Genomic DNA, 144,179 nt, shown 5'->3' on the forward strand with positions numbered 1-144,179 from the left:
GAACCCGCATACAATCAACTGACATGAGCTGGGCACTTTGTTTCTTAGCATGTCAGCTCCTCTCACTGCTGGACAACCGGAGAGCTTTTCCTTCATGTGGCCTCCCTGCCCTTTCCACCTCTCCATCCAAACTCAGCCCTAGAAGCAAAACATCCTCCAGATGGCAACCATTGTTATATATGAAGACACGTTCCACTCCCCACAGGTCACCTCTAGGTCAGCAGTGACTGTATGGAAACATAGAATTTCAGGTGAGTCTTAACCCAGGGAAGACTAAACCTGGATGATTAGAATCATCTGGGAGCTTTTCTCATCTCCAGTGACACAAAATCTTTGGGGATGGATCTCAGGAAATCTTTGTAAAATACCCCCAGTGATTCTAACCACCCAGATTTGGGAATGACCCACCCAATACATACAGTGGGACCATTTCCTTTTATCTTAAATGGGAGTTTTGCTTTTTTAAAAACAGGAGGTATGAAATTTTAAGTCTGATTTACATTAGAGTTTAATTACAGGGCAAATCATTGACAACAGATGAGGAAATCTAAGAAAGTAATCAGTTATTAAGGCCAATTATAGTAAGTGGCATATGATGCAGAATAGTATGAGCTTGTACAGTCAGGAATCAGGGGTCCACAGTGGCTGCTGGAGTAGGAATTCCTGGGTAAGTTAGAGCCTTTCCTTAGAGAAACTAGGGGAGAAGACTCAGTATTTTGAAGCAGGTTTATAAATTCTATTAGCAAACAGTATCATGATGTTCTTAAATTCCTATTACTTTTAGTTTTCCCAGTCTCTTTGACAATTTTTGATTTCCAGATTTTCTCTCTTTGGGCCCAGCAATCTGACCACATCTCTGTGAATGTCAATACCTTTCTAGCCTGCAGTTCCCCACCTGTTTTGTATAGTTGTGGATGTGTTTTTTAAGTATACAGCTTTTCTTAGCCACCTGTTTCCTTTGATTCCCCTTCATATGACAAATTCCTCAAGGGCAGACTATGCCTTCAGCTTTCTTAATAATGCCTACACTGAGCATACAAATAATGGTTGTTCTTAGAAGTCTTTTGATATTCTCAACTTCTTTCAAAAAGTTGAAAAGGGGAACACTTCTTAACTCATTCTATAAGGCCCACATTATCCTGATACCAAAGCCAGACAAAGACAACTGCAAGAAAACTACAGACAAATATCCCTTATATTATACTCCATGATGAAAGACTGAAAGCTTTTCCTCTAAGATCAGGAACAAGGCAAGCATGTCTGCTTTCACCATTTATTCAGTGTAGTATTAGAAGTTCTAGCCAGAGCAATGAGGCAAGATAAATAAATTAAAGGTATTCAAATTTGGAAAAGATGAAGCAAAATTATGTTTTCAGATGCCATGATCTTGTATGTGGAAAACCCTAAAGATTCCACCCAACAATGTTAGAATAAATTCAGCAAAGATGCAGGGTACAAAATCAATACACAAAAACCAACTGCATCTCTACACAACTGACAATGAACAATCCAAAGAAAATTAAGAAAACAATCCCATTTACAAAAGTATAAGAAATAGTAAGATCTTAGAAACAACCAAGAAGGTGAAAGATATCTACACTGAAAACTATAAAAGAAATTAAAGATGACACAAATAAATGGGAAGACATCCATGTTCATAGACTGGAAGACTTGATAGTTAGAATGTCAATTATCACCCAAAGCAATCTACAGATTTGATGCAATTCCTATTAAAATCCCAACAGTAATTTCTGCATAAATTCAAAAAGTCCATCCTAAAATTCACATAGAATCTCAAGGGACACTGAATAGCCAAAACAATCTTGAAAAATAGCAACGTTGAAAGACTCAGACTTCCTTATTTCAAAACTTACTACAAAGATACAGTATTATAAAGTGTGTTACTGGCATAAGCATAGACATATTAACCAATGGAACAGACGAGAGCCCAGAAATAAACCCTTGTGTATGTGGTCGATTTTTGACAAGGGTCCCAAGATCATTCAATGGTGAAAGAACAGTCTTTTTTACAAGTGGTACTAGGAACACTGGATATCTGCATGCACAACAATGAGGCTGAAGCCTTATCTATGCCTTATACAAAAACTAACTCAGCATAGATCAAAGACTCAATGTAAGAGCTAGAACTACAAAACTTTTAGAAGAAAATACAGAGAAAAAAACTTCATGATCCTGGATTCAGTGATGATTACTTAGATATGACACCAAAGGCATAGGGAACGAAAGGAAAAATAAACAGAACTGCACCAAAATTAAAAGCTTTTGTTCATCAAAGGGTATGATCTATAAGAGGGTGAAGACAACTTACAGAATGGGAGAATATGAAATTCACATATCTGAAAAGCCATTAATATCTAGAACTCATAAAGAACCTCTACAAATAAACAATTTGATTTTTAAAAGTAAGCAACCCAATTCTAAAAAATGGACAAAGAAGTTAAGTCATTTCTCCAAAGAAAATATTCAATGGCCAGTAACACATGAAATAATGTTCAACATCACTTCATCAGGATGCCCACCATCACCACCATCACCGAAAAAAAAAAAACAACCCAGAAAATAAGTGTTGACAAGGATACAGACACTGGAATCCTGATGCTTTGCCAGTGGGAATGTGAAATAGTGTAGCCTTTGTGGAAAACAGCCTTTGGCAGTTTCTCAAAAAGTTAAATATGTAATTACCGTATGATCCAGCAATTCTCAGTACGTAACTCAAAGAACCGGAATCAGAAACTCAAGACTTGTACGCTCATCTTCTGAGTGGCATTACTCACAGAAGCCAAATAGTGGGAACAACCCAAACATCCATCAAGAGATGAATGGATAAACAAAATGTGGTATATACAAACAATGGAATATTATTGTCTTAACAAGGAAGATTTGATGCATGCTGCAGCATGGATGAATCCTGAAAAACACACTAAGCAACATGAACCAGACAAAAGGACAAATATTTGTGTGATTCCACTTACATGAGGTGCCTGGAGCAGCCAGATTCATAGAGCTAGAAAGTAGAAAAGGAGTTAGCAGAGGCTGGGGAAAAGGGGAGTTAAGGTGTTTCACGGGTACAGAGCTCCTGTTTGGAAAGATGAAACATTCTGGAAATGGTTAGTGGTGATGGTTGCACATTGTGAATGTATTTAGTGTCAGTTGTACACTTAAAAATGGTTAATTAAAATGGTAAGTTTTATGTGTATTTTCCGCAACAAAAAATATTTTGATGACAGCCATGGTTAAGAGCTTGGCAAGGAAGTCATACCTATCTGAAGCCTGGATCTGCGACTTTCCAGCTGAGTGACTTTGGGAAAATTACTTGGCCTTTGGAGAGCCTTAGTTTCCTCTTTTGTAAAATGAGGATTATCACTACCTCAGAGGTTGTCATTGGATTAATATTTTTTAAAAAAAATTAAGCACTGAGTATAGGGCCTATCACACTACCAACCCAGAGGTGACCCAGTTTTTCCTTTGGCAGCTCTGGAGGTGAAAGGGTAGGAGGGCATCACAGGGGCACATGGATGAAGAGGTGGAAGAGCTTTACCGTAACATGTACGAGTACCAGGTAAAAAAGGAGGACTTGAAAAAAGGGACAGGCAGTTTCAGCATTTCAAAAGTTCATGAAAACTTGCTTGAATATAGAGAATTTCATTTCCTCAAAGTTCAGTATGAAGTGAGATACGGATATTTAGAAAAGAGAATGCAACCTTAGGTTCCCACTGTCTGGTTCACCTGCTACCGTGTTTATTCTAAGTACATGCTTTCAGAGCTATGAATAAGCAAGAGTGATTCCAGGACATGGTTCCCAAAGAGGATGAAGGGTGGATTACATAAAATGGCAAGATAAATCACTATTTCAGTTACTCAACAATGCCACAGGCTTCAAGTACTCAAGTGCAGGCTAACTAATCACGTTACAGGTCTTACAGGACCAATTACTGTACCAGAAGGAAAGATGAGTGCTAGAAATAGTGACTTAGCAGGTATTTTGCCCTCTAAGACTCTATGACTCTACATTTAAATTTTTTAATTTGGAAGTTTGGAAAGACCACATCACTACATAAAGACAGCTGCACACTGCATGCTGACTGAATGCAGCAGGTACATGTGGGAAGCTGTTCTGGGAATATAAAGCTGCTCTGTTCTTCATATACAAAAGTAGTTAGCTTTCGAGCAAAAGCAGTATGAGAATTTCCAAAGTGTATACTTCTAATTTGTAAGTACATTTTGAGGCAACAGGGAAAAAACACACTTAAAAGCCCACAAGCACAAATAAACCAACTTTAATAGATATTATTTTGTATTCATATAGCGCCTTCTTCAAGAACTTTAGATGCTTTACACATGTTATATCTAATTAATCCCCACAACAACCCTGTGAGGTAGGTATTACTCCCATTTTACAAGATAGGGAGACTGAAGCACAGAGAGGTTAGGTGACTTGCCCAAGGTCACACAGTTAAATTCACTGAAGAGCCAGAACCTGAGCGCCTTAGCCTCCCAGCTCCCAGTTGAATACCTCATGAGAGAATCTTGAATGAAGAGTATCTTTAAAGAAAGTGTCAAGAGTAGTATGTTATGAAAGTGAGGTCTTTCTACTGCCATCAAGGAAAGAAAAAAACCCTATACTGATGGTTAGAGCAACAAGACCCATATATTACACATTTCCTTTTTTTTCCTTTCCCTAAAGTCTCATGGCTCCTGTCTCAAGCAATCTTCTAAAGGAATTTTCTAAGACAGAAGCCATGGGACTTGGAAGTGAAACTTAATTTAGAATATTTACTTTCAGTTACGATAATTTATAGAAATTTTTATTCCAATATACAAAATATGGGACAGCCATCCCAACAAACATATACATAGACAGCAATCGGCCACCATTTACAACTGAAACCCCCCCTCATTTCAATCACAGTCAACCTGTAACAGACAACCTTATGGTGCTTTCTGTACCGGTCACCTTTGTCACTCTCTCTGCACTTTTTCCCCAACACTAACCCTATGTGTTTTTAAAGTATAGTGAGTTTCTGATAAGCTTTAAAACATTTTATGTAGATGCAGCTGCACTAAGAGTAAAAAATAATCTGAGAACCATCACCACAGTCCCTCCCCTGAAGAATCCTACCATTAAATCTGGTGCAGATGTGAACAGTGTGTGACTAGCATGGACCTTAACAGAAATGCTGTGAGTTGCTTCAATATGAAATTGAACCTTGGCTTTTACTGTATGTGTTTTTAAAATGAAAATGTAAAAACAAACACAATATAGTATTCCAATGCTGTACTTTTATGCAAATGACTTCATCTAGCTCTCTTACACATGCTGTGGCCTAACTCAAGCAAAAACTGATTCAGCTTCATTTTATTCCTCTTCTCTATACTGAACGCTGCAGAAACACAGCTTTAAATTCCAAGACAATTTGGTTTCAGCCCTCAAAAAAAATTTATCCACTTCCACTGCTATGGCCTTGCTACATTCTTGGTTGTGATTCTCTGTGCAATGCTGGTAGATCAGGCAGGCTACACAATTTATAGGAAACCCTTCTGGCCAGAATAAGGCATTAGAAATTATATCTTAAAGAGCAATTTGTCAAAATAGGTCATAATTTTCTCCAGCACATCTGTTTAAAGAGCCCGATCAGCTAAGTGACCCTGTTAAAGATCTGTTCACAGAATGAATAGGTGAAGTCATTTCCTGAGCTAAAAGATACAGATAATAAACGTTAATAATAGCAGCAGATAAAAACATTTTTGTTGTTTTTCATATTCAACAGTATTAGTAAGTTTAGAAAATTACAGCAATTTAAAAAAAAAAAGATCTCTTCCTGAAAAGACTTTCATAAAGAACGTCCAAGGCCTGATTGCTATTATTTTGAATATACAGTCAATTATTTTCTGCAAGTTACATTCAGCCACTGTCAGACAACTTACTGATGCATGGAAAAGCTGCAGCTGCGATGGTTTACAGACCTTTTTACATTAGATATATTACTTCTGAAAACTCCCAACAGAATGAAGTCTGACCAAACACAAGGTTTAATTTCTGAACACACTTCCAGTAAGATTTGTAAAGGTGAGGAGAAAATACAAGGACCTGCTTCGTGCATTCCTGGTCTACTTCATTAAAATGTAATCTTCAAAGGGTTTTCTTTTTACAGCTAGCTACGCACTCTGCTGGGGTTATGATGGATTACTTCTTTCCAGGGAAAAGAATGACGTTTGAAAGCAACGAACTGTTATGACATGAATTTTCCAAATGCGGCCTCAATTGAATCATTAGAGTATTTCAGAATTCCACAAACTGGTGTACCACCATGACTGCACCCAACCCTTTCACCATTTCAACAACTATCGGGACTCTTTCTATAGTTTTTTACTTTACTGAAATTAAAGCTGAATAAAATAACTGACTTATAAACTATAACAAAAGGACAACTATTTAGCCAGAGATATCAGTTCCTCCTGAAAAAGAATATTTACCTCCTTTCATTGCAGTTTTTCTTAAAATATCTTACAATTTAAAATAGAGTTAAAAATTCACCTTAAAAATGGAAACGAACAAAAGGACTAGTTCAAATGACAAAAACTAATAAAAATATGCTCAAATTTACTGACAGAATAATGAATGGGCACTTCATACAATACTTAGACTCCACCAGTTTTAAGTAAAATAAATAAGGAAAAAAATTATAATTACAAAGCCAGTCATTCCCCTTGGGAAAACAAAAAGCCACTTTTGACCAGTTGTTCCCTACATATACATATACTGTATATTATTATAAGCTTCTTCAGAGAAGCAAAACATATTTGTCTTCCTGACACTGGATACTAGTTATCTGTTAGGGTTTTTTTACATCAGGAAGGCAACTGCAAGTGTTGGGCCCAAATGTATTTCTGGTTTATGCTTCAAAAGACCACCAAATACTCTTTCTATACATATTCAACACAGGCAAACATACGCAGTGTGTTCGACATTATCTCCTTAAATTATCAGTACAACCTAGCACAAATCCCTATTCTTTCTACTGCACCCCAAGGAGTTCCAATCATGATTGGTGCAATTAATAAAGAGAAAATGCATGTCAATTACTGGAAGGCTGTTTTACAAGAGGAGCTGGTATCTCTGGTATCACTTCCATGTTGTATGGAACTGCAAAGGCAGCATGATACCTGAGCAAATCAATCAACTACCATGACAGGAAGAGCTTGTGAATCCAAAGTCTTTGCTTGATTGTGTGCAAAGTGTGCTACTGCCCCCTGAGCTTCCTGCATTTCTCTTTTCTTGAAAAATCAGTGCTTGATCCTTTCCAAAATAACCAGAGAAGAAATGAGGCAGAAAGTATCTCTTCATCACGGTTCCCTTCAGTCCCGAGACTGATAGAAAAGGATGTAACCAGACTCAGAGTTCTTTGAGATATCTGACGTCAACCCGTAGAATTCTTCAATAGCTTGTGCATCTATTTTCTGTGAAGTAAAACATAAACATTAGTACATACGTGAATTCTTTGAACTGCTTAAATCCTGTCAAATCTTCAACATTGCTTAGAACTGTGCCTTTCATTTTCTCATTTAAAATAGCTCTGCATGAAATATTGGTAAGACTATGAAGCAAACAGGACTCCTACCCAGCTGGTGGGAACATAAAATGATACAGACACCTGGGGGAAAATGTTAAGCATTACCTTCTAAAGCTGAACATATGACTATCCTTTGATCCACCAATTTTTTTCATAGGCTCAGGCTGAACTACGTGAAACCACGGGCAACCATTTGGGACCTACGAAAATGGCAATTCCATATGGTCCAACCTAATACATTCCCAAGAAAAAAAGGGGGCATGCATACTTCCAGCAAAACACTTGTACAAAGATAATCAAGACAGTTTTATTTCTCACAGTCAATAATGGACAAAAACTTAAATCTCTACTTGGTATATGCCTATAACGGAAAGTCACATAATGAAAAGAACTGCCAATTACAGGCCACAAAAATGAACTGCACAAATATAATAGGCGAAGAGAGTCGCCCCAACGGAAATCACACTGGATGAGCCCAGCTACACCCCACACGCAGGCAGGACCCACCAGTCACAGCGGCATGTTCCAGGGAAGGGTGGGCAGAGGGAGGAAAGCTGTGGGCACTGACCAGGCCAGGGGCTAAGGGAGCTTGCTGGATGTGGGAAATCTTACCCCGGATGGCGGTTACACATGTGTGTGCACGACATACATACATGTGCATTCACATGTAAAATTTGCAGTTGTTGCTTAAGATTTGAGTACTTTACTGTATTCATGTTATAGCACAATAATTTTTGTAATAATAAAGGATTTTTAAAGAACTAGCTCTGCTGTTACAAGTTTTTCCTTTATTCTAAACACTTTAAAGGTTAGCTGACCAATCAAGCATTGGGATTCAATATTAGGAAGTGAGAAGCAGGAAATGAACTATAATTTGAAGGCCCAGACATTTGTCTGATAGTTACCACCTATCATCTATGAATGAGAAACTGGCAGAAAAAAATAAAGAGCGAAACACATACAACTTAGAAGAAACATAAGAAATTAGGGAACTACTTACTTCTACAATGTCGTCATCAAACAACAACCAAAAATCATGACTCTTAACTATTGCAATATAATGGCCTCGATTGGGACCACTAAAACAAACAAAAAGAAAAGTTAATTTCATACAGTGTCTATTAAAATTACTCCCCTATGCCCTGAAGTTTATGTTCTAAAGAAAACTGAAAAAGATTCAAATACTCCTTATGTATGCTTTCCCAAAAAGATCAGGTTAAATTGATTTGAACTGACATTAGATTTTAAAATCAAGTATTTAGTATTCTACTTTGTGAGATATAACCAGTACTCTATTTATATAAAGCTATACTATTAAAATTCTTTATTGTCTTTGAAATCATTTTTGTTATTGTTTTCTGAAATAATTTTCAATTTGCTTATATCAAAGATTTAAATAAAGTTTTCTACTATTTTTGGAGGGAGGAGCCAGCACATGCTGAATTAAACTATAAAACACATGTAGTATTTCTTATTCCCTTGGCAATGGTTTTTTTTTCTTGAGGAAATAACCCATGTGCTGCTTAAAAAAGCAAAGATACCAAACCCATGGTTCTGAAATGAAGTTTAAGCTTTATAAACTTCTTCAGAAGCAAATTACATTTTGTTAATAACATCTTTAAGTACCCAGTTCTTAGCACCACTAATTATTATAACTGCTTTTATACCACAATTTAAGCAAATCTGGCAAGCAGAAATCTAGACATATGTAAAAATATAGGTGGTTATTGCTTTAAAAACAGTATTTGCTTTATAATGGGCACAGCAAAGATTTTCACCTCTCTCACCTTAAGTATGATTCATTATAAAAGCGTATATATAATTTATTGTTAAATTATAATTTTACTATGATATTTTAGAATTTGAAATAATTTTCAACACAAATTGTTCTTTACAGTAAATACACTTTTAAAGTAGCAACCTCAGATAATAGAATAAACTTCCTTTTATGTCTCCTAGGTCTCAGATCCTTTGATCCTGTAGGTGAGATGAATATCTTAAGTGACAAAATGACACAAACAAGAGTACTTTTTCACTACAGAGGAAAATACCTTAAAGCTTTTTTATAAAAGCTATTAATGCTAAAATAGGTATTTTCTCCATTTCTATAGGATCCATTTAAGAATCTTGTGTTTATAGAGGGGAAAAATTTTTTAAAGCAGAAATTAAGGGGGTGAAAATAAAGAAAAATTACAGCAAGGCTGAGGAACAGAGCCCGAGAGGGAAGGAGGGGGTGGGCTTGAAAAGGGAGGCACAATACAGCCAAGGTTAGGCAGCTCTTTCCTTTTGCACAGAGCCAGTTTGAAGAATGGTAGACAAATGCTAATTACGGAAATAATAATTAGATGAAGGGCTAAGGCTCATAAACTTATACCTAGGAGCTGTTTATTACTGATTTGCATTCTGAACACAAGCATGCTCAGTTCCATTCACTCGGATGTGTGCTGTGTGCACATAACTGTGCTGGTTATTGCACGGATTAGAATGACACCAACTTGAAGACACTGTCAGTACAGTAGCTAACTACTCCAACATCACACTAGAGGGCAAAATAGGATGTAAAAGCAGAGCTACAGGGGTAGCAAAATGGAGCGACTTCATCTACTTTGACAGATGACAGAAGGGCTAAGGAATCAAGAAAGGTCTGTACACAGTAGAGTTGGGGTCAAGATAGGCTTAACATGCAATATTTAATAATTTAGCAAACAATTGTTGAAAATCTACTAAATGCCAGACACTAGGGATCAAGAACAGCAAGCTGGACTGGCAAAGACACGCTGAAAAATGAGATTGCGTGACCATTGAAAGATGCAGACAAACGTACAGCCATTATATCCTCACAGGAGACCGAACTACAAATACATCTGATAAATGAAATAAAAAATTTAAAGAGGTTTAAAAATATTATTACTCTTTTATTAATGGTTATGTCCTATTTCAAGAAGTGCCCATAAGGGAAACAGACATACACAGATAAACACGACATAATACAGAGCGGTAATTACGGACAGCAACAGGCATAGCAGTTCTGTGAACACAGAGGCCCACCACCCAATGGAGACTGGGTGGAAGAGCGCCAAGGAGGACCCGAAGAAAGGTCTCGAAGGCACAGGATAGGGAGGGAAGAAGGCGTGAAGCAGTTATGGGGACAGAAGAGGAAGAACAAGGAGCAGGTGGGTCCCTCGTTTTGCTCAGGAATCTCAGAGTTCAAGATCTTACAAATAGAGCAATTCCAAAAGATCTAGCATAATTTAAATAGAGCACAACTGACAATGAATTTGAAGAGAATAAAGAAGGGTCTAGTAAGGGTGTGAAAAGGTAACATAACATTATTATTGTTACTAAAACAGTGACAGCAGCTAAGTGACTTTCATTTCCCTCCATTAATCCTAACAATGCAGTGAGGCAGTTAATATTATTTGCATTTTATAGAAGAGAAACTGACATGCAAGGAGTTCTGTAGGAAGTCACACCAGCCATAAATGGCAGAACTAGAACTGACTGCCAGCTTCCTGTGACCCTAAACCCTCTGGTCTGAGTCACTACACCACGGTTCTTAAAGTTACCTGGCACTATTCTCCTCCTTCAGATGCCATCACTCTTACTTTAGAATGCTCCAAAAATGGAAGAAAGATTATTGCTGAGGAAAAGAGAGAGCTAGGTTGACAGGGACGGTAGCGGTCGGAGACTGTCCCAGAAGCAGCTCCCTCCCTCCTGCTGTCCTGACACATGTGAGCAGAAAGCTGAGGGGGAAAGCTCAAGATGAAAGGCTGGGATATTTTTATTTTTATTTTTTAGTTGGATAAAACATGTCATTAGTACAAGTTTCCCCCAAAGCAGGGGAAAACAGGTAAGTGCTCTGTTTTTAAATTAGTACAAGAAATTCTAAACAGTCAGTGAAGACTGTATGGTCCAAATACAAATTTTGATCATATGATGCTCTGGTAGTTTGAAAACTGTTTGAGCTATTTTATGAATTCAGAGATACCATGCTACATCAGCTAGCAGGAAATCAACCCGTTGACTGGTAAAATCAAGAAACTTTGCTTTGAAGATTATTTTCAAAGCCACTTTAAATGTTTTTCACAACTGTTAACATGATGAACATATATGCAACTGATCTCAGAAAATCTATTTTGCAAGATCTATTTAGGCAGCAGCACTTTTATCAACAACCACAAAAGAAGAAAAAGTAAGAGGCTCTAAAGTTCTCATATAGAATAATATATAAAAACCAAATCAAGGCAATATTTTAGTACATAAAAGTTGTAAGGAGGAAATAATAAAATGTATCTGAAATACCCATTTTGGACTAAACTTCTCTTGATATTAAAGCACTGCAGGATCAGAACCTCCTGGGACAGGGGTGCTTGGGCCCCCGCAAGCTTTTGGAGCACGCCCTGCGCCCCTGACCTGGAACCTCACCAGGGTCCCCCACCACCATTACCTTCCACAGTGAACCACCACGGCCACGAGGTCGTACATTCTGTCAGGATTGGTCGCATCGCCTGAAGTGTTAAAGAGACGGAGTTCTAAAGGAAAAACTACCCGGTAAGAAAGTTTTGTGTATCGATGAAGTTGATCCATATATTTGAATCTTTTCAGGTGTAGAGCTAGAATCATAGGCAGTTTTTTAACTTTCATCCTATTAAAATAAACATGAAAATGAAATTTCATGAAAGACATTCACCATGTCCTTAAAAGAAATATCAAACTTTATGAATCGATTAGTTAATGGTCAGTTTTAATAGATTCAGCAATGTCCACTTTTACTATTTCTACTAATTATTTCTATATTGGCAAAGGAATGCTCCAAACGTCTTAAGACTACCTCACCCTACCCATTATCACCAAATCCTGTCATTTGACCCAGAACTTGATGTGGGCCCAAAACAGATGGAATGGCATCAGACCCCTGTAAAAAAAATCTTTATTTCCAAAATATAGGTCCTTATAAGGCTAAATGCACGATACCTATGACTAGTGGAGGAAAACCCAGTTCTTTAAAGCTGCCAATTCCTTTGGATGTGAGTGGAGTCTGAAGTCCATTTGTTTTATCATTCTACAAAATTCAGTAACAGATTGAGAATAGGAGACACTCAGGAAAACATTACAGACCATTTCTCTAAAAGTGTTTGCCAGGGATAAGAAATACCTCCATATTAGGAATTATGACTCCATGTATTCTAGAAAGGGAATAAAATAATCTGGAAATTTCAAAGTTAAGTTTTTGATTGAGAAACATCAGCTATCCTTCCCCATCTCAATAATCTAATGCCCTTAAATGCTATTTCTCCCTGAGATTACCTCTGCGCCTATGCTTCATACAACAACAGTCTACTCTTTTAAAGGCTCAGCTCAAATGTGATACCCTCTGGCACAAATTACTGCTCTCTTCAATATCCCATCAGCACTTTATAGATTTACTCTATATAGGTACAGTTTATTACACTGTAAAATATTTACATGATTTTGGGTATTTGTCTTTTTCTAGGGTCTGAACTCTTGGCAGGTAGAAATCATTTCTTTCATTTTATTTCTCCACTATCTAGCAAGATGCCTTGCAAATGATCTTGACAAATGTTGCAGAACTGAATCCTTTCTGGATATGTTTGATGAAGCAAAATACTTTTCTTGATTAAAAACTGAAATTTACTATAAGCCATTGCCTCTAATGAAGTGGAAAAAAATCATATTACAGCATTATACTATATCTGCATTCCACAGATCCTAAATGTATCAGGCAGCTGATTAGTCCAGCAATATTTACTACTCTAACATGGCCTTTAAAAAACATTACTGAAAATAAATGTAAACACTTAATCATTCCTGGAAAGCCATCTAGCAATATGAATTAAGAAACTTTATGGCCTTTGCCTCAGTAATCCCACTTCTAAAAATTAAATTAAATATAACCTTAACTATAAGGCTTCTGAGAAAAAGTCACTCCTGTATTTATTTTATATCATGAAAAATTGAGAAAATCCTAACTATCCAAGAAAAGGAAATGTTGAGATAAATTACAATACAAATGTTAACAATGCTATATGACTTCAAACAACGTTAATGATGAAAGTTTCTAAATGGCAAGGGAAAATGCTTTTTTAAAGTAAAAAGATTTAAAATTTTAATATAATAATCCAACTATTAAATATTGGATATTCAATTAAACCTCATATAGAGTTGCTAAAGCAAACTCTTCTAAAACAACAAAGCATCCTTTGAAAATTTTCCAGTGCAGTGCAGATACAGAGAATTTTCTCAGCATTAAACAAATATTAGTGTAATAGATGGTGTCAGTTAAGATCAGAATAAGAAAAAGACAGACGGCCTGGTGATTAGGAAAAATGTGCTTTTAGAAATTAAGCAAGAGCAGAAGGGAAAAAAGTCCAAATGGACAAAAAGGAAATACTAATTGCTCTTTATAAAATTTTTAGTTGACACGACAGATATGAATCCTACTAGCAGGGTTTCCCCACAGAGGAGGAACTGTCAGCTCCCACAAAGAAGCCAAACACTTGTGGGGATGAACACGGTAAAGTCAAGCAAAAACATCTATGGAGTCATATTTCAAAGACGTGAGAGACTATTATAATTTCTTCCTCATATTGAAATGATTTCGGCAGAAAAGAAGAAAACTGCCCGGACACACATGTGGCAAGTGTGAAATTCATCTTGTACATTTTGTAGCTGAAGAAAAACAAGGTGATTTCCTGCTCTAAACACCAACTCCACCAATACAATAAAGAATTTATAGGATTCTGATTTTCATTCCATTCAAACTTGTATGGAGAGAGGTTACATTAGGGTGCTTTCATCCCTTCATTTGTTTAAAGAAAAAAAGTTGTCTTAGCGTGCAATGTTTTCTACAACAGACAAAATATCTTGACAAAAAAGTGGGATAATAGAGAATAGTTTTTTCCTTTTAAGTTATAGTTAGCTTCAATTAAAGATTGATTTTTAATCTTCTGTAAACTGACTTATAAATCAATTTCTATTAAAAAATTTAACGGCATTCATTCACTACACAATAATTAAAATTTGAATGAATCTGTTATACATTTTCTTGCTTTACATCTTTAAAACAATAAGGTGTGTCCATTCTGCCCTCTAACGTAAGAAGTGTTTACCTTCTTGATAGTATCTTATTATAATTTAAAACTATGAAAAAGACAGGATGGAAAAAGACAATCACTAAGAAAGTCAGCTAACTTTGGATGATACTAACATCAGACAATAAATATTAGAGATAAAGAGGAATATTCCATAAATAAAGAAGACAATTCATCAAAAAGATAAAATCTTCAAATGTGTATGCTCCAAATACTAAAGCTTCAATATTTGCCAGAATTAAAGAAATAAACAGATGACTGCACCTGAAGCCCTTAACAGACTTCTCTAAGAAAAAATTGCTAAGATCAGTGAAGGTATGAACCACCACACTATGGATCTGACTAACATTTATGGCACTGCATCTCAAGACTGCAGAATATACATTCCTCTCAAGTATGACTGGGCCATTAACCAATGTACTGAACAATGCAAGAAGTCTAAAAAAATTCCAAAAGATTAAAATCACAGAATATGTCTTCTGAAAAAAATACAAAACAAAAAATATCTTGAAAACCCCTGAAATATGGAAACTGACCAACATACTTCCAAATAATCCATGGGACAGAGAGAAAGACCACAAGGGAAATAAAAGTAGATTTTGAAGTAGATGATAATGCAAATACAACATATCAAAATGTGGGAACACAGCCAATGCAGCATTTAGAGGGAAATTTATAGCTTTAAAATATTTATATTAGAAAAAGAAGAATTTAAAAGCACTAATTTAAGTTTCCAACTTAAGAAGCTAGAAATAAAGAGCTAATGAAACCCAAAGCAAGCAGAAAGAAAGAACATAAATCAATTAAAAAGAAAACAAAAGCAACAGGGGTTCACAGCACCTAAAGCTATAAATCTAGCAAGGCTAATCAAAGAGAAAGAGAGGAAACACAAATAGGCAATATCAGAAATCAAAGACAGACTATTACTGTAGATCCCACAGATATAAAAAGGATAACAAAGCACCATGATACTACTCAGCAATAAAAAGTAAGTTATCATTGATACATGCAACTACCTGAAAAGATCTCAGGTCACAAACTGCATGATTCCATTTACGTAACATTCTCAAAATGACAAAATTATAGAGATGGAGCAACTAGTGTAGCAAAGGGGATATCAAGCACAAGAGAGATGGGACAGTTCTGTGTCATACCTCCGGTGGTGGTTACGTATACCTACATGTGATACAATTGCACAGAAGTATACACACACATACATACATGTACATGAGGTGAAATCTGAGTAAGGTCAATGGATTATACCAAGGTCAATTTCCTGGCTTTGATATTGTACTATAGTTATGTAAGATGCTATCCTCAAAAGATGCTGAGAGAAGGTGGTACACAGGACCACTCTTCAGCTATCCTTGTATTGTCTTTTACAACTTCCTGTGCATCACACCATTTCAAAATAGGTTAAAAACAAAAGATAATAAGGAAATATTATGAATAACACTGTATTAGCTAACTTAGATGAAATGGACAAATGCCTTAAAAAAAAAACTCAGCTTACCAAAACTCAAGCAAGAAACAATGGAAAAATCTCAACTGCCCTCTATTTATGTTATGTAATCAAAAGCCTCCCCTTTAAAGGAAACAACAGGACCAAGTCACAAAACTGGTGAATTCTATAAAATGTTTAAGAAAGAAATAATACCTATTTTTACAAACTCATTAAAGGAGAAAACGATCCCCAACTCATTTGTTAGGGCAGCATAAAACCAATACTGAAACCTGATAAAGGGATTACGAGGATATAAAACTATAGACCAATATCCCTCATATTTCAGATGTTAAAATCATCAATAAAACATTAGCAAACTTAATCCAGCAATAAATAAACCCCACTTGGAGACAATGTAATAGTTACACTAAATGATTTTTTCCTAAGGTTCTTTCTAAATGTTAATTCACTATAAAAATAAAAGATTCTTTATTATTCCTAAATTAACAAAGGAATTGTCAAAAATGCAAGGGAATTGTCAAAAATTAACATAGCATATTTCTCCTCCTAAAGAAAAGTATTCTTATCCCAACCTAAATCCTCCAGAAAGTTTATATCTCTGCAGAAAACGTGTGATCAACAATGCTGGTCAAAATTACCATGTCCTCTTCCAACCTAACATTTTGCCATAAAACCAGGAACCAGTAGACTAGAATATTTTTCTCAGCAAAAATGCACTGCCCACATTATAGTCCAGGTTACAAACTCAGTGACTGCAGAAGCCATGGGTGGTGGGACTATGGTGATAACGGAGTACATGCTGCCTGCCTAGTTTGGGTCCTATTCCCCAGAAACAGACGGAGACAAGTTATCTGCCCAAGATTTATCAAGGAAGTGCTCCCTGGGCAGAGCAAGGGAAGCAGGAAGAAGAGGAAGCCAGGTAAGGGGGTCAATGGATGGGAAAATCCCAGATGGCAGCTTCAACCTAGACGGACAGGGATCCCCTAGACAATGAGTTTCCTTGCAGATTTCTGTAGTCCAAAGCAAGGTGGTTGGGCTTGCATTCTCTTCTCCACCTGTCAGTTATGGGTCAAGGGTCACAGGTGAAAGAAATTCCCAGAAACTTCCAGTAGTAGCCCAAGGGGAGTCCTCTGAATAAGAGCCAGGAGAGGAAGCACTCCAAGGAGAGGGGGTGCAAAGTGAATGGCCGTGTCTGCGTCCACCCCCTAACTGAGCACCACCCACTCACTGCAGAAAAGCCACGGCACCAGCAGAGGTAGGCCCAGTGTAATGCTGTCTGCTGTTTTGATTTCTTTTTCTTTCAAGAATAGCTAGAAAACATTTTTTTAAGTAAAATTTCCCATTTGTTTGACTATGTGAGTCAGGCAAAGAGGTCTAGACTGAATATGGCCCAGAGGGCACTAAGTTGCAAACTCTGCCACAGAGTAATTTCATCTCAGCACAAGCCCAAAGGACTTGCTAAAATTCTGTTAGTAGAGAAGTCGTGACCACACAGAAAAGTAGGACATAAAATTCTGTTCTCTTATCAACTGTAGGTCAACAAGCACTAAGTGGGGCAAATGACACCATGGGGTGAGAGGAGGTGCACAATGTTGTGACTGAGACTGAGAGCACTGAGTGGGAAGTGAGACCAGATGGCTACGGTGGCCTCCAGCACGGGGAGATGAGGCCCAACCAGGATGGGGCAGAGACCGAGCCCCACCTGGAGAAGCTTCCAGGTATTCAGCCAGACAGCGCCAACCTGTCAGAAGACAGAAGGACCCAGACAACTAGAAACACAGGTCAGATTCAGGATTCTAAATGGGGTGGGGTGGCTGGGACATGAAGGATGATTACAGTCTGAATGTTTGTGTCCTCCCTGCAATCCCATGTTGAAATCCAAATGCCCAATCAATATGGTGGTATTAGTAAGCAGGGCCTTTGGGAGGGGCCTAGGTCATGAGAGTGGACCCTCACGAATGAGCCCCAGGGAGCCTGCTGGTGACCCTGCACAACGTGAGGATACAAAGGCACTGGCTATGAACCAAGAAGAGGGCCCTACCTGACATGCGAGCAACTTGACTTCTCAGCCTCTGCAACTTTAAATTCCCATTGTTGATAATCCACTCAGTCTATGTATTTTGCGGCAGCAGCTGAATGAACTAAGGTAGGTTGTGTGTGCAATGAGTGCCTGAGGATGCTGAGTATAAGGCAAATAAACCTCTTGGGCTAAAAAGCTCCTGACATGACACTAACTATATAGGTAACCATGACCAGGACCGGGATGCAGGAGGGTAAGACATGGACCTAGTTATGAAATGAAAATGGAGCAAAAGGGAAGAACCTGATCTCAGGAGTAAAAGACTTATCTATTACCAGATCTAGGGAAGATAAGAGATGGATGTGTGGCCACGACAACGCAATGCTGAGTCACGCGCACTGCATGCATCTTCTTCAATGCCTCCTAAGGATAGGACTGGTCCTGGAAGTGGGCTAAGCTGCATGGGGCATAAAGGGAGAGCACAGGGAGGCAAGAGGACAGACGTGCAGGCAAGGAGCCAGTGAGGCTGGCTCAGTAACCAGTCCACTGTCACTCACATCCCACGCTGCTCTCTCAGTGAGGAGCGGCAGAAATACTGCTCTTCAATCTGGGGCTCCACCCTCACCCCGATGCCCAGGACAGGAAAGCACCATCCGAAACAGCCATCGAATCCTCTCTCATTCCAGTTCTGCCAGTACATTTCTCCACTTCCATCCATATACTTTTATCCTCCCACTGCATACAAGTGTATGACTGTTACATCCACATTTACCAAGCTGGTATTTTTCCTGGACTGTATTGTATATGGTTCAATAGGCATGCTACATTAAAGGAGTATATGTGCAAAAGCTGCATAAAGAGATGAAATTATTATATTCTGTGTGTCTTCTCAGAGTCTACAATACACATCATGAGGAAATAAGAGGAAATTTTGCTTTTGCTTATCTGGGAATTGTTTAATTCCTCCTTCAAAATTTAAATGATAATCTTGCTGGTTAGAGTATTCTTGGTTTGAGGCCTTTCTGTTTCATTGTATTGAATACATCATGCCACTCCCATCTGGCCTGTAAGGTTTCTGTTGAGAAGTCTGATGGTAGCCTGATGGGGTTTCCTTTGTAGGTGATCTTTTTTCTATTTTTAATACTCTTGTCCTTGTCCTTGATCTTTGCCATTTTAATTATTATATGTCTTGGTGTTATCTTCCTTGGGTCCCTTGTGTTGGGAGATCTTTGCACTTTCATGGCCTGAGAGACTATCTCCTTCCCCAGATTAAGGAAGTTTTTGGCAATTATTTCTTCAAAGACACTTTCTATCCCTTTTTCTCTCTCTTCTTCTGGTACCCCTATAATGTGAATATTGTTCCATTTGGGTTGGTCACACAGTTCTCTTAATATTCTTTCATTCCTAGAGATCCTTTTTTCTCTCTATGCCTCAGCTTCTTTGTATTCCTGTTCTCTAATTTCTATCCCATTTACTGTCTCCTCTACTTTATCTAATCTGCTTTTAAACCCCTATATTGCATGCTTCATTTCAGCTACTGTATTTTTTAAGGTGTCTACCTTCCTCCTGAATTTGTCCCTTAGCTCTTGAGTATTTTTCTATAGTTCCAATAGCACGCTTATGACTTTTACTTTGAATTCTTTTTCAGGAAGATTGGTGATTTTGGTCTCACTGAGCCCTCTTTCTGGTGTTTGAGGGATTTTGGATTGAACAAGGGTCTTCTGCCTTTTCATAATCCTATTGGATAGTGAGAAATATTAGGTTTGTGTAGGCACCACCCTCTAATGCCCAGAAGCTCTGCTCTTCAGAGCTGCCCAGTACCTGGAGCAATGGTAGTGGTGGCAGGGGAGTGGTGCCAGTGCCTACCCTAAAGAGCAAGCCCTTTTCTGCATTGCAGCTGCAATGCCTGCCTGTGCTGTCAGGGCCAATGAGCTGTGTGCAGGAAGCAGCCTCTGCATTAAGGCCCTAAGCTGCCATAGTTGGGGCTGCCCTCCAGCTGGCCTGGAGCAATAGTGGGGGGTCACAGGCAAGCAGCACCAGTACCTGCCAGGAGGACAGAGCCCTTTCCTGCTTCCCAGCCACAGTGCCTATCTCCACTGTCAGGGCCAGTGAGCTGCATGCAGGGAGCAGCCTCTGCGTTAAGCCGTGTAGTTGCTGTAGGCAGGGATGCTCTCTGGCTGGTTTGAAGCAATGGTGGGGGCAGCATGTTTGTGCACAGGTGCCAGCATGGAGGAAGAAGTGGCAGACTGCTTATTGTGGTGGGGGCCTTGGAATTGCATTGCCAGCCAGGGGGATGGAGCACCTGAAGCTCCTGAAAGTTCCCAATCTGCTGGGCTGAGTGTGCCAGGATGATTTTGTCCACCTGTTCCTTTTCCTGAATCCTTGTCCTTTAGCAGCCCTCTCACTGTTGGGAAGTCTTTCAAAGTACCTGCCCTTCTTTTGTCCCAGGGCAGCTGGTTGCGGGAACCTGTTCACAGCCTTAGTCTCTGACTTTGGTTTTCAGCCCCTCTAATCTCAAGAGCACCATGCACCAGCGTAGATTTCTAGGGCTGGGTATTTAGCAGTCCTGGGCCTCCACTCCCTCCCAACTCTGATTCTCTTCCTTCCGCCAGTGAACCGGGGTTGGGGGAGTGCTCGGGTCCTGCCGGGTCACGGTTTTATTACTTTACCCTTTTCTGTGATATGTTCCCTTTTTGCAGATGTAGACTGACTGGTCTAATCTTATTTTTGGTCACTCTCTTAGGAATAGTTGTATTTGCTATACTTTTGTATTATATGTGGTTTTGGGAGGAGATTATTGTCTCACGTCTCACACTGCCATCTCTTTTCCTCTCTTGAGGAAATTTTATTATACAGCAAATCCATTTGATTATGTAATACTTATTTTATGGCATATTAATAACATTTCCAGAAATCATTCTTCAGTGTTTCCACTGTAATTTTTTTCAAGACATTGTCTTCATATTAAATATATAGATATTTCATGAACCAAAGTCAAACCACATGCATTTTTAAAATTAGTTAAAAAAAACACAACACAAACTTCACCCTCTTAACCCTTTTTTAAGTGTAGTGTTAGCTATAAGCACACTGCTGTGTAACAGATCTCTAGTAGAACCTTTTCATACTGCAAACTGAAACTCTATACACATTGGGCTTCCTTTTTCCCTGCCCCACAGATGACTGCTCTAGTAACCTTCATTTTGCTTTCTGTTTCTAAGAATTGGACTACTTTAGACTCCTCATATAATGAATCATGTGGAATTTGTCTTTTTGTGACCTGTGTCTTTCACTTCGCATAATGTGCCCAAGGCTCATTCATGTTGTAGCATACACAGGATTTCCTTCCTTTTTAAGGCTGAATAATATCCCACTGGATGTATATGCCACATTTTCTTAATCCATTCATCTGCTGATAGACATTTAAGTTGCTTCCATCTCTTGGTTATTGTGAAGAGTGCAGCAATGAAGACAGAAGTGTGCATATCTCTTTGAAATCCTGTTTTCAATTCTTTTGGATACATACCTAGAAACGGGAATGCTGGATTATATGGTAATCCTGTTTTTAATATTCTGAGGAACCTCCATACTGTTTTCCATGGTGGCTGCCATATTTTACATTCCCACCAATAATACACAAGGGTTCCAATTTCTTCACTTCCTCACCAAGACTTGTTATATTTTCTTTTTTTGATATCAGCCATCATAACTGCTGAGAAGTGATACGTTATTGTGGTTCTGATTTGCATTTCCCTGACAATGAGTGATGATGAGTATCTTTCCATATTCTTATTGGCCATTTTTATATCTTCTTTGGAGAACTGCCTACTCAAGTCCTCTGCCCACTTTTTAATCAGGTGATTTGGTTTTTGTTTTTGAGCTGTAGGAATTCTTTACATATGTTGATACTAACCTTTTATCAGATATCTAGCTTCCAAATATTTTCTCCCATTCATGTCTTTTCACTCTATTTATTGTTTCCTTTGCTGTGCATACATTTTTAAATTTGACATAGTACCACCTATTTCTACTTTTGTTGTTTATGCTTTTGGAGTCATAGTCAAGAAATCATTGCCAAATTCAATGTCATGAAGCTTTGCCCCATGTCATTTTCTAGGCGTTTTATAGTTTCGGGTCTTATGTTTAAGTGTTAAATCCATTTTGAGTTAACTTTTGTATATGGTATAAGGTAAGGATCCAGCTTCATTCGTTAGCATGTGGATATCCAGTTTTCCCAGCATCACTTGTTGAAGAGACGATCCCTTCTCTATTGTGTAGCCTTGGCACACTTGTTGAAGACTGACCATGTAAGTGAGGGTTTCTTCCTGGGCTCTCTAGCCTGGTCCATTGGTCTATGTATCTGTCTTTATGCCAAATGCACACTGTTTTGATTACTGTAGCTCTGTAAGATGCTTTGAAGTGAGGAAGTGAGGGGCCTCCAGCTTTGACTTTCTTCCTTAAGACAGTTATAGCTATCTGGGGGGCTTTAGGATTCCCCATGTGAATTTTGGATTTTTTTTTCTGTTTCTTCAAAAAATGCTATTAAGATTTTAATAGGGATTGCATTGAATCTGTAGACTGCTTTGGGTAGTATGATCATTTTAACAATATTAAGTCTTCCAATCCATGAACACAGGTTATCTTTAAATTATTTATACATATCTCCTTTCAGCAGTACTTTATAATTTTCAGTGTACTAGTCTTTTGCCTCCTTGGTTAAATTTATTCCTAAGTATTTTATTCTTTCCTATGCCATTATAAATGGGATTAGTTCCTTTGTTTTCTTTTCAGATTGTTCACTGTTAGTGTAAAGAAATGCAACTGATTTTCATGTACTGATTTTTTATCCTGCAACCCTGCCAAATTTATTGGCTTTAACAAGGTTTTTGTTGTTCTTACTGTTTAATCTTTAGGGTTTTCTATACATGCAATCATGTTATCTGTGAACAGAGATCATCGGACTCCTTACTTTCCGATTTGGGTCTCCTGTTATCTTTTTGGCTTGCTTATTTGCTGCGGCTATGATGTCCTATACTATGTGGAATAAAAGTGGTGAGAGTGGGTAGCCTTAACTTGTTCCTAATCTTAGAGGAAAAGCTTTCAGATTTTTACTGCTGAGTATGATGGTAGCTGTGACCTTCAATACACTGAGGTAATTTCTATTCCTAGTTTGTTGAGTGTTTTCATCAGAAATGTATGTTAAATCTCATCAAAACCTTTTTCTGTATCCATGGAGATGACCATGTGGTTTTTTCTTCATCCATGTTGAAACCTTTTTAAGTCAAATTGACATTTGTTTCTTTAATAAGAATTATGATCTGAATATCCAACACAATCTTATTCTGTTACCGTGAGACTAGAACTATAGACTTTTAGAGCTGATAGGGACCTTAGAAGTCAACTAATTAAAATGAGACTCACAAAGATTAAATGACTTGACCAGTATCAAACTGAAGGCTTGATACTAAATCCTAATGGAAAATAGGTAATTTCTATATTGCTTTCCATGAACTTACACATAATTTATCCTACAGAAATTCTCTATCAACTATCTGAAAACATGTGGGGTGTGTATGTGTATATTAATCAAAGCACTGTAACAATGAAAAGAAATGGAAACAATCTAAGCTGCTGGATTTAGAGGATTGGTAGATAATGGTATGTCCAAAAATACTATGCAGCAACTTTTTAACAGTGATGTGAAACTATTCTTTCACTGACATGTTTGTAATTTACTAAGTGAAAAAAGTCACAAAACTGCACACAAGTTTGATTCCATTTTAAGAACTGTGTAAATACATATGCAACTTAAAAATCTAGGATATATACAAAAATATTAACAGTGTTTTTATGAATAATGTTCTTAATTGATTTATATTCACCTGTATCTTCTCATTTCTTTACAAAAATACTATATATTCCTCATGTGATTTAATAAAAGATATAACACTAAATACTGTATTAAAATATGTGGATGCCTCACGAATGTCTTCAAAACAAACAACTTGACTTTGCAGACCATAGCTAGTTACTGAGGTATGGTTACTTGTCCTTGTATGTGAAAATGAATTCATGCTCAGAGATGGGCCTGTCTGTGCAACCAATAAAGTTTGTGAGTGGTAGTCCTCTTTGCTACATTTAGTCCTTGACTGTACCTTCCTTAACCAGTAGTCTTAGGTGCTTTCTCTAACATTTTTAGGATTAATCTAATATATCAGTCCCCATGCTTCTAACCAAACTTATTTGGGGTGCTCCAATCATGTGCACTAATGAAAGGGAACAATGAGCAATCTGTTTCAATTACTTGTGTCCATCACCAAAAACATCTCCCTTCCTAATAGATATGCTTGTGTCCAAAACAAAAACAAATATATAATCACTTAAAAATCTAAGTTCTTCCTCTTCCCTTCATGAACCATTGCAGTTCAGCCATGAGATGGGGCCATAGAAGGCAGACATCTGCTAAGGCAGGGGAGAGGAAAGCCCAGCAGAGAGAGGAGCACGTCCGTATGAGAATAGTGTGTGTGTGTGTAGGCAGTGGGTGGCAAGGCTGGTTACCTACAGAGTGACCAAATAAGCAAATACATAAGGACAATGGGAGCCAATTTTTATTGTCAGATAATTATAAGTATTAAAAGGGAGAAAGCTAGAATGAATCCTATGGTGTTGGCTGAAACTGGAAATAACATTGTCAGGTCATGGTTTTTCAATTTAGACAGATAAACAGACAAGATAAATAGGTACAGATGTAAGTATGTATAGTCATATATATGTACACACACACATGCACGCACACGCATGCACACGCACACCCTCTAGCTCTGCTCACTAAGGCTCAGGATCAGCAACATCAGTGAGCAGACCTACACCAAGATCCTGGCTTCTAAACATCATTCTCCCCCTAAGAGGGTACAGGGCTCCTTGGAGAAATGGCTGGTAACAGGGTGGGGCAAGTAAAGTACAAAATGAACCGGGGACGTTTTGCACCAACAAGTAAAGAAGCATTCAAGAATGATGGGACATGTCAGACAGACACAGGAGCCAGCTTGAAGGGGCTTCCTCTGGCAAACTGGGGATAACCTGACCATGGAAATAAGTAAGAACGGTAATGGATCCTCACCCAATGAATAGAACAGGAAGAATCCTTGAGTCCTCAGTGAGATTTAACACATGAAAAACACCCAAAGGTCTGATAACGAGTGGGAACAGGTAAGATCTCAAAATAGCTGCACACAAAATATTTCTGAATTACAAATGGGGAAGAGCTGAGTTAAATGGTGAAGAACTCTGGCAGACAGCAGCACCTTTATCAGGTGTTCGGTGGGCTGGGCAGGAGAGAGAGAACACAGCAGGAGTCAGACTATCCTTACGAAGGCCTGCTTGTAAGGACAGTTCTTAGTTACCACTGGGGAACCTGGACTTGTGGAGTGTTCCCACCATCCCCTAAATGACAGGATTGTCTCAATGTGCCTGAACTGCCTAAAGAAACCATACGGTCTGTGCTGAATACCTGCTTTCATCTGGGAGTCTGGAACTTTGGTTATGTGCTAGGCAGAGGTGGCTACATAACTAGCTCCCAGTTAAAACCTTGAGTCTGTAATGAGCTTCCTGGCAGATGCCACTCCTCCCACGTGATCACATCAGATGCTGCAGGAATCCAGTGTGTCTTGTGTGACTCCACTGGGCTAGGACTCTGGGAAGCACCCCTGGCTCCCCCTTTGCTGACTGTGCTTTGTCACCATCCCCGTAACAAATCTTAGCTGTGAGGACGACCACGTATACTGAGTCCTGTGAGTCCTCCTAGTGACTCACCAAATCTGGGAGTGGTCTTGGGGACCCCTGACACATGAGACAAATCAAATCATGTACCACCTAAGAGGATACAATGAGAAGAACACACATCATTCCTGTGAGATTCTTGCCCAAAATAGCATGACCTGCCCCCAATCTTAACAAAACATGAGACAAACACAAAGAGGGACAGTCTATAATTAATCTGTAATTTTCAAGTGACAAGATTACTAAAGTCAAGAAAAGACTATGGAACTGTTCCAAATGTAAAAAGAGACATGAGTACTAAATGTAATATGTGATTCTGGACTGGTTTTTTTTTTTTCTAAAAAAGGGCATTATCAGGACATCTGGTGATACTAAGATAAGTCTCCACAACAGTAACCTGACAGCATTACTGTCCTGATGTGGACGGATCTGGTGCACAGGAAAACCTCCTGCGGGCAGGACGGAGCTACAGAAGTGTCCGGGATGGCGGAACACCACATCAGAGCCTTACTTTCAAAATGCTTTAGGGCAAAAAAGCATTCATGCAACTTTTCTCTGAGTTTGAAAGCATTTCAAAATAAAAAGTAAAATGACAAAGATGATTATGATCTATTATTCCTTCATACCAAAACCCAGTCCTTATAATGATACACCAAGAGAGGGTACAAAATCCTATGTGGGAGCAGCAGAAACTAGCGCGGGGTGGGGAGAGCACTTTCTCCCTTATCCCGCCTCACCGAGGAGAAAGACCCCACAACCAGGAAAGCTGCAAAGCCAAGCGTTTTAACTGAACTGGCTTATAATTATTAAACGATCACTAAATGGAGAAAATTACCTGAGGGTACAGAATTGAAAATTATTTGTCTAGCAATTACTTAATGAGCCTTAACTGCTGGTGATAAAATTTTACTCAGTGTCTATATTCACAGATCACTTTCAGCTGGAAAAGATCATCTACAACATCCAGTGCCAGAGAATCATTAAAAAATTTCAAAAACACAAAATTACCGCTTGTGTGCTTCCTGTTTGCTGCGACATTCTTCACAGTAATATTTGTATTCACTGCACAGCGTTTCTGTGTTGCTAAAACCCCTGTGTAGAATTCAGAAGAAATTAATTTTTGTCTATACCAGAAAATCATGTATTCCTATTCATTTAAAATATTCTAAACCAAAGCTGGTCATCAAATTTCAAAATAATAACTCTACGCTTACCTTAAGCAGTGAGTAATTGATGTGTTTTGTTCCACATCAACAGAAAGGTCTAAAAAATCTTCATCTTTGCTGCTTATCTGTAAAAATAAGGAAATTACCTTGATTTCTTTAAATATCAGTAAATTGCTGTTCCAAAGAGTATTAAATGCATTCTGTTAGTAGTAAGCATACGAAGAATTCTTTTTCTACAAATTCAGAAGTATACTACTTAGTTTGGATTATCCCAAAGGACAATGAATAAGTCACTCTCCTTACATGTACAGTTAAACCCCCAAGTATACTTGTGACTCATTCTCTTACTGGCAAAAATTAGAATGGTGTCAAATTCCAGTACTTTCCACAATCCTGGTGTTACTGTAAAGCGTGACAAACAATACACACTAATTCTTAAAAAACATAAGCCAAGACTGAATGAGAATGCTTGGCAAAGGACATAATACCTGTATTTATCATTTAAGAAAATAATTTAGCCCAAAATGCCAAATTATAATCATTTAAGACCTTTTATTTCTCAACAAAAAAAAATCTAACATAAAGTTCTATTTGGCTTATGAGTAAATCATCTTATAAAAAACACTTATTCATTTGAATTGGGTTAGGACAGAATGTCAGACATCAATTCCCCTAGCTATTTCCTTGGATGACTCTATACCCACGGTGAGTATGCAACAGGAGGTAGTCTGACTCGGTTCCCCTGTGCCTCTTACCCTGACCACACACCCAGTTGAGTAAATGCTCTTCTGTTTCAATATATCAATGTTATAAGCTCAGTGTCACTGACTCGTGATAGCTGTGGCAACACGATGAACTTATGCAGCTCTGAGTAAGCAGCAGTACTGTGAGTACAAGGCACGGCGACACTACAAGGGAAGGGATCTGGGTCTCAGAAGCTTCAGTGAAAAGGACGGGCAGGAGAAGGACAGGAAGGGGAGAGGAAAGAGAACATGATGTGCTTAAGGAAAAATATTTAGCCCAGCTTTATAGGAAAGAGAGTAGGGTGACAAGAGAGAGTGTGCTCGGGCTCAGATGAGGCAGGGACGTATGTGTAGGCTAAAGAGAGAAAAAGATGGAAGAGGCTGGTGTTTCTCGAAAGGTTTGTGGTTATCAGACACTGCCTTAGTTGTCTTCATTTTAAATGTTCATCTTTGTGACTTAAAAAATTTGGTACGAGGATGTTCTGGATCATATCTGGATATATCTGAGCTACTTACATTTGTGTTTACAATTGTGCTGATGCCAGGTGATCACCAGGTGAGGCAGTATTTAACTTTTTAAAGTGTAAATATCTGGTTGTGGCTGGACAGCTATGTCCAAATGTCACACCCAGTTTTGGAGAGACACAAGTCTAAAACTCAGTGAAGAACGTCAGGCTGGAGATACCAACTGGGGATACCCTTACTTCCTGGGAGGCCACAAGGAGACCTAGTGAGGACAGTGGCAGGACCACTATCCATTTGTTACAAATCAGATTCCTAATATTTGAGCACCAAACAAAGATGGCTGGCACTTTCCCTTTCAAAAACATTTCACCCTTACTCCCCATCATTCCCAGTCTATAAAATAAACTTCAAAAGCCTTAGCATGGCATCCCAAAGACCTGCACACAGGGCCCCAAATCTATCTTGCTAGCTTCACCTACTGCTTCACTGCACAACATGTTAAGCAAATTCAACTATTTTGTTTGATTGAAGAAGGCCGAATTGTACATATCTTTTAACAGAGACCAAATTCCATTGTACCAAAATTCAAGTAACTGACAAATTCTCTGATTACACCTACTATTCCAACTGAAATCCTGCTCTAATAATTGGGTAATACACTTCCTAAAGTTTGGAAATCAGTTACCATAATATTTCTCTTTATAAGACACATCTATAAAGCTCATGTTAAAGTACTTTGAGCTGGTTAGACTGAATAAAGGTGAGTGCTGAACCCAATTCCCAAAATCAAACATCGCCCAATAAATTAAATGCCTATTCCTACAATTAACTGGTGGTTGCACAGCAAATTAACAGAGCAAAGACATCCTCACTCTAACCCAGAAGTATCTTCATAGGCTGTTAATGGATTTAAGCACTAAGTCACACTTCTTTCACTTGGTCTAAGAGGCTCACCAAAAAAATGTAATTAGAAAAGGGAATTTTATTTATTTACTAGTACTGTGTCCTCCATTAATTAAAATTACATTACTAACAATGATTGTTCTGCAAATGCCTCATTATTGTTTTAAAAAAATCAACATATAATCAACAGCCAAAAGACTGCTCATTGGTGTGGGTCAGAGTTTCTCTTTAAAGATCGTATCTTTTTATTCATGGCCGAAGCAAAAAGATGACCATTTGCTTTAAAAAAGGAAGGAACAGAAGAGATGGCCCACAAACAGACCCACACAAATATAGTTAACTTATCTCTGACAAAGGAGCAAAGATAATTCAATGAAGAAATGATGGTCTTTTCAACAAAAGGTGCTGGGACAAGTGGGCATTCACATGTCCAAAAAAAAAGGCATCTGCCATCTAGACATAGGTCTTACACCCTTCACAAAAACTGACTGAAAATGGGAGTACAGTCCCTCTATACAAAATGCAAAACTAAAATTCCTAGAAGAGTAACACAGGAGAATGGAACATTGATGACCTTCAATTTGGTGAAACTTTTTAGATACAATACCAAAGGCATTTAAAAAATACCATATGCGGTTCCATGAAAGGACAAAATTGGACTTTATTAAAATTAAAATCTTTAAGTTAAAACATTAAAACGTCTGATCTGTCAAAGACACTGTTAAGAGAGAAGACAAGCCATAAACTGGGAGAAAATATTTGCATAAGACATATCTGATAAAGGACCAGCATCCAAAACAAAGAACTCTTAAAACTTAGCAGTAAGAAAGCAAACAACCTTGATTTTTAAAATGGGCAAAATACCAGCAGACACTTCACCAAAGAAGATACACAGGTGACAAATAAAGATATGAAGAAGTGCTCCACATCACATGCTATCAGGGCACTGCAAACAAAAATGAGATACAACTACATATATATTAAAATGGCTAAAATGCAAACACTGACACCACCAAATACTGATGAGGATATGAAGCAATAGGAACACACATTCATTGCCTGCAGAAATGCAAATGGTACAGCCACTTTGGAAGACAATTAGGCAGTTCCTTACAAAACTAAACATACTCTTACAAACGGTCCAGCAATTGAGTTCCTTAGTACTAACAAAAAGAACTGAAAATGCATGTTTTCATAAACACATGAATGTTTATAGCAGCATTATTCATAATTATCAAAACTTGGAAGCAATCAAGATGCCCTTCAATAGGTAAATGGAAAAGCTGTGTAATGGAAAAACTGTGTATGTTCATACAGTAGAATATATATAATTCAGCAATAAAAAGAAATGAGCTATCAAGCTTCAAAAAGACAAACATTTTACTACAAAGGCAGTAAAATGATCAGTGGCTGCTATGGATTTGGGGAGAAAGGAGAGTTGAATACATAAAGCATGGAGGATTTTCAGGGCAGTGAAACTACTCTGTATGATACTGTAATGATACACACGTCATCATACATTTGTCCAAACACAGAGAACCACAGAACAGACAACACAGTACAGTTTGTAAATTATGGACTTGGGTTAATAATAATGTGTCAACATTGGCCCATCAGTTGCAACCAATGTTACCTCACTAATCCAATATGTTAACAGAGGAAAGTGGAGGAGAGGAAGTATTTGGGAACTCTGTATTTTCCACTTGATTTTTCTGAAGTCTGTTAATTAAAAAAAACCAGTTTAAGTCAGTTTCTTAATAGTCTCTGCCACTGTAGGTTTAATGGACTTAATCAACAAGTAGACAATGTTATTCTTCCAAAGATCATAAAACATTTGTCTTTTTTTTTGCTTGTGGGCTCTTTTCCACTGGACCACGCTGCTCTCCTGTGTCACTAGGTAGTAGTAACAGCGCCGCAGTGAAGGCTGGACAGGTAAAAATCACCAGTGCATTCTAACTCCTGGGGAAGATTCTGATGAGGACCAAGATATCTGCGTCTCTCCACAGACTGCCTACTAGTGACATGGGCGTAAAAGCCAGTCATTGTAAAGTGGAGAAACTGAACGACACACTGAATGGGGGGCGGAAATTAATTCCACCAGGAAGGGCAGATGGATACTGTGCGCCTGGAGGGGATATCCTGAGAGGACCAATACATTAACTATGAATTATTCCAGCCAAGAATGCACAACCTGCATCTAATTAGAAAGAAACATCAGACAAAATCAGTTGACATATTCTTAAAAAACGCAAATATCATAAAAGACAAAAAAGACGAAGGAAATGTTCCAGGTTGAAGAAAGCTAAAGAAAACATGATACTATACAGTGCAAACCACTAAACTCTGAACCGGATTTGTACTAAAGGGGAGGAAATGCTACGAAAGACATTACTGGCTCAACTGACAAAACTGGATAATAGATTCTGATTAAGTAAAATTCGATCTTTCATTCCTCAAGTGAGAAATTAGTAACAAGGTTTCACACTGTAACAGGAGCACTGGGTTATCTGGTCCTACTCGTAACACTGCTGTCACTTCTCAAGCTTCTTCCCTGCTGCCCATCTTTACGGTACCCAGCAAGTGGGTATTTGCCCCTTCTTGAATATATACAGTATGCTTTAGCTTTTATTCCAACCATAAAAAATAAACATAATTGTAGGAAAAGAACAAAAAAATAAACATACCTCCCTGACCTATGTTTCATATGAGCTTAACTAAGACATAGACTTTCTAGAACATGGCTCTACAGCCTCCTATGTTCAAATGAAATCAAATAGTTCAAACTGCAGTAAGTATTTTTCTGTCACATCAGGTAATCACTGTTAATAACCAGCATTTTGAAAAAGTATAGGTAGATTCCTTTCAACTGACAAGTACACCTTTAACATTCATTTATACTATACTTAAGAATTTAAGAATTACAACATTCATCGCTCATCCTCATTCTCTAAGAACATACAATGAATTAAATTTGTTCTATGCAAAATTTTTTGATATACTTACAGTTTCACAAGTAAGACATCTGGTTTCATTAGTTAATGTTCCCTGAAAAATCTCATGAACCCATGTCGGGTCTGGAGTGCCATTGTTATTCTCACTGTCAATGTTGCCATTGGGTAGACGGCCATTTTGCTTTTCCTGCTTTCTCTCTTCTTGTAAAATATCAGCAATTGTATTTAGTAGATAATTTAAGAATTCATGGGCATCTTGCTGCATGTAGTTGTCAAAAAGCTCTAAAAATTAAAACATACACTTATTTCAGAATAACTTCATTAAAAAACTGAATTAAAAAAGAATATCTAGCAAACAAGATCCCTGATTCAAAAACAAATATGCACCCCCCTATGTTTATCACAGCACTATTTACAATAGCCAAGATATGGAAGCAAACCAAGTGTCCATCAGTAGATGAATGGATAAAGATGTGGTACATATACACAATGGAATACTATTCAGCCATAAGAAAACAAATCCTACCATGTGCAACAACATGGATGGAGCTAGAGGGTATTATGCTCAGTGAAATAAACCAGGTGGAGAAAAACAAGTACCAAATGATTTCACTCATCTGTGGAGTATAATAACAAAGCAAAACTGAAGGAACAAAACAGCAGCAGACTCAGACTCCAAGAAGGGACTAGTGGTTACCAAAGGGGAGGGGTTGGGGAAGATGGGTGGGGAGGGAGGGAGAAGGAAATTAAGGGGCATTACGATTAGCACACCTAATATAAGTATGTCACAGGGAAGGCAGTACAGCACAGAGAAGACAAATAGTGACTCTGTGGCATCTTACTACACTGATGGACAGTGACTGCAAAGGGGTGGGGTGGGGGACTTGATAATATGGGTGATTGCTGAAACCACAATGTTGTTCATGTGAAACCCTGAAAGAGTGTATATCAATGAAGCCTTAAGATTAAAAAAAAAGAGTATCTAGCATTCTATCAGCTCTAAGTACAAATGTTTGGTATTGTTAGTAATATACAAGCAATAGATATTTTACATGTAAAAATTATGACTGAATTGGGGAAAATAAAGTTAAGATGAATGAGAATCTTTTTCTTAAAAAAAAACAATACTGATCTACAAGCAAAGGACAAAACATTCTTATACATTTACATAATACACTGAGGAGATAAGAAAACTACTGTTTATTACCACATCTAATCTATTAGTATTTCACAAATAGTACAACATGGCAAGCTTTAAAGCAGAAGGTGGACAATCTCTTGCCCATGCCAACCCAAATGCATAAAAATGACACAGGAAGTTTGTTAAAACTATGAATTGGTGAACCATTTATCCTAGAAATTCTGATACAATAAGTCAGAGATGAGTCCTGGAACCTGGGCCTCCTCAAAGCTCCTCCAGGTGACGCTGACATGCAATTTAGGAAATAATGCTATCATGAATTATCTATTTAATCCAGATAATCTCTAATGCCTCCTCCAAATGCAAGATTCTGTAACTCCATGAGATGTTCCTGGTGGCTACACAAATGAGTACATATGATGGAAATACTGACAGTCACCCACAGGAAGCACGTTCCCCTGGGCTTGGCATTGCAGGACCCGGAGACAGAGGCAGCATCTTCCTTGAGATTCACAGGCCCTGTGACACTGTTATTAATACTACTTTACAGATGAGACAATGGGATCAGAGAGGGTAAAGTGGAGCTGTCAGGAAACCGCAGGGCCAGGATTCAAGCCAGGAGGCCTGACTCCACCAGGCTGTACACAGGGTTGCGTGCCAGCGTCACCCAGCTACACAAGGGCACCTATGGCTTGGTCAAGAGAAGGCAGAGAAAATTACCTAGTTAGGAAATTTTACCATTAGATTCTTGATGTACATTTTTAAAAATTCAGAATGATTATAGTTTATATTCTCAAATGAAATAATATAAATTTAGAAGAAAATTTAGGAAGCCTTTCTAAGATAAATGAAATAAAAAATTACATTGTAGAAGAGCTACATATATGACTACATAAAATTAAGTTCTTTGCTTTAGAAATCATTTAAAAAGTTAAAAAGAAATATGAAGCCTAAATATTATTAACATCTTCAACACATAAAGAGTTTATACAAAAGAAAAAATACAAAGTGGACAAAGGACTTGAAACAATTTATTTTAAAAAATTCAAAAGAAATCTGAGAAAATGTTCAACCCCAGGGTAATCAAAAGGGTCTTGATATTCCTGCCCGTAAAACAGAATGCCATCTTCCTTTACAAGGTTATTGTTAAAATAAAACGGGAACAAGTGAAAATATTCATTGGGGTGCAATATTTAATCTTAGTGTAAAAAAATCCTTTGAAAGTATCACATTTAAGGTATAGCTGGAAAAGTAAGACTGTTTGGATACCTCTAATTATATGTATGTCATAGGCAATTTACCTAACCTCTGATGGACCTCCAACCAAACACAGTAAGACTAAGAATACAACTGTAGGCATAGTTCATTTCTCCACTCTAAGTTTGTCCTAAGGGATTTGGTTAGCCTTAAACTCCCTCTGTTATTTTTAAGGACATAAAAAAAAAAGCCCTGAGTGCTACCAGCTAGTGCATTAGCTTCTGTGAGTTTAACATCTAACTGATCTTTAACTGAGTGTACTGTGTCCAACTGGGTCCATGAGGGTTTTGCCCACGAGGAACAGTAGTTCCAAAGCACTGCGGCATCACTTCCCGGTGGGCAGTGTGGCAGAGGGCCCCACAGTACCCCATGGTGACAGCTGGCACCTCCACAAAATCTCCTGCCCACCACTCCATCTCCAAGACCAAGCCAGGCTGTACTTGACCCCCGGACGGCCCCATCACTGGGCTGGCCTGGGCCAAAGCTGAGACCAGTGAAGTCACTCACCTTCCTCACAGTACTCCCCCACCCCTGAAAACTAATCCACCCCACCCTGTCTCCTGTCCTCCACGGCCCTCATTTCCTTACTGTGCCTCATGTCCTTCCCCATCCTTGGGATGTCCTTCTATCCCAACCCTTTCTGCTGTTCCTTCTGTTCTAAACTCCCTATCTTCACCCTCTGGCATGTTCCAGCTGCTGCCACTTCTAAACCATCACACTGCCACTGACATATAAAAACTCACCCTCCATCAAACAAGCTCTTTAGATTTGGCCATTTTACCCTTGACCCTCCTCTTCTTGCATCATCTGCCAACTGCCCTCCAACCAGTGATGGCCTGTCCACCCCAACTCCTGCACTAACCTCGACACCATCAGGGTCTAGGCAGCCTCCTTAGGTGTACGTGAGCCCCTTACAAACTAAGAGCTTTCCTCTCTCTCACCCACCCACCCAGGTCACCAATCCAGAACCACCCATGTCAGGAGGACCTAACCTAAGGACTAGAAGGAAATTATGCTACTTCAAAGAAAATGGAAACAAACTGAAAAAGTCATGGAGCAATCTAAAAAAGGATACTAGGAGAAGATCAGTAAAAATATTTTATAAATACTACTAGCTAAGGTTGTATCTACATGCTGATTCAATACCACAATATAAACTAGTCTCATTTTTCCCTGTTAAAAAAATTATTTTAGCATGTTTTTCAAAATAATTTTTTTATAAAGCAAAAATGTGCAAATGTTGTTTTTTAAAAGCTTGAAACATCTTTTTTTGGATATTCTTTTAACACAAAATAATGACTTCATATCCACAGAAATACTTCAACTGACTTGAATAATGAAATGCAAAGTAAACCAGAAAATACTCTTTAAGTATTCTATTGAAATATTTAAAATATTTTATGGCCCATTTTCTATAAATACAGACTAGTAAATATGCAGAATTCTGCAGTGCCTAATGCAGCCACTATACTTTTAAAAATATCAACCAGGATCACATGAACATCAAAACAACATCACCTAAAAGACCCCAGGGCAATGCCTGTAAGCTGTATTACATTTAATTTCTAAAATCTTGGTTTTCTTAGTTTGCTTTCTTCTCTGCTTCTACAGAGAAGAAGCGTAGTTGGAAAGCTAGGCTTCAAATTTGCTTTGGCAAATTAAACAAATTCAGTCATTCATTCACTCATTCAACAAATATTTAGTAAGCACCTACTATGTGCCAGGAACTGGATTATATGCTGGGAATACAATGGTGAGCAAAAACAAATGGGTTCCCTCCGTCATAGAACTGACAGTCTAGTGGGAGAGACAGATAATTTCATTATTAAATAAGAATATAGGAAATGTATAAATTACTAAAGTCCTAATACAGCTCCAACATTATTGAGAAAAAAAAAGAAAAAGAAAACTAAATCTGCTTAAAAATAAGTTATACTTTCTTCATAATTCAGAAACAGCTATAGCTTTCATTACACAAAATAGCTTTCATGCTCTTTTGGAAGAAAGGGGTTGAAATGAATAAGGGAAAATACTCAAATCTATTTAAAAGGGGTTATTTGTGATATTTCCTCACTCAAGGAACACCAATACTTAAATATATATAATTATATATTAATATTTAAATCTCTCCACAGCACCTGAGACAGTGCTGTGTGTACACAGGACCCTTTCCCTTTCGCACTGCTGCATTTCCAGCACTTAGAATAGCGCCTGCCACATATTAGATGTGTGGCATTTTTTGAATGAATGAATGAATGAATGAATGAACAGGGTTGAAATAGCTAAGATGACATGGGATGAATAAATTTGGCCCCAAACAATTTGAACTGTATACACTGCTAAGATTCTGTGAGTTGGAGGCACAGCTACAGATGCCAGCCCATCTGACTCTCAAGCCCACCTTAAATGATCACAGGCTCTCCAGTGGAGTCAACTCTAGCTAACAGAATTAGATCACCAATCTTTGTTTCAATTTTTCTAAAATAATGGGGAACCTGAAGGAAGTGAGTAATTTTAAATAGATGACTTCCATTCTTACCTAGAATAATTACCGCACTGGCTCTTGGCCCATCTCCCTGCTTCCCATGCCACCCAGCAGCAGAGATCCTCTCCTAACGCAGGTCAGAACGTATCACCCATCTGCTCAGAGCCCTCCCAGGGCTTCCCATGGCTGTCCAAAAAGAGCCCAAGCTCTAAGATGCTGCCTTGCTCTATATCATCATCTCACGCCATTCCAGTCACACAGTTCCCTTGCCTGTCCTTCAAGCACTCTGGAAACTGCAGTTTCTGTCCTATCTGCTTGGAACAATTTTGCATCAGATCTTTAAATGGCTTGATTCTAACTTCAAATCTCTGGTCTAATGTCACTCATCAAATCCTTCATTCCTTACCCCCTTTCCCTGCTGTATTTTTCTTCACAGCAATGACACGTTATACTACATAATTGCTGATCTTCCCCATTAGAACGTCAGTTCCCTGAAAACATAGGCTTTATGTTATTTCTGTATCTCTTGTTCCTGTACAGTACTCAGCACACAGCAGTAACTAAACACATAATAATTAATCCAAACACTCCACTAGTTTCTCATCATCAAACATACCATATTCACAGAGCAGGTGTTACGTACTGTATGCAGGAGCACTGTGCTACAGTACTCTTAGCTATGATTAGGTGGCATGAATTAAAATTTTAAAAACAAAAATGCATTATTGAAATTAAAATAGATTATTTTCAAGGTATATCAAAATAATTAGTAATATAAAACACTGATTAAAATAATATGCAGTTAAAATCTGTTGAAAATACAGAACATGAAGCTTTCAATGTAACACGAAGGAAACCGATTTAAGAATAGCCCAAAAGTGAGACTTGGTGAAATACTGAAATTAGTAATATACTTTCCAAAGATTTCAAAAAAACCAATAAACAAAATCTCAGATGTATTAGAGAATTATGTAATGGATGAACTACTGAAGAGTTATGCAATGGATAACCTATTAAATCCTCTTTGATTTATATGTTCTTCTCAATGTAATTATTGGGAGAAAAATCAAAAGGAAAAAATATATTTCAAAACATACTTGCAAAAACCAACATCAAATAATAAACATGCTTTTCTATTAAATATTCTTTCTCAAGTACAGAAAAATGAAACAAAACTTAAGAGAAGACAGGTTTGGAACACTCATTCTGAAATCAGTCTCATTCAACTAAGTATTTAAATAGTCTATTATACATCAATGCACTCTGCCTATGCAGACAAAAAGAATCAGAAAATATTGAACTATAAAAAAATAATAAACTGTAAAAATATCCCAGGTTTGATAAGCAAACATATAAAGCCACACATATTTAACCACACAGAACTTTCAAATCACAGTAACGTGCACTCTGTTTTCAGCATGAAGAGTCAATCATGACACAACTACACATTACATTGCAAACTGCAGGGCTGTGCTTCCCCATCCCCACATTCACATGCTGAAAACTTAATCCCCAGTGTGCTGCTATTTGGGGAGGGGATGCCTGGGAGGTCATTTAGGTCCTGAGGGCTGACACTAGTGCCCTTGTAAGAAAAGGCATGAGAGACTTTGCTGCTCTCTCTTCACTGTGTGAAAACACGGCGAGAAGGCGGCAGGCTGCAAACCGGAAAAGGGCCCGCAGCAGACTCTGCACTGTTGGCGCCCTGGCCTTCCAGCCTCCAAAACTGTGAGAAATAAATGTTCTATTGTTGAAGTCATCTCGTCTGTGGTGATTGTGTTATTGCAGCCCAAACTACGACACAGCACATGCAAAATACTAAACAAAAAGGTCAAGAAAAGTATTGTATTAAATAAAAAGAAAAGGTATGTTTTGTGTGGGTTTCATGTTTCTGATGTGAATGTTTCTAAAACACTAATGAAATAACTGAGAAGAGATGGCCTATTCGATTATCATGTACATGAATTCTCAACCAGGACAAAACTTTTAAAGTTTCATACTAATACAGGCAACAGACTGAGAAGAATTGAATCACTCAGTCCACATTCTAACAGAGCCGTATTTAGCTTTCTTAAAAACAGAAGATATTACACAGCTCTGTAATTTAAGACAGTAAATATGTTTAGCTTTCACCAGGGAAATACAAAAAAACTTCATTTTTGTGAGCAATTAACCAACTGCTCCATATTTGTACTTGGAATAAATGAACAAAATCCTTAACATATTTATCAGATTCAGGAATAACAGCCTACGGCCAACTTACTTCAGTATCTTCTTATGTTTTTGGAAACTAGACATGACCCAGGTTTATCTCCATTCATGTGACAATGTTCACTGTCAACCAAGTTAAAGACAAGATTACCCATTGGGGTATTTAATAACCAAACCCAAAAACTTCTTGAGTCATACTTCTGGGGAACCCTACTATTTGACGGATAACACATCAAACCAAAAATATGGCTCAATTTTCTTTCTACAATAATTGCAATGCCTACATCAAATAAAACCCAGAATTCTACTTGTTACTTAAATCCCATTTGCCTTTTTTGAGGCAGCATACCGTGTTGGATAGAACACTGGGCTACGTGTCAGGGAGCAGCATGGGACCCTGACAAGTTACCTTCACTTCTCTGAGCACCAGTCATCTCACGTAAAACAAGGTTACACAGACTTATGGGCTTGCTGTGAAAATGAAATGACAATTTAAGACAGAAAAAGGAAGTGGGACTTAGTAAGTGCTTAAAAAGCGGGGTGGAGTTAAACTACATGAGCTAAGACAGAAAGTTTGATTCACTGTTCTGGCTCTTTCCTGCCCCTGGGATGTGACTCCTAGCAAGTCTTCGAGCTGCCAGAATTTTATTACTTAATGGCTAAAGTGGGGGAAATAACATGGTCTCTACATCATGTTATATTGTAAGTATCAAATGAGCTAATGTACGTGAAAACATTGTAAAAACAACAAATGAACAATAATGTGGGGAAACAATCAAACAAACCAAAAAACACTGCATTCTCCATAGGAAAGTTGAGCAGGCAAAAAAGAGCAATTATGGTTTCTCATTTCCTTCTATACAGAATTTGATCTCTGTTTAACATACATCAAACACCACATCCCACATGAGAGACTATTTTCCTTACTAAACCAGCACTTCCTTAAAGACAGGAACATCACCTATGGCTTTCCAACAGCTTGCATATTTCAGGCATAAAGAAGATGCTCAGGCACTGCTTGCTGGCTGTGGTGTGCTATATTTAACCTTCCTGTGATGTAAGCAATACATTAAGTAGTAGAAGAATTACCATTTTCTTTCCGTAATCTCGTAATGAACTTCTTAGGAGGTATTACTCCAACCTTTTTCTTCTGAGTGGCTATGCTATGGAAGAGGTCTGCTAAGCATGTAAGAAGGTTCTCCTTCTTCCTAGGTTGACTCTTGTACGCTAGAACTTTTTCCCGAAATGGACGACAAAAATAAAGTGCTTGAAGAACTGAATTACAGTAGCAGGTATTCCCAAACTAGAACAGAAAAAAAAAAACTTTGTTAAATTTGGGGCAACACAGTTTCAAGAGAAGAATTTCCACATGTAGAGTTGAGAGAACAGAAAGAGAAGGTAGGGAATTTATATCCTCACAGATTAAAAGGTATCTAAAAGCAGTAATAATAAATTCTGACTACAAATTAGCCATTTTAACATTAAACAGATGCTCTAGGGCAGTTTCAGGTTAAAACTGAAGGCAACTAGGAGGAGAAAGACAAATGCTAAATGATTTCCCTCATTTGTGGAGTATAACAACAAAGCAAAACTGAAGGAACAAAATGGCAGCTGACTCACAGACTCCAAGAAGGGACCAGTGGTTACCAAAGGGGAGGGGTGGGGAGGGCAGGAGAAGGGGACTGAGGGGCATTGTGTTTAGTACACATGGTGTGGGGGATCACGGGGAGAACAGTGTAACACAGAGAAGGCAAACAGTGAATCTGTGGCATCTTGCTGCACTGATGGGCAGTGCCTGCATTGGGGTATTGGGTGGGGACTTGATAATATGCGTAAATGTAGTAACCACATTGTTTTTTCATGTGAAATCTTCGTAAGAGTGTATATCAATCATGCCTTAATAAAAAAAGAAAGAAAAAAAACTGAAGGCAACTATGCGATATGTTTTGCCTTTATAAAAACTGATTTAAAGAATTTGTAATTTAAACAGTGAGGGACGTTAAGGTTTAGGGTTCTGGATACTTGTTTCTTTTCTTTCTCAGTTCCCATTGTTATTATAACATGAGTTGTGTACTATATATTGTATATTTAAAATTATAATTCAAAAAATATTTTTAAGAAATAGGAAACTGAGGTTTTCTTGTCAGGTTCTTAAAATAAACAAAAACAAAGCAAAACAAGCAAGGAAAAATGAGATCCTGTGGAATGTTAGATTAAAAACAACCAGTGTGACAGCCTAGCAATCCCGGAAATGTTGACATGCCAGGTCACATCACTTGTTCTCTCAGAAAGACATGGCTGTCAGCTCCAGAGCTAAATCCTGAACTGTGGGTCTCTCTCTTAATGACTAGGTGATCTGGGGTATGCAACCACTGCTTACTAAACTTCAATATCCTCCTTTTTAATAATGGGGAAAAATACTCCTATTTACAGAGAAAATGACACAGTTTGATAAGTATTTATTGTTTTCCGTTTCCCTTCTCATTAACAGACACTGGCTCTCAAAGCTGGCTGATAAACTACCAAAATCAGTCAGTGAGGATTGGGGAAATACTTTGAAACGGTGGGGGAAGAAAAATGAGGACATTTCTCATAGGACTGCTATGGGGTGAGATCAAATATATATTAACTTGAAATGCCAAGTACAGAAGAGTGTGTAAGAAGGGGCAGTTATCAAATGTATGTCCACAGATACACGCATTTGCTTTTTTAAAAAACTAGTAAGGATAAATTAGAAGTTAATAAAAATGGTTACACAAAGAGAAAGAGGGCAAGACTGGAGAGGAGTGAATGGAAGTGAGATTCCTGTGCATGTATTGTTATAAAAAGTTTTACTTTGTACTCATTTGTTTAAAAACTAAGTTAAAAAAGAGGAAAAAAAATCCTGAAGTTGAAAATATGAAACTTAAATGTAAATCAAGCTGACTGGTAGAGCTATACAGAGAAGAGAATTACATCAAGTGACTTCAAAACACAGAATTTTTACTATACATGCCTACTGAAATACAGTCTAAGAATAGAAAGAACAAAGAAATCACAGCACTCAGTAGTCACACTGTTAGAATTTATCTGTTGATACTGTTATTTTGAAACTACTGTAGTTACGTTACAGGACAAAGGAAGCAAGGAATTATGTTAATACTCTTAAGAACCAAATGTAAAGGAAAAAAGACACAGTAATAAAAATCCAAAGAGTAAAAGCCCTGTAAACTGAAATTGGAATTAGAAATATCCATGTAAAGCCATGCCTTATTGCAAATCTTAGAGAGACTCTGTGTGTGTGTGTTCAAGTTCTGTCCACTGAAAAGGCCGAGCAGCAATGTTGTCCCTGCATACAGACTGTGGTCTCAAAAAACCTTTTCCCAACAAGAAATGGGATGCCTTACAGATAATGGCTATAAAATGTTTGGGGCAGGAAACATACAAATGTACAAGATTAGCCTGGAATATTTTTCTGTGTGCATTCAAGCGCCAACTTTGACCAAGAAGTACTGTAACAGATAAAAAGCACATAAACTACATAAAAATAGATGAAAAAATAATTGTTATTTTAAAAAAAGAAACTTTCCTTAGTCTCCAACATGAGTTATAAATTAATATATACAAAGAAAGCATCAAAGTTTTATCTTGCCTTTTCTATAAGAACCATTACTTCATGTATTTCAAGGGGTGCACTAAATAGTTCATGAAGGAAGTTCCTGCTTATAGAATAATTCCAGCTAATAAATTCAGAAGAAATGGTTGTAAATAATGAATTAGGCAATAATTATCAATGGATACTAAGAGCATTAGGTTAAAGGTTGATGGGAACTTCAAAATGGAGGGTTCAGCCTAACCCCAAATGCATTCCAGCATCATATGAAACAACCAACCTAACTTTCATGTCTTGTGATGTGAGGTACCAAGAAATACAAAGCAACTCCTATCAAGTATTCTTGTCTTGAGAAACAAAAGCACTAAACCTTAATCAAGTGTCTAACTCTAACTATCAATTTACAAGATATATTCAGGGAACAGAGGAACAAATTAAACTTATCACAAAAAAAGGAAGTGGACATGAGACCCAGTGAAGATAGAGCATTTCTACATTCACACTGTTAGTCAGAGCCAAAAACTGATTTCACAAAAATAGAAGCTTTAAAGGCTTTCCAGAGAAATGCTCAGGGAAGCCTATCATGATGATGCATTGATATGACTGATAAATATAACTAAAGATATACCTAAGTAAGACCTATCCAGTCTAAGTGGCTGGCAGGGCTAAGTGTACCTGCAGTAAAATCTACAATATTACTAAGATTATCTTACCAATTACTCAGTATTAATGAGTCTGAAAAATACGAACACTTGTAGCACAGTCTAATGACTCTAATGACCTTACTCTGTCAACTAAAGAGAAGATACAATTCTGTAATTTGGACATGCATATGAAAGAATAAGCACCAGGGGACTCCAACTTCCACAGAGTAGGCAGATAAAAACAAAACACAGCATATCACAGTATATTATAAAAATTTATGGTAAGGAAGCTTGACTCACAAAAAAGCAGCAAATGGAACAAACTAAGGAACCAGAGGCAACTCTATTCTGTGCAGGATGCTGGAAGTCCGCTTCACGCTCATCTTCCGAACATAAAGCGAGAGGTGACCTTACAATCAATTCACACTAAGGTCTATTACGGTCTTCTACTTACCCTTAGTCCTATTAAAGAAAAATTAAAGGTTGAAAGTACCACTCTTTCTCCAGAATAACTTTCGATCTTATTCACAACTTTGGAACATTTTTTTTTCAGTTTCCTTCATTCTTATAATAACTTTCATTCAAGTTCCTAAAGCCTAAAAATATATCCTTCAGGTATATATCTTTCAGGCACGAAGGCTGTCTGGGATGATCCTCCCCATTCCTGTTTCTGAATGTTCGATTTCTCAAAAAGACATTGCTTTTGGGTTGAAGCCTACTCTACATTTTTTCTAGCTCATTCTGAAGATTAAAGGTCTGAGGAGGCTTAAAATGAGAAGAAACAAAGTTTAAAAGTTGCCATGTCCTCAAGGTCTGATCACGGATTTTGTAATTACTTTTTGAACACAACGACCTATCCTGGCTTTCTCTAATGCCTCTTCTCTAAGTCATAAAAAAAAAAAAAAAAAGCCCTTCCACAAATATTTACCATACCCCTATCAATAAGATAATTTTTGAGCACACATCCCTAATATGTGCAGATTTATAAATTATATACGTACATTATGTACATTAAAAGGATGACAAATGTATCATGAAGTGAACATCTAAAATTTGTCTCATTTTTTTTTCACTAAACATTATTAGTATCTTTAGTGAGAGCAATGAGACTGAGTACTTTTATTGAAAACTGTGGGTTACAGATTTTAAAACAGTGATTTGATAGTCTGGGTTTATGCTCAGTTACTTAGATATGTGGTTTTAATGGCTGTGAAAGCTGAAAAAGGTCTTTTTACAAGGATACATAGATAGGTCCAAGTGGAAAAGAGTCTCCTTTAAGTCTTTACTTTCTAAACTATGTTATTAAATTTTCAATTCTATCTATCAAATTTCTTTGAATTCAGTCAAGTAATTACCTGCCCTGAGAGCTACATACAGTAACTAAGCACTGGATCTGAAACCAAGATTCTGCTATCTGACCTTGGGAAATTACTATAGTGTCCACATCTGTTAAGTGGGACTTCACATACAGCACCTACCTCTTAAAATCTTGTAAAGAATTAAATGAATGATCTGTACGAAGTACTGAGAACAGTTCTAGCATTTATCACTATATAGTTACTTTGAAACAACCTTTTTAAAGGCATTCATCTATTCTGAAGAATTAGATTAACTGAAATTAAATTTTATAATCTCTCAATCTACATTGGAATTATACTAGCTTGCAAAAGCGTAATGAATGAGAGGCTGATACTGTTAACTCTTGGGTGCTATGGAGCTGAAGTAACACAACCATTTTACATGAGGACAGAGTATGGGTGCCACCAACGTCTGCTTACTAGAAGTTAGTCAAGCTTGATCTACCTTTCATTTTTAGGTGAAAACACACATTACAAATTCTAATATTTTCTTCCCATACCCAATGGATCATCTACATATTCCATTTGGCGATTAATAATTTTAACCACCAGTATTACGTCCATAGTATTACCTTTAAATGCTCTACTGTTTCCCATGATGGAGGTTTGGTGACAGTGCCTGCCCTGTGAATGTGAACATCCCCTTGTAAGGGAAAGCCCTCTTCCCCTGACGACAGTTTCTGTTTAGGTGGTCCTCATTTATAACACTATACCCCACACTTCCCTACCTACCACCTGCACTACAGCCAAGTGGACCGAACCCAGCGTCCTTCCATATGCTAGTGGACGGCCATTCCTCAACCCACATATAGGAGTTGGCTTCTCCATGCAATTTCTGTAGGGCTGCTGATCACAAGCCCTTTAGAGACCCTGCAACAGGACTGGGCACTTGATCCGATCTAACCAGAGCACCTGCCCCAGAGTTCTTTGTCAGGGTTGATACGGACCCCGGACCCCGGAGTCTCTGATAACGTAAGCCTCAAGTAGCCTATGGCCGTCAGGTGGGGAGAAACTAAATGAGAATGAAATCAATGCAGTAGAAAACAGAACCAAGAGCCTCCTCAAGTTATAATCCACAAATGGAAGGAAGTTTCATTTTTATTTCTCTTTCCTCCATAAAAGGCCCCTGCTGGCTGGATCCAGAATTCCAATAATGACTGACCACTAGCAATTCAGGTTAAAAAGCTTTTTATAAGATGTTCTAGGAACACAACTGTGATTTTATAACAAAGAATTTAGGGAAAAGCACATTCCATGGCAGCCTCACAAATACATTTGGTGAGCCCAACCTGCTCGTGTGTTGGAGCCTACTGTACTGTTAAATTAATACAGAACAATACAATAAAACAAGAGAAAAAGGCTGTGAAAAATATATAGACTGTACAAAAAATAGGAAAGAAATAGTACTGGTTTAAATCATTCTGTACCAACTTAACGAAAATACATACTCATTAGCTACAAGATGTAAGGGAAAAAGGCAATCTGGTTTGTCAGATAAAAACAATTTGTGTTTAAAGAATTTAGCTGTAAGTGGAGTACTTTACAGCAAGAGAAAGCTTCCAAAGACCCCTTGCCTACTCAAGATGCTTTCTGAACTCTCATGCCACACTATTTCTCCTAATTTCCAGTAACATCAGAAATATTAATGTAGCCGTGAGTTAGGCCAACAGGAAATCCCCACTCTATATATTATGCAAATTATAGTGATACATATCAGAGGCCATAAAGCTTTCATTTGTGAAAACATTCTTCCAAGATAAAACTATCTGCAATTGAAAATAATGGAAAACAGGCTGTCATTAACAATGTTGAGAATAATCACTATGTGGAATTTCTACTAGGTCAATTTAACTGTTAGTTTTTCTTCTCTCCATTGAAAAAAATGTTTAATTTTCTAACTGCCCGAATACATGTACTGTTTCCCAAAGGCGAGTGCTACTGAATGACTCTACCACTCACTGGTTGCAAAAAGGGATTCAATCAGGCAGATCTAATGGAAATGCTTTTCAGTGTTTGTAAAAGCAATTAAACTGAACCTGGAAATGTACACTTAGTTAAGAACAGACCTATGAAAACAAAGTATACATGTGCCTCATTTCAACAAAATCCAATTATTAGAAAAATATTAACCATAAAGTTTCTTAAAGCAGCTACATGCCAGTGTCGTTTACAACACTAACCAATTGACAGACAGGAATGGAGACAAGGGGAAAAAAAGTTAAAATGTTGACCTCAGAATTAACTGAGCCACACTCCCCTACCCACCAAAGCTCCAACCTTAACTTTTAGGGGACTCCAATAGTGTGATAACTCTATAAAATTTTTTAAAAGGCTCAGAGAAGACAAATAGGGACTCTGTGGCAACTTACTACACTGATGGGCAGGGACTGAAATGGGGTATGGCTGGCGGTGGGGGTACTCGATAATAAGGGATTTAATAACCACATTGTTTTTCTTGTGAAACCTTCCTAAAAGTGTGTATCAATGATACCTTAATAAAAAAAAATTTTTTTTGAGGAGAGAAACAAGAGGAAGAGAAGCCTGACAGTAATTTGAGTTGAAAAATAGGACTTAGAGAAAAAGTTTTAAAGGTACAGAACACAGTTGCAAAGTAGGCTGAAAGTATAAATCACAGAAAAAGTTAATCACTACACTAGCTCTGCTGCATTTACTCAGACTACCAATTTACTTCTGAGTATAATTCAAGGCGTCCATCAGTCTTTCATAGCTGAAGCTCTGGCTACCTTAGAGACCTCAGTTCTTCATCATTACATCTAGGCACCAAGATCAGAATCTGTATTTCTACCTAGCAAATGAATCTCTAGAGGGGATAAAGACAAACTTCCTCTGATGGTGGTCTCTTACTAACCTTACTCCCTCCTGCTTCTCTTGGTTTTACTGAATCTCAGTTACTCACCTCAGGGAAAAGCACAAATACTGCTTTTTGAATTTAAATCTATCCATACGGTGTAATAAAAATAACACCTTCTTACAAACCCATTTTTTATACAATTGGTACTGGTATTTTGATACTGATATTAAAGTAACAACATTTCTAGCAGAAAAAATAATACAGAGCTTTAGAACTCATATGATTTTATCTGGGATGTGTTTTACTTGTTCTGAGGCTATCTGCAAAAAAAAGTTACAGTTAAGACATAAACGGAGAGACTAATATTTATACTGGGGAAGGGTGAAGGTAAAACAGACTTCATTATATAAAATACTCCTGTTCTAAAGAAAATGGGATCTTCTGGAACACTGTCAATAGGCACAACTTTACTTTAATTCAAGACACACAGTAGCTTTGGTGTCTGAGCCAGAGAAGGGTGGCAGCCACAGCGAAGCAGTCAGGAGATTGAAGGCACTGGGCTTTGCCTTCCCCAGAATTTAAGCAAGACTTCTGATCACTAGACAACTGTACGTAAGCATGAGCATTTTAGATATTAGAAGTGAGGCCAGACTTCTCGTTCAACAAGAGAAATTAAATATATTCAATTAACTCTCTTTCCCATGAAAACGCTATAAAATGACAATAAAAGAATAGATTAGGCAAAACCTCAAAAGGCCAAAGAAGTCAATCACAGATTACAGATGTCAGTGAAGAGAGAAAGAAGATGCGCAGGAGCCCGGCAACTGTAAGGAGAAAATGAGACAGATTTACCCTGAAGGATGGGGAATTTTCTTTTCGGGGCGTGGTCAGGGGAAGACATCTAAGAACACAGGTCTGCTGAAAAGTCTTTAAATGGACCATTTAGACCCCAGGACTTAACCTTTAACTTCAGGTTTAGTCTCCACAGAAGGTTTGAGAATCCTCAGGACCGCGGAGGAGGGCGGCGGAGGGCAGCGCGGCCCTGAACAGGAAACAAAGGCTCAAATGAAAGCCTGGGTTAAACTGCCCCAGAGGGAGACTGAGGAATCCGCCCAATAGCGAGCAAAGAGGCCCACAGCAAAGGCCCCGTCCTGAAATCACTGGGGGAGTGACAGGGAGGGGCCAGGGAGCTATTTTTTTTTAAGCTTGTTTGTCAGGGGGTCACCCTAGAGTGAAACCCAGGGTAGACAAGCTCCACCTAAAATACACAAAGCCCCAATTAGCCTTTTTGAATTACACTTTCATGTATGAATGAAATTTGAAGGAGGCTTCCAATAGGAAGGACAGAACTTAAAACCGGGGAAGTGAACACAGAGGTCTCAGAAACAATCTAGTAAGCAAGAGAAAACCTTACCAACAACAAAAACTACAAATAAATACCCTGAGAGAAAAAACAGAAAATACTGCCTCCTTGAAACAAGATGAAAAGAGAAACGTACCGTTCTTAGGAAATAAATACAATAATCTGGACAAAAAAAGTCAAAGAAATAGTAAAAAATATAGAATAAAAAGGCAAAATGATCAGAAATAGGAGAAAAAGATGAAAGTAAACAATCAGTCTAAATGTTTTTATATGTAACTAATAGTATATCAATAAAGACAGAAAAGGGAAATTATACTGATAGGACAGAAATAGTCCAAACTGTAGTATCAGAAACGCTGTAGAAGTGGGGAAAGTGGGTCATCCACCTAAACGGGTCCAGAAACACCCAACACAGTAACACTGGGGAGACCAAGACACCAATTGAATTTCAGAACACCTGAATAGAGAATATCCTAAAAACCTCCCCCATTTTTTTTAAAGGAAAAAAGCCAAATACAAAAGAGCTGAAGATTCGGAATGGCATCAGCGCTCTCAACACTGCCAGAAGCCAGAAGACAAGAGTGACCCCCTTATAGGCGCTGATGGAGGGTCACAACCTCGGGTTTCTGTCTAGCTGTGACTATAACCAAACACCTCCAATTTTTTCCTCCTCTGCACACTTCCTCAAGAAGCTACTATAGAGCGTGTTCCACAAAGCAAGGGGGAAAAGCAACCCAGGAAAGGGGCGCAGTGACGACACGGCCAGGGCGAACAGAGAAGGGCCTCGGGGCTAAGGTGCCCGGCAGCACGGACGCCCCAACAGGCTCTGCTGCCACCACTCGGGGAAGGAGATGATACTGGGGAGGCCTTTGGAGTTTTTTAGCTTTGTTGAAGATTTTGGGAAGAATAAGTGGAAATTAAGGACACAAGAAAATAAAGCAATGATTAATTCCATATTGGAGGATGGGGGAGGTGAAGGTGGGCAGCAGAGGAAAGCTAAATTTCTTAGATACTAGAACAAAGAGTCACTATTATTTTTTTAATTGCAGTTTAAACACTTAATTTATAATGTAAGGGTAAATTCCAGAAAAAACAGCCAGCAGATTAGATTACTGAGTAGGCTCCCCTGGGGACGGGCAGAGGAGGGGGAGGCCTGCTGGCTTTGCTGTGAGCTTCCCACTTACAGAGCCAATTCCCACAGCAAGGGGCACCCCATCACTCTAAGTGCTTTCTTCAGTCCCACAAGAAATCTACCTCATACAATCATTACACACCAGTATTCAGTGACACACCAATCTGTTCGATACAAGTCACTGTTACCTGTATTTTCACCTATACGTATCTTAAAACACTCAACCTGGATCTGTCGGTACAAAGCACAGGTTTATGGTGTTTTCTGATGATGAAGAAAATGGCTGAAAATTATAAAGTAAGTCCTTCCAAAGTTTTAATAATGTATAATCCCTAGAATTACCTCTACAACAATTAGGATGTACTTTTTTCCTGTATTCTGCACTTTTATATCCATACTCCTGGGACAATGCCAGAGGGAAATTAACAAAGGCTCTACAGACCTGTGGAAGAATTTACAAAAACTGTATTTATGTCTGTACATTGGGACCACTTCTATTTTGACAGTTAAATAATTCTCAAAGAGAATCAAGAGATCATCTGGTCTATGTCATATGAAATTTGGTTAGGAGAAAATTTTTGACACAATACTGGAAAAATCAGGCTGACAAGTTAGAAATTGTTCTGATTCTTAAGACCTCAGGCAACTTTGTTTCTCTTCCATTAAAGATAATTATTAAATTCCAAATCAAGTTTCTCAGCATTAAGTCTACCAATACATACAATTTTCCTTTAATAAATTATGAAGTGCATTCATCATTTTTAAAACTATTTCCAACCATAATTCTGAAGGCTAAGTTCAATGGATACTTACATTGACTAATCCAAAATAGTGCTCGTTGACTGGGAACTGTTCTGGACCAATCTCTTTCTCTAATGCCGAGGCATTGGCGCCCTATAAATTGAAAAACAGAGATCTTAGTCTTCATAGTATTTTCATAACGTTGTCATAATTACATAGGCATTACAGAGACATCCCTTAAAAAACTATGTTCCCTTTAACTAATGTAATTGAAATAAAATAAGGGATAATAGTGATGAATATAGGCTTTTAATAATGAGGCTAGGAACTAGTTTGCAGGAGCTTTCTCATAGAACCAAAGCCCAGATCAAAGAATTATATTCACAACTTGTTTCTTTTTTATAAGTAATGAATTGAAAGCACCTGCTGTACATGTGTTCTTCCTAACAGGAATGTAATCTAATAGCCATCTCAGTCGAAATTTTGTGAAATTAAACATGCATATATTCAGTGACCTAACAATTCTTTGCAGGGATAGATCTGAAAATTTTTCATAGGGAACTAAAGGACCGCACAGCTGACAACAACCTAGATGGCCTATAAAATATGGCAGCAAAAGAAATGAACTAGATTCACATAATCACAGACATTTCTGAAAAACATGTTGAAAATAACAAAACATGAGATTAACACAAAACTCCTCCATCTATATAAAAAGCACATGGCAAATGGGCTGGAAGAATGTGCATTCAGTACAACTGAGGGCTGGGACATGGAATTGCGGGTGAAAGATGATAAAAAATAAAATGAAGCCCAACAAAAGAAGGGCCATGGCAGACACGGATCCTCTGTCACGGTCTCAGGAACAGGATCAACTCCATTCTGCTCATCAGAGGTCCCTGAAGAAAAAGTGAAGGTACAGGAGGACACTAAGGCCCTGAGTACCAGCACATACTAATAACAGGCTCGAAAAGTGATTTGAAAGGGAAATGAGAGCAATTCCGAAAGCATGGTAACTCTGGATATATTTACTTGAAAGTTTCCAAAGAAAACATACCACCAGATAAATACAATTGATATATCCTTACTCACAAAATACCGAACCCCACCCTGCAGAGCTGCACACCACACACCAGGCAACACAGGAGGCCGCCGCACCGACACTGGCTCAGGGTTATCACCGCCCGAGAGCTCAGAAGCCCTGCTCCCTGACTGAGCTCCAGTCCGGAACCTGGGAAGCCCAGACCTTTGCCGTCCTACATGTTCTCAATCTCCTGACAGGTCAAGCCTGAAAGTAAGTACTGATTAAAGGGACCTGGTTGGCTGGTGGCCAAGCTCTACCAAAGCAAGACATTCCCTCCACTACTCCAGCCATCCAGCACTTGTATATATACAAGATACTGCCTCTATTTTTTAAATTCAGAATTACTTTTAGGCTTTATATAAAACCTTGATGCAATCACTTAGTTTATAGATATGTTTCTAAACATGACTACCATTAACTGTTCTAGAACAACATCAAATTCCATTACTACAGCAACTTCAAGACCCACTGGACAAAGCCACCTTGGTACGAATGCCGCACACCCAACCCCCACCCCTGCCAGCACAAGTGTCTTGTCACAAAATTCCTTTACATGTGTTGAAAACTATCAGTAAGCCACCTACTGGAGAATTCAAACTCATATTGGGTTATACAAATGAGTACAACCCCTTTTCCCAAAAAAGAAGAAATGGTGATTATCCAAATACAGCCTCGCACACAAACCTTGAGAAAGTGTTTCTGGCCCTTAGGATGAACTAAGAGCAGAATGCAAGCCACATGAACATTCCCTGTCCAGTGTAATACCAATCACACCACACACCCTGCATTCTAACCACCTCAGATGTCCCACTTGTCCCCAGTATAACACACCCTTTCATGTGCTGCTTAGAAAGCCCTTCCCCCAACCTGTCTTCAGAGCTGGTTTCACCAGGGGTCAGTAGTAGCCTCTCTGTGCCTCAGGTTCCTAACTGAGGAAAAATGCCACTAAGTACTACACAAGGTAGCTACAAATTAACTGAATTTAAATGTTTGGACAAGCACCTGGCAGTGCCTGGTACATCAGCAGAAGTCCCATTACCCTTGGTTCTCTTCTTCCCTTCACTCCCAAGGGGAAAAAAACCTACTCTCACAAGCCAGTAATGCCAATAAATGTGATCTCCCTTCAATAGCTAAGAAATAACAATAGAAACAAAAATTAGAAGAAAAAAATTAGACAGCTATCTTAAAAAAAACAATTCTCTACTCATTCCGGCCAATATAACAATCAGAGGTATCATGACTGTACCCACCCAACCTCCCAAGCCTCACAACAAACAAACACACAGGCCAACCAGAGGTCAGGGAAGAGAAAGCTGAGTGTGATAAAGTGGGAAAGGCCATAGACCATAGTCATTCAACCTTTCTGGATGTAAGAATATTCTTGGCAAAATAAAAGAGTCAATCTCCTCAATGAACTTAAAAGGCCCTAGCCTCAAACTTATCTATTGGGTTTTCACATAGGTCTTTAAACAAATTAAGGTCCTCACAGCTAAATATGACTAGAAAATGTAAAGATTAAACAGTAGTCTCTTCTACCTCAACGTTCTATCATTCCCAATCACTTTTATCAATACTTCTGAGAACATTACTGTATTAACACAGAATTCCAAGAAGTCCAAGTCAACCAATGTATGCCAATCAACACAATTGAACAGAGAGGGATTTGGTTACAGAGGGAGTAAAGGTAGCAGATCGAAATGGAAAATAGAGAATGAAATTTACTTTATGATAACTCTAAATTAAGGTACAGCATAGTAAACTAAACCTTACTATAGTAATGATGTTCAGCAGATTCTATGAATGTGCAGAAGGATATTCTTTTGGCACAAATTCCAAGTTTCCTCTACAGAAACAATTAGAGTACATCACTGCCTCTAGCCAAATACTAACTACAAAGGCAAAGAGCAGCCTAAGCAAACCAGTTTCTGATGAGTGGCTTTTTAATTTAAAAGTGTTTTCAACTCTTAGAGGTAACTGGTAAAAAACAAACACCATGCTCAAAATTTGCTGTATAATTTTTAGCATCTTTACAGGAGTTCTCAAACATCAGCTCTTGAAGATTTTGTTGAAAGCTGACAAACCCTCTCGTGTCAAACAATGATGATTTATACTAGGCCTAGAACAAGTCAATATCCAATAGCACTGGTTCCAATTTTTCTGTTCCACCCTTAAGAAATATGATCTATTACAATTAACAATCATTCATGAAATCCGTGATTCTTTACTGGGATAAAGGAAAGAAATGGTGATGCTCAGTTAAGAGTTCTGCTCTGAAGCTTTCACGGGTACCGGGATTCACTTGTTTTGTCTGAGTATACGACACTCACAGAAGGAAGACAACTTTTTTCCTGACTATTCTGTCTCTGTTTTTGTAACTTACATGAAAGGTTATTTTTTAGATTCAGTATCTGTTAGAAAAGAATTCATCATGACAATGCAATTAGATATTCATGACCTTCTCGATGAAGACAACCAAAGGATGGATGAATTTTTAAATTTAAAATAATAACTTACTGAACTGGTAAGAAAATACCTGCAGAAACCAAAAAATACAAAGTGACAGGGGAGCCCTGGGAGATCAGCAAATGCCAAAGACAGATTCCACACTAAGGGTATCTGCCAACACTAGTGACCTCTGAACTCTCCTCTGACAGCTAAATGGAATGGAGCACAGGAAAACCAGCACTAAAACTTAAAACTGGCACTGAAACTCCCAAGACAGGGAGGCCAACAGAAGAACGCAGCATGACACTAGGATCCCAAAAGGGCTACATCTTTAACGTAAGGGGAAAAAGCAATAGCCTTGTACAACAGGAGAAGACAGCACGGACACGGCCTAACTCGTCCTTGCCACTCAGGCGGGGAGATAAGTACCTTCCAAAAATTTGTAACCACAAGTTGGCCTCATAAACGTCTGTGACCCAAATTACACAAGCTGTAGGATTATAAAATTAATGACAACAAAAATCTCAAGTAGAAAATGTAATTCAAAGAGATGCTGAGTTGACAGTGCCATCTTCCAGCTCACAACTAACAGAATTACAAATTCACTCTGTAAGACAAATTCAACCCATCCCACAAAGGACTCCCACAAAACTCCAAGAGATTTGAGTTCACAGTAAAAAAATCACACACATCCATAAAAACAACAGGAAAACAAAGCACTATGAAGAAAAGCCAGCAGAAGCAGACACAGCAGTATTAGACTCTTAAGATACTAAGTATCAGAACTATTTCAGACATGATATAAAACAAAGGCTTAATATGTGCCAAGAAATAACAAAGTCTTGATTATAAGAAAAAAGATGAGACTCTGAATACTAAGCACATTTTTTAAAGAACCAAGTAATACTTCTAAATATAAAAATAACAGTAATTAAGAGTAAAAACTCAATGTAAAAATGGAGACAGTAGAAAAAGTCAGTGGCTGACAGGGTTGGGGAGAAGGGGGAATAAAAGGAGAAGCAGAGAGGATTTTTATGGAGGTGAAAATACTCTGCATAAAAAGTACTATAATGATGAATACACATCATAATACATTACATATTATAGACAGGACACCAAAAGTAATCTGAAATATAAACTATGGACTTCAGGTGGTAATGATGTGTCAATATAGGCTCACCAATTGTGACTTGTGATAAATCTGGCGGGGGATATGGATAACCAGAGAGGCTCTGCATGAGTGGAGACAGGAGTATACAAGAAATCTCAGTACCTTTCCCTCAATTTTGCTGTCAACCTAAAACTGCTCTTTAAAAAAAAGTCTTAATAAATAAAACCAGAAAAAAAATCAAGAATAAACAAGGTTAATATTAGGTAATTTTTTTAGTCAATATTCTTGCCAGAATCACAGAACCCACGAATGGACTAATAGTTACCAAAGGGAAAGGGACTGGGGAGGATGGGTGGGAAAGGAAGGGACAAGGGCAGGGAAAAAGAAAGGGGGTATTACGATTAGCATGTATAGTGTGTGGGGGGCACGGGGAGAGCTGTGCAACACAGAGAAGACAAGTAGTGATTTTACAACATCTTACTATGCTGATGAACAGTGACTGTGAAAGGGTATGTGGGGGGGACTTGGAGAAGGGGGGAGCCTAGTAAACATAATGTTCTTCAAAAAAAAAATTTTTTTTAAGTAAAATTCCATCACAGAAGACAAAAAAAAACAACCAGGAAATGCTGAAAACCTATATGCTAACAAGCTGGAAAACCTAGAATAAATGAACAACTTCCTAGAAAAATACAACCTTCCAAGACTGACCAAGGAAGAAACACAAAATCTAAACAAACCAATTACCAGCGAAGAAATTGAAGCAGTAATCAAAAAACTACGAAAGAACAAAACCCCAGGGCCAGATAGATTTACCTCGGAATTTTATCAGACATATAGAGAAGATATAATACCCATTCTCCATAAAGTTTTCCAAAAAACAGAAGAGGAGGGAATACTCCCAAACTCATTCTATGAAGCCGACATCACCCTAATACCAAAACCAGGCAAAGACCCCACCAAAAAAAGAAAATCACAGACCAAAATCCCTGATGAATGTAAATGTGAAAATACTCAACAAAATATTAGCAAACCGAATTCAAAAATACATCAAAAGGATCATACACCATGACCAAGTGGAATTCATCCCAGGGATGCAAGGATGGTACAACATTCGAAAATCCATCAACATCATCCACCACATAAATAAAAAGAAGGACAAAAACCACATGATCATCTCCATAGATGCTGAAAAGCATTCAACAAAATTCAACATCCAGTCATGATAAAAACTCTAAACAAAATGGGCATAGAAGGCAAGTACCTCAACATAATAAAGGCCATATATGATTAACCCACAGCCAACATCATACTGAACAGCAAGAAGCTGAAAGCTTTTCCTCTGAGATCAAGTACAAGACAGGGATGCCCACTCTCCCCACTGTTATTCAACATGGTACTGGAGGTCCTAGCCACAGCAATTAGACAAAACAAAGAAATACAAGGAATCCAGATTGGTAAAGAAGTTAAACTGTCACTATTTGCAGATGACATGATATAGTACATAAAAACCCTAAAGACTCCACTCCAAAACTACCAGAATATCGGAATTCAGCAAAGTTGCAGGATACAAAATTAACACACAGAAATCTGTGGCTTTCCTATACACTAACAATAAACTAATAGAAAGAGAAATCAGGAAAACAATTCCATTCACAACTGCATCAAAAAGAATAAAATATCTAGGAATAAACCTAACCAAGGAAGTGAAAGACCTATACCCTGAAAACTATAAGACACTCTTAAGAGAAATTAAAGAGGACACTAACAAATGGAAACTCATCCCATGTTCCTGGCTAGGAAGAATTAATATCGTCAAAATGGCCATCCTGCCCAAAGCAATATACAGATTTGATGCAATCCCTATCAAATTACCAACAGCATTCTTCAATGAACTGGAACAAATAGTTCAAAAATTCATATGGAAACACCAAAAACCCTGAATAGCCAAAGCAATCCTGAGAAGGAAGAATAAAGTGGGGGGGATCTCACTCCCCAACTTCAAGCTCTACTACAAAGCCATAGTAATCAAGACAATTTAGTACTGGCACAAGAACAGAGTCACAGACCAGTGGAACAGAATAGAGACTCCAGACATTAACCCAAACATATATGGTCAATTAATATACGATAAAGGAGCCATAGACATACAATGGGGAAATGACAATCTCTTCAACAGATGGTGCTGGCAAAACTGGACAGCTAAATGTAAGAGAATGAAACTGGATCACTGTCTAACCCCATACACAAAAGTAAATTCGAAATGGATCAAAGACCTGAATGTAAGTCATGAAACCATAAAACTCTTAGAAAAAAACACAGGCAAAAATCTCATGGACATAAACATGAGCAACTTCTTCATGAACATATCTCCCTGGGCAAGGGAAACAAAAGTAAAAAATGAACAAGTGGACTATATCAAGCTGAAAAGCTTCTGTACAGCAAAGGACACCATCAATAGAACAAAAAGGTATCCTACAGTGTGGGAGAATATATTCATAAATGACAGATCCGATAAAGGGTTGACATCCAAAACATATAAAGAGCTCATGCACCTCAACAAACAAAAAGCAAATAATCCAATTAAAAAATGGGCAGAGTTGCTGAACAGACAGTTCTCCAAAGAAGAAATTCAGATGGCCAACAGGCACATGAAAAGATGCTCCACATCACTAGTCATCAGAGAAATGCAAATTAAAACCACAATGAGATATCACCTCACACCAGTAAGGATCGCCACCATCCAAAAGACAAACAACAAATGTTGGCGAAGTTGTGGAGACAGAGGAACCCTCCTACACTGCTGGTGGGAATGTAAATTAGTTCAACCATTGTGGAAAGCAGTATGGAGGTTCCTCAAAAAGCTCCAAATAGAAATACCATTTCACCCAGGAATTCCACTTTGAGGAATTTACCCTAAGAATGCAGCAGCCCAGTTTGAAAAAGACAGATGCACCCCTATGTTTATCACAGCACTATTTACAACAGCCAAGAAATGGAAGCAACCTAAGTGTCATCAGTAGATGAATGGACAAAGAAGATGTGGTACATATACACAATGGAATATTATTCAGCCATAAGAAGAAAACAAATCCTACCATTTGCAACAACATGGATGGAGCTAGAGGGTAATATGCTCAGTGAAATAAGCCAGGCGGAGAAAGACAAGTACCAAATGATTTCACTCATCTGTGGAGTATAAGAACAAAGAAAAACTGAAGGACCAAAACAGCAGCAGAATCACAGAACCCAAGAATGGACTAACAGTTACCAAAGGGAAAGGGAATGGGGAGGATGTGTGGGAAGGGAGGGATGAGGGCAGGGAAAAAGAAAGGGGGCATTACGATTAGCATGTATGTGGGGAGGGCACGGGGAGGGCTGTACAACACAGAGAAGACAAGTAGTGATTCTACAGCATCTTACTACGCTGATGGACAGTGACTTTAATGGGGTTTGTGGGGGGGACTTAGTGAAGGGGGGAGCCTAGTAAACAATGTTCTTTATGTAATTGTAGATTAATGGTAACAAAATAAATTTTTAAAAAAACAGGAAATGTTGTCTTATGGGAAAGATTTCATGGAAGAATGGACCCCTTTATGGAGCTGCTGTGGAGAAACAATGTTACACTAAAAATACCACTAGGCTAGCAAAGCTACAGGCCTGAGTCTGGTCTTGGCCATGCCGGTAACAGGCTTTAACAACTTGAAACAAAATACTTCTCTCTCCGGACCTCAGTTATTTCATATTTGGTATCTATAGTACCTTCCCCATCCCCATATTTCTAGCAATATGTGAATATGTTGGCTCTGCCAATCTGTTTTAAATGTTAAGGATAAAATGCTGGTTAGTCAGTCTGTTAAAGGTCAAATATTAAGTTCTGAATAAAAGTTAGAATATAGCATCACATGCTCAGAAACAGTCATCCGATAAAAGAAGTTGCAGACCGTAGAGTAAGGGCCTAGTATAAATTCTTAGAAAGCTAGGCATGCTTCTTTTTCATTCCAAGAAAGAACCATCCAAATGAAAGAAGAGTAAGTTGAATTATTTTGAAGATACCATCTGCAAATCGGGAAAAAAAATTACCTGGGAGATGGCTGCTTCTGATGAAATAATTTTTACATCAGCAGCCACGGCAAACACACATCTAATTACCCTTGATTGTGCCATTATGAGAAAGGCACAGATCACACAAAAGCAAACTGATAATCAGGAATGTTTAAAAACAAGTAGGTTAAGAAAACCTTCCCATTCTAAAGCCAGAAAATGTTGAAAAAATGTTACCTATGAAGACATGTCTTTTTGAATAATTAATTACGTTCAGTATATATGGCTTAAAAAATAGAGAATACATTTCAGCAATAAATAAAAAATGATGAAAATGTAAAAGGATGAACACCTATCTAGAAAATATTCTTATGAAGAACAGTTTCTTTTTTTATACTAGACAGGTATAACTATTAGTTCCCAGGTAACATTCTTTTTAATATAAATACAAGAATATACATTTTCCCCATTTTTGTGTTTCAAATCGTATCTTAGAATCCAACATTTATCGTTCAAGTTCAATCCTGCAAAGGGTCAGATCAGGCCAGTATCTGAAAGGCAACCGCCAAACAGGTGGAACAGGCTTCCAAAGATGAGAGACCTTTGGTAAACTAAGAGAAGTTCTAGAGGCCCGTCAAGAGCCAATGCCAGCATGTGAATCCAACGAGGAAGTGAACATGCGCAGTGAAAGGATGAACCTCAAGTGCAGGAGACGTGAGAAGCACTTTTCTCCATCTTACACCAGAGAGTGGAGAGGGAGGCCAGGCTGCAAACCCACAGCTGTTCTCTGGGAAGACATCATGTCCCTGAACTGTATCAGAGACAAGAATTTTCATGAAAAGAACAGACCATTTCCACACCCTAAGTTTCTGGCATCAAAAACTGTCTCAAAACAGTAGTCCTCCAGCAAAGGTGGAATTCAACAAGAATCTGAATATCTATCTCCTTTCTAGCTAACCCTGTGCAACTTGCAAGCAGTAGCGCCCATTGGTGAGATGGGTTTGGTGGATCACACCTACCACTTTCCTTCTCAGCAGAACAGAATGGATCAAGGTACATTTCCCTACTGAGGGTAAACAATGAATTGTAAAATTTCTGTTCCGATACTTAAGTATGCATATATTAGGTCTAACTGAAAACCTATTTCTCACTGTGGATCGAAATAAGAAAAGCTTTCATACACAGTGCTATAAACGATAAAAACAGGAAATGAAAAATTGCAAAGTCATAATCCAATGGGAGGGGTAAAGAGTGAATAAAAATTAGCTTTTCCTGATAACATACTGGTAGAAAAGTACTGAAAAATAAATTTATAGTTACAGAAGGAAGAATAAATATCAAACTATGCTACAACACAGTATATGTACTACAGGACGTCAGGACAGGAATAACATTCAGAGCTGGAGAATTTGGAAAAGGCATCATAAATACATGGAACTGAAAAGAGCCAAGCCTTTCATTTTTCTTCAGTGATATTTTCACTCTAGCTTTCCACATTAGGAAGATGACAGCCCTGAAGAACACGAGTAGTCACCTAAACATTCCAAAAGCCACGGGTGCCACAGAGTGATGGATGGCCTGCCAATCAGGAGTTCCTGGCCGGGTTCTAGTATGAACCGCCTGTTGACAGCACCACCTTCCTTCGACAGACCACTCCTCCTCACTTTTCCCATCAGCAAGGTGAAAGAGACCAGAGTTATAGCATCTATTATGCCACATGCTAAAACAGTTGATGGCAATATAGAATCACAAAGTGTGAATTTAAAGCAAGATATTTCATCCCTTTGTGCTCCAATTTCCTAAGCTGTAAAACTAAAACAGAGCAAACAACACTCTGATCAAGACCTGTTTCTAAAAAATGTATACAAGATATTTAGAATGATGCCTGGCACAGCAGCCACTAAACACACCGTTCCCTTGCCCCTTCTCACCCCTGCTTTCACATAAACCTCTCAAAAGGCTAAAATTCCCCAAATACTTAGAGTCTCTGGGGGTTCCATACCGATATGCCATCACTCTCAGAATCTTGGTCTAGGCCTTCCACAGTGGCCTCCTCTGGTTTTAATTCTGCCAAAGTTAAATGTGCTCCCCAGCAAGTACCAAGGACTCAGACTGACCCAGGCTTAACACTGCATTGCTCAATCACAGCATCTCATGAGGGCTGCAAACACTGACAGTCAGAGAGGAGCAGAAAGCAAAGCCACCCTTGGTGAGATGCGGTATGATACAAATGACACAAAACAGAACACAGAGGTACAGTCTCTGACACCAATGGAGAAGTCAAAATGTTGTGTTATCTGAGAAACGAAATACTACACAACCAGTTATCAAGCTCTGAAAATCACATTCCTGATGGACCCATGCCTCTGTTACCCACACAGGTCTTCTGAAAGTCATTTATTTAAGTTCCACGAAGGAGAAACCACATAAATATATTTTCCAATGAGGTGTGTGTACGTTTGTATGTCATATCCTCCCTCCTACCATCCATACTACCCCAAAAATTCTTCAATAGGGAAGACTTCTGGCACGTATTTAAAGTTTTCAAAAACAGAATTCTCCCCAGAAGAAATTAAGATAGCTTACTTTCTCCTTCAGCTGCCACCATAAGAGCACATATTTAAAATTCCTCATCTAAGTAATTCAGGAAAATTCAATTGTACAATTAAGCACTGGCCAAATGATTGCAAATCTAAGTTTACTCAGAAGACTGCACTTAGGCAATCCTTTCCATCTACTAGTAATTTACCAGGTAAGAAGCAGAAGCTAAGCAACAAGTTACATATCTGAATCATTATTATAATTCAATGATAAATGATCAAACAAAAAACAATAGGTATATGATTTTAACCTCCAAAAGTTCAAATATTCACTAGAAACTCAATATTCCTATCAGACATGTGTTAAAAACAACCACCTTCAAATTATTTGACCTAATATTTTCAATGAAAACTTTGGTTATTAATTCAGGGCTAAAGGTGTGTCACTTACAAAGAATAAAAGAAGATTCAGATTCACTTTATATCTGTTAACTCAGTTAAGGACTGGGAAAAAGTTAAGAAAAACTCATGTTTTTGATCTGTAAATGTTCATGAGACATGTTACTGAAAAACTCTCATCAATTCACCTCTGTCAGAAAGTAACTGTAATGAAAACTGAGCTTAGCAAGAATTATTCTGTCAAGCCTTCACACTTAGCCTGATAACATCAAAAAGAAAATTCTCAAATATGACCAATCTTAGCATAATGACATACTTGATAATTTCAGTGAGCACAATGATACAAATCCTCCTCTTCTACCAATACCAAAAAACTTTCACAAAAAACTTGTAAAATATTCTCATGGATGGTTAAAGACTTAAAATATAACCATATCTGAACTCCACTGCTGGCACTTTTCTACTGCAAAAAAAAGGGAAGATATCTCTTTTTAGAGTCATCTCTGCATTCCCTTCAGTGCAGAAATTTACCTGCTTTGGTGAAAAAATTACAGGAAAAGTTGAATCATTGTAATCTCTTGCAATCTTGGCAGCTTTTATATTGTATTTTACAAAATAACATTTCAGCTCTATAAAAAACAGGGAGCCCTGCATAAATCTGCAAAGAAGTAAAAAGCTAACCTTTTCAAACAATATGGCTTCTCTCTCACTTACCAACTTTACATTTCCCTGTATGGCCCCGGAAGATGACTGGTTAGCCAGAGACGGGTAAGATTCCTCAAGGGAGGAACAACCTAAGACAGGCACAGTCGCAGGGGGGCCATCAGATGAGAATTTGGGGATCAAGAGAGGTGAGGCTCAGAACCTCACCCCCCCTGCTTTGAGAGAAATCTTCTGCATCCGTGGATGTCTTGCTGCCCTTGTCTAGCCTGGATTAATACTTAGTCCATAGGCACACACCTGATCATCTGATCATCTACATTTGCCCTCTTACAGCACTAAACTATGTTTTCTACCTTTATCTTGCATCTACCTACCACTTCAGCATTTTATTAAAAATAAAAATAATAATAATAATAGAGGGAGAAATGTGGGATCAACATATAAATCAAGTACAAAAATCAAACGAATATTCATATTTGACCTGATTGTTTATAGGTCATAATGCGTGATCAAAACCGAAAGTTTCTGTGATGAATGCCCTTGTACTGTTCACCATGTAAGAATTTATTCACTAGGTAAGAATTCGTTCACCATGTAAGAACTTGTTCATTATGCTTCAGAAGATTGGAGACTGACGAGAATTAGGCTTGAGATGGATTAATGATTGTACATTGAGCATTGACCCCTCTATACTGAATTTTATAGTTGTTAACAACCATTTGATCAATAAATATGAGAGATGCCCTCTCAAAAAAAAAAAAAAAAGCCAAGTGTATGCCCCCAGGTTGAACTGAGATAAACCAATTTTTCATTTATGAATAGATTATAATTTGCTAAAATAAAAGCTTTGAAGTCTAGATATTAAAGCTTTAAAAAATAAAATAAATAAATAAATAAATAACAAACAGGGAGCCCTGGATGAATACCAGGAGGACCCTGCAGACACTAGACTTGGGTAACTGATTTGTGTGACAATGCTCAGCCAGAACAGACATGTTCAATGTTTTTCCTTTTATAAAAACATAAACACTTCTATTTTTCCCAACTCCTATGTTAATAGTATAATGAACTATTTGTAAAGTCCAGCACATTCCTGTAAAAATAACTATAGACACAAGATATTAAGTTGAAGTGAAATCAAACCTATGCAAATTGTTAACTAATATTTTCCCCCAGATAAATAAGGCTTTTATTGAATTTTTAAAATACCAAGTAAATCTAAAGAATCACTGGCAACTCACTGTTTCTGTTGCTGCACAACTTGGATCTTATTCATCAGCCTGCTGAAACTGCTCCTTTTTCAGAAACAGATACTATCCAATATTTTTCTGATATCCTTATCTTTAACCGTTGTGGCTTACTGAATGAAAGCAGCTGAATTTGATACAAGTTCAAAGTTAATTTCCTTCGAGAATCAACTCATCTTTCTGGGCATGAGATACTGGACAAGCAATGCCAAGCTTCATCTGAGCCTTGCAGATATATTTTCACCCCAAAAATTTCAGATTTCAACAAGAAAGCCATTCTCCTTAATAATGCTGATGGGAAAGTGAGCACACACAGACCTCATCTTGTAAGGGAAGCCCAGTATAACACCCTTGATCATGTTCTGCACATGACCACTGTTAGTGCAAACGGTAGCCAGTTCCTTTCTGTTTCCCCACCATTTGTCAACACAGAGCCTCTTTCTTTTTCTTTCCAAGGAAACTGAGCTCTACAATGATGTGATTGATGCCCCTCCCCAGGGTTCCTCTGGGGCCCTTCATGATAATTGTGCAGCCCTTCAGAGTGATGTTGACATTTTCTGGAATGTTGACAGTCTGGTTGCTAAGAATCCTCTTCATTCTGACAGTAGACGCAGCAAAGAGAGCAACTGTTAACTAACTTTAATTACTGTCATTACAACAGAGGTCATATTCCAGATTCCAGAGGGTAATTGTACTCCAGCTCACCCTAATAAAAAGTGAAATTATCATCAAACTTACATAGTTTTGTCAGGAAAGAAAAGAGCTGACTGCAGTTGGCACCATGTGCAGTAATGTCCAAACCATAACCAAGAGCGGAGTGACATCACAAAAAATGATGGAGGAGAAAGCTCCAGGGGTCAGTTCCTCCACCAAGACCATGAAGCTGAAAAATTCATGAGAATTAACTATTTCAGAACACTTACAAGCACCAGAGAAGTGGCTGAGGAAGGGAGGGGCTGATGAGAACAAACTGAGAAACCAGCTACACCCACTCCCTCAACCCCAGAGCAGAGGTGGGTACAGGACCCATGTTCCCAGAGCACTGGTGCCAGGTGAGTAATGAGGACCTTGCCGTCCAAATTTCAAGGTTATATATTGTGACCAGTATGGCAGTAGCCTGTGGGAACAACACACTTACATTTGTTTGCCCCCTCCTGAGCTACAGCAACTTTCCTTCCTAGATTTGGAGGTGAGATCCTCCCTTTGGAGGGGAGAACTTGACATTTAAGTAAAACTGTCAGGTTATAAACTGACCCAAGGTAACAGAACAGAAACTTCAGTGACCACACTCAACAAAGAATACAGACCTTGCAAAATTAGTTGGGGAAAGCCACTACACAAACAAATGACTGCAATCCCCAAAGCAATCACAGAGAAGGGGGAAAATCTGATTCCCAGAGTTATCACATTATATAATATCCAAACAGTTGGATTCTCAACAAAAAATTACAGAACATTCTAAGGAACAGGAAAACACTGTTTTTGCAGAAAAAGAAGAATTTTGCAGAAACTGTCCCTGAGGAATTCAAGAATTACTAGTCAAGGGTTGTAAATCAACTCTCTTAAATATGCTCAAAGAACTACAGGAAATCAAGAGAATGCTACGTGAGTGAATAGCGAATGTCAATAAAAATACTATATTAAAAATAAGAAACCAAATAGAAAATCTGGAATTTGTAAGTATAGTAGCTGAAACAGGAAATTCAATAAGAGAGTCCAACGACAGGTTTGAGCATGCAAGAGAAAGAATCAGCAAACCTGAATATAAGGCAGCTGAAATTATCCAGACTAAAGAGCACAATGAAAAAATAATTTAAAAAAATAAACAGACATCACAGGCCCCGTGGGACACCACCAAACATACCAACATATGCATCAGGAGAATCCCTAAAGAAGAGGAAAAGAAAGGAACAAGGAGGAAAAAAATCTGAACAAATAATGGCCCAAAACTTCCCAAGTTTGATGAAAGACCTGAATCCACACATCCATTTAAAAAATAAAGACTGGCAGAATAGATAAAAAAATATAATCCAAGTATATGATGTCTATAAAAGACTCATTTTAGATAGAGACACACAAAGAGGTTGAAAGTAAAAGGATACTAAAAGATATTCCAAGCACAGTGACCAAGATAGCTGGAGGGGAGGAAGCTATATTATTATCAGCCAAGATGCTTTTTTTTAAAGTCAAAAAAAGTTGTAACAATACTGCATTATATACTTGAAATTTGCTAAAAGAGGTGATCTTCAAATGTTATCATCACACACTCAAAAAAAAAGATTTATGTGATGGGGTGGAGGTGTTAACTAACCTTATGGTGGTAATCATTTTGTAATATAAACATGTATAAAATCAGCACATTGTACACCTTAAACTATATGTGTTATATGTCAGTAATTTCTCAGCAAAGCTTGGGGGAGAAAGTAGAGACAAAGAAGAATATTATGTATTAATAGGTTTAATGCATCGAGATGCTACAACAATTGTAAACATAAATGCACTAAAAGAGCCTCAAAATATACCAATCAGAAACTGACAAAGTTGAGGCAGTTCAAGATACCAAATGGGAAGTACCTGAACTCACCTTCTCCCATGGACACAATAAATCTACAGCTACACATGCAAAAAGTCCTTCTGAAAAACACCCTGAAAACAGATGAACAGATCCTCCACAGCAAAGGATAAAAAGGCCACATCAACAAGGGGAGGAGAGGCAGAGATGCCATCGCACCAAAGAGCCCACCCAGGAGAGCAACCCACAATCAGGAGTCAGCTGTCAGCAACCCATGGTCACCAATACAGAACTTCCCCTGAGGAATGAGGAATTTGTGCATCAAAGCAGGCACCCCAATCCTTGGGTCCTGCACCAGAAAGACAAGCAGAGTTTATATCCAGAAGAAACAGGACTGTACAGAACAGAGATGCTGCTCTTAAGAATGCTCATGGCAGACTCATTCATTCCAGGACCCAGTACAAAGGCAGTAGATTGGAAAGCACCAAGACCACATGTGAAGAAAATTCATTTGCCAGCCTTAAGGCACCTGCCAGAGGGGCATAAGCCTGTTGGAACCCTTTCCAGGGATGGAGGTGCTGGTGGGAGCCACTTTTAGGTGAGTGGCAGGTGAGTGCCAATTCTGCATTCTCACTCGAGCCTGTTAGCCCCAGTGGGTGAGTGCAGTCCACAAAGGGGACACCCTTGAGCACTTGACTCTGGCGGCCAGAGGAGATTGCATTTCTGGGCCCTATGGGTTCCAAACAATTGGAGAGACAGTTTGACAAACCAAAAGATAAAGCTAAGTTAAAAAGATAAGGTTCCTCTCCTACCCAGGCAGCTTCTTCAAGACAAAGATAGCTGTTCTAACTGATACATAGGAACAAACACTGAGTCAAGCAAAACAAAGAAACACAGTATGTCCCAAGCAAAAGAACAAGATAAACCTCAGAAAAAACTCTTAATGAAATAAAGGTAAATTATTTACCTGAAAAATTTCAAAGTAATGGTCATAAAGTTGCTCCCTCAACTCAAAAGAAGAATCAATGAACACAGTGAGAACTTCAACAGAGAGAAAATGTAAGTACCAAAGAAAAGTCACAGAACTGACAAATATGATAAATGAACTGAAAATATACTAGAAAGGTTTCAAAAGCACACTAGATGAAGCAGAAGAAAGGGTGGGCTAAAAGATGGGGTAGGGGAACTCACCCACAGCAGCAAAATTTTAAAAAGAATTTTAAAAAGCAAAGATAGCTTAAGGGACCTACAGAAAATATCAAGTGGAATGACCTTCACAATACAGGTGTCCAGAAGGCAGAGAAAGAGAGAAAGAAAAAGTCCATAACTTGCAAAGAAAACAGGCACCCAGACCCAGGAGGTCTAGAGTTACAGGATGAACCCAAACAGACCCGCATCAAGGCACATAATTAAATTGTCAAAAGTTACAGGTAAAGAAAACCTTTAAAAACAGCAAGACAAAAGCAACGTGTTACATACAAGGGAACCCCCATAAGATTATAAGCAGACTTTTCAACAGGAATTTTACAGGCAGAAGGCAGTGGCATGATCTATTCAAATGGCTGAAAAGAAAAAAACTTCCAACCAAGAATACTCTACCAACAAGGTTATTATTCAGAATTAAAGGGGCGTTTTCCAGACAAGCAAAAACTAAAGGAATTTGTCACCACTAAACTCCCTTACAAGAAATGTTAGAGGGACTTCAAGATTTAACAAGGAACTCTAATCAATAACAAGAAAACATATAAAAGTAAAAATCTCACTGGTAAAGGTACTAATAGTAGTAGATTAGAAATAGTAGTAGATATAGTAAAAGTAATGGATTATCACTTAGAGAGCTACTATGAAGGCTAAAAGACAAAAGTAGTAAAAATAAATATAACCACAATAATTAGGGGATACACAAAAATTAAGTAAAATGTGACATCAAAAATATAACATGGGGAAGGGGTAGTAAACATGCAGATTTAGAATGTGTTCAAACATAGTGCTAACAAATACACACTCTTACATATGAGTCTTATGGTAACCAGAAAGTAGAAATCTGTAATAGTTACACAAAAACAATGCAAAAGGAATCTAGATACAACATTATAGCAAGTCTTCAAACTTCAAGGGAAGAAAGTAAAAAAGAGGGGAACAAAACAATTAACAACATGCTAATAAGTACACACTTATCAATAACTATCTTAAATGTAAATAGACTAAATTCTCCAATTAAAAGACACAGAGTGGATAAACAGGTAGAAAAATAAGACCCATCTATTCACTGCCTTCCAGAAATTCACTTCAGATGTAAGGACACACACACACTTTTGAAAGTAAAGGGATAGAAAATAGATGTTTCATGCAAATGGAAACCAAAAGAAAGTTAGGGGTAGCTGCACTTACATCAGACAAAATAAACTTTAAAACAAACTATAATAAAAGATGGCCATTACACTAAAGGCGTCAATCCAACAAGGAGATAAAACACTTAATATTTATGTACCCAACATAGATGTACCTAAATATACAAAGCAAATATTAACAGACCTAAAAGAAGAAACTGACAGTCTTTATGAATAGATGCAAAAATTCTCAACAAAATACTAGCAAACCAAATTTAGCAACATATTAAAACGACTGACCAAGTTGGATTAATATCCAAAATATATAAAGAACACCTACAATTCAAGAACGAAAAGACAACCCATTAAAAAAAAAATTGGTTAATGACCTAAACAGACTTTCTCCAAAGATTTACAAATGGCAAACAAGTACATGAAAAGATGCTTAATATCATTGCCATTAGGGAAATGCAAATCAAAATTACAAGGTACCACTTCACAACCATTAGGATGGCTAGGAAAAAAAAAAGAAAATAACAAATGTTGGTGAGGATGTGGAGGACTTTGACTGGTTCCCCAAAAAGTTAAATAAGGAATTATGATGCAGCCTAAAAATTTCACCTGTCACCACTATGGTGACAGTTGCACAACTTGGTGAATATAATTACTGTCACTGAAATATATACTCAAACTAGTTTAAATAGTACATTTTATGTTATATTACAATTAAAAATACTAAACACATGATCAAGGATCAAGGGTGTTATATGGGGCTCCCAAGATAAGAACTAAATATACATACTTACCTACCATTGTCTTTCTGGAGAGCAAGTCACTTGTTGAAATACCAAATTCTTGGGTGAAAAACATAACTGCAAGGTTCAGGTAAGGCCAGGTATTACTTATTCAGTATTGCAAGCCCCAAAAGGTAAGTTACTTCTTGAAGTGAACACTTAAATTGTACACTTGATTCAACAAGCTACAACAGGGCAAAACAAGGATATCAGAAAAAATTTAGAAGACATCTAGGTCTCTGAAAAAGATCAGTTCATCAGGCAAAAGTGGAAAAACTGTTCTCTAGCTGCTGAAGTAACAGGCTGAATGATACCCAGTGTTTATGTACGGCTCTTCTTAAAAACTGTAGTAACATTCATCTTTAAAATAAACACAGATTTACCTATGTTAAATACAACTAGAACACAAATGCAAGAAGCATCAATCAACGCACAAAGAATGCAGGAAGAAATCGATGTCCGAACTTGAGTTTGAGTTACAGCTGTAAATCTGGGGAGAGGAAATCCCAGGGCAAAATACCTCGGAGAAATAAAGTTTAAAATCCGTTTATTGCTTACAAAATGCAGTCTGGGGCAGTTTCTTTCTTTCCTGTCCCAGCAAAAGCAAAACCGGCCCTTCCCTCTCCTCTCAGATACAGAGAAGCCCTCCGGGCCCAGATAACTACCCATTGATACGGAGATGAACTTCTCTCCACCCCTGAGGAATGGTGCAAATACACTAAAGTCATACTTCTTTCCACCTCTAAACGCCTATTGATATGCAGATGTACTAAAGCTGGGCGAGATATTCTGGAAATATTACAATTTTACCCACACAGTATAATGGAGAAAGCTAGGAATTGGTCAGAGAGACTCTAGATCTAGTCAGAGTAAGAGAGGGCTGAAGTAGGAAGAGCAGAGAGCTGGAATCAGGAAAAGGAGCCCGACTCTAGGCTCTACCGCTGTTTCATAAGCCATATGACCTGGGGCAAGTCACCTGATCAGTCAGATTTTTCTCACTTTATAACAACATGCCTACTTCACAAAGTTGTTGTGGAAATCAAATAATGACTGTGAAACTGCTCTATAGCATTAAAATCACTATGTAAAGTTATTATTAGAAGCATCAGTCATTTGAATTTTTCTAAGTGATTGTTTTAGCAAACCAAGCAACACATGGAAAATTCCAGCAGTTATACCAAACTTTAAGTGTACTCTGTTTTGAAAGCTACTGTGTGGGTAGAAGAAAAAGATACCGATGTTTATTCAAAACTCTGAAGTTAGTGCCCTATGGAGAGTTGTTACAAATACTAGAACAAGCATCAAATCCCTTTTATACGCCTTTTATAAAACTAATAAATACTGCATGTTCACAATCTGAAAACAACGCAAAATGTAGAGAGGGTATAAAATAAAAACATAAAAGTACTTTTATGTTTTTAACTTGCCCACCTGCTCTCATACAAAGACCATTTCTCTGGCTTTATCCTCCCTCCCTATAGGTTCCTTTCCTCACAGACAACTACTGTTAAATGTTTGGTTTTAGTTGTTATGGTAATTATCATCACAACTTTAAATAATATAATCTCAGTCAACAGTGTTGAAATCTGTGCTGTGCAAGATGAGAAACTGGCACATAAACACTGCCTCCCAACTCTCTTCCACCAGGTCCTCTCCTAGTTTTTCTTACAGGTTATTGAATATAACACTGTTTTAGAGTTTCTAGTAATTCTATTTAAACCTCTAGCTAGATGTACCAATTTTGTAAGTGCTTAAGAAATTCCTGCTATGATACAAAAGGAAATTAGCACACTTACCTTGCCTTCTACCTCGTTTCTTCCACCTTCCAATTATCTCTTTATATATTCAGGTATTTTAACATTCACATTTGCTTCTATAATTATAACTGAAAAAATCTGCCATGCTTTATTCAAAAAACAATAACTAGAAAGAGAAGTTGTTCAAAGGCCAGTGCATGCTAAGGAGTCTGACTTGTGCAGCAGGGAGAGGAGGACAGAAACACTGGGTAAGTGCAGACCTAAGAAGATTGAGTTATGCATGCTAAAAATTGTACAGGCAACCAGCAAAATGTAAAGAAAATATCATCACCCTAACAGAGAGCATTTAGGAAAGAAAAAAAAAAACAAAAACGAAGAGACAGAATTGTGGCCCTTAGTCACTAAACTACTGCCACTCAAAGAGTTTTTTTCATTTCTTGTTCTCTTTGAAGCTCTTTCCTCAAATGTCTACAAATCCTTGGTTAGCTGTTCATGTTTGTGAATATGAATGTTTATAACTGTTGTGTACGTGGCATGTGTCCTGGACGAGCACCGTTCCAAGTTCTGTGGGAGCAGGGTACATGAGAGCAGGTGGGCAAGTTAACAAAGGCTGTGTGACACCGAGGGTGCAGTGCGTCCCACCTCCCCCAACTGTGATTGCGGTAAAACCAAACTACTGCAAGCCCTTCTCTGCTCTCTCCACTCTCAAGTCCTCCTCCAATAAAAGATCACCCACTTTCTGCAAAGACCATTTTTCTGGCTTTATCCTAAAGGTGAAAACCTGGCATGCCAGCTACTCCATTTGCACAGGAAAAGAGAAGGCTCCCCTGAGCCAGCTACTGCCAAGAACTTCTCTAACTGATTGCCATGGTGACTGCTTCACAGTCACACTCCTGCTATAAACCGAGGTTCCTAATCCAAGCTGCCACAAGGGTTCTCTTGGGAAGACTACAGTCAGCTATTCTGTTTACTGGTTTTTCTCCTTACCAATGTCACTTTTCCTACTCGCTGCTACCTCTCTAATCGTACCTACTAATTTTCCAACCTCTAGGAATTCCTCAAAAATATCTGGCCCATTGGTAGCACCATTTATCCTCTAAGTCTGTTAGAGTTTAAATAAACTGAACACACTCACCACTCTTAGGCAGACACAACTTTCTGTTATTTCCACAGGAGTTTTAGAAGTGGATATACATATGTTCACACTGGCCTGAGGTTCCCTTATAACATATTTCTTATAAGAGTTTTTATTAACAAGTGTAACTTCAAAATAGTCTACCCTCCCCAGAATATACTTTCTAAATCATATAAAAAGCTTTGCTAATAAACATCTACAATAGTGGAAGGATCATCTCTGATGCTAAATCAGTCTCATCCTACTCTCAGCCCATCCCAAGCTGCTTTCATTCAGAACAAAACACTATTCTGAGCAATAATCTCCAACAATGTGTGTGTGAATATTACATACAGAAATGTAAAGGAAGTTTATAGATCAATATCTGTTTCAGAAAAAAATTCCTAACTTTATTCTAATTCATAAAAAAAAATTGTATTAGTCATACATTATGACTGACATGTGTCACCACACTATAACTGAAAAGGACTAACGAAGCTGTCTTCACAGGGTCACTAAAGATCCACAAGACAGAACTGGGAGAGAGGCAACATACAGTGAAGTGTTTTGATCAAAAGCAATGCATTTCTGAAATTTCTTTATCATGCTTGGCTTGCCATCCAGGCTCATTTGCTGTTAAACTCTGAAAACTGACACAGAAAGAAGGGAGAATTAGTACTCTCTATTTAATAAGAGAGGGGGATAAAAATAAGAGTTCAGTGAGTTCAAGGTGAGAACACCTATTATCTACATGCCCAGATATAAAACTACCTTCCAAATCTCTCAGAAAAGAGGGAGTTACTTTCTATCCAGGTCCCCCGAAGTCTCTCACATTACAAAAAAATGCTCTCAAATACAAATACTTAATTTTAAGCCTTTTGTTAAGGGTGATCTGAAGTCTCATGGACTTGAAACAATCTCAATAAATGACAGCTCTAGATGCCTTTAGAGAAGGACTTGAACACATTTATTATGCCTAGAGAATCATCTCATTGTGGAATATGATGGATCTTATAGTAAATAAGCCTTTAAAATCACTTTTATAAAGCAGAGACTCAGTCAGCAATCTGTGGTATTATGTGTGAATAGCAGCAAACAAGCAAACAAAAAATGAATTGTCAATATAATGTAACAGAAATGCTATCTCAAGCCACAGTATCCACTAACACCACCAAAAATGAATCTAAAACTGCTGTACATAGGGCTACACTTACAGATGACAGGCTCTGACAAATGCTTAAATGTCATAAAAAAAATAACTAGAGATGAACAAAACACTGATGTTGAAGAAACCTACGAACAATTTGAGTATGAGTAAAGTATCATAAAATTAATGAAAACATACAGTTCATTTTTATCTGATTGTATGTAACAAAATTTATAAATTAAATGTTAAGTCATCTGAATCCCTAAACATTTATATAGTGCTATGATTTTATATTTCATAGACCTTGATAAATAACAAGGTACCTGCTATTTTACATATAGGCATATAACCATACATGAAACACTGACTGCCGGAAGCAAGCCAGGGGGAGGTAGGCAGCATGCTTCACTTCCCAGGCTGGACAGGAATATCCCACCCCAAGGCATATGACCTCTCTTTTCACAGGGCTCATTCTGTCTCCAATGCAAGCAGCAACAGTCCCTCTCACCGACTCGTTCTTCCCACTGGAGGCATGAGTTTTCGCTGAGTTATGTTATCTAAAGGCTGTTTCCCCAACACAGGTCAATTGCAAAGAAGGAATTAGGAAGAGTGGCCAAGCTCCCCACTGCCACAGGGCTCTCAAAGGATTCCTGCTCTGAGGCGAAAACATTACTTTAAGCAGGACCCTGATTTTCTTTCCCACTGCTGAGAGTGGGAAAGTAAGGGTGACTATAATAAAGCAAACTGTTTTCCATGTTCTACTGAACCTACTGCCTTCATCTCAAAAAACTCTGACTGCTACAGAAGCACCAAAAAATCCAAGGCTCCCAAATCCCAGTCTTATGAATAACTGTGACAGAAGAGACCTCAGTAAAGGCTTTTTAGGAAGTTTAATGAAGTGAACTGATTCTTCAATGGAGAGCATAAAGCAGCTAAGCAACTCATCCTAGGTTAGTCTGTAGTCAATTCAAATTAAATTGGAGAATAAAGAATATTCTGACATCTAACTATACACATAGGTGTAGTTTCCCAAGTACGTACTGACTACCCAGCAGGCACCACCAGGACAAAACAATAAATACATGGGCTATGCTGTCCACACACACGGTCAGGGAACAATGCGGTGCAAGAGACAAATCTAGATCAAGCATATAAAATATCAAATCACACAGTATTATTTAAATAATAAAATGACCCCTGGGATTTGCCTCAAAATAATATAGTAAGGTTTAAAATAGGTAGGAACAAAGAAGACACAAGGTTGGTCCAGAGATGCTTTTTGCTGTAGCAAGCTGATAAGCACACAGCACACAAAATACTATTTCATCTACCTTAATGTACATTTCAGCTTTTCTACAAAAAAGATCATAGTTAAAACAACCTGCAATACATGATTAACTGCCAAGTATGTGATACAGACAATAAGTACATTACCTCAGAAGGAGACATCCCCTCACAGAAAATAAATTACAGATATGTACCACACAAGGCAAGAATTAAACCTCAGTCAGACTGCAACTTCTCCACTGTGAATGCATCTTTGTGTCGGACAAAAAATAAAAGTGTTCTCCCTGAATGTGGACGGGACCTGTGACTTGCTTCTAAACAACAGAACAGGACCAAAGTGAGGGACATCATCTCTAGGCCCGTCTCATGTCACAGAAGATGCTGTGTTGTCCCAGGCTTGCGGAGTCCCTGACTGGCTCTGCAGAAGCAAGCTGCCATGCTGCAGGCTCAGGGAGCAGGCCCGTGGCCAGAAACCCGGGCAGTGTCTCCGTGCTGGGGGTGGCCTCCAACCAAGGGCCCTCACTCAGTCTCACAACAAATGGTGCAACATGCTAAGTGAGGTTGCAAAGAGAGACTCCAGATGAGAACTGAGCTCTGGCCAGCACACCGACTGCGGCCTTGCAGGGGGCACAGTGTACCCACAGAGGCTAGCATACAATAGAAGTGTGTGGGCTGAAGCTGTTAAGGCTGTGATAATGTGTTATATGGCATAGAAAAATCATATAATCATCCATTGACAAATAGCTCTTCTCTCCTATTTTCAGTCTGAAAGACCGGTCATGTGTTGTGTCATGTCTGCCCCTTCAGCTGTGCTGTTACTTCTGAGTTTCCAGAAATATTAATTCTAGAACTCGAGGATATGACAGCGAAATCCATGTGCACCCTGTAGCAGGATGGCCAAATGTCCCGGTTTGCTGAAATCACTCATACCAATTGTCACAGCATAATTAACAGCACACCTTTTCACTCCAGTTTAGACATAAATGATCCCAGCCTTATAATCACACTCCATGTATTAACCATCATCTTTCCAGACAAGATTATCTTATTATTTTCAATTTGCTCCTATTGCACATACTTCACATCTTTAATCATTACAGTTAATGTTTTGCTGGGCTTTTCCCAGACTGATGATCTGTTGAGCGAGGAAGTTCAGCATATAGATTAAAATAAAGGACTTAAGATGCAAACTCTTAATACAGTTTCCTTACTTTACATCTGAACGGATATGGTTATTTTCTATAGTGCTAACTGTAGTGCTAATTTACCTATACTTTTATAACTATAGGTTTCCTACAGCTTATACTACATACTTACATAAAACTGTTTCTAAAATAGTCACTTTTAGATAAACTGGTAATACCTGAACCCTTTTTATAAGGACAGAGTTCTCCTACAGCAATTTCATACAAGTCCCACCTGTAGTTATTTTATGCAGGCAGGATATAAATAAATGCATGTTAAGTTATACACAAGCACTTGCCCATATATTTATCTTAAAAACATGTTCTTGTATGGCTTACGTATGCCAGGTACTATGAGAAGGATAGGGAACAAAGCTGACTTATTCTTACAGAAAAGGAAATTGAGGTTCTGCCTTTGCTGTTCAGACTATTAAATAAACAAGTAATAGTGAAAAAGACATCCTAACATTCTTGCTTCTCAAAAAAGTAGAGTCCCTCTACTCATTACACTTTAACAAGGTAAAATACAAATTAAAGGTTTACTTCCTACTTGCAAAAGTGCAGTTACATAAAAAATCACAATATGAGATGTAAAAAGCTATTTACAAAGCCCACTTAAGTTTCTCAACTGATACAATTCTAACCTCAAAAATAAAACAGTTCTTTTAATATATACATTACATTTGGGGTAGGGCGTTATAGACAAAAAGTAGAAAAACTGACACACTGTTTCCTGGAAGAGAAGACGGTGGGTGGTGGCGGGGAGGGAACATGACGGTGGCTTCAGAAGTGGGGAAATGTTGTTTCTTGATATTAGAACTGGTGGGCAAAGGTCTGAAAATTCACTGAGGTCTACACTTACATGTTAAGTAAATCAATATAGCTATGAAAACACACACAAATTCAGAGGTTTTAGAATATGAAATCTTAGATCTACATCAACAAAGACTATTAATCAAACAAGTAATTTTTAATGCTTATTGTATCCCTACAGGCAATATAGAGAATAACATTAATATAATAATAGGTTTCATTTATTAAGTATCCATGATACACCAAGGACTATACTAAGTACTTCACATATGTGATTTATTCTATCTTCAAAACAACTCTTTGAGATATTAGCCTAATTTTTATGGATAACAAAACTGAAGTTGGCACTTCAAATCCTTAAAAGACTAGAGAGTTGATTAATGCTATTCTTGCTTCACATGTAAATAATAAATTCATTTTAAAGCATCTCAACTGTTGAAATTAACATTTTTTTTTTTTGAGAGGGCATCTCTCATATTTATTGATCAAATGGTTGTTAACAACAATAAAATTCAGTATAGGGGGGTCAATGCTCAATGTACAATCATTAATCCATCTCAAGCCTAATTCTCGTCAGTCTCCAATCTTCTGAAGCATAACGAACAAGTTCTTACATGGTGAACGAATTCTTGCACAGTGAATAAATTCTTACATGGTGAACAGTACAAGGGCAGTCATCACAGAAACTTTCGGTTTTGATCATGCAATATGACCTATAAACCATCAGGTCAAATATGAATATTCATTTGATTTTTGTACTTGATTTATATGTTGATCCCACATTTCTCCTATTATTATTATTATTTTTATTTTTAATAAAATGCTGAAGTGGTAGGTAGATGCAAGATAAAGGTAGAAAACATAGTTTAGTGCTGTAAGAAGGCAAATATAGATGATCAGATGATCAGGTGTGTGCCTATGGACTAAGTATTAATCCAGGCTAGACAAGGGCAGCAAGACATCCACGGATGCAGAAGATTTCTCTCAAAGCAGGGGGGGTGAGGTTCTGAGCCTCACCTCTGTTGATCCCCAAATTCTCACCTGATGGCCCCCCTGCGACTGTGCCTGTCTTAGGTTGTTCCTCCCTTGAGGAATCTTACCCGTCTCTGGCTAACCAGTCATCTTCCGGGGCCATACAGGGAAATGTAAAGTTGGTAAGTGAGAGAGAAGCCATATTGTTTGCAAAGGTTAGCTTTTTACTTCTTTGCAGATTTATGCCCTGTGGCTTCTATGCCCAGCACTTGTCTCGAGGTATCTTTACCACCTGGAGGAATTATGATACTCGGTAAATTCGATATGAGGCACGAATTCTATTTAAGGTTTGTAATTAGGAAGGAAGAAGAAAAGCTATAGATGTAGCATATGAAGGAAACTTGGGAGGATTGATTATTTCTTTGACATATCTTCTTGTATAGTACCTTAAGTATGTATAGGTTTTAAACTACTAACTAATTTGCACACACATATTAACATAATAGGAATACGGTGACATAAACAAAGCAAATCTATAATTACCAGCCATCTCCAGTGAAGCCAAGAAAGCCATTTAGGCACCCTAGGCATTTGTGAAAATTTATCTATGATATGATGGATATTGTCCAACTGTACTTGAACCATCAGACAAATTAAAGCAGCCCATTTCTGGGATCTGTTCACATCCCATATGTTCTTTTAACCATAGATAGTCTATAGTCATGAGATTTTGGGGTGCTACAACTTGCACCCCTCCCTACTCCTGGTTGAGTTCCAACAGTACAGATCCAGTCAAATTCGTTGTCTCACTGTATGCACATGCCAGCCTAGACATCTCCCTCCTCCTTCTTATGGCAAGTCCAGGAGACGGTGGGCTGGATGCAGCCACAACCGCAGCATCGTCCGGATCCCTGTGGAGGCTTTTTGATGATCATCCCCCGGCACGAGTCCTCCAGAGAGTGCTGATGCCGGAAGCTCCTCCTCATATCGTATCTTAGTTCATTTTCTGGGTATCCAAGCTAGGCCTTGATCTTCTGCGTAGAAACAAACAGACCCTTTGCCCACACTTTGACATGCCCTCTATACCACTGTGCAGAACTCATTGGAGGTCAGCACACAGTAACTGCTTTTTTTTTTTTTTGAAATTAACATTTTTTAAACTGTGAAATGTTCATTCACTTGCTCCAAGTTCGCTTGCTTTAGGAGATTAATTTCACAATTATTTCCAAGTCAGCTGGCAGTGACTACTGCGCCAGAACAATACACTAGAGCTACAGATTACTACTGAACTTCAGAAATACCACACAAGAACTTCTCTAAGGCCTTCCATAGCTATTCCAATTAAAATGGAAGTTAAAATTCAAAGAAGGGGAAAAAAATGTGAAATTTGATTGAAAATATCAATGTACACTAATTTTTAATTTCCTTGCTATGTCTCCTGAAAGAGCCCCAAACCATTCTCCACTACAATGAACCAAGATACTTTGGGGAAACAGCTGACTGTGGGGCTGAGGAAAGCAAAGTACAAGGGAACACAGAATACCTTATGCCAGAGAGTTAGGAAGTGTTCAAAGAAAGATGAAAACATGACAAAGGGAGAGAGGAGCTGGCTGGATGTCCACCGGCCCCATCGGTCAGGGGCAATGAGCATCCTAATTAATAATGTGATAATGGATCATAATCTGCTGAACAGAAGATCATACTCCTATAAACACACATGAATAAACAAATAGAAGGGAGGGAAATCTCTCTATTGTAGCAGAATGCCAACTAATACAGAAGGAATGACAGTCCTTAACCAAGTAGTGAAATTCAATGAGGAAGAGTATATTTAATTAGTATCAAGAGTATATCCCCCCAAAATTAATTATAAAGTAAAACACACTCATCTGACAGTGGAAAAACTTGACGGAAATCCGTAATAGCCAAATGATCAAAGCTGACACCACCAATATCAGGACAAAGCAGTATCACCATATGCCCCCAACAGGGCACATCACTTCTGTGGCAGTGCTTTCCAAAATGCATGGCCTGAATCTAATCATGAAAAAGTATCAACCAAACCCAAATTGTGGGACAATATAAAAACTAATTGGCTTGTACTCCTCAAAAATGTCAAGCTCAATAAACACAAGAAAGGCTGAGGAACAATTATTAAAGGACACTTTGAAAAATGACAAGTATACCACATGATAATTTTTAGTTTGATATTCAACCTTTTCAGGATAACTGACTAAATTTTAAAAAGGACTATGGATTAGACAAGAGTATTTTTTAACTTATACTGTGTCTATGAGAGTATTCTTTTTTTTTGTATCATTAATATAAAATCACATGGGCAACACTGTAGTTACTAGACTCCCATTACCAGTCCCCACCACATACCCCATTACAGTCACTGCCCATCAGTGTAGTAAGATGCTACAGAGTTACTACTTGTCTTCTCTGTGCTTAAAGAGTAATCTTATTCTTGCATGCTGAAGAATTTAAGTGGCATGATTCTCCCAGTCATCCTCAAATGGCTCAGATAACAGCACGCATGTATAAGCACAACACACACAAACATACACTGCACTTTTGACAACAGAACTTAGCAAAACCTAAACTATCAGAGAATTTGAGTAAAGGATATTTGGGAGTACCTTGTGTTTGTGCTATTCTTGTAACTTTTCTGTAAATTCAAAATTATATCAAAAAGTCATAGTAGATTCAAAATTGTATCAAAAAGCCATTGAGTTTTCACTGGTAAAATCTAGAATAACTTGAGCGTCAAAAAGAATGATTGTGGTTATCAAACCAATCATAACTGATTATGAAACAGTCAAAAATTCATCATCATACTCAAAAGAGGAAAAGGAGCAAAAAGAAGAATAAAGGAGGAAAAACTCATCCGTAGCACTGGTGCAGAGTGTGAGTGATACTGATTCCTTACTCCAAAAACTCATCTTTCAAAACGTGAGTATTTATTCTACTTTTTTAGGAAGAACTATACTTCAACTTCAGCTGACGAAAGGCAATTCTTTACAGAAGAATGCCTCCTCATAACATAGGGAAGGAGTTCACAAAATTTAGAAAATGCCCTTTTGAAAAACCCAAACTGAAACTGCCCCAATCATCAATTGCTGCACAGGTGCCCAGGACCCTGGCAAATGGCCAAACCCTCAGATTACATGGTAACTGCGAAGGGACAGAGTTCACTTGTAATGACGAGACCTGGTGGCTTCCACTTTAAGCAAGGTATCAAGTTCAGCAGCACTGGTAGTGAGCCACCTGCCGTCGTGTTCCGCACTACATGCTGCAATATGAACAACACTGACCAAGTACTCCGGTCAAATATGTGGTCCATCTCAGTCTCATCAAGCCTTAACACCTCATTTCTACTTTCAGGAAATAAAAGAGATAGTGGAGCAGATTAAAAGAGACCACAAACAAACCTTCAAACAAATCCAGACAGGGTCAATAACAGACAATCTGTCTTGTCTGTTCAAAGAGTGGATGATAGGGAAAAAAAATTTGAGAGAGTGCTTAGATTTTAAGACTACAGAGACAGAACACCAAATATAAAGCATGAGCCTTGACTGGGCTGTTGTTCAAAAAAAAACAAAACACCATGGATGGCAGTTTTATAACTGGAGCAACTGGAAAACTGTCTGAATATTAGGAAATACTAGAAAATTACTGTTACTTTTCTTGGGTAAGAAAATGGGAGCCATTGGGTAGCATATGCCATTATTTTTAGATGATCCATCAGGGTCTGCCTACATAACCATTTCTTAGACTTCAACTCCTTCATCAAGTATGTCTGTAACTTTTCATCTAAAAGTTAAATTCTTTCATTAGACTGAATTGAGGAAGAGATAAGTGTAACTTAAGACTGCAGAGAGGAGGCTCTCAATCCCCGAGGGAAGCGCGCGCTGATGCGGCAGGGATTCCGGCCTCTTGATTCTTCCTGACACCGGCTGCCAGCGCTGCCGCACCGGTCCGACTTCCCCAGTGGTTTCCCTTGCCTGTTCCACTCACTCACCCTGAAACTGCCCTAAATTCTGACTGGGGATTTTCAGCTGAACAAAGAAGGTAACATGTAGACAGATCAAGAGACACACTGTGTTACTAAAACCGATTTTGTTGATACAGGGAATTCACAATCTGATTATGAGTATATAATCGACCACGAAAATACAGGGTTCTGAGCACATACCTAGAGAGTTGTAGAAGAGAACCAACATTTATTTACTAAACTGGACTGTTTAACATAAACTCTATCTACTCCTCCCAATAACCTTTAAAGCAGTATTTTTGGATAAGCAGTTGAGTACATGGTAGTTGTAAGCAAAGACTCTGCATCCAGAGTTCAGGGAGTTGATCCCAGCTCTAGCAGCTTAATGACTGTATGACACTGGGACATTCCCTGAAGCTATTTGTGTCTCAATTTTCTTACCCATAAAAGATAGCAGTTCCAACCTCCCAAGAGTTGTTGTGGGAACTAAATGAGTTAATTAACATGTGTAAAGGGCTGAGAAAAATGTCAAGTATACAGACAGTACTACTTAATCAAACATATTTTTAGCCACTTTACAGATAAACTCAAGAGTTTAAGGGAATTCGTCCACAGTTGTAATTAACAAATGGCAGAGGGGAAGCGTGAACACAGGTCTGTGTCAAATGCAGAGCTCCCATTCTCCATTACACCTCCCTCCCTTCCTCCCCAAATGTCAGGTTCTCCTCCAATAAATACAGAAGTGTAAGATATTTCCCAGTGACTTCTTTATTAAAGAATGACAGTGACAACATAAAATTCTGAATCACGCTTTTCTCCATGTACCAAGAGAAGACCCTATGAATGAACATATATTTCATAATGTTGCTGACCTATGGTAACGTTAAGTGCTACAATATACCTTGTATTTTGGCTAAGGGAAGTGAATTTATACACTAACTCTACGGGTAAATGAATAATGACCCCCACTTAGCTGACATTTAAAAAGATTCTTTGAAAATCAATCTTTTAGTTGAAGATTTCCTGCATAACCATTTTCTTCCAGTGACTGTTATTCCAGTTTGGTAGCTTTTCAGAAGGAAGGACAAATTAGTAACAACATAAAGGAGCGCCCACATAACTTCAACCTAAATTACTATGTTGAGGTAGTTCATTTAGAACCTACTCATCACTGTGAAACAGCAGATCTCAGATTTAGCTCCCCTGCAGTACTTGCTACTATAAAGGGCTGGTTGTCCTAAATTTTGACTCCAAAACTCTATGTATATGTAACACCAAACTTTTGCTGTCAATAGGGAAAATGAGAAACAACGATAGTAACTATGTCTTGGTCTCTAAGAGGTTACAGAAGGAGAAAACAGCAAAAATTTTTAAATTCCTGATTTGAGAGCCCAAGCCTTAATTTTCATGCAACTACCCACAGGACAGTTAAAAGGATACTTAATAATCCAAATTTTGTTTTAAAACTCATGTCTGCTGTATATAAAAAAGACCAGGAGAACATACACAAACATGGTTATCAGTTACTAGTGATTAGTTAATGAGTTATAGCTGACTTATAATTTCTTCTTTACACATTTCTGTCCATTGCAAACATTTATTCCTTTTATGACCAATAAAACAATAAATTTTTTTTATTAAGTATCCATGTAGCTAAAAAGAAAGTATTGCACAGCTGTGAAAGGCTGTGGGGGTTGGGGAAAGTGGGTAGGTGGAAGGTAGAGATTAAGCCGTTATGAAGAGGAAAAAAAAAAATCAAGCAATCTGATAACTACAACCCACTCCCAGAAATGTTGCCCATTATGAAATTAATGCCAAATTACTGCAGAACTCCGATGCTAGCTTATGAGGTCAGAGGTAATCAAACCAGTTTAAAAGATATCTAAACTAACCAATTGCTATTCCCCTTTAAAAATACAATTCCCGTAGTCCCTACCTTGTTTCTGAAAGGACATTAACATGGCAACAGCCTTTAACCCATCTGTTATGGGCTGAACTGTGTCCCCCTGAGAGATACATTGAAGTCTTTTAACTCCCAGTAGCTCAGCTGTGACCTTTTTTTAGAAATAGGGTTTTTACAGAAGTAATCAGGTTAACATGAGGTCATTAAAGTGAGCCCTAATCCAGTATTACTGGTGCCCTTTTAAAAGGGGGAATTTAGACACAGATAAACACAGAAGGAAGACCATGTGAAAAGAAACAGAAACAGGCTGCTATCCTCAAGCCAAGAAACCCCTGAGGTCATCAGAAGCCAGAGGACAGGCCTGGAGAAGATCCTGTGCTAGCACCTTTAGAGGGAGCACAACCCTGCCAACACCCTGAATTCAGGCTTCAGTCTTCTGGCCTCCACAACTGGAAAACAATAAATTTCCTTTGTTCTCAGACACCCAGTTTGTGGTACTTGTCACAGAAGCCCTAGGAAGGTAGTACACTATCCTATAAACACCACGCAACAGGATACCGCCACATTCACTGCCTTTTTAAAGAGTTAACATTGAATAATTTCATCTGCAGATTATGCAGGGAAACTCATCTATGAGCACAGCAATATACAACTCATGAAAGGAATTCATACTATCATTTCATTTTAGTTTGCTTCCAATTTTTTTATGAATGTCTTCTGTAAGACTGTTTGCAATATTTAACTACAGTAGTATATGCTTCAGTTGAGAACATAACAATTACGAATGAATCTCATAACAAAGTTGATAATACTAAAACCAAAATGTCAAAATAAAACACAATACTTCCAAGTGAAAGATATCAACATCAACATAAACCAGAATTTGAAAATACGTATGTCAAACACAGACCCACAAACACATGATAGTAAAAATGCTGAAAATCAAAGACAAGGAGAAAATCTTGAAAGCAACAAGAAAAAAGGAGTCACTCAGAAGGGAATGCCAATGAAACTAACAGCTGACGTCTGAACGCAAACAATGGCAGCAAGAAGGCAGTGGAGCAACATATTCAAAGTGCTCAAAGAAAAAACTGTCGGCAAGAACACTAAATCTGGCGAAGCTTTCAAACCAAATGGTAAAACCTAGAGCAACCACTAAGAAAAACAACAAAACAAAAAAATGTAGGCAGTAAAAAGTCAATAATCAAATTAAATCCTACACTAGAAAACACTCAATGCAAAACAAAAAACAAAAAGCAGTAAAGGGGAAAAGGGCAGGGGAAAGACAAGTCTAGGTTCAAAAACTGAGGTCTTATAAAATCCAATAACAATTAAACTACTCCAAAAATGGAAATGGCAAGTATCTCACTTCTGTAACAGCAAACAGTTGTGTCACAATCCATTAATTGGTACATGAGTTACAGAACTTGTTAATGTTTGGGAATTAAACGTTCAACCTTTCCCCTTCTACAGACCACCCTCCCAGAGCTCACATACCCACTTTTGTCATATTGTTCTCTGACTGCTGTGAAGTTAAGGCTCATCTCCTCAATAAGACCAAGAAACCAAAGTTTCTTCCTCAAGAAACCACTCTTGACAGCTACATGTAAGAGAATGAAACTGGATTATTGTCCAACTCCATACACAAAAGTAAACTCAAAATGATCAAAGACCTGAATGTAAGTCATGAAAATGAGACAGGGACCATGGGTGTAGTCAGAGTAGGGTAAGGGCCTCTGGAAAAAGACCCCTACAAAAACTCCATATTAAACAATTAAGCAAAGTCAGAGTCACATTAATTCTCTAAAGTAAACTATCAAACTAGGAATATAAGCATTCTTCAGTGAAGATAGTTTACACTAAAAAGCCAGGAGTAACTTGGCCTGGAATGTTTGAACATCACCCAGATAAGAAATGGCCTCAGCATTTCCCATGTCTTGTTTGTGTCAATTAAATGAGGCTATTGTAAAATTTCCCTCAGCCTGCTAAAAGGCCCAGTTTCTCTTTAGCTTTGCCCAGATGCTGCTTTTCCTCCTCCAGCCCCTTATCAAGTAATATATAACCTGGGCAATTAATATAGCAGGCAGGCCCAGCCGTAAACAACATAGTGAAAGGCAGGAAAGATTCCATCTTAAATATAAGACTGCATTAACACCCAAGAAGTTAAGAAGTAAGATTCTTAACTTACTATTTAGCAAACAGACAATAACTCAGCCCACCTTGAAAGCAGGACAGGCAGCCTTGATTAATATGCTCCCACACCGAACCCTCCTACACTGCTGGAGGGAATGTAAGCTAGTTCAACCATTGTGGAAAGCAATATGAAGAGTCCTCAAAAAACTAAACATAGAAACACCATTTGACCCGGGAATTCCACTCCTTGGAATTTACCCAAAGAATACAACTTCTCAGATTCAAAAAGACATATGCACCCCTATGTTTATCGCGCCATTTTTTACAACAGCCAAGATATGGAAGCAACCTAAGTGTCCATCAGTAGATGAATGGATAAAGAAGAGGTGGTACAGATACACAATGGAATACTATTCGGCCATAAAAAAGAAACAAATCCTACCATTTGCAACAACATGGATGGAGCTAGAGGGTATTATGCTCAGTGAAATAAGCCAGGCAGAGAAAGACAAATGCCAGATGATTTCCCTCATTTGTGGAGTATAACAATGAAGCAAAACTGAAGGAACAAAATAGCAGCAGACTCAGAGACTCCAAGAAGGGACTAGTGGTTACCAAACGGGAAGAGTGTGGGAGGGTGGGTGGGGAAGGAGGGAGAAGGGGATTGAGGGGTATTATGTTTAGTACACATGGTGTGGGGGGTCATGGGAGAACAGTGTAGCACAGAGAAGGCACATAGTGGATCTGTGGCATCTTGCTCCACTGATGGACAGGCACTGCACTGGGGTATGAGTAGGGACTTGATAATATGGGTGAATGTAGTAACCACATTATTTTTTCATGTGAAACCTTCATAAGAGTGTATATCAATCATATCTTAATAAAAAAAAAATATATATATATATATATATTATATGCTCCCAAACCAAGAAACTACTATTCTAAGAATCAAAACAGTAAATTTCTTATGTTAACTCTGGAAAATAGACCAGAAAACTGATTAAAAACTTGGTGTCTCTTCAAAGATAAACAATTAGAGAACATTTAGTAGGTCTGTATCCCTAGCCCTTTGTCTCAACCACCTAGAAATCCCCTAGACAATGCACCACTACAGACTCTCTTGTCCCCTCCTGGCTTGAGCCAGGAGCTCTATTCTCTCACTGTATCTCTAAATAAAAGCCTCTCCCTGGCTCTCCTACCTTGACTGTTTGCTAAGTTCATTCTTCAACTCTGCCAACAAGAACCCCGGCACCAAAACCATAAAAGTCTTAGAAGAAAACATAGGCAAAACTCTCTTGAATATAAACATGAGCAACTTTTACCTGAATGCTTCTCCAGGGGCAAGGAAAACAAAAGCAAAAATGAACAAATGGGACTACATCATGCTAAAAAGCTCTGTAGAGCAAAGGACACCATCAGTAGGAAAAAAAGGCACCCTAAAGGATGGGAGAATGTATTTGTAAATGTCATACCCAACAAGGGGTTAACATCCAAAATATATAAAGACCTCACATGCCTCAACATCCAAAAAGCAAATTACTTTTTTTTATTAAGGTATCATTGATATACACTCTTACAAAGGTTTCACATGAAAAATAATGTAGTTACTACATTCACCCATATTATCGAGTCCCTCCCACAACCCCACTGAAGTCCATTGAAGTTGCCCAATTAAAAAATGGACGGAGGATATGAACAGACACTTCTCCAAAGAAGAAATTCAGATGGCCTACAGGCACATGAAAAGACGCTCCACATCGCTAATTATCAGGGAAATGCAAATTAAAACCACAATGAGATATCACCTCACACCAGTAAGGATGGCCAACATTGAAAAGACTAGGAACAACAAATGCTGGCGAGGATGGGGAGAAAAGGGAACTCTCCTACACAGCTGGTAGGAATGTAAATTAGTTCAACCATTGGGGAAAGCAATATGGAGGTTCCTAAAAAAATTAAAAATAGAAATACCATTTGATCTGGGAATTCCACTCCTAGGAATTTACCCAAAGAAAAGAAGTTCTCAGATTCAAAAAGACATTTGCACCCGTATGTTTATAACAGCACTATTCACAATAGCCAAGATATGGAAGCAACCTAAGTGTCCATTAATAGATGAATGATTAAAGAAGATGTGGTACATATACACAATGGAATACTATTCACCCATAAGAAGAAAACAAATCCTACCATTTGCAACAACATGAATAGAGCTAGAAGGTATTATACTCACTGAAATAAGTCAAGCAGAGAAAGACAAGTACCAAATAATTTCACTAATTTGTGGAGTATAACAACAAAGCAAAAACTGAAGAAACAAAACAGCAGCAAAATCACAGAACCCAAGAATGGACTAACGGTCATCAAAGGGAAAGGGGCTGGGGAGGGTAGTTGGGGAAGGAGGGAGAAGGGGACTGAGGGGTATTATGATTAGGGCACATGGTGTGGGGGGTCACAGGGAAGACAGTACAGCACAGAGAAGGCAAGTAGTGACTCTGTGGCATCTTACTAGACTGATGGACAGTGGCTTCAGTGGGGTATGGTGGGGACTCAATTATATGGGTGAACGTAGTAACCACATTGTTTTTCATGTGAAACCTTCATAAGAGTGTGTATCAATGATAACTTAATAAAAAAATTTTCTTTAAGAAACCACTCTTGTACCCACCAGTTCACCCAGCACAGTTCTGGACATATTTACTGGTTGTTGTTTTTTTTTTTCTCTTCCTTAACCTGTCTCTCCTTTTCTTAATCTCTCTTGTTCTCTTGATTTTCCTCTGAACTCAAGAGCAAAATGAGAAAAATAAAGTCCCTAAATGTTCAGGTTTTTTGTTTCAACATATTTCTCTTAAGTTTACTGAGATATCAAATCAAATTATGGCAGTTGTTTAGTAGCTACAAAACAAAAATCTTGAGATTTGGCAATATTCAACTTTAGAGTTTCTTCTAATTTTATCTCTAAGCATCAAAAATCTCACATCCTACAAGAATCTCTATTACATCTTTCCACTTTGCATTGGAAAAAAAATCTCAGGTACCCTTTGTTATCCTTTCTTCCTGAGGAGGCACAGTTTGTCCTAAGTCTTCTCTCTAAGCCACAAAGAGAATCTTTTAGTGAAACCCAACCTTCATTTGTATGATTATAAATAGAAAAGTTTTTGATCTATAAGTCCTAAAATACAGTTCACATATTCTTTGTTAAGCAAGGCCACACAGTGTAGGTTTTATCCAATTTCATGACCTTTCATGCTACAAAGCCTGTATAGTAACTTATCAAAAGTTGTGAAAGTATCAGTAGCTAATTTCCCTGTTGCATCTCTACATTTCTCCTGCTGAAATTGGTGGTGGGACAGTTTTTGAAGTAAAAATTCACATTTTGCTGCTCCTACATTACAACAGATAACTACCACCCTTAATTAAAATCAACGTACTCAAAAGTCATGTTTATTAATCCAGTCAAACTCCTTTTTCAATACTTTGATGCCCCCCCCCAAAATTCATTACAAGCATGTAAGAAAACGATTTTCTACATTTAATTAATGCTGGTTTAAGTTAAATATATATATACACTGCGGTAGCAGAAAAATAATAGCCCCCCCAGGCCCTGCAATGTTCACATCCTAATCCCTGGAACCTGAGAATGTGTCAGGTTACATGAGGGAATTAAGGTTGCTAATCAACTAACCTTGAGATGGGGAGGTTATCCTGGATTATCCAGACAGGCCCAAAGAAAGTGAAAAAGGGAGTCGGGAGAGTCCTGACCAGCCACTGCTGGCTTTGGACAATGGAGGTGGGGCCACCAGCCAAGGAATGCGGAAATGCTTCCTGTAGAAGCGGAAAAAGGTGAGGAAACAGACACCCCTAGAGCCTCCAGAAGGGAATGAAGTTCTATCAACACCTTGATTTTAAACCAGAGAGACCCATTTCAAACTTCTGACCTCCGGAAAATTGTAGGATAATGAATTTATGTTGTTTTAAACCACTAAATTTGTAGTTATCTGTTACAGCATAAACAGGAAACTAATACACACTCATTATTTTTGGTTCCTTTTAAACATTACAAACATACATAAATGCACTCTAATAGCCCTAAAATTTGAAAACCCAAGTGACAATATCTGGTCATTTTACATTGGTTCATTGTTTTCTGAATCATGCTTAAAAATTTGAAGTTACTCTAACAAAAAGACTAAGTATATGTCTTTGAAATAGGTCATACTAAAAAAGGGAAAAAAAATTTCTTTGTTAAGCATCAGTGTACAATCAGTCAAGTCTTATTAATTATAGTTCAGATGAAAGAATTTACAGTAGAACCCCATATACTAATTCACTTGTACTATCACAAAATTATGTTTAGGTATCAAAGAAGTTAAACATTATTTTAAAGCTTAGCCTGACTGAATTCATTATTTTGGAAATACAATTATGAAAATATTCTGTATATGTACCAAAGAAGTTTACATCTACATAGCTTTAAATATAAAAAATATTTAAAGAATAGATCTGTTACATAAAGAGTAGATTTACATTCTCTCTAAATGTTTTTTATAAAAAAACTTAAGCTGTTAAAATACTACTCTGAACCCCTAATGAAATCCAAGATCTAAGCAATGATTACCAACAGTTGTTAAAAACTATTAAGTAAAAGACTGCAGGGACCTGTGTAATGGTTGACAACACTTGAACCCACGTCAACTTTACTACCATAAGAGACAAGACCGATGTGTCTCCTAATGTGATTAATGTAAAGTATACACCACCCACCCCTATTCACCCACTGCACCACTGCCAAAAAAACAAAGAATCTGTGTCAAGCCTCTGGATCCACCAGTTTACAGAAAATACACAGGATGGAAGAATAGGCTAACCACCATTTAGGGATGCAGTCAGCAAAATGCAGAAAATGGGAAAAGCTGTGGGACAACCTGATTTCTTCAGCAGATGAACTGTTATTTTTAAGAATGGGAAGGAGACCCACACCTGAGAGAAAGAACCACCAAATGCAATGTATGGCACCAACTGTATAAAACCATTTGAGACAATCAGGCAATTTCAACAATGACTGGACTGAGGCTATTAAGAAATTGGGGTTGGGGTGGGGGTTAATGATATGGCGGTATGTGTGTTGGGGGTGGGGGCCTCAACGCTTACATCCGTGGCAGTTAAGGTCCAACTGGCAGAAGCACTATAGATGGAACAGAGAGACCTCAGGCAGAGTCCTCACCTCAGGGCACTGACTACATAACCATGGTCTGAAGTGACCTATTTGTCCATTTTCTTATTTGTGAAACAGAATACTTCTACTCAGCCCATTTCATTTTACAGATCTTACTGCTGTTGTTCAGAAAAAATGAAGTAATAATAAAGTGGTCTGCAGTGTCAATAATATTGCTGGTGAGGTTCCTAAACAACAGGTACCACCACAGAGTGTACATTCTGCTCAGGTGACATTACTAATGACCGACCCAAAGTAACCAGGTTTTGCTGGCTTTTTCAATAAATTTTCTATGAAACCACTTCCTGATTCCTTTTTGCTTGAAAAGTTTTACATATAATTAGCTAAAAACCAAAAAGAATGCCACAGATCAAATGGATATAAGATTTTATACTTTTCTTTCTCTATCATTACTTTGGGAAGGAAAGAAGTGAGTGTTCCGTTGATGACCTCTCCCATTTTCTCTTACCCACTGGAACTTCTTTTCATTAACTCACTTCAGCAAAAATGAGTTCTGCAGGCTACAAATGTGATCACTAGAAACATACACATCTTTTTTTAAACTACCAGACAAGCTTTATAGGAGACTTTGCCTAAACCAATACAAATCCAATCAATTTAACAAATTTGAGGGAAAAAATTAATGGAACATTGAAGTACTTAGGTAATTTCAATCACTAAACTCCTATTTCTTGTTAGTTGTTTTCATTCACATTCTCACTCCCTCTCCAAAGCCTGTTTTCCCCTCCTGCATTTTCCCGCAAATCACCTTTCACATCCCACCAAGCTGCCCTCTCTATCGTTCCCAAAAGCCAGCCTCACTCCCACTTAAGCATCCAAACATTTGGTCCTTCAAGTTTGTATCACTGTTTGCCTTAGTACGCATGAGTTACTAAGTGTAGTTAGAGAGGCTAGACTGCAGTCCTTTGAGGACGCAGACTGAAACTTAAAACAGCTTTGCACAAGGATCCCGTATGTAATCCCACGATGAGCTGTGTCCCCCTGAAATCCTAACACCCCCGTACCTCAGAATGTGATCTTATTTGGAAACAGGGTCTTTACAGAGGTAATCGAATTAAAGATCATGAGGGTGGGCCTTAATCCAGTACGACCGTGTGCTTGTAAGAGGGGAAACTTGGGCACAGAGACAGACTGCACACAGGGAGGATGGCGTGAGGAGACAAGGACACGGGGAACTCCAGCGAGGACGACAGCAGAGGCTGGGGGTGTGTGCAGGGCAGAGACCACTGGCACGCCGCTGCTCGGAGGGAGGCAGAGAACACGCAGAGGCCTCCGAAGCAACCAGCCCACTCCACTGACACCTTCGGTTTGGAGCTGTGGACGCCACAACTGTCAGAGGAAACTTCTGTTATCTTAAACCTGAGAAACTAACACAATTAGTGCTTAAGAAAATGAAAATGTGCAATCAGTATTATATAACCAAACCTTTCTAACAGGATAGACATAAAGATAATGCAGAATTAAAACGAGCAGTTTTGTCCAAGAATGAAGCAACATAACAAAGAAAAATGTCCATTATACATGAAGGGGAAAGAACAAGTTGCAAATAAATCTGTAGATTATGTTTGGGGATGGGGTGGTGACACAAACACACACAATCCCATGCTTGTAAATGCACAGGCAATGCCAGCCACACACGCTCACACACAAACACATACTCTTAGAAGCAATTAACTTAGAAAGGGTGGCCCCTCCTCCTCTTTGGAGGAAGTAAGTTTTTTTACTTTATGCAATTTTGTACTTTTTAAAATAATAAATGGCTTATTTTTGAAAAACTTTTTTAAATGTAGAAAAGAAACTATTCGAAAAGTAATCAGACATTATATTACTCTTTAACAATAGGGAGTTAAGCCTGAGTGATTTCTTTCACTTTTAACTTCTCATTTGAAAGACCAAAACAATTCTTTAATTACTAAACTACAAAAGAGTATCTACCACTTTGTTTCTAAAAGTGACCACATCACTGTATTTAAGAGTCTTTGTTTCTAAAAGTGACCACATCACTGTATTTAAGAGTCAGCATTAAAGAAAGAGATTGTTTGCAAAATAAATGAAGGAAATTAAGATAACATCTGCCGACCACTCCATGTTTACCATTCTGGAGGTTCTACCATTAAATTTCATTTCTCAACTTGACCACATCTATTCAGTCCAGCCTTCTCCCTGTTACAGTACCAAGTAACATTTACAGAGGGCCTTGTTAACTTCCATGTCAACCAAAAATGTACCCAAATACCCTAACTCTGTTTAATAATCCAGTCTAGATTTATCATCTATAAATGTACCTAATCCCAACTTCTATACCTTTCTTTCTGAGATCTCAATTTGTGAAGTACCTCACAGCACACTACAAAGTAGCCATTTCAATATGTTAGATATCTATATAAAGTTCCTTGGGAAACCTGAAAATGACAGAAGTCACATTCAACTTTACAAAGACTGCTAACATGACTCAAGTCATCATTAATAGAAATTGGCAAGAATATCACAATAAAGCCAGGCTATTAGCACTGAAACAGTATAACTACAACCCAATTCCACAAGTGAAAAAGAAAAACAGAGAATTAAAGCAACAAATGTCTGGGGTAAAAAACTGCGACAGAAAAGGGGGACCTAAAGACACAGGAAGTAAAAACCATTCAAACAAGAGGGCCACGGAATGCTTGGAAGGAGCAGTGACCTGAGCAAAGGTAACATTAAAGAACAAAATAATGTTCTTTATTTTTGCAGTCATTAAACAACAAAAATAATAAACTACAAACATAGGGAACAAAACTGTGAGAGATTTGTACACGAAAAAAATAATCAGAAGTTGAAAGTTGCTTCCTGTCAGCTTTTAATTTGCTGAGTTGATTGTCAAACTCAAGGCATCTGCTTTAATCAGTCAAGGGAACACCTCAGGTTTTAGTTAAACTGAATTTGACTCAACTACAAACCAAAACTTTTGAAATGTATGCAAATTTTGATAACAAAGTACCAAAAACTTTGTAGTGGGGAAAATGTGAACCTCCTCAAATTTTAAAAATGCAGTGAAAACAACTGACACTAACTACTAAAGAAACTAGTAAAAAAAAAAAAAAAAAAAAAGTGAACTGTCTTTTAAAGAAACTTATGCAAATAATGGCAACAAAAATAATAAATTTCCCTCCCAGAATCAAAGCAAGGAATTTTGGGTTTGTTTTTGATCAATTTTATCTAGTTTTGAGCCTTTGACATTTCAAAATTGTTCCATCTTTTGTTCACCTTTAACTAAATAACCCTGATTACCATCAGTCCAAGGAAATCATCAATGGTGCTCCCTTAAATCCATCAAATCATGAATGGCAAAAACAGTTGATTTCTATTCCTCACCTGCTCCTAATGAACCAAAGTTTCATCACGCAGGGCCCAAGTCTGAAACCTTCTACACACTATGCCCTGTTTTGCAGAAACGAGAACACCATTCCTCTATTATTTCAAGACACATCCTCTTCATCCAAACTTTCAGTTGCTACTTCAAGGTACCACTTTAATCATCCTGCATGAGCATTTTCATAAAGCAGACACTGGAACAGCAGTCTAGGATAAAAGGTAACTTCTTCAATGTTATAATGGCTATCTTTTCTGACAGAGATAATGTTTTTGTCTGCAAGACCTCACATTTTACAAAAACACTTTCCATTCCAAAGTGGCTTTGGAATTTTATTTCCATTCCAGAAGGCTTTCATTTTATTTTCCCTTTGCCCCTAAGACTTACTTCACTGCTTACCTTATACCCACATGGGCTTTGTATGATCCTAACTTGAATTACAGAAGTTCTCTTTTCAGGGCTCCCCAGGTAGACCAATATTGTAGAAATTAATACAATTTACTCATCACGATTTTAGACCTTTTAAAAAAATGTTACTAGGAGAATTACAGGAAGTTTTTTGACAGCAGAAGTTAACTCCCTCACAGCACAAATAACTTGGCAAAGAACTGTATGTCAGTAAGAGAAACAAACCAACAGATGCCTTATTAGAAAAAGAAAACTCTATGAACCACAAATTCTTAACACATTAAAAAGACTTTCTAAGAGTAATCTAAAACTTTGCTTATCAATACCTGAGCATCCTAAGACCAAGATTACTGAAATTCTCATTTTCAAACCTTGAAATGACTGCACTTTGTCAAAGGTAACTTGTGAGCTCTCTTATAACTCAGAGTCCGAGGCATCTTAATGTACCTTCCTACCCTTCCCTTAGGAGGACAAGCAGTCCTGTCAATAATGATCCCATAATAACGATTTTCATTTGTATTTACAGTATAAAGAACTGTCACATGAATTATCTCATTTCACATGAAGTCTCTCATTTAATCTAATGTGGAAATTATTCCATTTCAGAGTTGAAATCAGGCAAGTCATCTATCTAAGTACAAGTAATTAGTAAATGAAGAGGGATTCAAAGCTACACACACCAAGAACTCTTAGAAGTTAAGGGCAAAAAAAAACAAATTTTTGTATAAAAAAGTAAGGAAAAACACTTCTGTCTCAACCATGAAAGCTGCAACACACTGGCTTGTAGATATCGTCATGGATTTGGGAGTCAAGAAATTTGGAACTCATCCCAAGTCAATGCAAGGATGACTTACAGCTTGTTTTCCCAATCTGTGAAAACGGGGCTCATACTAACTGAGCTTTCCCAGCTCTAAGTGGATCCAGACAGAGCATGAAACCAGTAAGAAAGAGAAGGGCTAAATGACTCTGAAGTACCTCAAAACGTAACCTGTACATATTGGTAGTTTTCTTAGGCATGATAACAACATTATGTTGTTATATACTATGTCTTTTTGTTTTAGGCAGGTTTCTTGTTAAGCAACCCTTTGATTTTTATCCAATTTGATAGATCCTTCACTATAATACCAATAAATTTAATCCGTTTAGGTTTGCTGTAATACAGCCTACTTCTTTCACTTAATTTTGGCATTATTTATTTTTGTTTTTGTTTTTCACAATTTTTTTATTAAGGTATTATTGATATAGTCTTATGAAGGTTTCACATGAAAAACATTGTGGTTACTACATTCACCCATATTATCGAGTCCTCCCCACACCCCATTGCAGTCACCGTCCATCAGGGTAGTAAGATGCCACAGAGTCACTACTTGCCTTCTCTGTGCTACACTGTCTTGCCCATGATCCCCCCCACACCATGTGTACGAATCATAATGCCCCTCAATCCCCTTCTCCCTCCCTCCCCATCCTCCCTCTCCCACCCCTCCCCTCTGGTAACCACTAGTCCCTTCTTGGAGTTTGTGTGGCTTCATTTATTTTTTTCATCTATTTTTTCCTATTTTCCTTACCTCAGAATTTGAGTGATGAAGTTTAAATTTCTGCTGATTCAGAAGAAAATTCCTTTCTTCTGTGGGTGTGTATTCTTTAATTTTTTAACATATATATTTAAATATACATGTAACACATGCATTAACATATATATTTTATATATATGTATGTCTTTAAATTTCCTAATATTGACTTTTTGGGGGACAAAACCTTTAACAGGTTTTAACTACCCACTGAATAGTCAAAGCTGGGGGGATTATACTTCCTTGACTTCAAGCTCGGCTACAAAGCCACAGTAACCAAGACAATTTGGTACTGGCCCAAGAACAAACCCAAAGGATCAATGGAACAGACTAGAGAGCCCAGATATAAACCCAAGCAAATATGGTCAATTAATATACAATAAAGGAGCCTTGGATATACAATGGGGAAATGACAGGCTCTTCAACAACTGGTGTTGGCATATCTGAACAGCTACATATAAGAGAAGGAAACTGGATTATTGTCTAAATCCATACACAAAAGTAAACTCAGAATGATCAAAGACCTGAATGTTAAGTCATGAAACCATAAAACTCTTAGAAGAAAACATAGGCAAAAATCTCTTGAGTATAAACATGAGCAACTTTTTCCTGAACACGTCTCCTGGTGCAAGGGAAACAAAAGCAAAAATAAACAAATGGGACTACATCAAGCTAAAAAGCTTCTGTACAGCAAAGGACACCATCAGCAGAACAAAAAGGCAACCTACAGTATGGGAGAAATATATTCATAAACAACTTATCCAATAAGGGGTTAACATCCAAAATATATAAAGAACTCATATACCTCAACATCCAAAAAACAAATAACCTGATTAAAAAATGGGTGCAGAACCTGAACAGACACTTCTCCAAAGAAGAAATCCAGAGGGCCAACAGGCACATGAAAAGATGTCCCACACAGCTCATCATCATGGAAATGCAAATTAAAATCACAATGAGGTATCACTTCACACCAGTTAAGATGGTCAACATCCAAGACAAGAAACAACAATGCTGGTGAGGATGTGGAATAAGGGGAACCCTCCTACACTGTTGGTGGGGCTGTAAATTGGTGCAATTGTTGTGGAAAGCAATATGGATGTTCCTCAAAAAACTATAAATAGAAATACCATTTGACCCAGTCATTACATTCTTTGGAATTTACCCAAAGAAAACAAGATCCCTGATACAAAAAGACATATGCACCCCTATGTTTATCACAGCACTATTTACAATAGCCAAGATACGGAACCAACCTAAGTGTCCATCAATAGACGAATAGATAAAGAGGACATGGTACATGTACACAATGGAATATCATTCAACCATAAAAAGAAAAGAAACCCTGCCATTTGCAACAACATGGATGGAGCTAGAGTGTATTACGCTCAGTAAAATAAGCCAGGTGGAAAAAGATAAATACCAAATGACTTCACTTATTTGTGGAATATAAAAACAAAGCAAAACAGAAGGAACAAAACAGCAGTAGACTCACAGATATGGAGAAGGGACTAGTGGTTACCAAAGGGGAGGGGAGGGGGTAAAGAAGGGAGAAGGGGAATAAGGGGCACTATAATTCACAATCACAATATAGTTTGGTCGTGGGGATGGTAGTACAGCACAGAGAATACATTTAATGACTCTGTAACGTCTTACTACACTGATGGACAGTGACCGCACTTGAGGGGGTGAGGACTTAATATAGGTGAATGTTGAAGCACTGTGTTGTGTATTTGAAACCATGTAAGATTATGTATCAATGAAGCTTTAATAATAAACAAAGTCAGTCCTTCTACTCCACCTCCGTCTTGTTATTGTCATTATCTTGCCTTGGAAAAAAATGTAACTTTTTCACAATTGATGTAATTAAATTTACTAACATTTTTATCAATTCCATTGTTTCTTGATCCCCACAACTGTCCTCTGAACTATGTATTTTCAAGATATTTTAATAAGTCAGCAGTTGGTGAACTCTCTTGGTACCTGTTGATCTGGCCTCCTCCTCTTCTCTAGCCTTATTTCTCCCAAGACCCTTCCATGCCAAACCATCTAGAGAATCTCAAAGTAGCACATTATCTCCTGACTTATCTTTGCTCACATCTGGAATCCCTTCTATTCCTCTCCACACAATAAATGACTTCATTCCACAAGGTTCAAATCTCTTGTGAAGCTCTCTCTCTCTGAAACCTTCTCTCTCCTAGAGAGAAATAGCCACCTCCTCCTTCACATATGCTTATCACTCCTTATACAATAGGAAAAACATCTCATTGCACCCATTTGTCTTATATATCTATCCCCCTTCCCACCCCTTCCTCTTCATGGCACACACAGAAAACAGAAACTGTAGAGTCCACAAAAGCATACAGGTAAGACTGTTCTAACCTGGCTGTGACTGGTCAAGGGCCTCAAGATACCTTCTGGCTACCCAGGGGCCAAGAGAATTAGTTGCTCAGCACAACTGTAACCCATTCAGGATACACTAAATGGGAGGCTCTGTATAAAACTAAAGCTTTTCATAATCATCTTTGCATTCTCAGTACTCATTTACACCCTGATTTAATAATCTAGGTCTCCATTAATACTTCCTGAAAGTAAAGTCACTCTTTACAAAAAAAAAAAAGGGGCAGGGGGGACAGCGCATCACTATTAGTTTAAAAAAATTAAATCCTCCCCCTCCTCCCATGAAAACCACTTATTCAGTCAGGCAGAAGTCTTGGTAGGTCACACTAAACTAACTCCATTTAAAGACACTGTGTTTAAACCAGTTATTCGCTAGTAGGAAATGCACAGACAGTTCCTGTACCTATTAGGCATTACAGTAAGAACATCTGTCAGCTATTCCTGAAATAAACATTCAAACATTCACTTCTTCTTGTAAGTTGGAAATAACTTTTTACTGACATGAAGCTTTAGACATGTAGATAACTACAGATGGAGAGTAAGCAAGCTTATACATCACTCTGCAGACTACACAATTTTTAGAAAGAGCTAATGATCTTTCTTATAGAGAAGCAACAGAAAAGCATAAGCCATTTAACATATAGGATTAGGAAGAGCTACAGCACCTCATACAATCATAGTCTGTATTAAATATTCTGTACTTTATCACAAAATTCTTCTTGACTGAGTACCTTTGAGAAAGCAAAGACTTAATAGTTTTTCTTCCAAAACAAACGATGTACATAAACTCTCTCTCATCTCCTTCTAATATAAATTATGTACCTAAGATTTTAAATGATCAAATCTTCTATAGATATTTTCAACAATATGGAGTCTCTGAGTTTTCAATTCAGCAACCCTTAACTCTTCATAATATCTAGCATTTACCCTTTTTTTCCAACACTTTAAAGCACTTTACAGATATTTAAATAATCTTCGTCTAGCCCAGAGAGAGAAGAGCTTTTAAGACAAGATATCTAAAAGCAGGATGGGTAACTGCATTGTAGGCCAACAAGAGATGTCACTCCAGTAAACGACAGTGGCGTAAGGGAATTAAGTGCACTAAGATGGCCCCAGTAAACAAACAAAATCGAAAAGGCAACAGTCATACACACACCTCCTTTTAACAGTAACAAAAAGCTGATGCTTTTCTTTAGTACTAAAAAAGGTAAGATTTTTCTTCTAAAAGTAGTACTCCAACTTATCTCAACTTCTACAACATGTGTGAGAATGTCACAAACTAGACAATTTTTATTCCCAGACAAAAGCAATCAAATTTCTTTCTACAAATTACTCAAAAGAGAGAAAATTAACGTTACATTCTTGGTTTGTAATATTCTAATGTAACTGCAAAATACAGACTTGTGCCTTCTCAGAGGCATATACAACTAATAAACTATTTCTTATGAAAATGAACTGAAAATAACTACATTTCATAAAACAAACTTCAATTTTGGTTACTAGTATCTGTTGCACCAATAATTACTTAGTTGCCAATGAGTCCTTACACAGGGAGGGAGCAATGACTTGAGAAGGGCACTACCACTACTAATAGTGACTGCCAAAGCTACCAAGTGCTTACCAGGGACCAGGGACCATTCCACCACCCTATGAACTAGGTATTTTACACCTCTTTTACTGATAAGGGAACCATGGCACACAGAAGGAACTTATCCTACTCACACCTAGCCAAATAAATGTGAATCTCATTCAAAAGAGCATCAATTCAAAAGAATTTTTTAAAGTACTGGAAAAGAAAAAAACGCCAAAAATGACTATACAGCTAAGTGGACTAGCCCATTAATGAACAAAATGGTGATATCACTAAGTTCCATTAAATGCTTTAAAGGAAGAAAGAAAGATGAATTTACTTGGGCTATAATTTTCCATAAATTCTGTAACATTACAAAAAAGCAACTGGGAAACCAGTGTAATTCATTTTTAACTATATCTAACTCCTTCCTCCTCATATTGCCTAAAACATGATTAGATGCAACCTACTAAATGGGAGAAGATATCTGCAAAGCATGTATCCAATAACAGACTAATATCCAAAATATATAAAGAATTTACACAACTCAATGGCACACAAAAAAATCTGATTTTAAAAATGGCCATCCAAAAGACAAACAACAACAAATGTTGGCGAGGATGTGGAGAAAGGGGAACCCTCCTACACTGCTGGTGGGAATGTAAACTACTTCAACCATTGTGGAAAGCAGTATGGCGGTTCCTCAAAAAACTCAAAATAGAAATACCATTTGACCCAGGAATTCCACTCCTAGGAATTTACCCTAAGAATGCAGGAGCCCGGTTTGAAAAAGACATATGCACCCCTATGTTTATCACAGCACTTTTTACAATAGCCAAGAAATAGAAGCAACCTAAGTGTCCATCAGTAGATGAATGGATAAAGAAGATGTGGTACATATATACAATGGAATATTATTCTGCCATAAAAGAAAGCAAATCCTACCATTTGCAACAACATGAATGGAGCTAGAGGGTATTATGCTCAGTGAAATAAGCCAGGCAGAAAAAGACAAGTATCAAATGATTTCACTCATATGTGGAGGGAGTATAAGAACAAAGAAAAAAACCAAAGGAACAAAACAGCAGCAGACTCACAGAACCCAAGAATGAACTAACAGTTACCAAAGGGAAAGGCACTGGGGAGAATGGGTGGGAAGGGATAAGGGGGAAATAGGGGCATTACAATTAGCAGACATAATGTAGGGGGTGGGGGACACGGGGAGGGCTGTACAACACAGAGAAGACAAGTAGTGATTCTACAGCATCTTACTACGCTGATGCACAGTGACTGTAATGGGGTATGTGGTGGGGACTTGATGATAGGGGGAGTCTAGTAACCATAATGTCACTCATGTAACTGTAGATTAATGATACCAAAATAAATTTTTTTTAAAAATGGGCAGAAGATCTGAATACACATTTTTCCAAAGACAAACAGATGGCCAAGAGACACATAAAAAGATGTGTCATTATCACTATTCATCAGACAAATGTAAATCAAAACCACAATGAGGTAACTTACACCAATCAGAATTCTTATAATCAAAAAGACAAGAAGTAATAAGTATAGGTGAGCATGTAGAAAAACAGGAACTCTTGTACACTGCTGATGGGAATTAAACTGGTGCCACCATTATGGAAGTTCCTCAAAAAATTAAAAACATAAATACCATACAATCCAGCAACCCCATTTCTATTTATCTGAAGAAATTTGAAAACACTAATTCAGAAAGATATATGCACCATGTTTACTGCAGCATTATTTACAATAGTCAAGACATGGAAACAACCTGAGTGTCCATAGCCAGATGAATGTGTAAATAAGTTGTAGTACATACACACACACACACACACACACACACACACACACACACACACACTGGAGTATTATGCAGCCATAAAAATGAATGAAATTTGGCCATCTGCGACAGCATGGATGGAACTCAGGGGCATTATGCTAAATGAAATAAATCACACAGAGAAAGACAAATTCCAGATGATCTCTCTTATATGTGGAATCTAAAAACAACAAGCAAGCTCATAGATACAGAAAATAGATGGGTGGTTGTCAAAGGCAGGGGTTAGGAGGTGAGAGAAATGGGTGGAGGAGGTCAAAGTTACAAAAAATAGAGAGATGGATGAATCACAGACAATAAAGTGGTTAGAGCTCCCAAAATGATGGTATCAACAATTACTTAAAAACTCTCAAAGGATTAGAAAGTACCGAGTTTTAGATTCAGAAGGAAACAAACATATAATGAATATTTATTAAAGCACATCTAATCCAATCCCTTTACAGATATAAAAAGATCAACTCAGAAAGCTTTAAAACTTTCTCATATATAGAGATCTTAAAATGTCTAAATCTGGACTAGAATTTACCTTCTGGTCCAACTGCTCTTTCTATATACCATGCTGTAGGATACATAATATGATACGTATAAAGTTTCTGGAATTGAGCTACTGAAAGAGAAATCAAAACAAAATTAGATTATTTACTCTGAAAAATTAAAGTTTCTGGAAAGGAATATTGACTAAACAAATATTCAAATAATCTTCCCCAGGCCAATGAAAGCTTCAGGATGGCTAGAATAAATACAGCTTTCAGGGCAGGAAGAAAGAAACTTGTGACAAAATGGACTTAATCTCCAGGGACTTGGTCAAAAGCTTGAATCAAATATGACAAAAAGACATGTTGTGATGAAGTCTGGCTGAAAGTGGTCACATAGATCATGGTAGAGTAAATAATTAACCTACTTTGAGATCTATTATAAAAAGATTAACCAGAGGTGGAAGAAAAGCGCCAGAAGGTAAGCAAAGCCATGAAAGACAGACAGTCTTTACATATTCCACATACTCGAATGTGGCATCTAAAACTGCACTTCTTAAGAAGTGTTATGTTTAAGCATATCAAAAGTTTCAAGTCCCAATGGTCTTACCTTTATTGGTGATACTAAGTGGTGCCTAAGATTTGAAGAAACCCACCACCTCTTATAAAATTCAATTTCTCCTAACTCTGTAACTTTATCCTCTAATAATCATGAAATTATCTGTCATCTTGATCGGGGACATGGTTACATGAGTGTACACACATATCAAAATGCATCAATCTGTACACTAAGATTTATGCATTTTACTGTATGTACCTTAAATAAGAAACAAAATTTTAAAATATTTAAAATAAATAATACATAAATAACCTGTCAATGGCCTAGTATCCTACCACTGTGCCTTAGTGAGTTAACAATGTTGCCACATTATCACTTTAATTATTAACTCTCCATGCTTATGCTACAATTGTACAAATTTGAAAACTAACACTCATTCATGTGGAAAACATGAAATGTAAAATTTTATCTAAGGTATAAGCTCAATTACAGTTTTTTAAAAAGGAAAAATATACTGTGAGAGGTAAAACTAAGTTATTTTCTTTTTGCTTCCTTAAGAATTTCCCAAATTCTTCTTTGTGGAATATTTTGCAAATCTTCTATCATGAGAATGTATCATTTTTAATGTCTAAAATGTATTTTAGCCAAATTCAAAAGATCAGCAGGCTTAAATAAAACCTTTTTAATTCTTACTCTAGATGTTCGCTCCACTAAACCTCCTCAAACACATGGGCAGTCCTTATCAGTACTGAACCAACTATTTCTGATAGAAGACTCCTTCTTTTTGAAGTTTTCACCTCTCTCAGGTTAACATTTTCAGTACAAACAGCAAAAATTAGTAGAACAATGGCAACTCACTCTGAATATTCCTATCACAAAAGCACTATTATACTACCAGAATATGAATAAAATTGCACTGACTCTTACAAATGAAAGAATTACATGTGCCTTACTTCTTGTGAAGGGACAAGGTATTTTATTACCTATAATGTAATACTCTGACTACAGAGGAAGGAGACTGTCACCCACCTCCCCTGCCCCTGCCTGGGTATGAGCTCCCCTGGGTTTTTCTCCTTTCCTTCCTTTCTGGAGCGATGACAAACCACAATGACCACACACGTGGCCTACCCCGAGTGACCCCAGTGACACTCAAATAAAAGACAAATAGCCAGCGTCACCTGTGACTTGCCTTCAGTAAGGAGCTTAAAGTTCACCCACAAGATGCAATGCTAGGCACAAGCTTTTCAAGGAAAACCTGCAGGCCCGCAGAGAAGCTACCTTGTGGCCTTGGCCTCACTGACTCTGCGTTCTAAGGGATCTAACTCACCCACTGCAGCAAGGAGTGGGCAGGTACCCAGGCCTGTTCCACCCCAAGATCTACCACCTTCGCCCTACGACTTCTCTTTTACCCAATTCCCCTCGCTAACAAGCCTTTCCTGACCATGACTCACAACACCCAAATAGGAAGGACAACTATCACAGGAGGAGCAACAATTCATGGAGCCCCTACCTTGTGCTGGCACTACTGCCCACCCCCACGGCACAGCCAAGACCCATAGGATCATAGGTCCCAGGCCCAGGCCACCACAAGCTGCTCTGCAACTTCCACCTCAACTTCAAAACGCAGGCCTTTCTATATGTATTTGGCCAGTTTTCCCATTATTTCACAACCAATACACAGAATAGTAAACATTAAGTGGCTACTCTGTGCCAGGCCTGAAGTCTGCAGTTACTTCAGAGGCATAACAAACACCAAGTGACACTGAAAATGTTTTCGTTCATGGCAAATCACAAGAAGCATTTCTAGAGTTACCTATGCAAATTTATTCATTGCAATCTAAACATAATCACTCATTTGGGTCAGGCTACAACATTAATGTAAGAAAAACAAACTTTACTAGTAATTTCCACCTGTCAGCAGAACAACAATCATCTAGAATTAAACATATCTGGAGACATTTGCTTTTAACAGAGTAATTTAACCCAATTAAGGCACAGCCAATCTGCCCAGGTAACTTAGGTTAACATGAAAAAATTACATGAGCTTTATTATTTATACAACAAAATTCCAATCCTTTGTACATCTTTTCACAGAGGCTGATTCTCTGAAAATTATCATTCTTCTTGGGTCCAGCCCCTCTTCCCTCCACCACTCCAAACATACCTCCAATCTCATCCATGACTCACTTCCCCCAGACCAGTAAGAGAAATGAAGGGCTCTGGGAAACTGTTTTATTGTATGCAGCAGTTAGTGCTCCGCCAAACTGCAGAAATAAATGATGGTCCTCCCCCTTAAGGCCTTCACAATCTAATAGGGAGATAAAAGTTTACAACACAGTAGTATGATAAATGAATTGAGATTACTTACAAAAATGCTGTGAAATTTACAAGAGGGGGATGGAGAGTGGGGCTGCACTGGGGTAAGATTTTTCAAGTAAGGTTACAGGCTTGAGAGACAGGAGTTCTTACAGGTATGGACTCGCCAGACAAGGGCTGAGCAGGCAGTGTTCAAAGCCTAGTAAAATAGCATCTATACAGGCCTAGAGGTCAATGTCTTGCTTTTCTTGACTGTCAATTTTGTAATTCTTAGAAGATGGGTTGCAGTTTTCTTTAAGAATAAGACTGCAGATTACTTTGAGATGTTTAGCATTATTTTGGGAGCACAATGGATTTTATTCACATATGAATATAGACACACCCAATTTTAACACTACTTTCAGAACAATCTCATTTGGCCGGGCACTAATCTTTCTGTATTTGCCAACAATACACACACAACACATGCCATCAGTGCACGTGAGTGGAAGCCCTAGAAAGAGCTTTGGAGTCTGATACTCTTGAGATCAGAAGCCCACTTACTCAAGTGTCTGACTTGGCAAATCTCTCTGTGCCTCATTTTCCTCATCTGATTAGAAAATGTTTATTTATCAGTGTTTACTTGAATATTGTTTGTTTCCCTCAACTAGAATGTAAACACCCATGAAAGCAAAAATTGTATCCCAGCACTCAGCAAAGGCTCTAGCACTTAGTAGGTGCTAAGTGTGTACATGATACACTTAAGCGAATGAATGATCACTAAAGAGTAACACATCACTCCCTGAAGCACTAGACTTTGACAGTGAACTATGACACTACAATCTGTGTAGCTCAGCAATCTGGCAAGATTATCACTTTCGAAGACTTAATTATCACATTCTTTTTGAAACAGAGTAAGAATAATTGGCATATCTAAAAATAATTAATCCAAATGACCCTGGGAAATCGTTTTAATACAGTGCCTTTAATATCAATGCTTCCCCTAAGATGTAAATTATGAGAAAGAACAAACATCCATTTGAGAAAATGGGTTCTTCAATGATTCATTCTTCAATATAATTTAATACTGTAGGTTTTAATCTCATCTGATTACTGCCGTTTTTTGTCCTGTTCCTCAGTGTGCAGTATAGAATCTGCTTCTAAAGTACCTTTAAATCTGACTCACCGCCCCTTAAAGAAAGGTATGTAAAATGTACTACCCTTAAACAGAAGACTGCTTGGGGATCTCCTATACGTGATCGGGTGCATTAAAAGCACTCAGGCACATAAAAAAGGCTAGTAAGACATAAAACAGGATGATTTCAGAAGTCTTTAACAACATAATGACTAGGCCCAAGTTCAAAGAATAACTTTTTTCTATGATGGCTAATAATTATGATCCCTAACTGCAAGCTCATAAGAAGCTAATGAAACGAACTGGCCCCAACGCGTGGAAAACTGGGGTCCTTCTTTCTAGTCAGGCACAAAAACATGACGATTTAAAGGCACCCACATCTTGGTTAATTCGGGACTTTTCAACAGGCATTAACACTTTCCCTTTAAAGTCGATGCAAAAGTCCCAATAAAACACATACAAGAACGCTTGCAGTCAATCCCTGAACAGAAATACTTGCAACCACACACACAGATGAGTCCGCTGTACTACAGTAAACAACTGACAGTAAAGCTTAAACTGTTTTCCAGATGAACGTGGATTCCCAAAGACAAGACTGCCACCTGGACACATGGTTGGAAAGGGGAGAGCTCGGTCCTCTCAGAAAGAATAGGAAATGGGGAACACTGCACGGCACTTAGTTAAAGTTTCCACCTTCACACACACACCCCCTTCCCCTCGGCACCGGGTGGGGGACTCGGCCTCGCCAGAGGCGCGGGAAGGAAACCTGCACTTGACTTCCGTCCTCTCCGGGGCAGGAATGAGACCCTGCCTCCCTGCCGGGAGACCCCCACCCAGCCCGGGGACACCCCCCGCCCCGAGGTGGAGGAGAGGCGCTGCTCCTGTCCCGCCACCCCGACCCCAGCCGGGGGCTGGCTCCGGCCCGCGCGCCCACAGCCCGGGGGCGCCGCCGACCGGTGTCCGCCCCATCACGTCCGGCACGGTCGCCCCCTCGCCCGGCACCCTCGCACCGCCCCGGCTCGCCAGGCGCCTCCCCCTTCCCGGGGCCGCTAATCGCCCCCACTCCCCGCCCGCCGCCGTCCACCGCCCCCGCCCGGGCCGCCGGCCCCCACGCTAGGCCCCGCGGGCGGCCACCCGGGTGAGCGGCGGGGACCAGGGCCTCCCGCCGGGCCGCCCGCCCGCCCCCGGGGCCCCGGCCCGCCCCCACCGCCCTCTCGCCGCACCTACCATGGTACAGATGGAGGCGAATTTGGAGACTGTCATTAGGATTTCCATCCGCCCAACGCCATCTTCCACCCAATCAGAGCGGCGGCAGCGGCGGCGGCGGCGGGCGGGGGAGGAGGGGAGCCGGGCCGCCCGCTCGCACCGCAGCCCGCGGGCGGACCCCGAGCCGCCGCGGACCCACGCACTGAGGCTGCCCAGCCGCTGCTACCGTCGTCGCCGCCGGCGCTCCGGCACTCCCCGCCGCGGGCCCCTGTCCCCGCCTGCCGGCCGCCCGCCCGCCCCCGGCTCCTCCCCGGCGCAGGGCGCAGCCGCTGCCTGGGGGCCAGCGCCTGCCCGCGAAGCCGCCCGCCGCACACCCCGCCCAGGCCCTGACGCCCGGCCCGCCCGGCAGCAGCGCGGCCCAGCGGCGCGCCCCGCCCACCCGCCGCGCGCCCGGACCGCCCCGCGCGGCCCCACCCACTCCCCTGCGCGCGCCAGCCGGGCTTCTCCGGCGCCGGCCTGCCGCGAGCAGCCGGGGGCGGGGCACGGCCGAGCACCGCCTACAGCCCGTGTTCCTCGCGGTCCTAGCGCCCGCGGGTGGTTCTGGCCCCGGCCGCCGAGGGGCGTGGGGAGGACGCGGGGGGCGGTGGCGACCTGGGTAAACCCTGGAAGAATTGACCCGCCTCCTCTAACCCAGGGCGAGGGGGCAGCTAGTCCCCACTGCCCAAACAGAAAACGGAAGCAATGGGCTGAGTGACCCTGGGTGGGGTGGGGGCACCTGCTTCTGTGCTGTGAAAATAACCCGGGTATGCCAACATCCCAAGCACTCAACAAAATGTAGGGTGGTTCGCTTCTTTATACATACATTGGGTGAATCGCGTAGGTTAAAACACTATTAAATTAGGGAAAGAAAAATTTAATAAAAATGAAAAAAGGCACAGGAGAAATTATGTGTGGCTCCTTGAATTGAGAAGGTTAGATAATGGAGAAAGGGAACGAAGCGGCCTTCTGGCCTCCCGGTTGGCCATAAACTTAGAATGTTTATAAATACAGTGTCTAAATATATTTGTTCTGAAAGTTGTGTTGCTAAATAAGGAAGATCTCAACCCAACAGTGATGATCATGTTACCAGAGACCAGAAGTCTTGCAAGTGAGAAAAAATGACCTGTGAGAAATGCTAAAGCAGCCTCAGTGGTATACTTCCTCTTTCTACTTTTATATATTACATCACTGCACCCTGTACTCGGTGCTGCCCGCTCACCTTTATTTCTTCCTATTTGAGAAAGTAGTTCAAGTTAGTAGAGTAACTTTATAAATTATTGTATTAGAAAGCTTGAGATAGTTTCAACTAGTGAGCTGTAGCGAGGGGGGCCTTTTTGAGTTCCCCCATTAAAGGGCGGCTGAGGACCTGAATTGAGAAAAAGGACTGAAATCAATTACATCTTATCTCAGGTTCAAAGAATTCAAGAAAAAAAAAGGCATTCAACCAAAATTTATGTGAAAAATAGATTTCTGGTACATGAATGCTGTTTCCATAGTGATTTCCATTAGAAACTTGCTTCAGGGAAAAATATTGCAAATAGAATATGGCGAAGTCCCATAGTAGCTGGCCTGGTTCTCCAGGCACCTGCTGCCTTGGAAGCTGAGGCCCTATCTCTTTGCCCAGATACCCAAGACAGTGACTAGGACCTAGTTTTCCACCGCCACACATTCAGATGAGTGGGGTGCTTACCTCCCTGTTTCCCTGCCTAGACTTGGAAGTGTTACCTACCTGAATTCTTTCTTGCTGTGTTCCATCAAGCTTAGATCTCCAGAGCCTGCTTGGGTCTTGTGCCAGTGTCCCCATGTCCCTGGATCCAACCTGTTTTGCCTATTTGAATAAATGTCTCTTGTCAGCCTATCTTCCACACTTGCTATTCTGTTCCAGCTGACACGTCGAATGTACCAGAATTTGAACCCCACCCCCATTACACTGCCCACCAACATGCTTCCTTGTCTGTGGATATTAAAATGTCACGGAAACAAAGGTCACCAGTTTTACATTAAGTTTAGCTGTGAACAGGCCTTTTTAAAATGGATATCTGGTAGAATTGTGGGGAGTTGTGTCTAGATGCTATAGCCATCTAAATTCACAGCTGATATCATAGATCCCATGCATAGAACCTCTCAATGCCTTGTTTCCCCAGCCTACAGAGAACTGGAAAGGCACAACATAGAGATTCTTGTATGTGTCAGATGCTGCACTGGGGTGTTTTTTACCACATAAAATGCAGTTGAAGATAAGATTTGGCTGAAACGCCACACTTTTGCACTGGCAGCTTAGAAGGGGTTATGGGCTTAAACTCAGTATTTACCTGCAGTTGCATCTGATTTAAAAAAGCTTCATTGTACCTATAGAAAGGTGAGGTTGCATAGATAACTTCTTTTGGGCCTTCTTGAGTATGTAAGCTACAAAACATACTCAGATAACTTCAGGGCCTAAGCAAGCCAGCAAACTAAGGCCAAGGTTATCCATTTGGTCAGCACAATGTTTTAAATTTTTTTTCATCTTTACACAATCCTGTCCTATCCCATTTCTTGCAACCCACTTCATATTTTCTATTACTCATGCTGTCTCCAGTTAACCACATGTCACCTCAGATATTTCTGCCATCTCTCTTTCCGTGAAGGCATTTGTGTTTGCACCAACTGACATAAATGAGTGAAATTTTGCCTGTGATGGAGTGGGAAGGAAGTGGTAGAGAAGGTGTCTAAGACATCCATAATGACCGATGGTGCTTATCGAGGACTTATCTGTGCACCAAACATTTTATCAAATCCTCAAAACAGCCCTGTGAAGTAGGTGCTATTATTATCCCCATTTTCTAGATGAAGAAACTGAGGCGTAAAGATAACTTTCCCAAAGTTGCACAGCCAGTAAGCAATGGACCCAGGATTTGAACCTGGCTCCAAAGGCCAAATGGTATCCACTCTGCTATGCCAGCTCATGTAAAAGTGCTTCATTTTGATTCTGGTAAGATGAGATTGAGTGGCACTGACCCCTTGGGTTGCACATGCAGGTTTTAGCTACAAAATGTACTCAAATAGATATTTCTTTTTCTCACTTTCCTCATCTGGAAAATAAGGGTAGTGATTACATCTACCTCAGAGGGGTGTAACAAAGATAACACATGGAGACTTGTTTAGAATAGTGCCTGGCACTCAACACAAACTGGAGGGCTTTGAAAGACCAAAGTCAGCATTTGGAAAGTCAGGGTGGGCGAAGACAGCCCTCAGGCTGACAGTTTACTCCCTCACAATTAATGAGCCTTTGGTATGTGCCAGAAACCTAATTAGTACTTTAGATGCATTTTCTAATGCAACCTTTTGAGTGCCTTTGGAACTTGATCGTTTTGTACTCATTTTACCACATTCACCATGGCTCTGCACAGCCAGCCCAGGGCCAGGGTCCACACCCAGATGCTCTAACTCAAAAACCTGTGATCTCTTCCCTTCTCTCCCCTGCCCATTGCCAGTTGAATGAATTAGCCTTCTTGGTGTCATTAACATCATCCGGCTGTCCAAAGGTAGATGTTCATCAAAACAGTGATATTCTTTTGTTGGTCTGAATCAACAAATCAGTGACTTGACTTTTCGAGGCTGACTTCTAATTCAGATGAATAAAGGGGAGTCACCTACATAATAGATATGTGACTGATTGTCTTGGCAGGATGGCATATAGCTAATATATGTAAAACTCTGTCGTGATTTAAATCTAGGCTTAAAACAACAGGGCCGAAGTCACAGCCCTGTTATATTCCATTTAAAAGTGAAATGTGAGGTCATTCATTAAAACAAGTATCTATTGGTCAGCTAATGATGAATTAGAAAAATCTGAGTCCTCAAGAAGGGGAGGGGAGGAGAAAGAAATGCCAGTGGTCTCCCAGGCAGAAAGCAAGTCTCATGCACAGACCCTGAAAGCGCATGGGATGTGTCTAACGCTTTGGCTCGAGATGCTTATGTCACAGGGCGTTTGTGGAGATGAGTGTGGAATGTCAAAGGGACAATCCAAACGACGGTTACGGCCTCTGGGATCTCTACTGTCATATGTATCAATACTAAGTGGTAGAATCAGCCTATCTTAAAACTATTCCTTGTTCTTCATAGTATGTTTGGATTCCCAGCCCTGCATTTGCTGAGACTAAACATGGTAAGGAATTTCAAGGAGACATCGAACTAAATAGGTCTATAATGTGGTGGAAAACCTTGACTTGCGGTGAGCACAAAAGTAAGCTGGCATGTTTCTCTGTGTGCTTAGCTCTGCATTAAGCAGGGCCTGACTAGCAGAAACTATCCAAATGCTGGCGGGGGGGTGGGGGACGACACAATTATTCCAGCTGTTTAGAAAAAGCTCAAAAACCGCTAAGCCTAAGTAGAGAAGGAGTACCTCTTCCATTGGTTTCATGTTAACCACCCCTTTCTTCTGTGAAAAGAGAACAGAGCAAGAGAACTCCTAAAGTAAAGAACACACTGGCAATGTTGGACACAAATGTGATCTGCCCTGACCGGGCAATTATTGAGCAATGTATATCTGTGTTGCATTTTTTTTTTTAAGGCTCTTTGTGTCTGTTGAGTACCTCCTACCTGGGAAGACTGTAGCTGACACTTAGGTAACAAGAGTCCTGCCTTCAAAATACTTACCATCTAGCTGAGAGAGAAGATGTGTACACAGACAACTTTAAATTAGGCAAGTGGCAGTTGTGTGATTTATAGTATTATAAAGGCTCAGAGAAGAGAGCAATTGTTTCTTCTTTTAGATGGTCAGGAAATGCCACCACAGATCCGAGCCACGTCTCCTGATCCAAAGGAAAAAGTTTTGGAAAATCTCAAAGAGTAACATAATTACATCTTTTAAGTAACCATTCAAGAAAATTTTCTTCATACTTAAAATGGAAATAATAATGTTCCCTACCCTTCCCCCCACCCCTGCCCTGGAGTTATTTTTGAAGATTAAATTAGTTAATAATTGTGAAAAACTTTAAGAGCACCTGGCTCCTAAGAAGCAGATGCATCTGTTGTGGTTTTAATCCCTCTCCTCCCCACTTCCCTCTCTGACCCCTCTTCTCTCTGCTCACCTTTCCCGTCTTTCCAGCCCCATCCTATATTCCTCCCCTTCATTCACTTGTTTCTGTCACACCAAGGCCATGCCACCTCTGAGCATTTTGCATGGGCCATTCTTCCTCCCTGGAACACTCCCTTCTTCATGTGGTCACCTCCTCAAGGAGGCCGGTCCTGATGCCCCAGGTCCCCTCCTCTCCGCAGAATCTCCATGAGAACCCAAACCCTGTCTATTTGCTGGGCCCCAGAGCCAGGGAAAGAACAGTCAGTTCTCCATGAAAGGAAGCTGATAAACACCTACTCTTATAAGTGCGTCCCACTCCAAAGCAAATAAAAATAAAAATTCTGACACACAGAGGTATTTTATCTTCTCTAATCAACACAATAGATTTCAAGGCTCTTAAAGCACTAACGGATACTCTGCCCTTCTCTGACTCTCTTCAGGTTGGAATTTCTCGTTTTTGCCTCAGCATTTGCTCAGCTCTAATGAGAAAGCTCGTCAGAAAAAAAAGAAAAGAAAATGTAACATTCTCTGGCCTCCAAAAAGTCTCCGGCGCCTGTGTCTAACTCGCCTGGTCATAACTTGGATTCTCTTTAGGGTCTTTGGATTTGGGCTTTTCCCTGAGGAGACAACTTTCTTCATCCTGCCCTGCCCCTACTTCGGTTCTTTCCAGGGGATTTTCTACATGCTTTAGCAGAGTTCACACATATGTTTGGAGTTTGTATTGCAAAAGTTTCGTTCTAATCTGCATTTTCTACTGTCAAATTTGCCTTGCAGCCCCCACCAGGCCTCCTTGCCACTTGACCTTAAGAAGCCTACCTGGGGCACCTGGGGCACCAGCTGGGGGTTTCCTGAAATGTTCCAGCTTCCTCATCATTTGAAAGAAACAGGCGTGGCTTCCACTTCTTCTTTTTAAAAATACTTCATTAGAATAGCCAAGCATGGCAATGTTAACAGCAAAAATTCCAAAATATATTTAGCATAAAGAAACTCCTGTCAGAAACATGAGGAAGGCTAAGGTGATCTCTGGGGACTGAGGAAGGGGACTGTGCATACCGGGGACAAGAGGGAGGGGAGAATGTTTACTGTATACTTTTTCAAACTTTTTGAGTTTTGAACCACACCAATGTGTGTAGCTATGTCAAAAATTAAGTACCTTGAATATTTAAAAAACTTGAAGATGTATTTATATAACATTTTTAAATTATTGGGCAAAATCTAAATTTTTTTCTTTTTAAAAATACCTTATCAGTGAGAGCCTAGTTTAATTCTAGCTTCTCTCTGCCTACAATGAACATGCACTTGAACTCTGGCACTTCCTTCCTGAGAACTCTAGTTGGGCTCTTCTGCCTTCATTGGCTCAGAGCCTTCTAGTAAAGACACAACAGTCTTTACACAGGAGTTCAAGGGCAAGCTTTTATTTGTCTTCTTGAAGAGGGGCACCCACAGGTTTTTTTCGGGCTCTGTTAGAAGGAAGAAGTTGTGGAGGAATTAAGAGATGGGAAGAAGAGAAGTGGACCCGGAAACTCCCCCGTTCCCACGTTCCTGGGGCCAGCCTCAATGCCCAAGCAAAGCAGATGAACCAATCACAGCCCCTCGTGTGATCACGTGACCGGTGATCGCCCGCTCATCATTGCATGATTACGTGTTCACCTCCTGTCCACAGAGCCTCCTGTAGCCGGCCCTGCCCAGGGCAGAAGCAGTGCCTGTACCCCCAGGCACTTCTGCATCTGAACCTTTCCTGGGTTTTTTTGTAGTTTTCTTGCTTTAGCCTCTCCAAATTCCCTCTGGTCAGTTCCACTGGGCATGGTAGGCCATTTTCTTTTTTAACAATTACAATGAGGAGCAGGTGTATCTGTTTTCTGGTACAAGGCTTCAGGATACACAAAGGATAGATTATGCCTATAGAATTTCTTCTAATGGGCCTTCCAGGTAACAAGGAAATGCACACCTATCTTTTCAGGGCACAAGCCTGAGGGCTACTTCTCCTAACAACCTGGGTACAATGTCCCCTGAGCCACTTCTTCATCGCTACCTGTAAGCAGCAGGTGTTTTATTTTAAAGATTCCATTGTTAATAATTACTGGGAAATAGGAAACAGACAAAAAATAATAATGAATAAGGGAAAGACAAATTTTACAATGTTCCCTAGTAGCAGAAGTGAACCCTTGAAATACTCAAGAGTTTCAAATTAAGAATTAGGACATCTGAAGGCCTGGTTTAATCTGCCATTCTCCAGCCCCAACTATGTCCAGTTTATGAACTTGAATAAGCTCTTAACCCCCTAAGCTCCATTTCCTCATGAGGCAAAGGCAAATACTCCTACTTCATCAGGTTTGTTGAGAGGATTAAATGAAATACTACACATAAGTACTCAGAACCACAGCAGGCCCTCAGGATGAGGGAGATGAAAGGAATGTGCAGATGTCCCCCTGGAATCTTTCCTCTTCTCTCAAGAAAATTATTTAATCAGAATAGTGTGTTACTGCTTGATTCAAAAAGTAATGAATTCACAATAGCCAAATGTGGAAACAACCCAAGTATATCCATACAATGGAATATTAGTCAGCCTGTAAAAGGAAGGAAATTCTGACACATGTACAGAATGCGAGAACCTTGACAATATTATACTAAGTGCAATAATCCAGTCACCAAAGGAAAAGTACTATGTGGTTCCACTTATATGAGGTCCCTAGGATAATCAAATTCACAGAGGCAGAAAGAATGGTGGATGCCCGGGGATGGGAGGAGGGGGAATGGGGAGTTAGTGTTTCTTGGGAATGGTTTCTGTTGAGGAAGATGGAAAAAGTTTGGGGTATAAGCAGTGGTGAAGACTGCAAAACTGTGAATGTACTTAATGCCACAGAACTGATTGACATGGTTAAAACGATAAATTTCATATTATGTATATTTTACCATAATAAAAATAATAATCTAAAAAACTCACCAAGGCTTGTAAATAAAACAGAATACCAATTTGTTCATTTATACTGAGTTCCTTCCTCCTCTGGGTGCCCAGAGCAATCTCTTACTTCTATTAAGTTGCCCTGCCTACAGATTCACCTCTTCTGCCAGCAGTCTACTTTTTCCATCCTTGGAAGGAGTGTCTCACTTGCTGTTCCATGAATCTGCCCCGTGATCCCTGGCATTCTGAATCACAACTAGAAGGTGCAGGAGATACGCATGTGGAGGCATGCCAATGGCTCAGCCTCAAGCCAGGCCGTCTGCTTCAGGGCTTCTCCTCCATGGGCTTCCCCTGGTCCCCAACTCCCACAGCTCCTCTTCCATCTTCACAGATCGGTTTGGATTTAGTGACTCAGCATTTGAACTGGCCACTTGGCTTGGCACATGGCCCCTGCAAGATGCAGCTGCCTGTATCTTCTCCCTGTCAATTCTCAGAGTCAGCCAAGCAGCGGAGGACGCTATCTGCTTGTCACCGCACTATGTGAAAGGAGATCAGAAGCCACCAGTCACCAGGCTGGAAACATTAGCCTCATCCGTCTCTTCTGTCCCTCACCTCCTGCCCCTCCATGCAACCCAGCAAGCTCCACCTCAAGATGCCTGATGTGTGTATTTCCTGCTGAACTTTCCACAAAGCTAGGAATCGGGGGCCCATCCTCCCCATGAGCCGCTGAACAGCCTCCTCTCTGGTCTCTCTCCTCTAGTTGGCCACCTTCCCAACACTCTCCTACATGCCTGCCAGATGACTCTCCAGAGGCAGATCTGATCCGGACGCTCTCCTACTGAGAGAGCTCCCCAGGTCCAGGTCCCCACGCTGGGGGCCCCTGTGAAGCTCTCTGTGTGACAGAACAGGTCCCTCCCACTCTGCCCCACCCCCACTCGGCCCCAGCCCAGCCTCCTGTCCTGCCACACTTCTTCCTGCACACTGAAGTCCTGGCCTTTCCCCCAGGGCTCCACTATCTGCCTTCTCCCTCCCTTCTCCTTCTGCCAAGAGGGACCATAGGGCCTGGTTCATCCAGACAGTTCTCTGTTAACATCCCACTGGTCAGTGTGATGGTCAATAGCCTCCCTTTCACTATCCAAAGTACCCTGATTTGGGCAACCAACTGTGGGGTGCCCCCACATTTGCCCTAGTTCTTCACCTATGAGGCTTCATCTTCCCAAATCTGTTCCAATGTCACAAGTACTGGGAAGCCTTGCCCGGCTCCCACAGTTCCTTGCAGGGGAAATCAGCTTCTCTGTCAGTGTTCCTTCTGTCTTTTACGTATCACTCTGTGTCAGCGTGCACCACAGCATATCATTAGGGCAATGTTCACATGTATGTCTTCCTTACTAGACTTCTTGTGTCTTAGTAGCTTGGCATCTCCAGCACTCAGAGGAGTCCCTGACATGTAGGAGGTGTTCATTTAAAGTTTGTTGAAGTATGAAAAAATGAATTCATTGCATATGTATGAAGAACTATGTGCCAGGCACTGTTCTGGGTTCTTGGCAAAACAGATGAACACCGACATTCTTGTGGAGTCTACATTTAAGTGGAGGTAACAAACCTAAGTTAATTTCTGAACAAATCCTGGGTGAGGGTATAGGGATGGGATTTTCCCTGACGATGCAGGTCGTTCCTGGAGCTGGAGCTGGGATGTCAGAGGATGGGGACCACCTGGCCCAAATAAGCTTTCTTTTAGAAGAGAAGGAACAGAGAACAGAGGCCGGGTACAAGGGACAGGGGAATGGTTCACTTCCAGGTCACCGCTGCCTCCACTACTTTCTTTTAGCCCTGTCTGTGCCTCTCTGGGACACCTTGTTACACCTCGGCTGATGGAATCCAGAACGTTACCGAAATGCCTTGGAAGAATGCTTTTCCCCACACACACTATGTTGGAGCCTATTGTTCGCATTTGTACAGTGTTAAGATGAGTGAAACTTGTCATGGAAACTTTCCTTTACCACTGCTGCTACCTAACTTTTGCATCATTAGTGATTTTTAGTCATCATTTCAAATCTGTAGGAAAATATACCCGTAGAGATTGGTACCATTCAAGTACTAAAATAAAAACAAATCTGCAGTGAAAATGGCAATACAGTCTGTTCCATGGAAGTAGTTCGGACGGAAGCAAGGCACTTAGGGACACTAATCTCCAAGAAGGATCTCTTTAGGATTAGGCTCCACCCGGGAAAGCCCTCAACACCTTTCCTGCTAGGTCTATTATTATATGGTCTGAGAAAGTCTCAACCCTATAACCAAATGCACATCAAAGAAAATTTCTCACTTTTTTTTTTCTGGAGAGATGATGGAGTAGCAAGTTTATGGATAAGATTATCAAGTAGGCACTTTGATGATGCCAATAAGGAAGTTGGTTGAAGAAAATGGGAACTGGTTCAGAAACTACTGAATGAATCCTTTTGGGCTCTTCCCTTATAATACTTGGCGTCAAAGAAACCCGTTCTATTTTCTGCAATACCTCATCAGTGTTCCAATGAGGCAGAACCCTGCTTAATCCAAATGATCTATTATCTGCTTTAACCTGAAAGGTCTCACACTTAATCTCTTCCCTTGTATTCTGTGCCACCACTTCAATTGAAATAATTTTCCTGCTTTGGATACTGCAGATTTATTTCTTTTTCCCCCCTTCTTTTTAGTATGAAATCTTCGAATATAAAAGAAGTAGAGAGAATATCTAAATGAACCCAATTTACCCATCTCCTGGTTTTTCTACATAAAATGTACATATAATAAAATGCATGTTTTTTCAGTGCACAGTATTTTGATAAATGTATACACCTGTTTCACTACCACCTCTAATCAATATATATAACATTTCCACCACCCCAGAAAATTCTGTTGCCATCCCCAGTTGTACTTGGCCATGATTATTTCTTCTCTTCCCTTCTGTAACTCCAGGGGAAAATCCGGGGCAAAATACCTTTAAAACCGAAACCAGTCAAAGGGAGAAATAAAGTTTAAGAAACCCGTTTATTTCTTACAAGCAGTCTCCCGTCTTTCTCTTGACCAGGCTGCAGCAGAAAAGACTCCCACCCAACCTCTCCTGTCCAGATAATTCCTCCCTGCCCTTGTAGTTACCTATTGATATGAAGATGGACTACTTCTCTCCACCCCTTGGAAACACCTGTTGATATACAGACGCACTAAAGTCAGGTGGGAGATTCTGGAAATATTACAGTTTTACCCACACCTACCTCACAATCCCCAGGATTGAAGCAAACTCAGACATATCAATTGTCTTTAAATATTTTCTTATGTTTCTCTAAAGGATAACCAAAATATTAGCACTTAATGAAAAATAATATCTTAACATCATCAAATATCCAGTCTACGTCCACATTTCCCTAATTCTCTTTTAATAGATTTATGATTCGTTCTTTACCTCTGATCTATCCCACTGTTTTGAAAAATACTTGATTAATATTTCCAATCTATAATGATTACCTCCTAACTCAGTACTCCTTACTCTAGCAGATCCTGGACTTGATATTTAACTTTCCAGTTCAAATTTTCAATAGTCCTCTTCATGGCCTATCCTTCAACAAAAGTGAACCAGTTTTAGTACAAATAAACCTTGTTTCCCTCCTTCTGAGAACTGGATTATATGTCTCTTCCCTCTACCCTGCCCATAAATGTTCATTAAATAAATATTTTTTGAACACCTATGTAACTCCAGGGAGAGGAAATCCTGGGGCAAAATACCTCTAAAACCAAAATCAGTCAAAGGGAGAAATAAAGTTTAAAACCCATTTACTGCTTACAAACTGCAGTCCCCGGCCGTCTCTCTCCTGCTCGGGCAGAAGCAATCAAGACCTCCCCCTAACCTCTCAGGTTGAGATAAGCCTTCAGTTGCCCAGATAATTACCCTTTGATATGGAGATAGACTACTGTCTCCATCCCTGAGGAATGTCTGTTGATATGCAGATACACTAAAGCCAGGCACTGTATTTTGGAAATATTATGATATTACCCAGAACCTACTAAGCTCCAGAGACTGCTTAGTAGCTAGGGAATCAGTAGTGAAAAAGATAAACATAATTCCTGCTCTAGGGAGACTATGGCATCCTCCCCTTTCTACTTATTGAAATCTCATTTACTTTAAGATAAAGTTCAGATGTCACTTCCTCTGTGAAGTCTACCCTGATACCTTCAGGCAGAAATATACTCTCAGTCCTCTAAAACTCCTGCTTTGTTTCATTGGCACTGCTCCTGGAATACATACCACATAAGGAATTTGAACATAAAATATGTAGGAATAATTACTTCATCTTTATAATACCTTCAGCATCTAATAGGAACACAGTGAATGAATTAGTATGTAAAGAGCAGTTATAAAAAAAAAATCACTGACTGTTGCGGGGGCGTTGTGTATTTTCCTTGGTTCTTGTCTCCACCGCAACAAAGAATTGAAGGGCAGAGACACAGCAGTGAAGCAGAGTAAGTTTTATTTAAAGTTACTTAAAGAGAGAAAATGTGCAGGGAACCTCAGGGAGGAGAGGCACCTTGAAAGGTTTAAGTTTTATTTAAAGAGAGAAAATAAACACTTAGAGAAGGGGAAGTGTGGCTACTTCAGAGAGAAGTGCACTGTAAGATTGGGAAAAAGTTAAAGTTATGCACTTAGAAAGTGCAGGTGACCTCAGAGAGAGGTGTGCCCTGAAAGGTTGGGGGTTCCCCCCTTTAAGGTTTTTTTTTTCAGGAATCTGACAAAGGGCTAGGGGTGTGGACTTGTTAAGTGGTCTCAAGATGCTTATCTTTGATCAGACATGAAGTTTCTTATTTGACCTTCAGATAATTCTGCAAAATTAGCTTAACACAAGAAATATACTGCTCCCATTCCCTCCCAGGATAGTAGCTTCTGGGTCTGGGAGCATATCAATCAAGACTGCCTGCCCTGCCGCCAAGGTGGGCTGAGTTATAGTCTGGTAAAGAGTGTGTTAAGAACCTTACTTCTTCTTAACTTCTTGGATTTTAAAATGCAATTTTAGCTTTAAGATGGAATCTTCCTGTCCTTATTATGCTGTTCATAGCTGGGCCTTTTAGCAGGCTAAAGTAAATCTTACAGTGGCATGATCTAATTGACACAGTGAAGACACGGGCTGTGCTCAGATACTTTTCTTCATCTGGGGAATATTCAAACATTCAAGACCAAGTTGCTCCTGACCTGTTGAGCTTTAACTGATCAACTCTAATTCTGAGTCTTTTCTGGCTTTCTAGTTTTAACTGGTTAACTCTGAGTCCTTTCTAGTGGGCTTTACTTACCTTATTCTCTTTCCACCCTGCTTATATCTATTTTCTTGCCTAACAAACCAACTATTTCAGAAAACACATTTGAGACATTCTCAACTCAATATAGGTAATTGCAGTAATTTGAGGACACCTGTCAGGGGAAAGTCCATGTATAAAGCACCTGAGAATTGTCCTGGACATTAAGAGGCTATACCTTCAAGTCTTTTCAGCCTTTTAGTTACCTTGTTCCATTATGGTATGGTTCTGAACTTGACAAACAGAATTTTAAAAGCTGATTTTCTGCAGTCAGAAATCCTTAAAAGTATTTCTCTCTCATTACAAAAATTTGAAAACAAAAAAGCATAAGGAGAAAATTATAATCGTCCATAGTCCATCAGTCGGGTAAAATCATTGTTAACATCTCGGGGTATTTTTTCCCAGCTTTTTTTCTCTGTACGTAGAAAAGAAGTTGGCTCTGGAGTGCTGGGTTTCACACTGGTGCTGGGGATAGATAAACTTACCTGAGAAGAACACTTTGTTGTCCATATTAAAGTAGTGTGATATTTGTCTCCTCTCCATTATGCCTTCTTCACTGATGACTTTCCCTTTTTTACCACACTTTGTTCTAGCCTTTCCCCCACTGAACCCAATTTTGGTCCTGCGATCCTGATTTGAGTGTTCACTCCAGTCTCTGGTCCCAACAGCACATCCCTGATCAGGAAGGATTTCAGAGGCTTATCACTTCATATCCATTTACCTGGAATCTGAAACCAAGTTCCTGCACTACCTCTGGTCTTTATCATACCTTTTTTGGTTAATAATTTTCCCATAGCATTAAAAAAACTTTGCAAGTTGAAATTGAACAGTTGCATATTATTCTCTTTTATATTTGACTGTAATTATATCTTAACCATTCTTCTAATATGGACCTTACGTTAGTTTCAGTTTGTCACTATTATAACATTGTGATGAATATCTTTGCAAATCAATCTTTAACCATCTATCAGACTAATTTCTTAAATCAGACATGTAGAAGTCAAGCACTGAAGTAAAAGATGGCATAACATAGATACATATTGCTAACTTGTTTTCTAGAGAGAATATACAGATTTACGCTGTCACAGCAGAGTATAGTGCGTCTGTCTTGTTGCACCGTTGCCAATAATGTGCATTATTGGTAGAATAGAGAACAAAGGGGAACTTAGGCATAGAAAGGATTGAGATTGAGAGCATCTATGAAAAATGTGCACCTAGCAGCAGACTTAATGGTGACAGACCTCGTACTTTCCCTATAAGATCAGGAACAAAACAAGGATGTCCATCCCCACCAACCACTTCTAACAAAGAGTGTATATTTTTTTAATGCTTGTGAATATGAGATGTTGAAACCATTGTGCATTTTTTTTGTTTCCAAGAGTAACTTCTCATCTTTATTAGCAGTTAGTATTTCCCCTTTGTGAATTATGTACCTGCAGTCTGTCCATGCCTCCGTTGGTGTCCTAGGGCTCAAGTTATTTCTGTGAGCTCTCTGAATTTTTGTCTTAAATATTTATTTCTACAAATTTGTGGTTTGCTTTTTTTGTTTGGAATGCCATACTTTTGCCATAGAGAATTTTATTTTAGTTTTTGCAATCAAAACTATTGAGTTTCTCTTTTTTTTTAATTGTTTTTATGCTTAACCATTTTTCTCCTTTTCTGTCCTCTTCTTTGTTACATAAATTAGTCCATTTATTATAAGCTGGCAGTGTTTTGAGTGCTGGAGCTTCTATTGGTCTTTCAATTTCTTCAGCCATCTGTGTGTGTGTGTGTGGCAGCCTTTACAGTGATGGCCATAATGGTGTAGGTCCAGGCACCACCAGCTACCGTTTTCACACGGAAACCACACTGCCAGATCCCCACAGGCCGCCTTCTGCATCTTGGTTTTGCCACAGAAGGAGCAAGTGTACTTGGCATACTGGCTTGTTTCAATTTTCGTCACCATTCTCTGGAAGGTGTCCTGTACTTACCAAAGATTCCAACCTTCTCTGTGCATTTGGTAGCATAACTGCAAACTAAGTGTGAACCCGGAGAGCAACCATTTCTAATAATACTGCATGGCACCACAAAAACTATATATACTGCTTCTATATTCCAAAGCAAGTTGGGTGGCTCAGAGCCCTTTATTTAGATAACTAATCTTCCTATGAAAAGTAGTTCTTACGTCTTGCAACTGCTGTTATTTGTGTCATCATGGTGCAACAGGAAAACAATGGCTTGGAGAATCTAATTTGCAATATTGATTCAAAGTTACAACGTGTAGGATTTATACTCAGTTCTGAGTCATCTATTCATTTATAAAACACAAAAGGATGGTGAGATTAATATTCAAGAATCAGACAGGAGCATAAAAATTTATGATAGAATTTTACAAGGAAGAATAGTTTAATTTGGATCGAAAGTTCACCTTACTAATTGTTAAAAATGGAAATAGAGACATGTTTTCTCCTCTACAAGAATAACTAAAGAGTGAGGGGATTTAGTAAGAACAGTTATTTTCACGTGACATCCATCAATAGTCTACTGAGTATATTGAGTATTGAATTTTCCAAAGTTTGTTAGTCTAAAAGGAGCTTTTTAAAAAAATGTTAGTCTGTTTATAAGAGTGACACTAGAGAGTCTTTAATTTCACTTTATTTGTAGCTTAACTCATGTATAATATCTCCAGGTTAATAACTGATAAATTACTGTATTTTTATCATACCTTATGTTCACCTGTCTGATAATGAGTTTGGACCTGAGTCAATAAGGCAAGATGTAATTCAGAGAAAATATTTTTCAGTATTATAAGCCTATGATGAATAAGAATTTTTTGATACCAAAATTCTTAACATATAACAAAGGGAAAGTCCAGATGAAGCAATTTAAGAGAATAATTTAGACAAAAATACAAAAAAGAGTACTTCAAAAAAGAATTCACCTGTCAATCACAATGTCAAAATACATCAGTGTAAAGAGAAGAAAATGGCACTAAACAGCACTGCTGAAAGGTGCTCTGAACATGTAAAGACTGGAGCACAATGCAGGCCCCTAGCTACCTGGCTTACTTTGCTTCCCCTAAGTCAAGTTCAGCCCAGCCTGTCTGGAATTTGCTTTCTGTACCAGCACAGTGCCTACCTGTGGCAGGGCCTCAGTGAATGGCAGCTGTTTTGAACACCTTTCTGGTAGGTCCATAGGGAATAGAATCAACATCACAAAAGACTACCAAGGGGGTCCAGATGCAAATCCTGGATCTTCTGTTTATCAACTGAGTGACCTTGAACATAGTTGCTTAACTTCTGAGCATCAGTTTACTCTCATTTAATAGGGAAATAATAATATCATCTTAGGTTTATGTCTGGATTAAATGAGACAGGATATAAAAAAATACCTGGTATACAGTAAGCATTTGGTATACTTGAACTGTTCATACACAGAGGAAAGAAAAACACAACCAGCTAGATAATTCCTACTTTTATCATCCTATGCAAGTAAAACAAAACATATATAAGCACATCCAAGGGCCACTGAATCAGTTAGCATTAGGTTTCACTGCAAGAAATAAATACTCCCTCCCTGCACACATACATACAAACCAGCAGTTTAGGAAAATAGAAATTAGTTACCTCTTGCACAAAGCAAGCCAAAAGGCAGGGCTGTTCTAATGGATACATGATTATCCAGATTGAGGTTCCTTTCTGCACAATGCCCCTCCCTCCTTAGTGAGCTGTCTCATGGTCCTGGAAGGCAGCTTGACCCATACCATCTCATCTCCTATTCCAGACAATGGAAAGAGAGAGGAAGAAGGACCTGCTCTTACCCTGTAAAAATATTTGCCAGTAGTTGCATCCAACACTTCCACTAACAAATATTCCATAGGTCAGAACTTGGTCTCAGAGTCCCATCAAGCTACATGGGAGGCTAGGAAATAGTCTTTATTCACAGTGGTCCTGTGCTCAGCCAATACTTGGGGGTTCTGATACCACAAAGGAGAGAATAGGCATTAGGGAGGAATGTAGAGTTCCCTACCACACCCCAGTGGAAAACAAACCGGCCCTGAGAGAGAAACATAGCAATAATATTCAAGAGAAATGAGGGCAGCCCCAAGATTTATGTATTTGCTTATTTATCTGTTAAGGCACAATTGTCAATGATTTATTATATTGTGTTTTATGCTTCACTGCTAAAATGAAAAGGATTATGGTATCAGCCTTCTTGGAAACGGTTATCAGAGAATCTTTCCCCTTCTGACCTCTGCGGCTTCAAAGAGAGAGAGAAGCACTGGGGGTGGATGTCAAAGGTAAGCCCCCAGTATGACTAACACCTCCAAACAGGAAGACCTAGGGCAGACCTTAAAGGAACAGGAATGAGTCAGCTGGAGGAAGAATGTGACTAAATAATGATGTCCTGCCACATAAAGGACCCTGACCCAGAGGAGATGGCGGAGAAGGCAGAGGAGGGTGCTGGCTGCTCGGCTCCACTAAGGACTTAAGGGGAAGGGGAAAGGGAAGCCAACACGTGACACGTAAGGAGCAGCGGCGCTGATGGTTGGCTGGTGAATCCTGCAGGTGGACATTATTTGCTGGGATGCTTGAACGTGCTCCTCCCGAGGGCGGGGATGGAGACTGGAGGGAGACAGCCCAGGGCTAGGGCAGGTGAACCACTTGAATCTACATGGTTTCCTTTCCTGTGCCTCCATTTCCCTCATGGAATAGCTTTTTTGGAGTTCAGCAAATACCCACTATATTGATTTGAAAGATAAGTTCTGGTTTTGCATGGGTATAAAAAATAATTATATCAGTACACTGCAGAATAGATCCCACAAGGAGGAATGAATTTTCTAGGATTAAGATACCACTTCTTAAATTATAGAAGTAATACAATAGCTTACCCATCAAAATGGTACAATAAGCTGCATGTCATCCACTGAAAACATTAAGCAATGCCAAAGGAATATATACAAAGAGAAAATTGAAAAGATACAGCATGGCTCAGAAATGGGATACTTACAAGGACCAGAAACAGTAAGAGCCCAGGGAGGTGGAAACTGGGACCTGGGCCATGGGTCTAAACACACGAAGGGGGTGCTGAGAATCCGGCTCCTTTTAAGTACTCTGAGACCAACGGCCAAAGCCCTTTTTGAGGCTGAAGCCAAAGGCATCAAATCTTCCCCCACCTTGACCTTGCCCTTCTCCAAATCCCACTCCCAGGGGTAGCTGCTTGTGCACCTGAGCTCCTGTGGTGGCCACTCTGTAAGATGAGGTCATCATGGCCTCTGCAGACCTGTCCACTCTTCCCCTTTCCCTATTTCTGGTCAAATCTGGGGCTGCTGTTCTCACATTTTCACTCAGTTCTATAACCGTCACTCAAGCCTCTTGTGCTTTGCGAAAGGTTCATTGTAAAACACATAACGAGACTGAATCCACAGAAAAGGGAAAGTATCCTATGTCCTTAAACCTGTGTCATGATTAAATAGAATATTTTCTGAATTCTATATATAGCTCAGAATCATGTCATACCTTAGCTCCCTACTTCAATGTTTTTCTTATACATTTGTTTTCCCAAAAATTTCTTGTTTCCTGTGTGTGTGTGTGTGTGTGTGTGTGTGTGTGTGTGTGTGTATAGTTATTGAAATGTCTTTGTTTCATCTTTAAATACTTCCAGGTTTGCAAATATTTGGTGTGTGATGTGAAATCTATTTTTCTTCTTAGGGGCATTCCTCTTAGAGCCCCTTCACTTCCTGATTAGTCTGAACTGACAGCTTTCTAGGCCTGTTGCACAAATGACCCCTGCGGTTTTCTCCTCTACCATTTCCTGGGCTAGTTTCCTTGGTTCTCGGACTCTTGTATCCTCTCTTTTGGATTCCTCAGTGCGGGAGGAGCACCTCCTCAATTATTTTCAGAAAGGGTATATGTAGAAATAAGCTTTGTAAGTGCTTAACATTTTAATTTTATCCTTACCTTACTTGTTTGGCTAGATACAGGATTCTAGGTTGAAATTTTTCCTTATAAATTTTGAGTCATTGGTCAAAACTGGACAGCTACATGTAAGAGAATGAATCTGGATTATTGTCTAGCCCCATATACAAAAGTAAACTAAAAATGGATCAAAGACCTGAATGTAAGTCATGAAACGATAAAACTCTTAGAAGAAAACATAGGCAAAACTCTCTTGAATACAAACATGAGTAAGTTTTTCCTGAATGCATCCCCTGGGGCAAGGGAAACAAAAGCAAAAATGAACAAATGGGACTACATCATGCTAAAAAGCTTCTGTACAGCAAAGGACACTACCAGCAGAACAAAAAGGTATCCTATAGTATGGGAGAATATATTTGTAAATGACATATCTGACAAGGGGTTAACACCCAAAAGATATAAAGAACTCATATGCCTCAACACCCAAAAAGCAAATAACCCTATTAGAAAATAGGCAGAAGATATGAACAGACACTTCCCCAAAGAAGAAATTCAGATAGCCAACAGGCACATAAAAAGATGCTCCACATCGCTAATTATCAGGGAAATGCAAATTAAAACCACAATGAGTTATCAACTCACACCAGTTAGGATGGCCAACATTGAAAAGACTAGGAACAACAAATGCTGCTGAGGATGCGGAGAAAGGGGAACCCTCCTACACTGCTGGTGGGAATGTAAACTAGTTCAACCATTGTGGAAAACAGTATGGAGGTTCCTCAAAAAACTCAAAATAGAAATGCCATTTGACCCAGGAATTCCACTCCTAGGAATTTACCCTAAGGATGCAGCAGCCCAGTTTGAAAAAGACATATGCACCCCTATGTTTATTGCAGCACTTTTTACAATAGCCAAGAAATGGAAGCAACCTAAGTGTCCAGCAGTAGATGAATGGATACAGAAGATGTGGTACATATACACATGGAATATTATTCAGCCATAAGAAGAAAGCAAATCCTACCATTTGCAACAACATGGATGGAGCTAGAGGGTATTATGCTCAGTGAAATAAGCCAGGTGGAGAGAGACAAGTACCAAATGATTTCACTCATCTGTGGAGCATAGGAGCAAAGCAAAAATGAAGGAACAAAACAGCAGCAGACTCACAGAACCCAAGAATGGACTAACAGTTGCCAAAGGGATAGGGACTGTGGGGGGTGGGTGGGAAGGGAGGGAGAAGGGGAATAAGGGGAATTATGATTAGCTCACACAATGTCGCAGGGGCGGGGCACGGGGAAGGCAGTATAACACAGAGAAGACAAGTAGTGATTCTATAGCATCTTACTCTGCTGATGAACAGTGACTGTAATGGGGTATGTGGTGGGGACTTGATAATGGGGGGAATCTAGTAATCACAATGTTGCCCATGTAATTGTATATTAATGATACCAAAATTAAAAAAAATATGAAAAAAAATTTGAGTCATTGCTCCACTGTCTTTTAGCAACTAATGTTGCTTTACGTAGAGCTGATGCCACTTTATTCCTCATTTCCACATGAGAAACGTATTTTCTTTCCTTTCTACCAAATGTTAGGGATTTTTGTTTTCAGCTTGGCATTCTGAACTTCTACCAGAGTATTGTGTAAGTGTTGATATCATTGACTTTGGGGGTTAAGGCTTCAACATACGAATTTGGGGGGATACCATTCAGCCCATAACAATAAATAGGTGCTCAAGATAACCCATCCTGTGGAACTCTGTCTTTTTCCCTTACCACCATAGGCCTGTGTATAAAGTATGCGTGAGGCAGGGGTGGGAGCTATGCACAGCTCCGTAACATGCTGTTTGTCATACCAAGGCTGCCCGGGCTCCTGACAGAGCTGAATGTTCAATCTACCAACAGCTGATCAACACTGAGACCCTGAAATGACACCATTCCCCACGGGGACCATCCAGAGACTGGGTGGCAGGTAGGCAGGTAGATAACGCTGGACAATTTTGATCAAGAAGGGGCCAGAATTAACATCAAATTGATATTTGTTCCAAGTATGGGTTTGTCTTTTCTGCGCCTAGTACTTCTTCCAATGCCTACATTCACAGACTTACAGAATGTCTTATCTGTCACTACTTTGTTGCAACTCAGTGTCTCCTCCCAAAAGGAGACAATTTTCAGAGATGGCAACGTGACACATGCCCTTGACCACGGAATTCATTAGTTTTTATCACATGCTTTATTCCCTAGAACAAGATGGCTTAATAGAGTTGTGGAATGCCCTGTGGGAGACAGCAGATACAGTAACAGCTGGGAGGCGGTACCCTGCAAAATGAGGTACCTTCCTACAGGACGCAGTGAATGTCTCAACCCAGCATATGGTACCACCACCCCCATAACCAGATCACACTGGTCTGGGACCCAAGGGATGGAGGTAGGAAGGGCCCCTCTCACTATCACTCCAGATGACTCTGGGAAGAAGTCATGCTTCCTGTTTGACCTTGGGTTAGTGGCCTAGGGAAAATGTTTCTGTTGGGGAACCCACAGATCTGTTCAACTGGAAGTTGAAACTGAATGTGACCCTCAGCCATTTGTTCATGCTGCTTAACCAAAAGGCAGGGAAAGAGGTTATAGTATTAGCTGGTACTATTTACTAAAGTGAAACTGGGATGTGGTTACATAATAGAAGAGACCCAGGGGATCCCCTGAGGCACCTCTAGTTCTAACAGTCAATGGAAAACGATGGCGACCCTGGACTCAGATCCTATATGAATGAAGGTTCTGGTCACCCGACCAAGTAACACTCCCCACTCCGCCTGGCAGAAGGTAAGATGAGCGGAATGGGTGCTGGAAGAAGGAAGCTGTGGTTATCAATTTGGGCTTCGTGACTTGCTGTGGACACAGATTCAGTAGCAGTTACTTTTTAATGTTATCATTTTTTTATTGAAGTGTAGCTGATATACACTATTATATTGGTTTCAAGTATACAACACAGTGATTTGATAGCTGTCTACATTATTAAATGCTCACCTTAATAAGTGTTACAATAAGTAGTTACTGTCTGCCAACACAGATATTCAGTATTATTGACTATGTTCCTATGCTGTACTTTCATCCCCATGACTAATTTACATTACAACTGAGATTTTGTGCCTCTTTATCCCCTTCACCTATTTTACACACCTACCCCCAAGCCTTCCCCCATGGTATGTGGAATCTAAAAATTCAAAACAGAAATAGACTCATAGGCATAGAGAAGAAACTGTGGATTATTGTAACTGTTTCCTCTTCCCTCCTGCTTTCTTCTAGTCCACCCCCCTATCCTGTGCCACATACACACCTGATATGAAGGGCACTGGCAATGAAATGGCTAACATTGTAGATTTCAGGTCTGACGGTGGCTGAATGATAGAACCACAAAGGTGTCCTATGCTGGGCAAAGATAAGAGCGCATGCTGAGGGCCACTGTACCACATGTCCTCCCTCTCCCCGTCCAGCTCTGTGAGACCCGGGGAGCCGGCCCTTACAGATTAAGGCCATGGGCTATCTTGCCCTATAGGTGCTGGTTAGGTTCAGCCAATGGGAGACACGAGCAGGAGATCAAGGGGGAAGAACAGTGAAGTTGGGGTAATTATTGCCCTCGTGCCCACCATGCTGAGTCCCATGGGCGTGTCCCTTTATCAGAAGCTCCATTCAGCCCTTTCTCTGAGTTTTCATAAGCATTCCCTCCCTTTGCTTCCCACGGAGCCTGGTTGTTATCAACCCTGGGACGCCACACCATTCCCCGTTGCTCTTACTAAATCTTGACTGTGCCTTTGTAATAGCCCATTTGTTAAATTGCCCCCAGGTACCCAGTTTGAGGGTGCTATTTGCTTCCTGCCAGGAACTTGACTGATACAACAACTGTGCATTGCTCTGGAGTTACAAAGATAAAGAATATGTATGTAGTTCTCCACCTCAAGGAACTCTTGTGTCTTATAGATGAAACAACGGGCAGAAAGATAACTTGAAATTACATATAACCAAAAAAGCATAACAGGAGTGTGTGTGAGGTGCACTGTCGCCATCAAGGGGAGAGTAGCCAACTATGCTTCCACAGGAAGGTTGGAATGGGGGACCTGGGAAACACTGTCCCCCAAATGAAAGATTTGAACTGGGTCTTAAAGGGGGAGTAGAAAGTTAGGAATGGCTCCGTAATTAGTTGGCTCGTTGATTCTCCCAGGTGCCAAAAATATCTCCAGTATAATATCACTAAAGGAGAGGAAGTCCAGAGAAGAGAAATGCACAGTCCACCTGAGAGAGGAGGAGGATGTTAGGAATAGAGGTGTGAGGAGGTGAGGCAAAGAGCAGCTTCCATTCCATTCTGAGTTTTCTTCAGAGCTATCCTGCCCCACAGCAATCATCTGAATCTCCCCTATTTATCCTAGTTCTAGCCAGAACTGGATAACCTCAGCATGCTAACCCTTCTTGAGGGAAGCACAGCTCCAACCCATCTACCAAACAGGAGTTATACCGTGGGTCATTATTAACACGGTGAGTTTATCAAACATAATCAATCTAAAAATCTACAGGAAATAGGACAGAACATGCTCAATAACACCCAAGGAGTTATAGTCAGCAAAAGCCAAACTGTGGGACGGTCTATAGGACAAAGTGATTTATTCCACAAATAAACCACAAGAGAGACAAAAGAGTTAGAAGAAATCTATAGATTAAAAGGAAGAAATCTAAAAGATATCAAAGCTATCATGAATGATCCTTACTTGAATCTTGGTTCAAACTATTAAAAAATATAAGACAACTGGGGAAATGTGATTGATAACGGGCTATTGATGATGTCAAAGGATTATTAATGTTTTTAAGTGTCAAGATGATTTTGGGTTATGTCTTTTGAAGATGCATATTGAAATATTTAGAGATAAACTGAGCTGAAGATTTACTTCAGAATAATATAGAAGAGTGGAAGTTGATCCTGGCATGGATGAAATAGGATTAGCCACGAGTTGGCAATTATTGATGCTGGACCATTAGTACATGATGGTTCATTATAGTAGTCTATTTTATATATGTTTGAAGTTTTCTATAATAAAAGAATTAAAAATCTTTAACAATCAGAGTGAATGTATGAAGCATTAGGGCTTGGAGTGGGGTTCAAAAGAGTCATCTAGGATCGGGGGGTGTCTGAGTAAAGGGACAGGATAATTGCTACTTCACACTTTTGCTCAGAGTTAGATTGGAGATACTGACTTTTCCTTTGGGAGGTGGAATGTTGACTTACTCTCTCCCTTTCTTCTTTCTCTCACTTTCCTTGAGATACAATTGACATACAGCATTATATTAGTCTCAGGTATACAACATAGTGATTCAATGTGTGTATAATGCAATATTATCACCGCAGAAGTCTAGTTAACATCCCTCACAGCACATAGCTACAATTTTTTTGTGTGACTAGAACTTTTAAGATTTACTCTCTTAGCAACTTTCAAGTATATAATACAGTGTTATTAACTATAGTCACCATTCTGTATATTACATCCCCAGAATTAATTTATTTTATAACTGAAAGTTTATACTTTCTGGCAACCTTGACCCATTTTACCTACCTTCCCTTGCCTCTGGCAACTACCTATGTGTTCTCTGTATCTGTGAGTTTATTTTTTTTTAAATTTTTTTCTAGATTCCACATACAGTTGAGATCATACAGCATGTCTTATTTCACTTAGCATAATGCCCTCAAAGTCCATCATCCATGTTGCCACAAATGGCAAGATTTCCTTCTTTTTTTGCATATATATCACATTTTCTTTGTTCATTCATCCATCTTTGTTGAGTTTATCAAACATTATCTAAAGATCTACAGGAAATAGGACAGAACATGTTAAATAACACCATGGAGTTATAGTCAGCAAAATCCAAACCGTGGGACAGTCTATAGGACAAACTTATCTATTCCACAAATAGACCGCAAAGGACAATCAATAGACACTTCGATTGTTTCCATGTCTTGCTTATTATAAATAATGCTATAATGAACATGGTGCAGATATCTTTTTGAGTTAGTGTTTTTATTTTCTTTCAATAAATACCTAGAAGTGGTATTTGCTGGATCACATGTTATTTCTATTTTTAAGTTTGTGAGGAACCTCCATACTGTTTTCCACAGTGGCTGTACCGATTTATATTCCCACCAATGGTTCACAAACATTCCCTTTTCTCCATATATTGAGCAACACTTGCTATTTCTCGTCTTTTTGATAACAGGAACGGAATTCTGACTGATGTGAGGTGGTATCTCATTGTGGTTTTGATTTTCATTTCCTTGATGATGAGTCATGCTGAGCACTTTTTCTCATACCTTCTATTTGATCATTTCTCCATGGTTGGATTTACTAAAGTGGTGAGTGGAGCTTTTTCAAGATTACATACAGCAGGAACAAAAGTCTTAAAGAGAAAGACCCTTCCCCTTCTTCTGATCCAAGATGTAGTGAAATGGTGCACAGGAAGGAAAGCAGTTCTGACTACCCAGAGCTTCTCAAACTTTAATTCTGTTACACGTCTCCTGGGGACTTTGTCAAACTGCATGCTCGGAATCAGTATGTCTGGGTGGGGGGGCCAAGATTCTGAATTCTAACAACCTCCCAAGTGATGTTGTCCGTGTGCTGACTTTGAGTACAGGCCATAGCTCTGTGGTTCACAAATCTGTTACAGTATAGAATCACCTCGGGGCTTTTAAGAAATACAAATGGCTAAGCCCTTCTCTTAGAGATTCTGATTCAATTTAACTGGGGCTTGGGTATCAGTTTTTAAGTCTTCCATATAATGCAAACAATTCCTCAGAGGAATGTTTTTAGGACCAAGTGACACAGTCTATTATTTCCAATTCATTAATGATGCATTTTGAACAACCACTCATGCAATCATCCATTCATTTATTCAGTTTCCAACTCTAATAATTGAATGTTCTATTTTAGAGAAATTATGCCAGTGAATTCTTCATTTTCCAAATAGTTTTTAGTATTCTTCTTGAAATATAAACATTCTTTCTGCTGGATTTTCACTGGGTTACTACATAATTAAACTAAACTGAATAGCATCCTTCCCACAAATTTCACACTGAGATACTTCTTATGGAACTAGCAACAGCAAAGGGGAACACAATTAAATAGTCTAGACACGGGAGAAAAAATCTATTTATATTTTTAAGAGGTGACTTACCAGTCAGATGACATGTTAAAACTATCCAGAATTTTTAAACAATGAATAGTTTTACAAAAATTCTGTTTGTTCTTAAGCACTTCCCTGAGGAATTATGCATAGAAATAAAATTCTAGATGGCTGCAGCAATGAGCCATAGATGTAGACCTTTGTATCTACCCAATGCTTTCAGAAAAAAAACGCAGAAGTACAGAATTTCATTCTTGCTGTGAATGTCTTTATGGACGTCTCCTCACATGTGTGTGCAAAAGTTGTAAGGCACACGTGAAACTGCTGAGTTATATGGTTTGTGAGTGTTCAACCATCAAGATGTTACTAAATCGTGTCCATAATGTCTGTATGTATTCATTGTTCCACCAATGTGTAAGAGTTTCTACTGATCTTTGAGAAATGATCTTAATTTTAGCCAATTGAGCAGGTTTTATATGCCGTATCATTGTAGTCTTCATTTGTGTTTCCTTAATTACTAAGGAAGTTACACAATTTCTCAAATGTTTATTCACCTTTTATGTTTCTTCTTCCTGTGAGACATCTGTTTCCAAGTGTTTAGCCAGTTTTTCCATTGGTTGTCTGTCTTTTTCTGTTTGTTTTATAGGCATGCTCTGAATACGACTGTCTTTGTCAGCTATATGTGTTGTGAATATCTTCTGTATTCGCAGTTTGTGGACTGTATTTGCACTTTCTCATTGGTGTCTCTTGAATAGAAGTTCTTAATTTTAACATAGTTAGATGTATCAGTCTTTCCCAAAAGAGCATTTTGTGTTTTAAGTACTTTTGCCTTACAGAGAGATAAAAAGACAGTCTCTTATTTCTAGATGCTTATAGGTCTTACCTTTATACATTTACATGTTTAACCCTTTGGAATTAAGAATCATAAACTCACTTTTAAGGGCTGATTCACATGTGGAAATTATACAAATTCCTCTGAGGAAAACTTGCCTAGTTTATGAAATCCTCCCTTACACATATTTTGAGTTTGCCACGTCCTTGCAGGCCAGGAAAAGTAAGAAATGAGAACACCTACAGGCCCAGTTACTTCAGCCTAACCTGATAGAGTGAATTAGTTTCTCAGTTCCCAACCCAATAGATCTGATAAGGGCAGTAAAATACTTCTGAACAGAAAAGGGAATTATAACTTTAGTGAGTTAACACAATCCCCCCTAAAAGTGTCCATACTATGTTATTTTTGATAACCATTAAAAGGACTTTCTATGAAAATAACTCTAGCTACTCTATATAAATAAGTCACATAACACAAAAGAACCAATTGGTGATGCTGACTTTAAAAACAACAACTGTGAGTCAACCCTGCAGTCAAATCCACATCTTAATGAAAGGAACTTGACTGAAGGAGAGACACAGGAAGTCATCAGTGTGACACATGCTCTATTTCCAACCAGACTGAAGACTTTACAGACAGCAGTCAGGAAAAAAGGAAAATACTTCGCACTCTGAGATAACAACGTAACTAACATAACATGATACATAAACCATCGCCTAACTAGTTTGGGTCCCTAAGATGTTAAAATATTGAATATCCTATAAACCTGATTTTACAAACAAAAATAAATTTACTCCTGATTTTGCTATGTTGTTATCTAAGAATATATGTCTTGGTCTTTATGCCTATACTTATGTGAGGAAGTTGTCTATTGCCACCATTAACACAATATGGTATATTTGATTAAATACTTGTTAGGTTCTTTATTGGGGAAGCTGTACTTCTGAAATCTGATATCCTTGTTCTCTTTGCAAGTACTTTCCCTTTTAAAATCTTCTGAGTCTCCCCTTTGCCACATTCAGTTGGAATCTTCATTCATTTATTGGTCATCTTTTTTGCTTTGTACTTCAAGCTTTTGATGGCGAGGCTGGTTTCTTTGTTCACAGCTCGCCCACACATCTCCTATGGGGACTGGAAGTATTATCATTGACATTGTACACAAATCCATTCTGGAAACTGTCCAGAAACAGGCTCTTGGTGTCCTCCTGAAGCAGCGATTCCATGGATCTGTCCTCTCGGAAATATGCAAGAGGAAACAGCTGCTTGTAACGGTACCTCTTGGATTTGCTTCATCTCAATCCTAAGCAAAACCTAGCAGTTAGAATTAAGCCAGTTATTAAATTAATGACTTACTTTAGCAATTTTTTTATCCCAAGTCTTCCTTATCAGGAAAAAGAAACCCATTTAGTATTTTCAACCTTATTACCCCTTGTAGTAATAGAAGAGTTTAGGCATATATGAGCCAGCAATTTTCTCCCATTTACTTTTTATTTTGGACAGAGTTTATATGTCTTCTTGAGGTGACTGTGGCCAAACTGCAATATTTGTAGGTACCTTAGGACAGATCTTCATGGGTTCCACATTTTCACTCTTTCCTGAGATCTTAGGACAGAGGGTTGGTGCAAAGGCCCTGAGGCAGACACATTTGTGAATGTGTATAGATGGAAACAATCAGCGGCATCACAAAATGAGAGGTATTCAGGTTACAACCAGGAAAATGTTCACCTTCTGAAAGCTTAGGTTCATGTGAAGAACAGTCCTGAGTTCAGACAAGAACGTGGTGTCCTCTGAGGCACATCATAACCAAGCTGCCAAAAGCCCAGGAAAAGTGAGAATCCTGAAAGCAGCAAGAGAGAAGCAACTCCTCACGTAGAAGGGATTTTCAGTAAAATTAACAACTGATTCCTCAGGAGAAATTATGGAAGCCAGAGGCAGCGGATGACGTATTTGAAGTAGTGAAACAGGAAAATTGTTAACCAAGAATTCTGTACCTGGAAAAACCATTCTTCCGAAATGAAGAAAAGATTAAGACATTCCCAGGTAAATAAAAACTGAGGGAATTTATCAGTAGTAGACTAGCCCTAAAATAAATGCTAACATGAGTCCTTCAGGGTGAAATGAAAGGACAATATACAGTAAGTTGCAGCCTCACGAAGAAGTAAAGAATACTAGTAAAGGTAACTATATAGGTAGATACAAAAACCATCTTTTTTTTTTTTTGGTTTGTAACTCCTTGTTTTATTTATTAATTGAAAAACAAATGTATAAACAATAATTATATATATGTGTTTAATCAGCACACAGTGTAGAAAGATATAAGCTGTGACAATAACAACATAAAAGTGAACATAACAACATATATGAAGTTATACAGGTGCATAGTTTTGTATACTATTAAAATGAACTTGGTACAAATTCAAACTAAATTCTTATAAGTAACAATGTTAATTGTAATCCCCAGAGTAATCACTAAGAAAATAACTAAAACATAGAAAGTTAAAGAAATTAGAAGAGAATCAAAACAGTACAATAGTAAAAACTTAAATACAGAAGAAGGCATGAATGAGGCAAACAGCAAAATGGCCGAAGTAATGTCTTCCTTAGCAATAATTCTTTAAATTAAAATATATTAAACTTTCCAATGAGAAGGTAGAGATTTCCAAAGTAAATTTAAAAACATGATCCAACTATATGCTGTCTATATAAAGAGTACAAGACTCCTTTTGGATCCAAAGACACAAACAGGTGGAAAGTAAAATGATGGGAAAAGATTCCATGTGAAAAATAAACAAAAGAAAAGTTGAGTAGCTATGCTAATTTAGATAAAATAGACTGTAAGAAAAAAATGTTATAAAAGAAAAACACAGACATTGTACATTGATAAAAGGGTCAATCCATCAACACATGACAATTATATCTAATAAAAGAGCTTCAAATAAAAGAGCTCCAAAATACACAAGGAGCTCCAAACATAAAACCTAATAAAAGAGCTGCAAAATAGACAGAGCAACAATGGACAAAATTAAATGGGAGACAAAATTAAATGGGGGACAAAATTAAATACTACAATTATAGTTGGAGATTTCAATACACCACTTTCAGTAATAGATAGAACAACTAGACAGAAGATCACTAAGGAAACAGAGGACTTGAACCACAGTATAAACCACTAGAGCTGACATACATAGAACACTGCATCCCCAAACAGCCAAATACACATTTTTCTCAAGTGCATATCGAATATATTCTCCAGAAAAGACTATATGTTAAGCCACAAAACAAGTTTTAATTAATTTAAATAGACTGAAATCAAACAAAGTATCTTATCTGGTCATAATGGAATGAAACTAGAAATCAATAACAGATGAAAATCTGGAAAACTTAACAATATATGAAAATTAAACAACATACTCTTAAACAATTGGGTTAATAAAGAAATCACAAGAAAAATCAGAGAACACTTAGAGATGGATGAAAATGAAAACACAACATACCAAAAATCTATGGAATGCAGCTAACTAGTGCTCAGAAGGAAATTCAGAGCTGTAAATGCTAAATTAAAAAAAAATCTCAAATCAATAACTGAACTTTGCATCTTAAGAAACTAGGCAAATAAGAGCAAACTGAATTCTAGAAGGAAGGAAATAATGATTAGAGTGGAGATAAACAAAACGGAGAATAGAAAAACAATAAAGAGTCAATGAAAACAAAAGTTGGTTCTCTGAAAAGATCAACAAAATTGACAAACCTTTAAGCTAGAATATCAAGAAAAAAGAGAGCAGGCTCAAATTACTAAAATCAGAAATGGAAGTGGGGACATTACTACTGACATTACAGAAATTTAAAGTATTATAAAGGTTACTATGAACAAACTCCAACAAAGTAGAGAACCTAGATAATTACCAAAACTGACTCAAAAAGAAACAGAAAATCTTTGCCAGTTGATAGCAAGTGAAAATTTTCAAAGAGCATTCAAAAAATTCCCAAAAAAGAAAAGTCCAGGTACAGACAGATTCACTGGTAAATTCTACCAAATATTTAAAGAATTAATACCAATCCTTTCAAAATCTTCCAAAATGGAACATTACTTAATCTATTCTCTGAGGCCATCATTTCCCTAATACCAAAGCCAGATAAAGACATCACAAGAAAAGGAAACTAAAGATAGTACCCCTTGTGAATATAGACACATAAGTCTTCAACAGAATACCAGCAAACAGAATTCTGGATTTCATTCCCAGATTGCAAGAGTGATTCAACATTTGAAAATCAATGTATAAAATAGAGCCCATTAGCAGAATGAAGAAAGCACAGGACCATCCAATTGACAAAGAAAAAAGATTTGACATAATACAATACCCTTTCATGTTAAAAGCACTCAGAAAACGAGGAATAGAAGACAATTTTTTCACCATGATAAAGGACATTTTTGAAAACCCACAGCTAACATTATATGCAATGGATAAAGTCAGAAAGCTTTCCCCTTATGACCAGGAGCAAGACAAAAATACCTACTTTTACCACCTTCTATTTAGCATTGTACTGGGGTCCTAGCCAGAGTAATTTAGCAAGAAAAAGAAATAAAGGCATCCAAATAGGAAAGAAGCAAATAAAACTATTCATAGACAGTATGATCTTTTATATAGTATCTCCTAAAGAATCCACAAAAAGTTTCGTGGTAATAAATGATTTTAGGACAGTTACAGAATACACTATGCACACAAAAATTAGACGTACTTCTATACATGAGCAATGAACAACCCTAAAAGGAAAGTAAGGAAACAATTTCATTTATAAAACCATCAAAAATACTAAAATACTCAGGAATAAATTTTAACCAAGGAGGTTAAAGACTTGCACACTATAAAACAGCAACACACTGTTGAAAGAAATAAAAGAAGACCCAAATAAATGGAAAGATGCCTTGTGTTCATGGACTGGAGGACTTAATACTGTTAAATGGCAATGATCTCCAAAGTGATGTACAGATTCAGTGCAATCCTTGTAAACATTCCAACTGCCTTCTTCCTAGAAATGGACAAGCTGACCCTAAAAGCTATGTGGAATTCCAAGGGATTCTAATCAACCAAAACAACCCTGAGAAAGGTCAAGGTTGGAAGACTCAACATTTTCCTATTTCAGAATTTACTACAAAACCACAGTGATCAAAATGGTGTAACACTAGCGTTAAAGATAAACATATAGATCTGTGGATAGAATGGGGGTCCAAAAACAGAGCCACACATCTATTGTGAACTGATTTTTGACATGAATACCAAGATCAGTTAGTAGAAAAAGCATCTTCTCTCTTAACAAATGGTGCTAGAACTCCTGGATATCCACATGTAAGAGAATGCACTTGGACCCATACCTCATACCATAGCATATGGTAATTTCTGTAAAGTCACTAGCAATGCCCCTTCTTTCATTCCCAGTTTTAATAATTTGAATCTTCACTATTTTTTTTTCTTGGTCAGTGTTCCTAAAGGTTTAGTTTTGTCAATCTTTTCAAACATCAACTTTTGGTATCATTTATTTCCTCTGTTATTTTTCTATTTTTTATTTCATCTATTTCCTCTCTACTCTTTATTATTTCCTTCTTTCTGCTTGTTTTGGGTTTTGTCAGCTTTTCATTTCCTATATTAGAAAAGTGTAAAGTTAAGTTACTGATTTCAGATCTTCTTTTCTAATACAAGATTTACAGTAGGATGGGGGTGGGAAAAATGGATAAAGGGGGTGAGAAGGTACAAACTTCCAGTGATAAATGTAATGAGATATAATGTACAGCATGGTGACTATAGTTAATACTACTGTACTGCATATTTGAAAGCAGCTAAGAGAGTAGATCTTAAAAGGTCTCATCACAAGAAACAAAAATATGTTAACTATGTGTGATGACAGATGTTAACTAGAATCACTGTGGTGATCATTTCAGAATATATACAAATATTGACTCATATTGTACACCAGAAACTAATGTATGTCAATCATACAAGGAGAAGACAAGTAGTGATTCTATAGCATCTTACTATGCTGATGGACAGTGACTGCAATGGGGTGGGTGGGGGGACTTGATAATATGGGTGAATGTTGTAACCACAATGTTGCTTGGGTGAAACCTTAAGACTGTATATCAATGATACCTTAATAAAAAAATTTTTTTAAATAAATATTTACAGCTATAAATTTCCCTGTAAGCACTGCTTTCACTGCATCTCATGTTTTCATGTTATTTCATTTTTGTTGATCTCAAGGCATTTTCTAATTTTTAATATGACTGTCTTTGGTCCATTTGTAACTTATAGTGTGTCATTTAATTTCCACATATGCAATTTCCAAAATTTCCTTGTTTCTATTCTGATCTGAGAATATGTTTTGTATAATTTCAATTATTTTAGATTTTTCCATACTTGTTTTATGGACTACTATATCATCTGTCATAGAGAATGTTCCATGTGCATTTGAGAAGATGTCTATTCTGTTAGTTGTTTAAAAGTTCTGTAGACATCAATTAGGTCCAGTTGTTTGATAGTACCGTACAAGTGTTCTATATTCTTGCTAATTTTCTGTCTGGTTTTTCTATCCATTACTGAGATGGGGTATTGAAGTCTCCAGTTATTATTTTTTAATTTTCTATTTCTCCCTTTAATTACCTTCTGTTTAATCATAACACTAACTTCACAGTGATCAATTACAAAAATAAGTCAGATTAAATCCTCTAATGCCTTCCCACTTCAGAGTATAGCCCAAAGAACATATACTACCTAAAGATACAACAAAATATGTCCCCCATGACCTCTTATGGCATGTCACACTATCCTCCTCCTCCTCTTTGACCCAGGCCATTGCTGTCATCCCACCCCCAACTCTGCTTGAACACATCACTTTGTTCACAGGATCTTTGCACTTGCTGTTCTCTTTGCTTGATTTGCTCTCTCTGATATCTGCATGGCTCCCTTCCTCACTTTCTTCAGATCTTTGTTCAAATGTCCTTCTCAGTGAGGTTGTCTCTGATCACTCTGTTTTAGATTGTAATATCTCATTTCACTTTTCCTACTTGATTTTTTTCTCCATAGCACTTGTCTCCATTTGTCGTAATGTATATATTGTAACATAGTGCAAACAGCGTATTATTTATTGTTTGTCTTTCCGCACTAGAATGCAAACTTTAGGAGCACAGGGATTTTTCTGTCTGTTCTATTCCCCTGTATCTCCAGCACAAGATCAGTGTTCTGTCACATAAGTCTTCAACAAATGCATGTTCCACGAGTGATTAAATGCTTCGAGCATTGCTGAGGAAGCCAGTCAGCAGGGTAGCCAACTAAGTTGGATTCACTGTTAGTCCCAAGTGGAGCCTGAACACCAATTCATTCTGTTATCGTAAGACTCTGCAATTGTGAACAGCCATTTTCTTAAAATTCCATTAATGCTATTAAAATTAACCGTATTAACACTGATGCAATTGGGCCAGCTTGTTGCTTTCTTCCATCTCCATCTTTTCCATCTCTGTTTACAAATATTTTTGAGCATTTACTATATGCTAAGCACTGCCTATGAAGTAGTAAGCCTATTATGACTAATTCCTTACCTTTATGAAGCTTACATTATAATTTTCTGAAATTCACTGTACAAAAGTACACAACTATCTCTAGGGGCGCCCTATCCTGTTTACTCGCCAGTTTCACTTTTCTCCTAGATCAATTAAAATTAGGTAGTATTCTAGCAAATGATTTAAATTGAACCTTAAAATTTTCATGTACATAAGTCAGCTTTCAAATACTACAGAAATCAGATTTTAAGCACCAAAGATCTTTGAAAATGAGCTGGAAGAAAAAAAGTGGAATGGCATCTATAAAGTTTGAAAACTAAGTGCAAATTAGCAGCATTAAACTAATTTCTCAAAAAGGTTCTTCACATAACATTTTATGCTTCAGCTACAAATCCCAGTGCTAAAACTTTAAAAGGCATTTTGTATCAATTATTTTGCAAAAATATTTTGGTGTCATTGTGCTTCATTATAATGGTCAAAGTTATTGTCAGTGTTTCAACAAGTTTATTTCAAGAGTTCCTGGCATATCTGAAACTGTAGCCAGAGTAATTTTTCTAATGGCTAAAAACATTTTAGTCCTTTGTCAGCAAGTACTGTAGTTAAAATATTTTCACCACAGGCTCTTCTTAATCCATCACAGTATAGCCCCAGCACTTGAATGATCACTTAGAGGTAGAGAAAGGACAGTATACCTACCAGTCAGCAGAAAATTGTGGATCCACTCACAGGACAGAAGCCCAATTGCTCACCTATTTCATTTAACAACCAGAAAGGCTGTTTGAGAAAATGTTTGTGGGTTTCCAAGTGTCTCCACAATACATTTTAACAAACATAACCAGTTCTCTATACGATTTTCCCATAGAATTTGATCTGTTTGACCAGTAACTAGTTTCACTAGAAATCTAGGAACATGACAGAATAACAGTGAAGCAAAATCAACCTAATTGTAGGATAAATTAAAAACTG

General features: G+C 38.7%; 1 protein-coding gene and 1 pseudogene across 3 annotated transcripts; both read right to left on the minus strand.

Moving 5' to 3' along the window:
• Positions 1-4,282: 4,282 nt before the first annotated feature.
• USP12 (ubiquitin specific peptidase 12) lies at positions 4,283-108,789 on the minus strand. Of its 3 annotated transcripts, none has more exons than XM_037003912.2 (9): positions 108,481-108,789; positions 51,002-51,082; positions 40,377-40,590; positions 32,249-32,478; positions 27,183-27,259; positions 26,977-27,060; positions 12,040-12,237; positions 8,593-8,671; positions 4,283-7,479 (listed from the first exon to the last, which is right to left on the minus strand). In XM_037003912.2, exons 1-9 carry the CDS (start codon positions 108,526-108,528, stop codon positions 7,378-7,380), a joined length of 1,113 nt encoding a protein of 370 aa, XP_036859807.1. In that variant the 5' UTR covers positions 108,529-108,789; the 3' UTR covers positions 4,283-7,377. The 3 variants fall into 3 exon arrangements, with proteins under 3 accessions (XP_036859807.1, XP_073084598.1, XP_036859809.1); XM_073228497.1 differs by lacking the exon at positions 108,481-108,789 and adding an exon at positions 105,988-106,131; XM_037003914.2 differs by lacking the exon at positions 40,377-40,590 and having other exon boundaries at positions 108,481-108,537.
• On the minus strand, positions 63,648-69,037 carry LOC140847686 (large ribosomal subunit protein uL6 pseudogene; annotated as a pseudogene).
• Positions 108,790-144,179: the final 35,390 nt, after the last annotated feature.

The sequence above is a fragment of the Manis javanica genome, chromosome 1 (assembly GCF_040802235.1).
Source record: "Manis javanica isolate MJ-LG chromosome 1, MJ_LKY, whole genome shotgun sequence".
In the NCBI taxonomy this organism is placed as follows: Eukaryota; Metazoa; Chordata; class Mammalia; order Pholidota; family Manidae; genus Manis; species Manis javanica.

What these genes read in the sequence shown, in the direction of transcription:
- USP12 (XM_037003912.2), bottom strand. Translation starts at nt 108,528, where the DNA reads ATGGAAATCCTAATGACAGTCTCCAAATTCGCCTCCATCTGTACCATG. An exon ending in ACTATTTTGGATTAGTCAAT is followed by an intron (nt 40,591 to 51,001) that starts GTAAGTATCCAT and finishes TTTCTGTTCTAG; the next exon opens with TTTGGGAATACCTGCTACTG. An exon ending in TTGATGACGACATTGTAGAA is followed by an intron (nt 7,480 to 8,592) that starts GTAAGTAGTTCC and finishes TTTACTTCACAG; the next exon opens with AAAATAGATGCACAAGCTAT.